At 28.7% G+C, this 115381-nt stretch overlaps 4 protein-coding genes and 1 pseudogene across 6 annotated transcripts; 2 read left to right on the top strand and 3 right to left on the bottom strand.

Moving 5' to 3' along the window:
- Positions 1-2791: 2791 nt before the first annotated feature.
- LOC107163780 (uncharacterized) lies at positions 2792-3463 on the top strand (annotated as a pseudogene).
- A 4392-nt stretch (positions 3464-7855) lies between these two features.
- On the bottom strand, positions 7856-82196 carry Fs (Follistatin). Of its 2 annotated transcripts, none has more exons than XM_015511371.2 (7): positions 82092-82196; positions 64688-64879; positions 21845-22039; positions 21078-21305; positions 20673-20897; positions 12643-12906; positions 7856-8561 (listed from the first exon to the last, which is right to left on the bottom strand). In XM_015511371.2, exons 1-7 carry the CDS (start codon positions 82108-82110, stop codon positions 8500-8502), a joined length of 1185 nt encoding a protein of 394 aa, XP_015366857.2. In that variant the 5' UTR covers positions 82111-82196; the 3' UTR covers positions 7856-8499. The 2 variants fall into 2 exon arrangements, with proteins under 2 accessions (XP_015366857.2, XP_015366858.2); XM_015511372.2 differs by lacking the exon at positions 82092-82196 and adding an exon at positions 67279-67568.
- A 19199-nt stretch (positions 82197-101395) lies between these two features.
- Positions 101396-109916, bottom strand: LOC107163788 (uncharacterized). Of its 2 annotated transcripts, XM_015511365.2 has the most exons (12): positions 109554-109915; positions 109352-109480; positions 107539-107760; positions 105958-106368; positions 105809-105898; positions 105527-105746; positions 105269-105426; positions 104908-105169; positions 104181-104376; positions 103763-103862; positions 101947-102115; positions 101396-101810 (listed from the first exon to the last, which is right to left on the bottom strand). In XM_015511365.2, the coding sequence occupies exons 1-12, from the start codon at positions 109698-109700 to the stop codon at positions 101785-101787; spliced, it is 2130 nt and encodes a 709-aa protein (XP_015366851.1). In that variant the 5' UTR covers positions 109701-109915; the 3' UTR covers positions 101396-101784. The 2 variants fall into 2 exon arrangements, with proteins under 2 accessions (XP_015366851.1, XP_089074863.1); XM_089218737.1 differs by lacking the exons at positions 101396-101810; positions 101947-102115 and adding an exon at positions 102171-102242 and having other exon boundaries at positions 109554-109916.
- A 261-nt stretch (positions 109917-110177) lies between these two features.
- On the top strand, positions 110178-111088 carry ND-19 (NADH dehydrogenase [ubiquinone] 1 alpha subcomplex subunit 8). Its single transcript, XM_015511378.2, has 2 exons — positions 110178-110391; positions 110482-111088. The coding sequence occupies exons 1-2, from the start codon at positions 110289-110291 to the stop codon at positions 110910-110912; spliced, it is 534 nt and encodes a 177-aa protein (XP_015366864.1). The 5' UTR covers positions 110178-110288; the 3' UTR covers positions 110913-111088.
- Positions 111089-111333: 245 nt separating this feature from the next.
- Positions 111334-113004, bottom strand: PIG-K (Phosphatidylinositol glycan anchor biosynthesis class K). Its single transcript, XM_015511377.2, has 7 exons — positions 112845-113004; positions 112653-112774; positions 112452-112587; positions 112187-112395; positions 111997-112114; positions 111819-111929; positions 111334-111511 (listed from the first exon to the last, which is right to left on the bottom strand). Exons 1-7 carry the CDS (start codon positions 112908-112910, stop codon positions 111350-111352), a joined length of 924 nt encoding a protein of 307 aa, XP_015366863.1. The 5' UTR covers positions 112911-113004; the 3' UTR covers positions 111334-111349.
- Positions 113005-115381: the final 2377 nt, after the last annotated feature.

Below are 115381 nucleotides of genomic sequence, written 5' to 3'. Positions count from 1 at the left end.
ATTATTATTACATTTTAAATATTATCAATTATTTACAATAACATTATTGCACAGCTTTAAAAACACTCTTCATAGAATTTACAAATGTTGTTATTTATTATTTTAAAGCTCGTTTACAATATTTTTAAAGTAAAATCACGCAGAATGCCAAAATTTAAAAACTATAGTTAATACTTATTTAACATGTTAATAGAATATTATAACACAAATAAAAATAATTCTCATTAAATAATTTATTATAAACTATTACTATTGTAATGCGATATAATCATATCTTGTACTAAAATTATTGTGAATAGGTCTAGTTTTTAGGGAATATCTAATATAAAATTGTAAACATAATAACAGGATGATTATAATATATTTTATTGTGTAACAGCTAACAATTATAATAATACTATATTATGATATTTTGTAAATCAAATTTATTAAAATTGGCAATATATTATTAATTGTCGTTTAAGATCATTCGAACCAAATTATGACTATTCTCTAATTAGCCTCATTCTCTGTAGTTTATTTATAGAAAATAAATCATAATAATCAATAGAAAATTTATAGAAAATGAAGAGTTAGATTCTGAGCAGAGCGAAGAATATATTGGTTTTATCAATGACATTTATTTATTTTTATTTTTTATTCTGTAAACACTTTTTCTCTCTCCAAACTTGTTCAAAGTTATGAAATATAGTATCTTTTCTGAAAGGTAATGCTCTTGAGCTGGTACATTAGAAAGGTCATTTTTCGATTTTCGAAACGGTACTCGAAATAAAAGCGGTTAAAGGAGAAAAACGTACGATTTCACGATTTCACGATATTATAATATTAAATAATTATGGATGACGTTTTAAACTAGAAATATTGCTTCAAATGAAAAATTATAAGAGATCTTTTTTGGATTTTGTTCCTTATGGTTTAAAGTTCGGACAATTTAAGTCATTTTTGAGCTATTTATAGACATTTTAATTTTGGGAGTTTTTTTGTTGTAATTCGGTTAAAAATATTCGAAAAACTTGAAATTTGGGTTGTTTACTTATATTAGCCTTACCTAGACATGGTAAAATGTTCAAAACATTTTAACGACTTTTTTCTTTTTAAATCTAAGATTTGAAAATGTTTAATAATCTATAATATAATATCCTAGACAGATAAACCTAACCGTCTCCACTCAGAATCGTTTTTCGTATACAATATGATATAATATCATTGGATTCAAATTTAATTCAATCCATTACAGTAACCTATACTGTACAACAGAGCGACATCCACGACTTACCCGCTTTTTTATTTTTAACGATAATATTTACTACTTATAATTATAATTTCAAATTCTAGTGTAGAACTCCAGAATACATTTCTAAACGTCATAAACTTTTACTTAGTTATTAGAATACGATAACATAATGTACACCTATTGTAACTAACTTTTGTGCCACCATAGCTGTAACTAATATGGCCAAGGATGCCGGGTTGTATTTATAAGATCAATAAAAAAAAAAAAAAATTGAATGTAGAAAATGTATACTTAAAATACTAAAAATGTAACAAAAAAATTTCTTTTACTAATGGCCTAGTTGTCGATGCACTTTGATCAATAAAAAAAAAAAAAAAACTAAACTTATGGAATATTTGTATTGATTATCTTTTAAGAATAGTCAGGTATGATTGAATTATAAGTGCACCGTTAATTTTACTGGCTAGGTACCTTTAAGCTGCAGTAAATGCTTTTAAAATAAAAATCTAAATGACCTTCATTATACAAAAATAATAAGCTGTAGTTTCTACAAACCGGTTATGTGTAGTATACATTATTAATTAGAATCAATTATTGTTTAACTAATTATAGGTATATATAGGTAGTGAGACGTGTTGTACGTCAAAAGAATCGCTCTGTAAACTCATAATGGATAATTTAATATTTAGCTATTTGATAACGTTATTATAATACATGCTCAGGTATGTCCACGAGTTTCGTGTAATATTATAATATATTAATATTGAGTTTTTAAATTGTATTCAATATTATATGGACAGTTATAAGTAGGTACTTAACGCGAATCGTCCACGTAACCAGAGATCCAAAGTTTGAATATCTACGTAAGTAGTCTGCGCACACCAGGACGGCGTGATATAATGCGATTAAAATAATTAAATTTAAGTAGGTACTCATCACGAATGAATTATTATTTATATCATAAATAATCATAATATTATTATTATCATGACGAAATACGCACAATTTATGCAAATAACAGTGTGCACAATAATGCGTGTTTGTTGTTTTCATGTAGGTACCTTGACCGAGTTTCAGGCATGTTTTAAATGATGTTAACTGCAGGGCGGCATTTCAGTAAAATGTTCTACTATAGAGGAGCTACAAAGGTATAGGCGAAACCAACCTTTGAGTCTCATTGAGTATTTGATAAACATAAATAACTGAGTTTTAGCATATATTATAGCGTACCACAGTTTTGTCAAACATACGGTATATATTATTATTTTGTCAGTTACTGCGTTAGCAGCCAAAAATCGTTGTAATACTGAAATATTTTATCCAGTTGAAAATAATATTCTTTTTTTTAAAAATTTTTATTGTATACCTACCATCTAAATGTTTCCAAGTACAACACTAGAACGTTGCAATACGTTTTGATGCTTCATAAATATTGATGTTTTCACCAATCAAACTGCACGTTGATGCGAGTTATTAATTTAAGTCTCTTTTTATAACTGTGTATAATAATTATTAATTTTAAACTAAATTCATAGAGTGTAATATATTACAATTTAATACACCCAATCGTCGCCATTGCGATTCCCCGTGGCCGGGTCGTCGTCGCGTTCAGTAGCATCTCAGTTCCGGCGGCCGCAGCCGACCAGCACAGCGTCGCCCATCGGTGACTACTATTCCATACGGCCAGTGGACGTCAACTCGATCGCGGCCACCGCGAACGGAGGAGACGGCGACGACTGCACAGACGGCGTTCGTCGTCGTCCACCGTGGCCACTGTCACGGCGTCCACGGCCGGGGAACATCAGCCGCTGTACGAACAATCGTTGCAGCCGCACACGTCCAGTCGCGCGTACCGCAAGGTGGTGGACATGTCGGCCAGGACGACGCCAGACCGCTGGCGGAACAGGCGCAATACGACGGCGTGTCGTTCGTCCGGAACGGTTTCAAGTACTATATCTGCCCAGGCACTACCACGAGGAACAGTCGGACGACCCGAGTGACACGCGCTTCAGCAGCTTCGGTTACGTGGACCCGTTCGGCATCAGTAGGGTGATGGTCTCAGACAACACGGCGCCAGGCACGGTGTTCGTGCACCACAAGAACAACCGTTACGTGGGCCTCGACTCCGAGCCCTACTACCCACGTCCGTCGCAGACGACGCGTCCTGTCCGATTATATTATGATAAATTATTGGTCGTCGCCGTCAGGTTAGGTTACGCGTGCACATAATAGACAGCAGAACCATAACAAACCATAACCCCGCTCAGCTGGTCATAGTCATATACTCATATCTATCGTTGCATCACGTCATTATAGCCACGAACTATAGCATTATGTCATAGAACATGACGGTTGTATGATTATTTTTATTATTAGGCACACGACCCATGTGATTAAAATCGTAAAAAACTAATAATAATGCAGCCGGATAGCTGTTGCATGCGGCCATATCACCTATATATTATGTTCACATGCTCCTATCTGTATGCAGATCAACAAAAAAATGTATATTATGCAAGTGCATAGGTAGCTATGTTTTTTTTACTTTTATGAAATTTAGTTTTTCAGTGGATTTCCGAAACGTGAACAACATTCCGAGTGTGGTCACCTGACGTAATAAATTATATAGATACTTTTTTGGAACACATCTCGAGAATCAAATGTATTATTATTATATTATTACATCAAGTATCTAGCTGACTAGCTATCTACATAAAGTAAACACCTTTAGCAGAGCTGCAATGATGATGTGGTTATTTATGAAAAATACTTGTTGCATAATTTACAAATAATAAAGTGTTTATGCCTACATAAATAAATTGCAATTGTTATTATAGAGGAAAGTACTGTAATATTACAGTGATTACACATTTTTGTCAACTTTTTGAATAATGTCTCTAAAATCTAAACCTTTTAATACTGATAATTTCTTTGTTGGTGTCGTTGGTGAACATTGAACAGGTAAAAATAATTATGATTTGGCTGCACTTTTTTCTTTACATGCAATTGGTAAAAAAGTCCAAAGTACGAGTATCTACTTCATTTTAAAATCCAGTTATGCTGAGAGCAGTGTTATTATAATATCAAATATTTAGTTATATTTTTGCTATTCCGATTAATGATTGTATAATAATTAAATAACTACGGTGGACATGAGATATCGTCATTACGATATGTGTAGCCCTGTAGGTAGGTATAGTTACTATACTGTTACTACTTATACAGGTATAACAAATGAATGTGGAGCATAACCATAATATAAACTTAGGTACTTACCAACAGTACCAACTATAGGTATCTACCAACACAAGGTAGGTTATATTAGTAGTGCGCACCGCACCAATACAATCTAAATCATAATATTATGTCATGTAACGAACAATACCTAATCATGATATAATATTGACATTTTAACAGCGGGTAATATGATAAATTTGTCCATTTTTTAAATTATAATAATACAAATTACAAACTCAGTAGTCAGTAGTCAAAGTACAAGTAAACTACAAGTACGCTAAATAATAATATATTAATTATTGACAAAATTATTTGTACGGTTACCGGTTTACTGATTGGAAATTTAAAACTCGCAAACAAAACTGATAACAGGATAACAGTATTTATATCACACGACACACAGGTATAATATTATCTAAATCTGCGTGACTATGCCCATGAAAATTATAAAAACAATGTGTACTTATATTATATTGTGCAGCTCTATTATAGTAGTATTATAGTGATCGGCGATCATTATCGAAAGGTTTATAATTACTTATTAGTATCTATGATTTCCAGTATTATCACCCGTGGTATTTTTGTCCATGAGTGATAAGATATGCTAACAAAATAATACGAATTTAAAATCTATAAAATGGAATTTAATAATTTTGCATTGACTTTAATAGACCATGAAAATATTTTTTAGATTTTCTTAAAATTTCGGGGGGGGGGGGCTGCAGCCTATTCAGCCCCTCCCCCCCATAAATACGCCACTGACAAAATACAAAAAGCATGTATTTCATAAAATCCTAGGTAGCTGATAACTGGATGTTTCAATTTACTACACCCGGCCATAGTCATGTTTATACGTCAGACGGTGGTTATAGTATAGCAATCACCTTATTATTATGATTTTATACGTGAATCAAACGTTGTCACTGCCGTTAGTCTGATATGATTTCTCTCATTTTTAATAATTTATTACCATTAGAAATATTTTAATATACGTACTAATTATTTTTCTTGTGCAAAAAGGTTTTTGCTTGAGTCGATTTTCAACCGGGAGATGGTATTTTGCACCACTTTTATTACTTGTAATTTGCGCCACGAATAGGTACATTATTAAGTACGTGTGTAATTTGCGCCAAAATATAAAAATATAACATGTATTTTGCGCCACATATACTAATTAATTTTGGTATTTTGTGCCACTAAAGAAAACAAAAATTATTTATATTATTATAATATAAATGGCGCAAAGTACAATTTTAGTAGGTATTCTAGGGCACAGATTACACATAATAATTCCTTTTTATTTAATTTTATTTGGCGCAAATTACAAATTTAAAAAGTGGCGCAAATTACCAAAATACATTTTTAGACGTGGCGCAAATTACATATATTTTTTTTTTGGTTGATTTTGGCGCAAATTACATACGCCCTTTCACCCCTTAGAGCTTCAAGGTATGTAGCTGCATACCCTGCATATCCCCCACGCAAGCCTATATGATACGGACTATATACGATTATGCTATCTACGGATACGTGTGAGAACATAGCACACTATACAACATTGTAATAACTTGGAATAAGTAGTATTCTACCTCATATAATCTCTACCTAATACTTTTAATATATTAATTTTTAATTTTATTACAGGGCGTCTCCTGCATCTGATTAACAGTTTTTTTTTAACGCAATTTTTGGAAAAATTATTAACTAAAATATAATAACATAATATTATGTAAGGGTGGACCTTATTTGTATGATAGGAGGGGATATAGCCTTCAATGTTTCGGATACATATATTCTAAAAATTAAATTTAACTAAAAAAATTTTACCCTCCTTTCTTATGCAATTGTCGAAGTATATTTTTATTATCATGGTCAGGTAGAAACACCCTGTATATTACATATTATATAGTGTAGAAGATAATGACAACTACAATAACAACAAAACAATATAATATACGATACGGACTGTGCCGTGACCTGCAGCTTGCAGGTACCGCCAAGGTGTACTGTTGTGGGCACAAAGCGACGGCAATAATAATGGTTCTTATAATATTATTACTATTATTATTATTGTTTTAGTGCAACTGTACTTGTACAACATCAATGAAAAATAATAACATCGTATTATGCACTGCAGGATATTATGTGCATTACACGAATCAAGTTGTGTCTGTGTGATAAAATTACAGAAAATATGTATATTGTATACACAAAAAGATTAATTAATATATACACTATAGGCGCTTTTTAAACATTCTCATCCAGGTTGGTGTAACTGTATAAATTATAACTTAATAAGATCAAATTATATGTTTAGGATATACATTAATAAAGGGTCCTTATACTTTGATTCCGAATTTCATAAGTCCATAAGACCGTAACAACGATCGATGAAACAATACGTATTGACTCGCCAGAAAATCAGTGGTGCTTTTGAAAACCCGACAGCAGCCAACTAATGGGACCCCCGGTCAGTGCTCTACGTTTCGCCTATCACTCATCGTATCGTTTTGTTATTTCTTAACGAATTTTTTAAATCCTCGGTCTCCCTAGGAATTACAAATATTTTATAATAATTTTATTAAATTGATATCCTGGTTAACTTCGAAGTAAATTCTTCAAAATTATAATTAATATGATTTACGATACAAAGGAAGTAGACCTCTCCTGAAATCACGAGTTGTGTGTATTTTATTTTACTACCTAAGCTTCTTCGTATAATGAATAATATTTTCCTAATTACATAATAAAATAATTATGGACACTTACAGGCCATACATGTTATATTCGACATATTTACCAAATAATATTCAGTGTTTCGGTATATTATTAACCCATATACCTATAATAATACCATGTTTGATATCAACACGACAAAATATTATACATACGAGTACATTCATAGATATTATATTATATAATATTTGTCTATAAATTTCGATAACTATAAAGGTTAATGCATAACACGTTATTATAGATAGGTATAATTCTAATTACTGTGAGTCTAAAAAAATAATTTGACTAGAGTTTAATAATAATAATAAAAATTGATAATATCGAAAAGAACTATAATATTGATCTTTGACGTATTTTTTTTTTTTTTTTTTTTTGGAAAATTTAATTTAATCTATAATACATTAATACCTATACTACTTATTAATAATTTATACGATACACATACAATATAATAAAAGACAATTTATTCCTAAGTAAGTTCTATATAATATAATATTAGGTATGTACTATAATGTATATAACTACATAAACAGTATAAATTATAATTATATATAGGTATCTCTATGTACATTGTACAGTTCGTTAAGTTAATTTATATAATGATTCATAAGGACTTTATCGACAATGGAAAGATATAAATACAAATGCTTGCATGTCTATAATTTCTGCGTCTTATATTAGTCAATAAATTAAATAAATTATATTAATATTAATATTGGTCGAGCCATCATCGGCTCTGCAAGAGTCACGACTCGGGGATAATAATATAAGCTTTGTTCAATAATACTTTGAATAAATATATTATATTATTAAATATCATTAAATTATTCGATGCATATTATAATATAGCATTATAGTCAATATAGTTATATATTTTACAAAGGTATATCTAATAAATATTTTACTATAATTATCTTAGTCTGGACGTAAATACTTTCAGGGTATGATACTAAACTATTATAATATTATTATATAATACTATTAATACTACTACACTACTTAAATGTATAGGTAATAATGTATATTATACGTGACTGAACTTATGGTAAGTACCTATAATATTTATCAGATATTATATTATAATATAAAGGTGTGTATAAATCGCGTGATATAATTAATATAGGTAATATTGAGATATTTTAAATTGGCTAAAATATATATATTATATTATAATATTTTAATAATAGCATATGTGTGTATAATTATTATAGGCTTGTATATAATTTAATATAATGCGTATTAAATTTGTCTAAAGGAATCATATCACGTTTCAAACAGTAAATTTGTCTTGTTCAAATCCCATCGATGAGTACATTGGACGCGTTCACATAATTCCAATTGCCATTGAATACTTCTGCAAAAAAAATAATAAATGCAATTTGTTGCAGTATTAATTGAAACGAACTAAGATTAGGAAAGTTATTAAGATTTAGGTGAGTTCGTTAAAAATATAAATTACCAAAAAATGCAACCTAACGCAACTAACGCATTACCTATAATAGTGTAATATGCCTTCGTCGAAATGAAAAATAAGCTTACGAGTTATGATCAATGTTTTTCGTAATTTAACTAATGAATCTAAAGCAATTAAAATTGATTTTTTTTCTGTAACCGAATGTTTATTTTTAATTCTATACTCTTGAGTACTGGAGTCTTATTGTATACAGATAAATATTTTCTTAAAATATTGCTTATTCTGAACCCCTTAAAATGAGCTAATTATACCATTTACAACCAATAAATTAGGTAATAAAACAACTGTAGAAATAAACAAAACTTTAAAATACTAATATTTCAATAAAACACAAAGTGGGAAAGTCAGTATTTACCACTTTGCTGTAGGTATACATGTAGCGTCATGTGTCATCGTGGTTCATTGAAATGAAAGTATCAAATTTTAATGCAATGATATTAAATCATTTTACCTACACGAAAAACAATTCTAAGCGAAGATATAAGATGTTGGTATATTTGAACTTTTAACTGCTTATTAAAAAAAAAGATCGTGCATAAATAATTTTATTATTATTAACGAACATGTATTAAATTTTCAAGCTTTTTAACAAGCGAAAAATTTAATATTTAAAGAAATAAAGAAATAAAAAAAATTTGAAATATCTATAGACAGCTCAAAACAGAGTAAAATATTTTGAAAAAGTTTTCATACTTATACGAATATATAAAGACCAAAAACGTTTGTTAAAAAATTCGAGTATGTATGATTGTTTTTTGAATTACAATATAATCAGAAAATTGTTTTATGAGAAATCGTTAACTTACAGATGGATTCTAAATGTTTTCATCAATAAACGATAGAAGCAGAGGAGTATAGTATTGTGTAAACAGATCCTCCTCTGGCTGTCGGTTCTAACAGGAAAAAAAAACTTACAGATGAATAATGTCGTAAAAATTTAAGCTTTAACCGCTTATTATTAAATTAATGTAACTTTTTGGATTTTTCAGACTGTAGTAGTAATACTGAAATTCTCAGCCAGATTTCGTTATGTCAAATAAGGCTAATAAAGGTTGTTATTTTTTAAATACAAATGTCTATTACCTACCTAAATGTCTTATAAAATTTATTAGTGAGCTTATTTACTGTTTTAGTAAACATTAAAAATTGAAATATTGTTCATTTTAACATGACAACCATATAATAGCTCTAAAAACAAAATATACCAAATGTAAATAATTTCAAAATGAATCATACATTTGTCTATGCTTATTAAAATGTAATCATTTACTAAAAAAATTCTCAATATTTAATTATTTTCTTAATGTTTTTAAATATTTTTGTAAAATTTTATATTGGATATTTTATTAAAGTATAATAATTATTAAAAAAAAAAAAATAATAATAATTAGAGATAACACTAGTAATGAAAACTGATCGATTACAATATTTTAATAAAATATAAAAAAAAAATGTATTTATGACTATCGATTAAATTTGAAATGGCTCTCATTTAGTCAATTTTGATTTTAGTGCGTAATTATATTCTATAAGTTAAAATTAGTTTAAAAATATGAGTGGCCAATTAATATAACGTAAAATAATAATTTATGTGATTGATTATTTGAATAGCGGTATGAATATTCAAATAGAAGTTTTCGTCGCATGCGCATCCCAGAAGAGTTAAACATTTCACATCTCACATTGTTCTTATGCGTATATTAAGTTTTATGTATTAATAAGTGTCTTAATTAACTTGTCAAAAGAGTGGATTAAATCCATCGTAATATCACAGATGAAATAAATATCGCCATGAAATATAATATTACCTACCTAAAATCACACATCATATATGATATTATAGTAATATAGTGTATACCTATATACTGTTTAGGGTCTATATATAATAGACTATATAGACTATAAAATGGTTTAATTTTATATTTAATTCACAAAATGGTATTGTAATACTTTTGCTGGTTGAATATATGCTGTATATTTTTAATTCTTTTATTTTCGACCATTCGTTTGGCAGAAACGAGTAAAAAGAAGCTAACAATATATAGAACAGAATAAAAATATGTCCAAAAGTATTATATCATAATATAATATTGCATAACCACCCGCATGACCGCATGTGATGTATCCGTCTTACAAACGTACAACACATCAAATTATGTTCAAAGTTCCAATTTCGTGTATGGCAAGCAAGTATCCAGGATCAATTTTCGGGGGGGGGGGTGTTTAGAATATTTTAAGTCCGTCTTCCGACAAGATTGTGATAACATATTATAAATATATAACTACTTTAAAAATTTGGGGGGGGGGTTGAACCCCTAAATCCTCCCCTGTATACGGGCCTGGTGTATAGTAAATTTTAATGTTAGAGACTAGAGTGATTATCCATCAAACTTTTAAGTAAAAACATGACCAGTGTTTTCTCGGGGGTATTTAATTTTTTAGTGAGTCACATTTTTAAATTATAATATTATGCGTAATACCTATTCATAACTTTTTTAAAATAAAATATCTTAAAAAACATATGAAAAAGAAAATCTATAAATTTGATAATAGATCATTAAACTGTATTACTAAAGATTACTACACGAAATTGAAACTGCTGAGTATACTGATAATATGCTGCCATATAATAATAATAATATGAGGCACGTCTGTAATATGGAACACATGCGGGTGTGGTGATGGTCTATTATACCTAAAGTCGTACACTCTTCAACCACTCTCAAACTACCCTCCGCATACAACGTGCTGGTTGCCGGTGTTTAATCGACTGCTGGCTGTGGCGTATGCCGTATAAAGTATAAACGTTTCACAAATATTTGACGTGCCCTCGACGGAATACGCTGTTTAATAGGTTCGTCTGTCTGAAAGTACTCGCCCCTGACCGGAAAAGAATAAATTTAAGAAGCAAGACGACACGGGAAGTAACTATATAAAGGCGTATAAATAAATCATACCGTTTTGGGGGATAGATTATATTATATACCTATTTCCTATATAAAGTATACATAATGCATCTCTAAAGACCATAAACCCTTGAGTTGCGTTATGTATAATTCTTTTAACTGTAGTCTCCTCGATTTATAGTCGATATACACAACCGATAAACGGGTGGCTATCATGAAGTATATACACATGGTGTGCTCGATTGTTTATAGAACACTAAAACGGTCGGACGGAAACGAGTAATTGGACTTATCGTGATCCTCTTATGACTATATAATATGTATAAATAGCAATGCATGTTGCCGTGGTAACTGGTGCGAAGAGTAAAACGATTGAATGTAGAACTTTTTCGGTGGTTTATAGAGGGGTGAAGTGAATAATTTATATCTACTGCAGGATTATCGATATTCGGTAGCCCGATGATGAAATTTAACAATATAATCATATACCTATATAAGTACTAGAGACTTGACGTTGTAGGTAACGACTATCGACGATTAGTCTAAAACCTGCATTTATTAATAGAGTTATTATAGTTCCTAATGTCTATCATATTGTATAATTCATTATTTCCTTCTTTTATACTGGATTGCCTCTTTAAACGTTTATATAAATACAGCTCTCAACAACGCATTGGACCGTATTAATGTCTTATTATCATAATAAAGTTCATATAATAGGAATAGAAGGATTAGCCCCTCCCCCTAAAAACTCATGAAGTCCTTCCAAGGTGTTTCCTAACTTAACCTTGTAAGTAGGTATATAACAAATATTATGCCAATATGTGTTAATTGATATTTCTAGCACGCTCAGATTTTTAACCAAATTTACACCTATGTGCGCACGACTTTAACACGTTATTGCACATTTGTACGGAATATTGATAGACTAAAAAATAAGCCTTTGCTGTCTCTTTGCCATAACTATACCGCGTGAGTTACTGCTCAATAATTACATTATCGTATACAGCAGTAGACGGGAATGTCGGAAAAAAAAACATTAGTCCAGAACTTACCCATTTCGCCGTCTCGGCACGGTCCGGACGCCTTGGTCTCGATCACTACACCCGTGGCACACGCGTCCATGAACATCTGACACCAAGAGTGGTACGTCTTGTCATTGCTACCGCACACCTTACCACTCGTGTCCTTGCGCTTTCCCGAAGTTTCCAGTTCCGGGCACGACAGGTTGCACGTCACACATCTCGGACGTCCGGTCTTTTTCTCGACCAGACATTTCTGACCGCTCTTGCAGCTCACCGTGGCGCACGTGGCAGATTCTATATATGATGGAAAAACAGTCGTGAATTATTTTATACGTATTTTATTTATTTATATGCAACACGCACGCGTCCTGTGGCGTGGTGGATTTGACATTTTTCACATGTTATATAGTTTAATATTGACACATAAGCATCATGCAATAGCCCGCTAAATAGGTATTCGCTGTCTTATTAATCGTAACTAACTGTCATAGTTATTATTAAAATTCTATATAGTCAATACTATATTATGACATATAGGCAATTATCCAATAATACTCGTCCATCAAGAATATCAGAGGTGGATGCCTCTCGATTACCCATTTTGCCATGGCACTGCAGGACTCATCGCATCATACTTGTTACTTATCGTTAATAATAAATAATAATAAAAAATATTAAATCGGAGAGATTGAGGAGGCACAGACAACAATTCATAAATTTTAAGTGCGCTATATTTTAATGTCTATTGTTGATAATATCATATTATATGTGTAATAGATAAATCACGCGAACATCCATAATATCATATACGTTGTACCGTATTTCTTATAACTTATAAGTTATAATATATAGTTTTGGAACTTGATTAACACGTCCAATAATAATTACCGAGTAGATAATTAAAATATTATTAAGAATCTGGTTACTTTTTTTTGATACTAATGAATACGGATGATGTGATATGGTTTTGGCGTATTGTCAACGCGAAGATTATATGAAGTGTGTAGTAGTAAAAGTTATATTTGATTTATTTGTTCTGAAAAAAATGACGGGCTTCTGGCAAAGTGTTGGGTTGTGTCATCGCGTTAAAAAAATATATGTAGGTACACATTGTTGTGTAGAAAGCGCATCATATATTAAATAACCGTAAACAACGTATATAATATATAATTATATTTACGAAGTATTTTGAGTTTTAATGTATATGTATGGTTTTAGTGACAAAAAAAAGTAAATACGTCAAAATATATGACAACTACAATATATGATCACATTGCATTCATTGTAGCAGTATAGGTATACGTCTTTTCGAAAACGGCATTATTATGATAATAATTATTATCATTGTCAAACACGAACGATTTGTTTCGTTTCTGTTTGACAATTTGACACCCTGCAAGTATAATATATATATATTTAAGTAGTATTAAAAAAAAAAAATTGTAGTCGATTCGTGCAAATATACTTGTGTGGTTCGAGAGATTTTAAGACCAGAGCACTTATAAATTGCCCGCAGGTTTATCGAGTGTTGACTAAAATATACATACCTACCTTTTCTTGCAGCCCGACGCCAACAATAATAATTGTAGCGTTTTATTACCGCCCGTGTGTGTGTGTGTGTGCAGTGGCTTATTATTGCCTACCTATTTTTTTTTCATTTACTCACTCTAACGCGTTAAAATTCCCCGAGGTCAATAACGTATGGTTACACACACGTTGTACGCAGGCATTATACTGACCAATAATTATTATATTTTTCACTGAGAGTTGAGACGACGACCGGTAAACGAGACGTCCGTCGGCGCGACTGACTCACGATGTATATATAGTAATACGATACCTATATGGCTATATATCATGTAATAATAATAAATCGCAGATATGAAAAAAAAATCACATCGGTACAATGTTTCGTGTATAGGTACACGGGGTACGTATTATATCTATAATATACCTCCTAATAACCGCGATAATAATAACGTATACGCGCGTTATCTGCACGCTGAACGACCCGAACAAGTGGTCGTCGTCGACCATATAACTCATAGTATTACAATGCATTACAAGCGCATAGGTTCGTAATATGGTATATATGCTTAATGCTTATAGTGCGCAGGGATGGGCGACTGGCGGCCGGCGAGCTTTTTTTATCAGGCCCGTCCAACATTTCCAAATCACAACATACAATTTTCAAGTTTATCGTCTATACTCTACATTCTATAATTTATATGCATAGTCATTCTCAAAACTCACATATTAAACAAGTACCTATGCTTAGTAATAATACTATTTATATTTAATTTAATTTTTTTTTTAATAATCCTTTTTTGCTTTAAATTCACAACATTATAAACAAAATAAATGGTGCTAATTAAAATGTATATTTTAAATGACCTTTTTTTTTATATATATTTATATAATATTATTAGTATATAGTAGTTATATCCAATTAATAATATAATAATCTGTGACTTTTCTCCGCCGCGCACGAGTCGGTCGAGCTAGCGTGTACGCTTTTAACATTTCGACGGTTCCGTTGTGGGTCAGCGTTTTTTAGTTTTTACGCGTCACGTCGCCCGCCGCCGTAGGTATACCATTGAGTAATTATTATTATTATTATAATTATTATTACTCTATGAGGTATACGATGCGTATTATTATTATTATTATTATTATTATTAAAATATTATACACCCACCACCGCCGCCGCACTACTTCTTGTCCACCTACGCCTCCACCGCGCACCGGTTATGGTAATACATCGGGGGTGTATGATGACAGTAATAATAATAAAAATAATAATAATATTATAATACAATGTAATTTAATGTTATATAGGAAGTCGTCGCGAACACGCTGCGGTGGCGGCAGCGGACGGCGTTAAATTTAACTCTTGGACGACGGTCAACTGCAGCGGCGGCTATTACGAGTCATTACCCGTATACACACGCAGTAATAGTGGGTACTATAATATAATAATGACAATAACAATAATAATAATAATAATAATAATAATAAATAGCTCCGGTAGTACTATATATCATATGTATATACGCTTAACGTTGCAGCGAGTCGGTAACTCGCGAGTAAATCTCCCAACTTGAATTCCTCCCCGTCCTCCCTCACCCGTGTCAACACTGAAAATATTCTATTTTTATACATATTGCAGCAGGATTTGTCGAAAACGAATGCTGCTAAACTACATGCATGGGTTAAATCATCATATAACCAGTTGTTGTAACCAGTGAAGGATTAGAAAGGTGGGGCTTAAAAGTACAATCACTCCTTCGCATAATGTGGCCCATTTTATATTTTTAATAACAACAGAATAATTAACTGCGAAAAAGAATACTTGCCATTTTTTTACATAAATAAATAATACGTCTTTAAAATTGAGTCGTCGATTTGGAAACGTGATTATAAATTTTGAACCACCGTAATGAATCATAAACGTTAAACGAAATTTAGTGTTTTCAAATAAATTGACCATGAATTAGTGTGTTTAGTGGTAACTGGTAGTGCCTACTTAAATAATTTGCGAATTAAACTGATAATTAGTCCATTTAAGTGTTCAAATTAAAATAGAACCTTTTACGCGTATGCAAAGTTTTATACTCAGTACTCATTGCTTATTATTTTATAATTTTTTACTAATTATTAGTTATTACTATATTATATTACAATTTACGTTAGATTCACACCATTATACGTGACTCGGATCTCAAACTCCAGACATTGCAACTCACACGTTAATTTAATTTAAATATAGATAGGTACGCGTTATATATTACAATAATAATGTCCATCAATGGTTGATTTAATAATAATACTTATAGGAGACGCCAGACGATTGTATAATAAATAATAATATGATGATGATACCGTTAATATCATTATACGACGGGTCCGTATTTGCGTTTATGATTTCCGTTACTTTGTATAGAATTAAATAAAATGCTACGATATTAAAATTTTTATTGCTACGACATAATTAAACTCGTTGTTTTTTTTATGTCAGCGCATTTTATATTGAATAAAAATTATGTACAACAATTTTCAACGTGAATTAGTTAATTATAAAATATATAATAAATAATAAAATAAATTATATAACGTTAATTATAACAGTACGTATGTTTTTATTTTAAAAGTTAATGATTGAGCAAATTTTTTACAATTGTTCGTAGTATTAGTACAATAATTTAAACATATCAGGTATATTCCACATTAATTAGACACTGACCGTTTCGAGTGAGTGAGAAAAGATTTTTGGTTTCCGCTATAACCACGTTCGCTTAATATATTTCCTTCGACTATACGGGAAGTATAATATAAGTAATAATAAATTACTAAACTATAAAGTGTCTATAAGGAAGTGACCTAATGGTGAATTATAATTCAACATTTTAAACTATGTCAAAAGTAGGTACGTTGACATCCTATCGTCTATAGCTATATATTATTATATTGTATGTAGGTAGGCAAAACACAGAAACAGTTATCATGATTGTCTGTGAATCGTTCATTTCAATGAATATTATTTTTAAGTTACGACCATCCCATATTTTATAAAATAAAATATGTGATGCGTTCAAACGAACGTCTGTGTTCAGGCTAATAGGCGATGGAACCACGAACCTGTATAGCAATAAAAAATTACCAAAATTATGGTATTAATACTTAAATCGTGTGCAATATTTTCATCGTTGCATGACATTATAGTTGGCGGAAGCAAATTATTATTTAGGATTAGGACCAGACGACCAGTCATGTATACAATACACGTCATATAGAGCTAGTAAACTATAAAATTCATTTAATATCACAGATTTCACCTACACACAAGACTTAGTAATTGGATTTTCGGAAAAAAAAACTAAAAACGGATGTCTGAGTAAAACACGACATTGTGGCGATATGATCTACAAGAAATGTTTTGAAATAAAAAAAAAACTCGGTTTAGACGATAACGTATAATAATGTGTACTATATAAATGTAAAATATATGTAGAATACCTAGCATAGTTTGTTGTAAGTTTAATATTTTCTGTCTAATAATAGGATTTTTTTTTTTATTTACTCTTTTTACTTTGTTCTCTAACGACAAAGTAAGTCGACTAGAAATTAACACTAGTAGAGATTGGTGAGCAGAGTGCAAGTCGAATACGAATATATAAAATATCAACATTTTAACATCGTCGCATTTTATAGACACAACATATTATAATATTATGTCCTTATCTTTCTAATCCTATAACTGATAACGCGCAAGTCTTATATTTTTGTGCATTGTGCATATTGTTGTAAAGGTAAAGGTATAGATAGTGCTTATTTCTAAATGAATTCTCGTTGTTGTGATATCTCATCGAGTATTTGATTATAACTGTTATTGAAATATTATAAAATAAATATTGAATATTAATTATTATGACTGCTTCAATGGGCGATATATAATCTCATAAATATTATTTTAGTCCCCAAACTATACAAGATTTATGTTTAAAATCACATTTGAAGGATGTACTAGTAGAGTTGTTATACAGATTTTAAACATTATCTTGTTGTTTTCTTGTTCGAAAAAGAAGATGTGTAAGGTTTAAGGAGCACTTAAATGTACGCTTAGATCAGAAAATTATTTGTATTGCGTTATTAGCAAAGTTATATTACAAATATTCCTAAAGCTATCAAAGAAATCATATACGTTTAAAAAAATAATACTTATTAGTAATAAGTTATTACGGTTCGTTTTTATAACATAGGAATTGCCTATCTATTATATTATACTTATCTATGAGTAATAAATAGCACGGAAATTGTTTTTAAAGACGATCACTTTATTTATTAATTGAACTACATTTTTTCTAATTTTTTATTTGTTTGTATTTTGAATAAGTGATAATATAGTTTAAAATATATCAATAATATATAATATGCTGAAATGCATTGATCAGGGTTGTGTCGTATACACCCGAAATTCTAGTATAGTAATAATATTATAATTTATAATTGTAAATAAATTACGATCGACGACGAAACGATGGTTGGTGACGACGATGCCTGTCATAAAGTCAAATAACGTCGTATAATATTATATACGTCGTCGGAGCCGGTGCGTCTATAATACCTACACATATAATATGTATACAGCTGAATATTATGTATATTATATTAAGCACTTAAATATCGACTCGTCGATTAAATTAATTTATTACGCGACGACGACCGAAAACGAAAAACAACAGCATCGTAGTATACATCACACCACCGTCGCGCGTATTTAAGTGATAGGTAGTCTGCGAAAAACAGGTGGCTGCGACGACAGCGGCGGCGGGATTGGGCGCGAGTCGTGTTTATTATGATAATACTTAAGCGATATTAAATATACTTACACACTCGCACAATGTGTATATTTGTGTGTGTATATAAAATGGGCAAGTTTTGATGGGTAGTAAACGTGCACGGACGACGACGTCGGCGGTGTGCGACGCGCGAGTTTTGTTGCTGCACCGAGCGTCTAGACGGCTTAATGAAACCGACTGTATAATACAGTGTTGTGTTGTGCACACATATAATAATACAATAATAATAATATCGCAGCCGCCGCACCAGCACTATAAAAACGTCCATATAAAACGCGTACATAGTCTGCTGCCGCCGCCGCAATAATAATAATGAAGTATGCTATACTAAATATACATAATATAATAATGATAATAATAATATAATATAGTATGGTACACGCCCGAGGAGGAGAAGCTACGTGGTGAAACGTAATTATTATTAGCGAGCCCGTGCATGTATATATACCAGATACCTATACCTAACCTATAAGAGTGCGATTCGGTAATAATTCTGAGTATATACTAAAATTCGTCATTTTTTTTATTATTTCTTTTTAGTGCGGTGCTATTTTGGTATATATAATACCACATGCATTATATACCTGCCTAATATCTTCTTGCTGCTAATATACACCATTTGTGTCGAATATGCTCTACCTATATGGCTATATATAGGTAGTAGGTACCTACTACAGGGCGAGGCATACATATTATATAGGTATACCTATATATAGAAGTTTGGACATTTATAATATATCTCTTGTGCGCGCCCGTCGGCGAGCTTGTGATATTAATATTATATGATACGACCGAATTCTCACGATATAATATTAATATTTTGATGTGTGCGTGTTGTACCTATATACGCGTATTATGTATATTACTGCAGTCGTGTAATGTATACGACCACGTCGTAATTATTATATTATCGTACACACTGTGGAGTGCAGACCGTCATCGTTTACGACTCGGAGATTGGCGACGATAGACCATATTATGTATATACATGTACATGTATTTATGTGTATATTTATGTTTATCGTCGCGAATAGTAAAAGAAAAAAACAATATTCCCCAATATTATTATTCGACATCATATTATGGTCACCGCCGGCAGCGTCGGGTGTGTTCGAACTCAAAAATGTGCATAACATAGCATATAACTTGTATGTACAACGCAACGTCTTATTTGTGGACGGCGAGACGCGAACGTTTCGTATTTTCGAAATGTTATTTTCGTATTTTTAAGTCATTTTCAGTCGACGACGACCATGTACATCTTAGCTACACATCGATTTTGACCAATGTAAAATAAAATAATAATGATATGATTGCTTTACGGTAGATTATTTACTGATGCCACTATTGCCACCTACAATATTGTATAGATCAATGGCCGAAATCAAACCTCAAGAAACTAAACCCAATAAAGCCTCTAAAAATGTCGGAAATGAAGCTAAATTGGAGATTACTGCGGACTACTAGAATCGATAAAAACTTAACATATTATACGCCTGGGTCAAGTATATCGAGTAACGAATAACTGATGGAAGTTGAAATTTTGCATAACGCAATACCTGCAGGGCGTAGTCCCAACTACAGTAAGTTTTGTAATGCAATATTTTGACGATCAAACGTGTATCTTAATGATTATTATCTACAAATCGACATATCATAATATTTGAAATAATAATGTTAAGATTTCGTATTGGTACTCACTCTTGCAAAGCCCCTTGTACGCTATCGGGATGGCCTTGCCCACCCGACAAGCGGCTTCGCGCAGATGACACGCGCTCTGGTACGTCCTGCCGTCGGACCCACACACCAGTCTGGACGGCGACATTCCCGGAGGACAGAAAGTTGCACACTTGACGCAGTGTGGCATCAGGTTCTGGTCCTGCAGACAGTACTTGCCTCCCGGGCAGGTGACTTTATTGCATGAATCTGTTTAAAATTAACGACCGTTCTTAGAATTAACCATGTATAATAAGTACAGAGATATTAAATCTTAAAATCAATTATAAAAATTTTAGTCGTGAAATAAATAATTATAATTATATTATATTCTTCGGACACACATCATAAAACACATTTATATTTCATGTTTGTACCGAGTATACTTACTCTGACACAGGCCGTGGTAGTCGACTAACAACGATTGGTCTCTGGTACGACACGATCTCTTTTTCAGTCGGCAGTGTGACTTGTATGAAACGCCGTCCGTACCGCACACCGGACCTTTGGCTATGAATCCGTCGCGATGCTTGCAGTTAGGTGAACAGATGCACTTTGGCGAGCCGGACCGCATAACGCACTTTTTGCCAGCAACACATTCAACGTCCGTGCACGATCCTGCGCAAAGTGTATACGTGCAGCGAGTTTTAATTTGAAATCACAATAAAGACGACAAATTGGTTTCTTGCAGTTGTAATTATACGGAATAAAATAATAGGAAAAAATTAATTCCCGACATTATACCGTGATTGAAATACAACAGTAGTGGGGAAGGAGGGAGGTTAGTTAAATATACAATTTGAGGTGAGTTGACGGGCTTCGTATTTATATCCCGAGCAAAAAATTTAGCATGCTACTAGATATTTTTTGTCTGCATGAGAATTTTACATTGCAAAATATTTTACACGGCTAGACAGGTGAAGTGCAATAATAATAATAATAATAAACATAGGTACTATTAATATATTAATACAATAAATTGAAACATATTTATGATACTAATATTCATACAATGTTAACCTAATGTAAGCATGTAACTTAAAGTTGATGCTTAATTAATAATTTTAAAAACCGTCTAAAAAGTTAAATTTATGGTACCTAGGTAATATAATTATACAACAAAATATAATAATAATTCGACCTTTAGTTGTAATTACCTTTGCACTTTGCACACGGTACGCCGTCGCCCAAGACTCGCCAGAAAAACAGCGCTCCGGGGTCCAAGTCAGTCGAGCTCCAGGACGTGGAAACAGAACTGCCGCCCAACTTGCAACATTGTTCTTTCGACAATCGTTCAGCCATCAAATCCTTGCACAGACCATTTTTACCCATCGAAGCCCAGCACATGCCACCTACAACAGCGTAATTAAAACCTTTTAATATTAGACCAACGCAAAAACTATATACAAGAAATCAACAATTTTTCAATTAAATTTTTTACTCTGACATAAACATGCTATCCACCAAATTCTTCGTATGCAAAAAGAATGTCCCCTTTAACTTATAACCTTAAACGTGTAGTTTAGGCATTTTATTACGTGTAGTTATAATATTATTTGTTTTTACTTTTATGGCATTTAACTTTATAAAATATTAAAATATCAATGCATCGATAACTGTCTCCTACAGATATAAATTAATTAATTAAATAATATTCACCCGTGTTGAAGAAATTAATAATATTATAATATACAGATACAGAATATGTGTTTTAATCATATTTATATATTGTATTTAAGTAATGATAGTTTGATGTGACATTTTTTTTTTAATTAGTGAAAATGAACGTTTATCCAACATTATAATATAATAATTAATTTCACCATTGTCACCGCTACAACGGCAAACTACAGCAAACATATAATATTATTGTTGTGCCATATTTATGGGAAAATTCAAAATATTATTGGCACGTACGACTGTTTCCGCGTATTGATAACTTGTACATACGTATGTGTACACATCCATTAATTAGATCTTGTATGTATCTCATATCACACAATATTCTTCCAAAGATGTAAAATAAGAGTGGTCAGACACTCAGACTTAGCATTATATGGCCGCACGAAAAAAGTTTAACCGCATACACGGCGGACAATGTGTAAAAAGGAGCCTATACAGTACACCTCCTTTGTGTTTCGTATTATTTTTTCATCAAAACGTAGTATTTTTTATTCATGCCATGGTGTTTGTTGGCAAACATTGTTATAGTAAGGATATGATACAATTTTTAAGTATTTTGATCGATTTCAGACAATTATTCAATGTTCTTGTTTGCAACAGAGTATTTACAATTCGGATTTCACTATTTTAGTTTGTTAGATATGATTTATTTTCATAATTATTTATATTTTACCGTTTGGTACATATGTTATGAAAATTCAAAAGTATAAATAGGGTTCACACTACATACTGTATGGAGTAAAATAAATTAACCCGATTGGCAGAATTGCGTATAGTTTCATTAAGGTATGCCATATTATAATGGTATATCATTGTATTATTTTACCACACGAAACCACAGTAATAGAACGATACCGCATTATCGCGACCGAGCTTATAGATGTCACCCATATTCGGGTTACGCATTGCTCGAGAGCAGGTTGTTTGTTACCATGGGTCAACTGTGATGGAAAACTGCAATGACTGCCCACTGGTTTTTCCACGTCAACCGCATGCCGTTCAATTAATGACGATTCCTCGTGGACTGTCTCAACATACCTATATTAGATACATTGATAGTAGTATGCTGACAGTGATGCAGTCCGTTTAGTATAAATACATATTACATTTATATTGAACCGTATCAGAAAGACTCAGTAACCGAAAAGCGCCACAGTGGAAATGTGAAGAGATGAACCGATCTATTATAGTAAAAGATCTAAGCGATTTCTTATAGTGGCTTATCGACGAAAATATCATTTATACATTATTACATAATACCTACATAACCTACATAGTATATAATCGCGAGTGGTTGCGATAATATCGTCTTCGATTATGGCGGCATTCGAGGCATATAATCTTGTGACTTATAGTCTATGGTAGATAGTAATTGATTGGATCAACATTTTTATGAAAATAAATTCAGTACGACCAACGATAGATCCCCAGTCATTTAACATCGGTTAAAGTAGGTAACTGCAGTGGTTATATTATTAAATAATGTGGTTTTTAATAATCGTTTATAAAATAATAACACATTTTAATAATTTCTTTATCAGTGTAGGTATTCTAAAACAATTATGATAAATTATGTACATTATAGATATTATAAGTGTAAATAGTGTAATATATGGTTAAGACGTGTCGTGTGCACGAAAAATGTCGAGCTATAGCTAAAATCAATTTTTTTCAGGCTTCTATTAATAGCACAAATCCCTGAGAGCCTCCCCCATCTCCTCCTCCTTATCTAAAAAATAGTAATAGTAATAATTTGGTGCAATAATAAGTAACCAAAGTTTCGCTCACCTGCACACAAGTGTATAAAGGTGGATCCATATAGCTGGTAGAGGCCATATACTTATACAGTTATTCAGATGTATAATTATATTATTGTAAATGTAATGCTCATGATTAACTCTTAAAGCAGTAAGTATACATGTCTGAGATTGTGTGGATGATTTATGATGGTAGGTCGGTGCCATCTGGTAAATTCCTAGGTTTGTTCCCCGTAAAAAATATTAATTTGTACAACTTACAATTATATTATTTAGGTAGATACTATAATTGTACAATTCCACGCCAGCTGGTGTAGTATTTTCATAAGTCGTAAAATATAACTACCATTGTACCTTTTTTTTTTTATTAAAAGAAAATATATACAATCTGTATAAACAATACAATAAGTAATACCATTGTACCTATAAAATATATCTGGTAAGAATATTTTTCAATGTTTGGGCAACCATTTATTTCAGGAATGTGCAGTATTATTATGAAATTATAGAATATGATTAAAAATATAGTACGTTATTTTATTTTTTCATGATATTATAATATCACGTTTTTGTTTTTCGATGTGTACGATAAAATCTGCGAGGCCTCGGTGTACAAATTTGATGTCTACCGAGTGGTGCACTGACCCTGTACACGCATTATGCAGTTAAATGTACCTATGCACTATCAAGTATTACTGTATTATAGGTATATATATTATTATTAAACAGGCATTGAAACTCATAAAAAAACCACCTGTGCGTACAAACAGCTTTAAACGAACGATTGTGGAATAATTATAATATTATGCGTTATGGTCTTATCGATCGCGGCATTGTCTACGAGTTTATATAAAATATATTATCACAATGAGTTTTACGGCGATAATTATATTAACGGGCTTTACCTATTATGCGTATCCGATACACAATTTAGTATAATATAATATTATTTTATACAATGTTAATGATAAAAAAATGATGTCTGTGTATGTTATTGAACTTAATACATTAATACTAGTTTTGATCATGTAAAGTAAAAAAAAATTGTTGTTAATTTATTTTAAATCGTTTGCATTGTGTCTGTCATGCCGCGTCATTAATTTAATATTTCTGTTTTGTTTGGAAACATTATACCACACAATATTTATTGTAGGTATACTGTTCAACTTAGGTATACCTATACGTGGTAAACACAATATGTAGATATAACATGTATCGCGTTTTAGTAATTAATTTATGTTATTAATATGTCTACAATTGTATTATTAGACTACTGAGATGTCCGTATTACTGTGGGATCGCGATTAAATAATAATAATTTGTTAATCTGACTTGAATACACATTTAAAATTTTTATTTTTTGTTTGAACCACAGTTTGCTGTACCAAAGTTTAATTGTTTGATTGGCTAAACGAGCTATTACTGCAAAGTTAGGACATCAGTTTAAAACAAAACAATTACGTGTTTGTTCGCACACGCTCATCTACTTCTCGGAAATTCATGTAAAGTTACATAGGCCCGTCGGCAATTATTTTTCGGTCCAAAACGGAAACGTGCTCAAAGTAAAAATGATTGTTATTTAATACAAATATAATTGATAATTTTAAAATAAAATTACACAAAATACGTTTTTATTTTGAATGAACACTAATAATATGTGAATGAATATCGTTTTATTTAAGGTGACTGTATATATTATTTAAGTGTAGAATACAGGCTGAAATTAGTCTTTTAAGAGTACTAAAAGAATTTATAGGCAATTATTAATATTTAATAGTATACTGCAAGTCAAAATTAACCAAAATCAAAATGTAAACAGCGTTTGACTTATGGGTTTACCAAGAACATTTCTTGGAATAATAGTTTTCTTATATATAATTATCGAGCTGTCATAATACCTAGTCTCTGACTAAAACGTAATAAAAAAAAATTAGGTAGTTTTCTTTTTATCTTAAAGACTGCGAACGAGTGCAGCGATTGTAGAGACTGTGGCTTTGGGTAGTTTTCTGGGGTCATACATAATATTATATAATTACTGATAAAGTGATAACTCGCAAATAAAACGTATAAACTGCATTTCTAATAATTTTATTCGAATACATATAGGTACTTAACTATTGTAAACTATAATTTTAAACCATTGATAACGCTGTAGCATAGTAATTTTAAAAACAATTATTTTTTTTGAAACTTATACATAATTCTTTCTCTTTTATCCTGCCTAATATTTTCCTGTTATCTATAAAAGTTCTCAAATTCTACTGCAGTGCTATTTAAAAACATGCCATAGCCTATGGGATTTAAAACGTCAGATGATATGTTTAATGTTTGATCTGTACATCAATGTTCAGAGATGCTATATATGTTGTCATGTTATTGTCGACCTTAATCTATTACTATTACAATAATGGTAAATGCGCCGCAGCACAAATACTGTGAAACAAACGCAACGAACATTTCGCCAGCCCCCCTTTTTTAAATTTACTCATATGACCTGTTAAAATGTGAAACGTATCAATGATGAATTCCCACATACAAATTAATGCAGACAACAAGGTACATTTTGATGTTCTTAGATTTATATTAATTTGAAAACAATGTCGGAATAAGCGGGCACACTTTAATTACTCGAGTCCAGGTCCACTCAACCGCTAAACCAGAAATATTTTTACTATATGTCAAAAAAGTATTTATGTATTCATTGCTCTAAAAAAATTAATTTAGCTTATCTTAAACAAAATAATTTATGATTGATAATGTATATAAATAGATTTAACCCTAAATACTAGATACAATTTTGGTGATAACCGAACGTAAAATAATATCACATCATTGAAACTACCTACAAACGTGCCTTGTTGACAGTTACTATATAAATTAAGGATATGTTATTTTTAATGAGAGAATAAAAATAAATTAAAATTCTGTAAGTATTTCAATTAATGATTTACGAAAAAAATGTAATTTTTTCCATGAGTGATTGGTGGGGGGGCTGGGGAAATGCCAAAATCGAAAAATTAAATTTCTCGGGTACAGCGGGTTTCGCACATATCCTGGAAATACTCGCATAAATTCACACTAATGGCGCACTAATGTTTGGGGAAAAAAAAAATTTAAAAATTGTAATTTTTTCCATGAGGGGGGGCTGGGGAAATGCCAAAATCGAAGAATTAAATTTTTCGGGTGCAGCGGGTTTCGCACAAATTCTGGAAATGCACAAATTCACACTAATGGCGCACTAATGTTTGGCCGAGAAAAAATTTAAAAATTTAAAAAAGGGGGGGCTGGCGAAATGTTCGTACAAACGCACACCATTCACTGTGATTATTGGAATTTATAATGTAAATAAGTTACATAAAATATATCTTACCTATAAAAGATCTAACAATCTTAATAAAAAAATATACTGTTAAAGGAGACATTAATCGATCTTTCATTTAGATGAAATTGTGAATTTAATTAAACTAATTATTCCATATTTTATAATATTATAATGCGGTAATATGCCAACTGCCAAGTTTGAAGTTCCTATACTATATTATATTTTATTTACGAGTTTGGCTGTAGGTACATTCATCATTCTTCGTTTCTGTGTAAGGATTACAATGTACATGTATCTTCAACGTCCGACAATAATATTATTCTTATACAACCACCAGTTAATGTAATATGTGGACGTTAAAAAATTACTAAAAAGAAAACATATGGTAGTACCATACGTGTTGTACATGAAACGTGACACCGATGCTCACTAATCAACTGCAATATAATAATTTATACATATTATTATTAAACTATGTTAGTACAATGTAAACACACACATATATGACATATATATAATATATTATACTTTATGCCTAAATGAATCATGAAGGTTTGATATTGTACGTCCTTTTGTAGTTCTTTTAGTCTCTGTTATATTTTATAAAAACGAATTTCAATTTTTATTTTTAAGGTCGCAAATAGTTGTCAAAAATTGACATTAATACATTATAATTTATAGGAGGTCGTGGTCTTACAATGATTGATAACCACCGTTTCATGGAACGCATTTTATAGTACCTACCAACCTACATATGTGTTAAAATAATTTTAGGTATAAAATACATTATCAAGACGAGAAAAAAATTATTTAAGCCAACGACTATTGGAATATTATATAACGTACCTTCCCTAACGATTATATTGTTAATTTTATCTGGACCATTAACGTAACGAAAGATTGCGAGACGAGACGACGACATGACGGCGATAAGGAGGCGATTATGGTAATATGATGTTTTTTCGCGATAATTCACTCTTTCGTAGATCCACGAATGTATAGAAATAAATATTAAATATTTTAATTATATTCCGTTGAAATGCGTGAATATGATCAAAACGATCCTGTTAATATGCACCAGCTCCAATGGAGCTTATATATTAAATTATTATATATTAAATATTGCGAATAACCGGTTCCGGGTCAACACGCACGCAATCCGGACAGTGTTGTATTATTTTATTTTTTTGGATAGTGTATAGTTATATAGTAATAATAATAATAATAATAATAATAAATGTGTAAGTAGCGACAGACCCGACGGAAAACATTAAGTCAAATCGGATACCCTGACACGTTCAGATAGTACGCGCCGATGAACATGCCATATGTACCTACTATGTATAATATACACACACGTTCGTTTGTACAATGAACGAGACCCCCAAAAAACTGTTTGACATGTCGTCGCAGTATTAATATTATTATAATTTTTTTCCCCAAAACTGGCACTACAAGTTGCAATAATAATGACAATGCTGTATGAAGGATAAAATATTTAAAATGTGTTATACAAAAACAATAAATTGCTTGTAACAGAAAACTAGTTCACTAGAAGACATTGTATACGAATATACGATAAGCAGTTTTACAGAGTTCGTCATTGCAGGCTCACCACATCATATGTTTGACCCTGGTACAGAACTAAATCCAGGTTCCTCTTAAATAACAATTAGTTTTGAAACATTTTTCTAATATATGTATATTGAAGTAATTATTTGCATGAACGCCAGGTTCCTCAAAAGTCCAGGCCCCAATTGGTACCACGGGTTCTTCTAATAATTTTTTTAATATTGAAAAAAAATGTTGATATGATTTTTAGGACATAAAACATCATATTTTAAGGATTGTAAGAGAATATAAATCCGACCTCTAATAATAACATTAAGTCGTAATATTTTTTGGTTAAACCTATAAACTCCGAACAAACAAAAATGAATAATATCATGTTTTTATGTTACGAAAACATCGTGTTCCTCTAAATTCTGGGATAGCCACGATTTATGTGACTGTTTTTAAAAGTTTAAAACCACAACTTCCATGATGGGATCGTATGAGGTGAGAGCAGCAGGTAGATCACGGGTATCTGTATAATTTATACGATGACCTACATAAAGTGACATCCTGTATAATTCCATTACGTATCTTAGTTTCTGATAAATCTACACGTACGTATATATAATAAAAAAAATAACAATTAAATGTATGTGGTTGTTACACACCGTGGTACAGACAAATAAATGTGGTAACTCATAACACTCGTAGTGTGTAATATTTTATGTTATATACGTCAGTGTTGGCGTCTAAACGATAGGTATACTAACTGCAATTGTATCGATATATAGTAATGATTTATACGTGCGTGAAGTTGGCCCCCCCACCTTTGCAAATTTCTGTGAAAATTATGTAATCATTTTGCAAATAATTTGCAAATATTTGCAAATTGGTTTTCAGAATTTGCAAATAAATTCCCCACCCACAATAAAAAAAATAAGATAGGGGGGGCCAACTTCACGCAGCCCCCCCTATATGTAGATAGTGGATCCAAGATACTACCAACATTTTGCAAATCATTTGCAAATATTTGCAAATTGGTTTTCAGAATTTGCAAATAAATTCCCCGCCCGGTATAAAAAAAATAAGATGGGGGGGCCAACTTCACGCAGCCCCCCCTTTTGAGCAACGAACTTCAAAATGCTACCAACATTTTGCAAATCATTTGCAAATATTTGCAAATTGGTTTTCAGAATTTGCAAATAAATTCCCCGCCCGGTATAAAAAAAATAAGATGGCAGCTACGAATTGTGCTGACATTTTGTAAACAGCCCGCTAACTTTTTTATAATTTCGAGTTCAAACTCATACCAATCGTTGGTGTTTATACGTATGTATAGTTTATAGTATAGTATAAAATTATATTATATAATACACAATTGAAATAATATACTAGGTACTTATAGAAGTATTTTACATAATAATATATCGGGCTACTATTTAATATAAGTTTAATAAATTGAGCATAAACATAAAAGTAATTGTTTCTTACATACCCTTATAGTCTTAATACATGATACTATTATAACATTAAATATATATATTAATTAATTATGACATTTTTCAGATCTACATCCTATCTACCTACCTATAAAATAACAAAACGAATCAACCACAAATTTTAAAGAGTATTAATAATTTAATATTTTTAAATCAATAAATTATGCTTATCAGATCTTCAAATTTTATTCATTTTAAATTTAGGTTGTTAATTTTTAATTATTGAAGTTAGAAAACGTTGTTCCTAGTTTTTGCCATTTATTATAAAACGTCAGGTCCATACATCAAAACAAATTAACACCACCGGCAATTTTCTCATTTTGATGCAGGATCCTGGAGTCATGTCACTATCATAGAATTGGTAAAAGGAAAATTAAAAAGACAATTTTTTTACTTAATTATTAATAGGTTTTGTTATTACACGATAGGTGTCCCTAGATAAAAATATGAACCTATCACAAATTTTAAAAGGTATTAGTAATTTAATTGTTTTAAATTTATTTAATTTAATTAATCACTATTCATTAGTCCGCGTGGCATGATCCTTTACCTATGTGAAGTTAGCATTACAATGTTAGCAGAACTAACCTTTCAACAATGTTCAAATGGACTTGTTGGACATTGTTGGAAACTTGTTGGAATTTGTTGGACCCCCACTTTTCAGCTATCCCACCATGTATTTTGTACTGCCAACTTCACCCCTAGCTTCACCCCTTTCCCAGAAGACACCGGAATAACAGATGTCAAACTTATAGACGCGAGATGTAACGTGACTTATATGATCACTAGTTTTTTGAAAAGTGTGCCATCCGCCGTTGAAAACCGACAGTGTTTCCACTGTGCTACGTCGAAATCTATACCAAGTCCAACAATAATTTTAAACTCAACATTTAACGATTTCAATGATTTGGAGGCTAGTTTGAAAGAGTACAGTGAAGAAAAAAAAACTAAATGCACAGAACTAAACTGTTTGGGATTTTTAAATGTAACCAGAGTTCTAGGAAATCATTTATTTATTGAAACAGATTTAATTGCTGAACACCATGAGTACTCACTGGCTGACTTGCAGTATAGTCTGATAATTGACAGTAACAGGTGTTGAATATAATTATTTTAAAATAATATATTATTTAATTAATTGTTTTGAATAATTTTTAGATATATATTATCCGGAGCAGTATCTTATGGACATGATCATTATGTAGCGTATGTACGCCGCGTAAATAGATGGGAGATACACAATGATTTGGCAAAAAAAATAAAAAGTACCCCATTTTCAACAAAAATAAAACCACATATAATTTTATATGTGAAAGAGTAAAAAAAAGTTATGTTTATAGGTACAAAAGTCAACTATAGTAATAAGAGAAGCTTATTTTTTTTTTTTTTATAAAACAAAAAGACAAAATGGTTATATTTTAATAATTTTAAATTTATATTATGAGTTTGTTACAAGATAAATAAAAGTAATACGAATCAACAAACTATTAAAACAATTGTCTTTTTTTAATTTTCCTTTTACCAATTCTATGATAGTGACATGACTCCAGGATCCTGCATCAAAATGAGAAAATTGCCGGTGGTGTTAATTTGTTTTGATGTATGGACCTGACGTTTTATAATAAATGGCAAAAACTAGGAACAACGTTTTCTAACTTCAATAATTAAAAATTAACAACCTAAATTTAAAATGAATAAAATTTGAAGATCTGATAAGCATAATTTATTGATTTAAAAATATTAAATTATTAATACTCTTTAAAATTTGTGGTTGATTCGTTTTGTTATTTTATAGGTAGGTAGATAGGATGTAGATCTGAAAAATGTCATAATTAATTAATATATATATTTAATGTTATAATAGTATCATGTATTAAGACTATAAGGGTAGGTAAGAAACAATTACTTTTATGTTTATGCTCAATTTATTAAACTTATATTAAATAGTAGCCCGATATATTATTATGTAAAATACTTCTATAAGTACCTAGTATATTATTTCAATTGTGTATTATATAATATAATTTTATACTATACTATAAACTATACATACGTATAAACACCAACGATTGGTATGAGTTTGAACTCGAAATTATAAAAAAGTTAGCGGGCTGTTTACAAAATGTCAGCACAATTCGTAGCTGCCATCTTATTTTTTTTATACCGGGCGGGGAATTTATTTGCAAATTCTGAAAACCAATTTGCAAATATTTGCAAATGATTTGCAAAATGTTGGTAGCATTTTGAAGTTCGTTGCTCAAAAGGGGGGGCTGCGTGAAGTTGGCCCCCCCATCTTATTTTTTTTATACCGGGCGGGGAATTTATTTGCAAATTCTGAAAACCAATTTGCAAATATTTGCAAATGATTTGCAAAATGTTGGTAGCATTTTGAAGTTTGTTGCTCAAAAGGGGGGGCTGCGTGAAGTTGGCCCCCCCATCTTATTTTTTTTATACCGGGCGGGGAATTTATTTGCAAATTCTGAAAACCAATTTGCAAATATTTGCAAATGATTTGCAAAATGTTGGTAGCATTTTGAAGTTCGTTGCTCAAAAGGGGGGGCTGCGTGAAGTTGGCCCCCCCATCTTATTTTTTTTATACCGGGCGGGGAATTTATTTGCAAATTCTGAAAACCAATTTGCAAATATTTGCAAATGATTTGCAAAATGTTGGTAGTATCTTGGATCCACTATCTACATATAGGGGGGGCTGCGTGAAGTTGGCCCCCCCTATCTTATTTTTTTTATTGTGGGTGGGGAATTTATTTGCAAATTCTGAAAACCAATTTGCAAATATTTGCAAATTATTTGCAAAATGATTACATAATTTTCACAGAAATTTGCAAAGGTGGGGGGGCCAACTTCACGCACATATGATTTATGATGTGTTCAGTGTTGTGTATGGTGCACTGCAGGATGATCGGAAATGTATTATATCAAACTTATTTAATTATACAAAAAATGTTAAAAATGTGGTTTTATTCACTGCAATTTAATATTATATTATTATTGTATATTTGTATATAAAATTATATTACGTATACGAGTACCTCATTATACGATGTATAAATGTATAATACGTATTCTAGTTATGTGTGAAGAAATTAAAAATAGCGATTGCGAATCGTGCTATCATGCTTAACATTTTATAATACATAAATTAGTTAATGCACAAACGACGTCAATATTAATAATATGATAGTTGACGAAATGGTATATTGCTACAATAGACAGTTATTGTAGAATAAGTGCTATTGTATACGAGCTCTTAGAGTACATTATAATATTTCAAACTTGGCATTGTAAATTGCAATGAAAACAAATCTACAAAAAAATTTTCGAGTGTGCGACATATAGGACCATATTCATTGCATTTTCGAAGAAAAAATACAATAGAACTAATGACTCCAATTCTTTTAAGTATCGTGTGAAATTCAATATAGTCTGCAGAAAATTAGACTAATTTGAATTTTCGTCAAAAACCAAAACACAATATTATATTAATATTATGTTTTTTCAATGATTCTAGATTTCACAATTCAATTAAAATATGCATTATATTAAACCTATTAAAATTAATTTTATGATATTAGAATTTAGGATGGTCACTTATTTATTGACAAAAACCATAAAACAAGTTTGATGAAAAATAGACCAAAGTAACATATAATAATATTAAAATAATATACTAAATGTATGACAAATCAGTATAACCACTGTCATATAATGTGGTCAAAAAACGAAACTAAGAACGCCACGCCTTATTAATAATATTATAATAAGCAATATATAGAAATACAAATAAACAATAACAATATAAAATATGTCTTATTTTTCCGAATGACATTGTCTTTGTGGTAAATAATTGTTTTAAAAGCTTTTAAAATTATTTTTTTCTTTCGAAGCTTGCACATCTACGAACCGCATTACTAAAAAATCTGAACTAAATACTATATAGGTATACGGATAAGAGTAGTAGGCGTGCATTATACGACAGACACGCGAACCGATTGTTAGGTGAAATAATAATATATACTTATTACTTATAAGTATAAACTGCAGCTCCGCTCTTATATACACCCTATATACATATAAATACATATTACTGTGCGAGTTCCTAACGGGATGTAATAATATTATAACCGTGGTTTAACCCGCGGTAGTAAACACGACGACATCGGAGTCCGTTTCCGCGATAACGATCAATTTCGATGTAGAGGTGAGAGGTAGCATCAGAAAAAGTATAAGAGGTACCTACCAATATATTGACATTTTCGCTATCCAACAAAAATAAAAGGGCGATCCAATAACAGCATATCATAATACAGTATTATACAGCTAGCAAAGTAAAGACATAATGGAGTAGGGAGCTATGGAGGTATAATTTATAACTTAAACTTAGTGTGGCCAGAGTTCTATATTAGGGAATTACTGACACCCTATCGTCATTCAATCATAAATTATTATCATTATAACATAATAACTATACCAGCTACTAAATATTAGGTAGGTGCCTATTCAAAGTTAAAATGTTAATTATAATTATTACAAATATTAATTTTGTATGCAAATAAAATTAATTGGTATTATAGTTTTATCCAATAGATATCGCCATATCGGTAATTATTAAAAGCTCATAAAAGTGTTCTCCTTTTAAATGTGAATATGATGGCTACATTATATTAAACTGTATATATATAACTATGTTATATATTTGACTATCTACTATATGTAGGACAATTGCAGGTATGCATTTTATGGTTCACCATATATTCCAATTTTTCATCAATTTTGAATTCATATACACTTATTCTAATTCTGATTTTTGAATCTTTAGCTTAAAGTACGCTTATAGACCATACTTAATTTTTTTGGGTTTACATACCATTTATAAGAAACGTCTAATGGCATTGTTTACGTAATCTATTATTTTCAAATTAAAACCTAAATTATTACTGTAAATCGTTTGATTACGTTATGCTTATTTATGTAGATCAAAATTTGAACGAGGGTTAAGAAGTGTTTAGAACTGTGTTATTAAACATTATATATACGTCAGATTAATCAGTACTAAATCTTAATTATAACTTAAGTATTTGAAGATATTGTCTTTAAATTTTAATATGTGTAATGCGCAAATGTCCGACCACATTTTTACCTACGGACCCAATGACAAGTAAATGTGAAAGCTCCAAAATAAACGCATTATGAGATGATAAAAGCGGATAAGAAAATTATCGGTGAATCATTCTCTAGTCGTTAGGGGTATTTTAATTAACTGCGAGCACATATTACCATAAGAGTAGAAGTAGTAGTTATTGTTGTAATGATAATATTAAGTTGCTACGTTCCGGTGGTGGCGTGAAAACTTAAATATGTGTATTGTGTACACGTGGAAACAGCGACGGTGTTTTTAATAGACGTTGCGCGTGGCACCTGCGAGGTCACCCCACGTTAGCTGGGAGGACGCGAATTGCCGCTCGCTGGCCCGACGTCGAAAAACGCAGAGCTGCATATTATTACCGGAGTACGATATAATAACTGGGACGAGAGCAGACACACACACACCAAAAGATTGCCGTTTAAATGAATAAATATTAACATATATACACTACAACTGTATATGTAGCGTATATTGTGCACGTCATTATTGTATATACTGCACATGCACACTACACCACAATACACGTTACAATAGTAATAAACTAATTATAATATGGCTCGCCGCACTCGTGCCACATGCATATTACTGTATTTGTACGTAATATAATGGAATATCGCGAGCCAACTGCAAATAACGAGACAAAATCTGACGGAAATGATGTAATCTACGTGCAGCGGTGCAGCAGCGTGAGCGTGCGAATTTAGGTCAGGCACGCGATCTCTGAATCCCGCTTGTGCGATTTCAACGGGTCCGCTAATGAGTTTGACACAGTTCTTGCATATCCAACAAAAGCAATTTCAGTGTAGTATTATTATTATTATCATCATCATCATCACTAAAACTTTATTATTGTTATTTTATACTATTCAATATAGTTGCGTGCACCGCGCAAGTGTGAATATCGATTAATACATTATTATCTCATTTCGTTGTAATATTAAATATTATATTATTATACAAGGTTACAAACGCATGTTTTTAAAATTAATGCTACGCTCAAAGTAATTTCAGTAAAAAATGTTTTATTATACCTATCAAAAAATACATACGCATATGCAGTTTTTTTATATGTAACAAAATTTAGGTTTTGAAAAAAAATGTTATACATATGGCTCATTTTGCGTTTTGGAGACATTCCGTGGCCCTCTTGCTCCCCTGACTTGACGACATGCAAATTTTTTTTGGTGAGATCACATAAAATCAAAAGTCTACCAATACAAACTACGAACCGTTGATGATCGACGCGATATGATCTTTCGCGATTGCCTGCATCCCTACTTTGTGGCTCAAGGGCACCATATGCCTAAAATTATTTTCAAAACTAAATTTTGTTACATATAAAAAACTGTATAATATACCTGAGGTTTCTGTACTCTCGGTAAAATCATTTTGATTTTCTATATTATTATTACTAAAACTTTCTGCAGAATCATTATTATTATTATTACTCATGTATTCATTTGAATTTTCAAATGCAAATGGAACCATAATATTATTATTTCCAATAACATCATCATTATTACTACCTACAGTAAAAAATAATATTATTTAAAAATCTAGTAGCTATTATACATACTTCAAACCAAAATTTAAACATAAAATGTATGCCATCAAACCTGAATCTAAACTACCAGTTTCTTGAACAGCTACACTAGCAACAAACTCTACTATGTCATACTTATTAGAAGTATAAATTAACTGATCATCTTCATTTAAATTTTCTAACTGTTCACTAATATAAGTGTCAATATCGAAAATGTTTTCAACAGCTCCGTTATTTTGTTTGTTTTCATTTCTAATATTACCTAAACAAAAATTAAAAAGTACATACCTACCTATTTTGAATTGACACTACGTATTTATGGAATAAAATAAAACAAATTTCATATTTATATAATACAATTAAAGTTTTTTATTTTACACACTTGACTTTTTCCGAGTCAACTTTGGAGAACTTGTCATGATATTGTATGGTGCAGAAACACTTTTAGCCATTTCTAAAAGTTTTTTTGTTCTAGATGTCATCTTGTTCACGTTTTAGCCAAAAGAATAAATTTAATGGTTTTAGCAACGATACATTTTAGATTTTTAACATAAATTTAAACAGAATGATGTTGTAAACTGATAATATGGAGATACGCCGGTTTCTATATAGAAATTATATTATTTGTTTATCGGAGTTACGACTAATGCGTGTAAATTATCACCGGTTTCATGGGAGAAAACACACTTAAATATTATGATTATGATACCATTCGACGCGCATTTTTTTTTCTATTGAATGATATGAAAAAATGAAATTTGAATTTTTTGGAGTTACGCCGTTTGATAAATAGGCTGACGATATGCGTAATATGCATTTTTTGATATAATAAAACATTTTTTACTGAAAGTACTTTGAGCATAGCATCATTTTGAAGAACATGCGTTTGTTCTGTTGGACCCTGCATGTATTATACATTTGAACTTTTCACACAGGTACATTGGTATTATTGAATTGGTGTTGGAGGAGCGACCGAAATTGTATTTTAAAAATTATTTATCGCATCAGTACATAATTAACTAGAATATATATATACATTCTATAGATGCTCTATAAAGCTAAACTCTAAGGAATTTGACATTTTAAATACCGTATTGAATGAAAAATATCGTAAAATGCACTCAATATACGTATACCTATACTAGTACAATCGTACACCAAGATTATATCGTTATAACCGATCAAATTATAAGTTGTAATCCATTACTATTATATGCGTATGACAAAAGTCGATGTATGAGTAAATAATAAAATATTATATTTAAATAATATAAACCCCTCTATATTACTACACTGGTATTACTTACACACACACACACATATATATATTTAACGAACGTTTTGAACTTTTTTTTAGATTTTTTTCAATAGCCATCGTTAAAATTTACGAGTTAAGTAAATCCAAAATAATCGTGTATCCGATAGCCATCATGTCCATGTCCTGACCTCTCCCCAAATAAGGTTTTAAGTGAGTATAGATATCCGTGAACCGACAATTACGCCTCCGATCATTATACAGAATGACCAAACTCGGTATATCGTCATATCTTTGTAAACAGGTAGTAAACAATTTGCGAAAGGTACATTGGAATTTTATTTGAAAATAGAAGGCGTTCTATCATAGTTGGGCGACAGGCATGTTTGAGAGATAGAAATTAAGATTTTTCGTGAACACACTCAAAAAAGGAGATTTATATTTACACAATGTATATAGTATATACAATACATATAATATAAAGGGTGGGCTTCAGTGATTTCCCGTTTTTATTTGTTAAGAGTTAATATCGAGAAAAAATTAAGAAAATACGGTGGCCCAACCTGTATCATAATGCAATACTCGCTGACTCACAAGGTGTATAAAATAACGCAGTGAAATTTATCTTAACCGTTACGCTAACATTTGTAAGGGTTTTTTTTTTGTTTCGAGTGATGGTGTAGTGGTGGTTACTGATTATAAAGCTGAGTTAACTCGAGTATATTGTCATGATGTTTTAAATTGATGATCGCATCGGGAATTTTACAAAAATAAAATTAAATATTATTAAAAAATCAGTGGTTTCAAAAGAATTACATTTCAGCAGAGATAATAACCTTAATAAATTAAGTAGCAGTGTGAAATTTATAACGCATTAGTGATATTACGCGGTAACCATAAAATACAACATATCAAATTCGTGACAAATTGAAATCACACTATCTTTGTATAAAGTAATTTACTAGCGAATGAATATACTACGTCGATTTTGTACACAATAATGTCGTGGAGTTGACACTAAATGAATCAGAACCCGTTCACGCCCAAACATACAATGTACCAGCGCGCGAAGCTTTAAGAGAGTATAGAAAGATGCATTGGCGTAATTTAATTAAATTATAGAAAATACAAAACTATAGTACCTATACATAAATATTTAGGTGCTATATTATAATAATTAAATATTATCAATAAAATAAATGAAATGTTTTCGGAAAATAAATAATGCAACTTATCTAATGACTATAATAGTAAGGTGATATACTCATTATAGTATAATGAAATATAGTATGAGTTCCTTGGTAATATAGGCCCAAAAACCGCGATTCTTGGCTCAGAATAGTTTTTTTTTATGTGGAATGATAAATCGTTGAATTAAAATGTAACATTAAATGATGAAGTGCAGTCGACTCTATTAATATACTGCGGTACAGCAAAGTGGTTACCTAATTTAAAACTATTTTCTTATTTTCGGATCGCTAGGAAAATACGGTAAACTGTCTGTAATTTTATGTGAGTAAAATTTGTATTATGCCGATGAAAAATGAAATTTCTCACCGTATTATTATTATTTTGTTGCTTTCGCATAAACGTCGGGCTGTGACATTTAAGATTTTTTTTAGCAAACGTGAATGATGGTTTTCGGTCGATTTAGGTATAGATTTATTACTTATTTTTTATGGTTTGAATATTCACGCAGATCCTCGTTGGAAAACTTACCTTTTCCTTATACTAAAATCATCGGCTCGTGCATATATTATTATATATTATAATATAGTGACGCACATTATAGTATGTTTTACTGATCGGCTGCACCAAAGCCACCAGTCCTTCTGGGTTTTTATCTGGGTTATTAATCTAGGATCGAACGGCGTCGGTCGCACGGTAAATCATAAGAGACGGATAATGAGAAAAAAAGAAATGAGTAATAATCATTTTTTTTCACCGCACACTAAGCAAAACATTGCACTGCCGTTCGTGTTTGTGAAAAATGAGAATAAAAATATACACACATTGTATCTATACTATACGCGAGTCTGATTAATATGATAACAAGATATATTATATCCACTCCACGCCTAAGCGGCATTGGGTATAACGATCTAGATGATGGTCGATAGAATGGAGGTGCAGGTTGGAGGTGCTGGTGGGCTGGCTGTATATGAGAGTCAAGTGTTATCACAACAGTTATTAATTCATAATATTATGAACACCGTATATTTTACACACGGCGAAAGTCCAGCACAGTTAAACCTTCAACCTAGGGGCTACGACTATACACTATAATATAGTATATAATATAATATAGGTAGTGACTATATTATATTATACAGATTATAGGGTTAAAATTTCTTAAGAATTTGAGTTAAAAAAAAAAAAATCTTCTGCGATAATAGTGCATGTTTTATATTATAATTTCCACGCGGTTTATTTGTAAAATAGGAAACTTGTGGAAGAACAATATAATAAAGCAATATATGGTTCCAACAACCATATATTACTATAAACATAATTTTAATATGTATTAGTTTAGGTTTAGATATTACCATTGATTATATATCTATAACAAGTAACAACACGTCATGTCATAGAAATTACAATTATTATATTATGGAGTAGTGATATATTTAAAAATAATTTAATAGTTATTAGTAAAACAAATGTATTGAGGGTTAACATTTTTTCTTCAAATATTCCCCATATATCGTTTAATAATTAATACTAATTTAGTACACTCAAGGAATGTGTGCATAGTAATTTGTAATTGACCATTAGACCTTAACTTTTAACCTACATGGTGAACTTCATTTTAATGTATTGACTTAAAGATTTATTTCTGCACATAATATACGTACAAATCACTGTATATATATATATATATATATATATATATATATATATACACATTGGTTACTCGTGTATATCATTTAGAAAACCATCTTCTTAGACATTTCAATTTATTTATCAAACCATAAGATATGCAGTTAATATTAAATGGTTTACGCAATACTGAATATCATTAAAAAACAATAACAATAAAGAACGTTATTATTTCCATACACGAAATTATATTATATGCATTATACTGCAAACAGTGAACAGCTTGCAACGACTTTAACGAGTTTATTACACCATGTAAGATTACTCTACTTACAATCCATTAAAATGCATCAGTGGTTTTAATAATGGGGGGGGGGGGGGGGAAATGAGAAAAAATTACAGTGAAATAGTATTAAACATAAATAATAACTAATAGCCAACTGCAATACGGCCGTGAGACCTAGGTATACGAGTTTTTGTTCAAATAAAAAAAAAAATTAGTCTAACAGAAATGATTTACGATATTTCTTATTGTAATTATCATTCACAAAAATAAAGTGAATGCTACAGCTGTAACTAAGCCGCTTAGATTACAGGTTCTTGTTTTCCTAAACATTTCATTTTTTGAAATGCTTGTAATTTAAAATGGACATAAGGTCGTAAGAAATAAATTGGTGTAATATAACTGCAGTAGGTACAAATTACAATCAAACATGCGTAAATACGTAATGCGTGTAATATGTTTTGTGTTCATTCATTGAAACGCCAAGTGCATTGTACTTTAACAAAAATATTTCTAAATTGTTTCTTTCTGATTGTTTATAATTTGTTTGGGCGGATATTTTGAATTGTCCGGCGTTTGGTTAAAAATAATAGTTATTGTTTTAGATACTCAATAAACCGAAAAATACACAATATTATCATTATTATAATAATATACAATGACATGTTAACATTTGATAATCGTGTAGCTATATCTCAATTATATTAAATAATAAAATAATATTAATAAACGGTTATGCTTTATATTTTATTATTTTATGTGTTCTATATATTTTAAAGTGATTTAAACATATCCAATCACTATGCAATCACATTGACAGGAAAGTAAAATATGAAGTATGTAAATTAAAATATATATGCTTAAAATAATTCTTTTTTTTACTATGCATTATTGTTTAATAATTAACTATTACATTAATAAATGTGTCAAATATTATTATAAGTATCCTATACATACTCAATATAAATAAAAATCACTATTATCAGAGACGTGATTTAATAAATTTCAAAATTATGTCACAAAACAACGACAAAATGCCGTATTTAGCATGTTTTTTTCTTCTTCGAGGCCCCAGGTGAAAATAAAAACTATAAAAATAAACAAAGGATGAACTTTTTGAACGCTGCTGATTAATTGGGGTAAGTGTAGTTATCGGTTTATAAATCAATACGGTACAAACGGTTTCATTAAAGGATGACATTTTTGTTATAAATGGAAATGTCCTGTATATTACCTATTATGAAATAACTATACATTTTTCAACGTCTGTGATTACAACCAAACTCGCTGCATCAACTCAATATTTCGTGAATATTAAAATGTTATCAACAATTATTTCAAGTTAAAAACATAAATATTCAGACATTATTATTTGAGTAAAAATAATTAACTACAACATTGTTCATTTACTGCAAACAATCATTATAATATCATTATTATAATATTATATTATACCAATGTTGACAACAACGATTAATAATTTAAAAATTATGTTCATTTATAAGTAATGATGTACGCGGCTTAGTAATTAGTATTAAATATTACAATATCGATTCTATAATATTTTTTAATACATATCTATTTTTTTTTAAATATTTTACATATTTAAATTGCTTATATGTATATATATATATTATACGTTAAGTGTATTTGCACAATATCATACTTACCAATAATACATAAATTATTATATTATCGTGTTGGACGCTATACGAATATGGATGGAAGAGGAAATAAAGACGGCAAACAATTTTTTTCAGGCATAATACAGATTTTTAATTGAATGTAATAATTTTCCCGAGACATATAAATAATAAAATATAATGTGGAATATAATAAAAATTGATGGATATTCGTGCAATGACAGGATCAATAGGTATTTCATAATTATTATCCATCACAAATGATAATATATTTTGATCAAACCACGCCCAAGTGATGGCAGTTAAAATGTGCGAAACACGAGTTAATATATTTTTATAATGTATACGATTATTATTAGGTGCACCTTAAGCGATCATTATTATCGAATTCGATTTGATAAATCATGACCCCGTCCACTATTCGATTAATATACTAAAATATTGCGAAGAACGCTGCAATGTGAAAGTTTGATACGAATGAAGTTCTTGCAGCATATGCAGCTCGACTGCAAAGTTCTAAATGCACTTATCGGAATGCGAAATTATGACGTATATTATCATAATACATTAATTGCATTTGGATTGTTATTATACTTAGGTACTAATAATACATCAATAATTATAAACTATCACCGTGACGGATGATAGGTATACGAATGTAGACAAAAGAGGAAACGAAGACGGCGAAACAATTTTTTTCTGTACACAATACACATTTTTAATTGGATGTAATCATTTTCTCGATAAATAATATAATATAATGCAGAATATTATAATAAATGGATGGTTATTCGTACGATGACAGGAATCAGTAGTTATTTTCATAATTATTATCCATCATGAAATATGAATGATATATTTAATCAAACCACACCCGATGAATGGCCGTTAAAATGTAACGAAACGCATACGCGTACTCTATAGGTATAAAATAATATTATATTATTAATTATACGGTTATTATTAGGTACCTATACACTTTGACCATTACTCGAATCAGGTTTGATAAATCACGACCGTCAACTATATTGTTTATATTCGACTGATATACCAAAGTATCGAAGAACACTACAAGGTGAAAGTTTGATACGAATTAAGGTCGATTCACACAATATTATGGAACGTGGATATCACATCTTGGAGCAGCAACGTCACGTCATAATATCTTACCATGTATTTATACCGCAATGTTCACATACGCCTGCTACGTACATTACGTAACGTCAACGTCACGGAAAGGCAGCTTTTATTACATAGTAAAATACTTTGACGTGACGTTGTTGGTCTGTGAACGTGACGTCGATGTTCCGTACAGTGCGAACAGACCTTTATAAGTCCCAGAAGCACAACTAATTTTGACTGCAGAGTCCTAGCTGAATTTATTAGAATGCGGGAGTCATTTGAACTCGAATTCTTCACATCCACCTGCGACATTTGGGAACTGGAGCGAAATGTCAAAATGTGAATACATAATATATAATTATGTTTTTTTCCCATAAAATCTAAAAAAAAATTGAATACTGCATGTACGTCGCGGTTTACTCTCGCAACCAATAAAAAAAGCATATAAAAGTAAAAGTAAAAAATTCTTTAATCTTTTTTTCTCTGAAGGTCTTTTATACGCAAATGTTGCATGTATTTTACAATAATAACGGACTATGGAATTATATTATAATACTATCTCGAAATCTATATTTCGTAGAAATATATTAACTTAATGCGTTTTACTAAATATTTATAAGTATACATAATAATGTATGAACGATAATAATGATAAATATTATATTATATACGAAATGTAAGGCAAACAAAAAATATAACCACTACAAATACGTAAGTATAAGCATAGTACCTACATGCGTTTTATGCATATTTTAGAAGGTGTTTATATAAATGTGTTAATCGTAAAAATGTTTTTTTTTTTTTAATGGTATTTCGCACAATAGATATTGCTAAAATCTATTTTCAATATTTATACAACAAAATATACATTTTGACAAAGTGAATATCGTCACGTAATTATTATTTTAAGAAATGAACATATTTTTTGATGGAAAGCCGGACATTTGCAATACCTATAAAGGTAAGTGACTAACAAATAATAATAACGCTGAGCAAGTTATTTTATTTATACAAGTCGAATTCATTGGTGTAAAATATAAAATAAAAAATATTTTAAAACCATGGAATTGATAGAATTGTATAATATTAGAACGATAAGTACGTACGTTTAAGTGTTTCCCTCAAATACCACGTGATAAGACTGCCCGAATAACACACTGATTCCTATTACTATCAAATATTAAATATTATAATGTGTGTGTTTCTCGAGTAATTGGTTAGGTATACAGTTATTTCCGAAAAAAGCTTTTCATAATAATGTATTATTTTCCATATTTTCCTTTGCATATCCTTTTATGTTGTCGTGTCTGGAAAAATTACCAACCCTATTTATGAGTTTATTATATTTATAGTCGCTGCGTAGATACCCACAACAATCCTCTATATCATGTATGTACCCACCATAATTAATATTTCAATAAATTTTTTGTATTTTTTTCCGATTGATATGTACCTAATAATAAAAATATACTATATTATCATTCGAAGTTTTAAAATGATATTAATTATAACCTGTGTATTATAATAATAATAATGCAGTATTATATTATATTATAGTGCTCGTAGGTGGACGACCGCGGCTGCGTACCTACACGCATCAACGGCGTCGAATCATGAATGGTGTATATACATCATACTATGCCAACATTCTTTGATTTTCCTCCTCGTTAAATTATATTTATAAGACGTTGTAAAATCTGTTTTGAACACGTGTCCCCTGAACAGCCTAAACCAATTGTTGTCTAAAATATAATAAAATGTGTTCAAAAACACGTCGTGTAATAATAATTTAGGGTTTTAAAATTCCATGAGATTTTTTTTTTATATTGATCTTTTTAGCTTCGGCGACAATGCGACATAGGCCATTAACTTTATACATAATTTACATTATACTATTACTTAAAATTTACATTTTTTAGGTGACAATTTAATTACAATAATAAAGGGAAGGGCTATTGACTATATTTATTCTAATTAAATGTATTTATCTATTTTGGTTGACATGATTTTTTTGGGTTGACAGTCGGGTCTGATCGATTCGTATAAGTTGGTTGGTATATTTAGTTTTTCTCTTTCTTCTTCATTTGTCCATAAGATTTATTTAATTGAAATATTTCATGAAATATTAAACAATAATACACATCAATTAATATGAAAAAAATAAAATAAAATTGCTAAAAATGTATGATAGTCATACACTTAATTAAAGATAACATTTTTTAAAGCGGATTTATGGTATCGACTGCTAATAAATAATTAATGAATTATAGTCAGAGGAACTGATAAGTGATGAATTAGCCGATAAGATATTACCCATTTATAGGCACCTAATTCATAACCTCACTAACATAGTTATTCGTAGACATTAATGGATAAGTGATGGTAATTTTCCTTGTTCATAATTTGTAGGTATAACATTATTATTTTTCACAATTTAGTGAATCGCGTATGATGGACAAGTTTTTGATAATTGTTTTACTAAAAAGAAGAAATGTATGTACCTACCTACTAATAATTATTGAGCTTAGTCAACAACATACAATGTATTCGAACACAAATATACATAATATACGTGTATAATATTTTAAAGGTGTGTAATATTATAAGTCTAGACGGCCCGTGGCTGTACTTTTGTGGTGAATACCTATGTTTTCCGTCATGGAGAAATGCAAAAGCACATAAATATATCAAAATGTAAGTAGGTGCGTAAAATTATGAGTTGCCACCGGGTGTAACAGATGCAATTTTCGTCGCCGGAGCAAGCATATAAGTATACAATTTATAAATTGAGACGAGGATTGCAGTGTGTATAGTTTATGTTGTTATAATATACATATTATTATTATATGTAAGCATGTATGGAAAAGCAATAATTTTAAACTCGTATAAATAATATAAATCAATCATAAAAAAATAATAACTGCAGGTGTGTGCGCAGGTATATGCACGTATACGTGGTTATTATCTCGCATAGGTATAGACTCGCAAAACCGACGACTTCGCATACCTATATATTATACATAAAATCACAGCAGTGGTTTGTGAAGAGAGCGATTCGGTGGGACTTTTTTTTTTAGTTTTGATTTTTTTCCTATACGAAAACACCGCACAGATATAGAAGCACAAGAAAAAAAGTCTTCTACATAATTATATGAGAACACACACACTTCACATCTATCGATGTTTTATTACTTGCGCGTAAATGAATGTTATACATACATATATGACGTATTGACGTGGTTATACGGATCGAAACTTGTATGATGTCCAGTCGAGATGAACTTTATTTTTATACCACTATTAGCACCAAGCATCTAATAAAAATTATTTCATAGATATCAAATATTATTATGCATCATCGAGATAGTGACCACCGAGAACCGTGACGGCGTAACCAATAACATATTGGTCATCCGACTCTATGATACGTGCCTACATTTAATGTGAATAATGTAAACAAATTTATACGGCGACCAGTGTGATAATAATGATAGAATTGATGGCTACACGATTATAACTGCGCGATATGTAATAATTCGAATCATACAGGTAGGTACGTACTATTTATTAATCGCCTAATATATACATTAAGAACTTAAAATCTAACTTTAACATACCACACACTCGTCGATACGTCGAAGACTACCAATTTTATTCGAATTATAAATTATAGAAAAATGTAGTTCAGTAGTTGCGTCATAAGTGAAACTTGAAAATATTACTGGAGCAGAATATGAAAATAAATTCTGATTACAAACTAAGTTTTAATTTTATATTTTTAATCTTATTGAATGGTAATATTATCCAGTCTATGGCCTGACTGGTCTGACTCGTCGTTTCGTCTATGATTTCAATATAGGTAATTAAAAAAAAAAAATTGAAATGTACGCCGTACGTCAACTACATCTTAACAAATAAATTTATCGCAAACTATACTATAATATCATATTAATATATTGATTATTTTTTCTTTATCTGAAACAAGTCTGTGGGTAAGCAAACAAATTCAATAATATATATATTGTGAAATACGTACCTATCAAGTCTAACTGTAAGCCATAATTATATATTATTGCATATGATATATTATAGTGCATTCGTTTATAAAACCTTAATTTGAAAGTATAATTCTAATAAGTTGATACATAAATCTATACACTTTGTGCATTATAGTTGAGATGTTGCTTTTACATTTTTAAATTAAATCGGGTATCTTTAAATTTAAAACTGTGATTTATTTTTATGTCAAAGTTCCTTCAGTGGGAGGGTTCTTCACTCTACAGGAAAACATGTCTTTATTTTCTTCATTATATTACAGGTAGGTAACACATTCACTTATTGTTCTGATTCATACATGTAACTGATTGTGTAGGTAATAAAACAATTTTAAAACAAGAAAAAAAAAAGATTTGAATAAGAATGCAAGCTACATTTTATGTACTTATTTGCCTCAAGCTATTTATTTGAAATGCATTATATATTTTGAGATATATATTAAATAATTCACAGAGTTAAGACTTTAAGAGTTATTATTAATATTAAACACGTACCTATACGACCTACATAATAATATTATTATTTTTGTAATTTTTTTTTTCTGTAAAATTACGAATGATGTGTGACTTAGAATACAACTAATGTTTATTATATTGTCACCTATATGACCTGTAGGTAAATGTCGTAAATACTAAATAACACATAATCAATTTAAATTTAATTTATATGGTTAAACTTTATATTGCTATGTTTGCTTTTAAAAGTTTCTGTTTGTGTGATATTTAATATCCGCGTTTCCGAGTTAAAATAACTTGACCCTGTTCGTGAATATTTTCATAAATAATATTTTAGAAAAAACATTATACAGTTAACAATAGTAGGTAAACAAGCAAAATTAGAATCCACATTTTGGCAAGCTACCATAAAGCTTATCGTACTAAAAGAGGGTAAAATTACCATATATTTATGATATTCCTTTTTGGCAATAAATAATAAAAATATATATGAAAATAGTAGGAATGAGTAGAAATAGTCAACTAGAGTCTTAGAGAGAAAACTCTTTAAGAAATATAAACCATAAAAAATAAAAACACTCTATCATGTAAAAACTAGGATTTTTATTTACTTTGAGTGTAATATTTGTATGTACTTATTGTAGGTTAAAAATATACTTAGTAGATTTATACAATAATATAAAAGATTAGATATAAATAAAATAATTTATTACAAAATGTTTTTAAAAAAGAGATTACCTATTTGTCAATTATAATTTGTTTTTAGATTATTCGATGCCACCATGATAAAATCAATTGTAATATTTTTAAATAATAAGATTTTTAAGGATATTTTAATGTCAAAAACAGCCGTTTTTGCTTAGCGAATACATATTTCGACTACAAATTTTCAATCATCAGCACTTAAAAAACGCAGAATTAACAATATATTAAATTTATATTTACCAGTTACCTCTTTTTAAATTTTCTTTTTAAGAGACTAAACGTCTTTTATTTTTTTTACTGATTAAAACTTATGAACTAAATTTTTACTAATACATAACAAAGCTCAATACTTTAAAATTATAAAATTAAAATAATTTAACTACACCATTAGGCAACGGAACAAAATAATAAAATTTAAAATAGTGCAAAGTATTAAGTAATATTTCAAGGAAAAAATGTTTAAATACGATTTAAAAATAATATAGAGATTATACTACTGTATCGGAATAATGATTCACGTTATTCGCCATACAAGAAATAAAGAAAAAAACAAATTTATCGTTACTATACAATTAAAATACTAAGAAGTAGTGTTGACATATAATTTTAATATTTTCATAAAGAAATCTAAATAGATTATGAATTATGACGTATCAACACGATCGTAAAATTCTTTCGAAATCCTTGTTATTGTATTAATTCTTTCATAGGTAACATCTCCATGACACGATTTGTTTTCAGTATCACACATTTGTTCATACATCATAAATTCATAACATAGGTATATTGATACATAGGTCACGGTACTAATACGCATTTCCGTTGTATCTATTTATTGGGTAGTTACTATTGTACCTATAGTACCTACAACAGAGCATATTTTAAGTAATTTTCACTGGGTGGCATTTCAATAAAATTGTCTACCAGAGGAACATAGAAAGAAAATCAACTCTCCTATCTCAACAATTTTGATATAGGTTTATTAACTGTACTCTACTGAAAAATACATCTGCAAGTTGTATATAGGTTTATTTATTGAGAATTTGAGATATTATAATTATATCAAAATAACCGATTTTTCAATAATAAAACTTTGATAAAATAAGTAGAACAGAGTATATACATTTCTATCAGTATCTGTATTTAAAAAAAATACGTGTTAAAATTTAAAATTATATGTTTGAATCTATGGAAAAAAATTTTTGTATAAATTCTTGATTCTGGTATAGCTCTGGGTCAGGTAGTTTCCTTCTTCTCTCTTTAGATTCCAGAAACTTAGCATTTTAATGACAGCTATATTATAATAGTATACACTAGGTATACAGTCAACAAACAGGATAAGATCATTACTATTTATTAATACTAAAATTTGTCCAATATGGGCTTTTATAGCAAATTACGGACCGATTGAAAAATATTTCTCGAAGGGCCGAGACTATCCAATCTGGCTCTGGACGAGTATAAGTATTTGATATTTCAATCACAGAGCAATGCTATGAAATATGTATACTTCTAAACAATTGTATAAAAGTAGTATATAATTTACCTATACAGTGTATGGTCGCCTCGCCTGTCTTTCATCAGGAGTACAGGACGAAAATTCAAAATATGTAGAAAATTAGAAATGTTGTAATATAGCACCTTACTCCCACCCAACCTTCAATTTACGCGGACGATTGACGACTTCCGAAGAAATTGATAGCATCGTTAAAATTACGTGTACTATTTTCGTACTACATCAGTACAAATATATCTATTCGTATAATTTATATTATCAATAGGTATATAATATAAACAATTCCGATAAAATAGTTGTGAGCATGTGACATGTTCTACATTCAATAAAATATTATTATTGTTTATTATATAGTATGGGATAAACTATACAAGAGTCGAAAGCTTAAAATAGTTTTATGTTCTTTATACATAATAATTGACATTGGTACCTATCGGTCGTTATGAGAATGTATTAGTCAGTGGCAGTGTGGCACGATCACCCACCAGTGGGTAGCATTAAAATATCACTGGGGGGCACTAGTGCCCCGTACTTTGTATGTTAAAATATGCTATGACCTACAATGAGCAGTAGGTTATATATAATAGGTATACTCTTTAATATTTTAAAGTATACAACGTAAAAAGAAAACCAGACGCATGGAAATTAATATTTTTAAACGAACTACTCATCGCGATATCTACAATCAATTAACCACTCCAAAATAATGAATAATATTAATCCTCTCAATACATAAATATGCCAAAGGCTATATCCTTCACTCCTTGCTAAATTCCAATAACAACAAAACGTACGAACTTAAAATTTAGAATAGTGTTTCTACTAATAATCTAAATCTGCAATAATAAAATATATTCACATATTCATATTTTAAAGAGGTCCTCAGATATGGATCTTGAGATACGCGGTGGAAATTTAAACTTTGTTTGATGAATAGTTGCCATTAGTCACTCGGACTGTAGATCAGCTACAATAATGCATCAAATCGCCGCGTTCACATGGCCTCGATTAAAGAACTATATCTTAAAACCAAATGATGTATTCAGTGTACAGTTCATAATATACTCGAAAAAACTCAATTGAATACGACGAAAATCTCAGAGATTATTTTTAGAGATATCAGAAAAGGTTATAGAGTGAGTAGTTTAAACCACGTTAGAAATATGCCAAGTGCTAAATTTAATTCACGACTTGTGGTTGCCCATCTAGGACATTTTATGTCTAATTATTTAACAACGCTACCTAGGTACAATGACCTCCGATTTCTTTGTGAACTGAGGTACACTAAAACTGAGATACACTCAAACCAACAGCGTATAAACTATATAATCGGCATATTCAGCTAGTATATGCTATAAAAATATTACGCTAACAGAATTCTTAGTAAAATTAATTCTAATAAATATTTTAAACATTGGCGCGCCGACATATTTTATATAAAAACTGGCTGTTAAATTTAATGTCAAGAATAGAATTGTTTTAAGTTAATTAAAACCCTATTTGAAAGACATTTTATTAGGTATTATAGGTACTCGAGATCCTTGAGTTGTTCTTCCTCTCTGCTATGCCACGTTATATACATCGACATACTGTTGTATGTGTTGTCATTATATGGACTTAAGTCACCAATCAATAGATTATTATCCTCTTGTAATGAGATAAAAGATTTCGATTTATTTTATGATTTTTAAGTCAAATTGATACCATCGCGGAGATATAGATTTATTCAATCATACAAAGTCAAATAATTTAAAAAAAAAGAACTGTATTAACAGTAATTATTAGACAATTTATCGTTAGATGCATTTAATGATGCTTCGACCTCTTCATTGCCGTCCGCTAAATAACGCCCGAGACGAAACGTCACATTTAGTTGATTCAATAACACAATTTTTATAGTGTATAGCGTGTACCTAGGTACCGGACAAAACTTTTACGGCTATTCTTCACATAATCGTGTTCTAATATCGTGTCTATATAATATTGCTTAGACAGACCGAAGTTCTAGTGGGGAGAGTGCCACAACGACTGTTTTAGCGTCATGTTTCCTCTAAGTAAACATTTATGTATTATATATTATTATATAATCAGTTGTAAAAGCGGCCAATGGCCCGTGGCGTTTTCCATCACGTAGTTACGAAGGCTATAAAAATCAAATGTACGACGACGATGATGACAATAATACTATGGATTATTTTATATTTAATTTTAAGCACCTACCTACGTCATACTACGGAGTATGGAGTTGTTGGGTTGACGAGCGGAACAAGCTATGGCAGTTATGAAATAATCGCGATGCCTCACCATTGATAGTACTTGCGGCCGCAGACAGGAATCAGATAATAAAATACGTTTAACCTCGCGCATAAGTATACTACTCTCTACTCAAGACGATAGCGGATCACGCTGGAGACTGCAAGACTGTTGATCTCAGTAAAAGTTAATGTACTTTTCTATACATACGTCATATATGTATACTGCAATCGTGATTAGTGGGCGTCTGCTGCAGGTCAGATAACAGATGAGGTTAACATCTGGAATTAAAATATACAAGCCATTTATGTAGGTAGGTAGGTGGTAGGTAGGTATAGGTAGGTAGGTAGATAGGACATACGTCCTTTGACTGAGTGGCAGTCGAGTAGGTATAATACGTATAAGTCCTATTCTCATTGTGGCTATATCGGTCGTCTTAAATAATTGTCTACTTCATCGATGAAACCATACCGTTTTCTTGAAAAACTAAAATATATTTCATAACTTTACACTGTTATTTTAAACCACCCAAGGCTATGACGTATACAAATTAAAAAGGAGAAAAAAAATTATAATGATATATACTGCAGTGCGTCCCATAAGTTTTAAGACAACCATTCTAAAATGAATACTAGTAACTAGATAATTATGAAATTCTGGGAAGTTACTACGGTAACACCTAAAAGCGTTTTAGATCGCCTCTGTAAAAGAATTGTACGCATTAGGTCCGCTTTGTGGAAAGATCGGTCTTTTTTCTCGCTACATAATAACGCTCTAGCACACACCGCTTCGATTGTCACTCAATTTTTGGCCAAAAAAATGGTTCCAGTACACTCCCCCCCACGTATTCATCAGATTTGAGTTCTCCGGACTTCCTGTTCCCAAAATTGAAGATGGAGATCAAGAGGCACCATTTCACTACCATTGAAACGATTCACCAAAAGTTCAAGAACATTTCTGAAGCTGACTTTCACGAGCTATGGAAAAATCGGGCGATTGTGCAAGAAGGTGTATAGAATGCAATGGTGACTATTTTGAATAAAAAATAGCTTAACAATTTTTTAAAAATTTTTTTGTAACACCAGTAACCTTAGTCTCAAAACAGTCAAAATTTATGGGACGCACGGTGTGTTATGATAACATTTTACACATAATATTAGATAGTCTGCCTGATAGTGCCTATTCGTCTTAAACACGTGGCATGTACAACAATTATGCCAAAAAATATCATTTGGAATTGATGATTTATTCTTATTATATAACTTTACTAATTTCTTTTTAATTGCCGAATTTAGATCCAAATGATGTGTTTGTGTAATGTGATACGTCTTTAATAATTACTAACTTATTTAATATTTATTAATTATATTTTAACGTCTATAGACTATTATGATTTATAGACTATAGTACTATATACATTATACAATATGGAGAAGTTTAATACACGATATACACGATAACGATTAAAATAATGATTTATCTTGTGATTTATTATTAAAATTTTTTGGAGGTCATAAAGATACAGAGTTGATAGTTTATGAACTAGTAAACAAATACATAAGAAATCATGACGAAATACCAATCAGATTATACAATAATATAATTACTAAGAACATCAATGGAGAATGTTTGTAATAATTATTGTTTATTATCGATAGAAATATTGTTAGGTGTTAAATAGTTAGTGTTAAATGTTTTTCATAAAAAAAATTAATTTTTTTTAAATAGATATTATTATAAGTATATTATTTGAAATGTAATATTGTAGGTACAAATGTTCTGTGTTCCATTTTCAATGAATGCTTTTTAAATATGTATAAAAAAAAATCAATTCCTTGTAATAATATTCAATAGAAATACTGAGGAATAAAATATTAATTATCTTTGTCCATAATTTATTTTTATATCCTATAGCTAAAATGTTTTTTGTTCGTATGCTCATATGCTTACATAAAAATAGTCCTCATAAATAATAATTCACCTAAAAACACAGGTTTTAATTTTAATGGTTATATATAGTGTTATATTTTTAAAATTATTGAATTTTAAAATGGCATTAAATAGTACATGTCGTTATATCAAGGTCTAAACAATTAGTCATCACCATTAATTATTTTAAATGTTAGTATATGTGAAAAAATAATAGCATAGGTATACTTTAATAATATATGACTAAGTTTTACATAAAGATGTTCCATACCACGAAAGGTAGTTATATATTGCGTAAAATGTTAAAATAAATTAACCGAGGCGTGTAATTTGTTTAACAGTGACATTTATTTTCCACGTGTTTAGTTCGATTATATACCTATTATTATGCAGTACCATATATTTTATATAATAAATCGTTCATATTATTATAGAAAGAGACGAAATATACAAATTTAAATTTTTGTAGGATAAAAAAACGTTTTACAAAACACGTTTATTTTCTTTCAATTATGTTTGAAAATAATAAGAATTACATTTTTAATGGATGTATAATTTATAAACATATTATATTGAATACTCACTGTATTTTACAAATTATTAGTAGAAAAAGCATAGCAGCCAGCAGGTACTATCTGTATGATAAAATATATCATCTGCAATTGGAACTTAAAACCGACAAAATTAATGAATAGTTTGTTTTTGTTTTTAACAATAAAAATTAAATTAAATTAAAAATTAGATGTAATATTTTCCTTTATGTTTATTTCATAATAATAACCAAAACTAATATAGGTACATTATACACATATATTTTTACCATGCAATCGATAATCAAAAAATTGATTTCTCGTAAAGTAAGTATTAACCATTCGCTTGGATATTTCGCTTGAAAACATATTTGAATATATGACTTTAAAAAAAAGTATATTGCTTAGTAAGTATGTACCAATGTTGCTCCAAAACAATTTTTGAAAAATACCACGAAAAAATAATGCTGTGATTATATTCTACAACTGTTATTTAAATAGGGTGGTTTTTATGAAACTGTATGCACTTGTGTGGTTTTATGTAATTGACTTATATCCAATTTACAAAAACATTGTTAAAATAGCATTAGTTGGGGTTAATCGGTTAATGCATATATTTTGTAAAATAATTACAAACTCACATAACGTGAGCACAGTCTACGAGTATGAATATATTATCAGTTATCACAAACCCTGTATAAACGTATAGTATACAATATATTTTATCATAATACATTTTTCCTCCAAAATGTTGTGTTTAATTAATACAAATTATACCAATAAATATTTTTCACATACTCAATGATTAAATTATAAAACAACTATTTCTTGATATACACCCTGGTGGTGTACCCAAGGGGCTAAGGCGGATTTAGCCCCTCCCCATTGGCCGTCATATGGCATAAATCTTTTATGATAAAAGGCAAAGCACAAACCATGATATTTCTGAAAATGGTATTGAAGAAACATTTTGGGTATTATCAATTATTTATAGAGGTTATTAGATACAATTACGAATATCAAATTCTGTTTTACTTTGTTTAGCCCCCTCCCCTCACCATTAAAAAATGCTTTATACTATGCCATTGATGAAACACATAATATAAAACTTTCAATTACCTAGCCTCAAAGATTGAGCAAGTCAAATGAGTATGATTGCCGTAAACAAGAGATGGATCGTTTCCGGTAGGTAAAATATTCGTCACACAACGTCTTACAATGATAGCATGGTTTTTTTTATATTGGGTGCGTCTCCCCGCTGCGAAGTTAACATACCGTAGAGTTGACTTTGGCTAGACGGATCCTCTACGTCTGGTACACCTCTCTGCATTGATGTCTTCAAGCGTCTCCGTCGGATCTATTGTTGTCGGCACCGATTTAGCTTCAATATAATGCAACTACGACCTTGATGCAAATAAACCTTCGGCCGAAGATATTTTCCAATATAATATCTAAACCACCATTGGATGGCTATTTTTACCGTATAACGATTACGTAGGTTTACATATATAGTTACATATATAACACATCATAACTTGCAGGAGATAAACGGCAGATTACTATTCAATATTCTATAAATGTTATGAGTACAATTTATGTGTGTATACGATCAAACGCGAATTAATTGATCAATATTATTGTTTATTAGTTTATTATACCTACATAGCTCGCTAAATTACTTTTTGAAAAACTTTTGAACACGACAATATGTAACAAGTGCATTATAGCTATTTAGTATTTTCTTATGTCGACGTGGGTCAACTACACTTTTGAAATTATACCTACTAAAAAAAAATCCAAATCCTAGTTTTTTATTTAATGTATTGTATGATTGCTTAGTAGGTTCATTTCTCCAAAGTTATAAAGAAAATATAGTATTAAATTGCAATTTGATTACTTTAATAATAAATAATATCTTGGCTATTTAAAAAAAAAATTATTCATATGGAATAATTTCCGTAACAGTCTTCATTTTTTTTTAGTTATTGAATATAAAAGTAATTTTTTAGTGATTACATTTTTAAAATAAACATGCATTTTTACATTATTAGCCTAACCGAATTAGCGTAATTTCAAAGAATCGTTATGTATATAGTTAAAATTTTCGTTTTACCTATAAGTATTTTAATATTAATTAACACTTAACGTCGAATTATGAGTGTCCTATAAGACCTGATGAGTAGAATAGAGTGCTCAGGGGTGCCCATAAAATATTGCACCACATATAATATAATATTTGGAGATTTCCAAATATTTTAAATAAGTTATCAAGTGTAATTAATTAACTACTCGTTAAAAATTCCTTTTCTTATGTATATAAATTACAAAAAAAAATATTCTTCTACTTTAAGAATAAAATAATTAACATTCTATACTCGTACTTGGGTCGAACTTAAAACATATATTTATATTAAAGAGCAAATGTTTGAGTGTGAAAATATAAATATATTTGTAAATTACCACTTATTAATACATTTTAATTATTGGCTGTAAGCCTGTAACTCGATACACAATTCGTGCTATATTAGGTGACCAAAAAAAATTATTATAATTTACAACGTATTTTAAAATACCGGCCTGTACTTATATACATATATAAATTCTACATTATTATTTAAAATGTACATATTTATTGGCTATTCAAAATAGTATAATTATAACAAATCAATCTTGTATAGGTAACCACTGATAGCTTTAAGTCTAATAGAACTAAATTTATTTAATAAATTACAATCATAGAAGGATGTTTGATTCAATACAAAAGTTGATTATAATTAACTTGACTAGGATTTGGTAAGGTTTTATCCATACAAAATATAATTCCTTTATGGACTTGAAAAAATATATATTGGACTTAGTTAAAAACCATGAGAACACAACGATTTTTTAGTTTATCATGAAGCAAATTGTACAGATCATAGATTTTAATAGATATTCTACAAATTAATTTAATAAAAACTAACATCAATTACGTACAGATATGAAATAAAATAATGAATGGACGATAATAATTTAAATTTAAATATTTTAGAATGAAAAATAATCAACCGTGGGACGGGTGTGAATATAAAAGCAACATTCCGGAAAAAGGTAATCATTTTATGAACTTTTAATATTAATTGCGGTTCCGTTTTTAAAGAGACGTTTAAAATAAATAAATCTTCTCTAATAAAAAAATCATGTTTACACTCTTACAGGTAGGTAGTTACATAATTATACCCGGGACGTCCGTCAAAACAGCAAATGGGATTAAATATGAAAAATTAATGTGTCTGGCAAGCCAGACGGCGTTGACACTATATTCGTCATATATCTATTGTTCGATAAGACATCATGTGAATGGCGAAAAAAAAAGAATTATTAATAATAAAAACGTTTTGAATATGCGAATCACTGTTAACAAAATATGAGAAACACTAAACGCGTATTGTGATTACCACAAAAAGCGTCAGTGAGTGTTAGGTGCTTTATTGCGTACACAGACATGTTTTCCTTACAGAGACACTAATGATTTATATACGCAATAAATAAGCTTCTATTAATGTAAACTTGAAAAAAAAACAAGAATGTTGCTTACGGTAACAAATTATTCGTTTATATTTTTAAAATTTATTACAATAACACTTGGTATAGGTAGGTAGGTAACTAATGGAAAAAATATTTCCTGGAGACTAAATTTTTCAGAGATTAATTGTAAATATAGGTAGGTATAAACTATTGTTTTTAATCCTAAAACCGATATTATTCCACTAAACTATTTATCATTGTTAGAAGATATGTTTTTTCTTTTTACGAAATATCATGTGGCTAAGGCAATAAATAATTATATTATGAATATTAAATATAATGGATTTTACTATTGTTTAAGTACCTACAATACGAAATAATAATCGCATAACAACTTGGTATTAAGAATGATAATATTTATTTAATTTATTTTATATTATAAAATTATCATTAATATATGTATTATTATCTTAAATGATTTGAGAAATGGCATAGTGAGAAACATTTTATACATATTGATATTATATTTTTTATTTAATTTTATCATAAAAATACTTTATAAGCGTTTTAAAGTAGTTTCAATAAGTTAGATGTTTTAAAAATATATTCATCACTGTCAAACAAATTATACGGTTTTAGTGATTTCTTATTTCTGTTTAATACTAGAATTTTCTTGTAGCTGACGAAATCGTTTGGAATAGAAATGTAGTATTTCTTAATTTAAAATTATAGTATGGAAGAAAGTTTTTAGGGAGATCTTTATTATATTATCATAACCAAAATCGAAAACATGAATTATTTTTTGTAAATTTTTTTACGTGGTTAAGAAACATAAATAAATATAAACTGTTCTTATTTATTTTATGTCCAGCCTACGTTTAAACATTGGTAACACATTTTTCTGTAGCTGATGTTTTTGATTCACTCGTCTAACTTTCTATGGTAGTTCATCGATTCTACAAATACAATTACACGTATTTCAAATACCACAATAATAATATACATCTAGTATAATATGATCTATGACAATGAAATCTTTTAACAATAACATGTACATTAACAATCGGAATTCCAAACGGCAATATAGCTCAAGATATAGAAACGAACACAATTATTATATTGCATCGACTTAATGGAATTTGTTTGCAGGAAAAACTAAAGTTCTCAATATATATACTTTATAATAAGGATACGCTTATATTAATACTAGACGAATTTCACCTTCGTTGACTGATCACTGTTTATAGAATTACCTATAGTCGTAAAAGTTAGAAAAATAACAGACATGAATAACATAGATAGGTTAGGTTAAACCTACCAGTTTAGTTTAATTTTCAACGTAGGTTTTGGTATTTCATTAAATATAAATAACTACCACTCGTTGGACGAGTCCGTTTCCGACCAATACCGTACCCATCCCTTTTCGGGCAATTCACTTTTCGGCCAAATTTTAAATAGGGCAATTCCTTTTTCGACCTCAACAAAAATGTATAATAAATTCGAACTAATAAAACAATGATATTCAATTTTTGTCAATTATTAAGTACAATATTAATATAAAATTATTTTTATTATTTTAAATAATTTCTCATTCATTTTATACAACTTATAATTTTAATGATTTTTATAAAGTATATAATATTAATTATTATTACTAATATTTGACATTATTTTATAACAATTATATGCCTATTAGTAACTAATAATTAGTTTATTTTTTTTATATATATTATAATTATTAACATAAAAATAATATTAATATATAGATATTCTTATATTTTAAATAATTTTCTACATTTTATTTTAAATTTATTATATACATTTTTGTTTTGGTCGAAAAGTGAATCCGCCGGAAAGGAAAGGGTACGTTTTTGATTGAAAACGGCCATGTCTCACTCGTTGATAAACGAAAATGTCAAAATATACTATTGAGAAGGTACCTAATTACACGTACGGGTTCGCAGGTTTTATCAGCGAAATTACTACAGAATTATTTGTGATAAACTGATCAATAACAATTATTAATTTTGAAATCTTCAACAAATCAACTTTATCTATGTACCCACTACTCAACTACGTTGAAACGCTCACAACTTTTCCACCTGTATCTGAGTTAATAACCATGACAAGTATAGAAATTAATATTAGTTTAATACTTTACACATTACGCATTTCACTATCATATTTTTTGTAGAAAAAGTTGAAATTTAACGTATTCTGCAAAATTGCGTAGTAAAAATTTAACCACCATGTTTGTTAGTCGTTAGAAGAATTAAGAAAAAAAGAAAAATAATTGCTTATAAGTTTTCAGAAAAGCAGATTATACGTTTGAGAACATATGTATGAGATAACAGTAGTTCCTTTTAGGTAGGTACCTATATAATATTATACAACATGTTATTTGAACTTGTTATTTCAATTGTACAAATCGCATACAATGTTATTGGTATACAATGATTGTTATGAATAGTGAATACTAATATTAAATATCATAGACATAAAAATTGAAAAAATGTATTCATATTTACTTCTAGCCTATACTTATATGCTATAGGTAAGTACTTATTGGTACTTGGGATATGTCATATACCTATAGAACATTGAAAAATAAAAAATATGTTGAATTACGAGTATAAAATATAATTATAAATTATAATGCAAGTATAATAATGTATTATCTGTGATTACTTTTAAAATCATAGTCGTAATGTTATTTATATTTTATCGACGAAAAAAGGTTTCTACCTCGCGGTACACGCAACAACTAACCTATTTGAAACTATAACGGCGTGTAAAAAATTGTCGGAAAATTCCGGTGCTATATCGAAGGGATGATGCGCTAACAGTAGGGTGGACCGCGGTTATTGAAAATATTATATTATCATGGGCAGATCGACCAGTGTCATATAATAATGATTGATCATTTATCAGAAGAAATTTGTGGCTCGATGGCTATTTGATTATCGTTCTCGATAATGTTTTCATGAAAAACAACGTCGTATGGGCGGGATGATCTGCTATATAGTAATGGTAATCAGTCAAACAGATTCGACTTGTATCGTCACTGCTGCAGCAGCCATGGCGGTCTGAGGAGACGATGCGGAATTGACTAAAAACGTAATAATAATCGCCAACGGCTGCGGTGGCGGCGGAATACCGTTAATGGCACCGCGCCGGGCAAGGTCATCTGATTTGCGTGCACGTGTGTGTATAGTAATATTATGTCTGGAAGTGTATAATATCATATAAAATAAATAGCAAAAACAAAAATTAGACGAGACACATTTATTTAATATTTTTTGATATTAGTATTTACACAGACTGCTGCAGCAGAAGGAGTAAGCAGCATATAATAATATAAGAAACGTAAAATAATGAATCACAGACACAAGAACACAAACATTTGTAATTGCGTAATGATATGTCTATATGAACGTCTGTCTGGAGGAAACGCGTATATGTAACTTCTAAGAAGTATGACTCGCGTGGTTACGATTGCTACGTTAAACAACAATTTTACAGTGCCTCATAACAATAATAATTAAATTACCGAAGTCTAGATTCTTAGTTCACGATATGTACAGATGTACGTACTACAGTAAAAATACTACTGTTTGATTGTAAAAAAATGTCAACAATTTCAAACAGTTTCTCGATTCATCCATTTCTTTTTAATCGAGTTTTTATAGAGTTAAAGTTTATATGCATACCAAAAAAATACTATTTCATTAGTTAATTATATTTCATGTATTTATTTGTATTTGTATCTAAAAAAAAATAAAAAATCATAATATATATTATAATATATAATCGTGTCTGCGATTCAGCGTGAATGACTCGTGGATTATTAACTGTCGATTATCTCATTATAAGAGATGTAGACATAAATATTAATTGTACTATGTACAATAAACATAATAATATTATTATTGTAAACATATAGGTATATTATAAATAAGCAATATTTTTCTGTTTGATTAAATATTATAGTGATTGATTTGTTTTGCTATTTGATGAAGATATTTACAGATATAATAACCATATTAATTTCATATGACCACAGTCAACTTGAAATAGGTATTCGTTCGCTAGAGCAACTTTTTAAAAATTCAATAGCATGCATTTTACTATCATATTTATTTTGTGACATTTAACTACGTAGTTATTTTTTGTAAAGGTTTATCTAAGATCATTTATGTTCTATCGTCAACTGGGGTTAGAAAAAATATTATAACGCTGTTGGGTCAAGTCGTTTAAATCATTTATGGTCTTCCTGTATAGAAGGAAAATAATAATGAAAATGGTAGACAACAATTGCTACGAAGTTTTATAGCATTTTTATAGTCAAAAAGTCAACGCAATGACTACTAAGTAGCTAAATGTAATAATGGTATGATTCCATTTAAATTAATTAATCTAAAATTTCAATTATTTATACTAAAAACTATAACAATAATAATGTCTCAACTATAGATTAATAAACACATATTTTGATAGTTATTTATTAAGCACTTACGAGAAAAAAGTATTAAAATTTTGATTCTGATAATGTTCTATCGGATTAAAGAAACGCAAAATTAAAAAATGAATGTTAATATAGTTGTAACAAAATTAAAACTTGAGCACGATTTAAAAATAATTAATTACAAAATTGTTTAAATATATGTAATAGATAATAAGTATACAATTTTTCGATGCATATTGAATCTATAATTATAATTTATAAGCCATTAAAATGATATATAAAATACGTAAAATGGCCAACTGATACCTATAATATGTGTACAGTATTGTTTTAGAAACTACCTATTCGAAATTAAAAATTTTATTGTTAAAATTGTTTTAAACTCTTTTTATATAATTTAGCTTTTATTTTGCAATAATATTATATAATATATTTTTTCATTATCCGTATTTCATATAGGTACAATTGTGATCAGTAAATCTTTGAGGTTTAAATATCAATTAATATATGAGTACCTGTAGTAACTATTACAGCTTACGGGCAGGTGTAATATTATTGAAAAAATAGATATATTTAATTATTGTCATTTTAATACAAATGGATAGTTGTTGTGTGTACTTGAGAGAAAATCTTTAAAGTCAATTTTTTTACAATCGATCATAAACCACCATATACGGTATTGATCTATACGAGAGAGGCCCTCCTGGGTGAATTTGCATTGTATTTACAAATAAGCGACGAAAGTCAAAAAAAAAAAAAATTAAGAAATATTATAATATTGTCGTACGAACTATTATTGCAATCTTCAACGCGTCTATAATATTGCAATATAACCTTCGCAGTTGTGTCTTAGCAGCTGCTGCAGTTTCTTTGATCAAAGAAAATCTAAATGCTTATAGCTGGTACAACAAACATTATGACAAATAACAAGGTTACACTTACCTAGCACCAGGTCTAAACTGCACACGTGTAGGACGGCAGAGAATAAAAAGTATTTGGATTTCCAAGCCACCGGGTACATGCTCTTCATGGAGGCCACACCACAGATCGTCATAGAGTGAACGTGCTCCGTGATAAATTGAGGACACCATTCTGCTGATATGCATGAATCACCATTTTTGAAACGGTCATCGTCTATAAAAATAAAATACAAACATATTAAACAAAAAACAATCAATAGACGACGTTCTTCGATTCGACGATTTTGTGTTACTATATCATTATACATTATGCATTAATAATTATTTCGATTTACTAAGAATGATGCATATTGCATATAGGTATTATCCTACAATATTTTCAGTGAAAACTACCATTGAGGGGAAACACTGCGATAAACATCGAAAGAAGTTTTTATGATTTCGTGGACGTTTCTATAACTATTGATTAATATTCGCTTATTATAATATATTAATATAATATTGTTTTGGGAAAGTGCAGCATTGGTCGGTCGCCATAAAAAGTGTGAATACAAAACATTTCGAGGAGAAAAATATAATAATATACACTTCCAACATAGTTTTCGTTTATATAGGTGTTTACATTTTTTTTTTTTTTATCGTACATCATTAATCAGTCGCCGTTGAGCAGTCTTTCATTATATATATATATATATATATATATATATATACAAAAAAAAAATTCTAACTAATTTCTAGTATTGTGTTCGTGCACACTCACACACACACGATCGAGCGCGCACACGGGAAATGCGCTTTTCGGCCTTGAACTGTTATCGACGGCTAGCCAAGTAGGCGGAGGCAACCGTTCCACTTGGAACCGCACCAACCACGGTTGCGATCCGACGGGCAGTCGGTTCACGAAAAACGTCGCGTCTACCTTTAGCGCTCGCGCGCGCACACACATGCACACACACATACACACTCTCTCACACACACACACACATGCACCTGTGACTTATGTCTGCCGCCGTGTAATAGGTGTCTCCGTGTGATAAAAATAACTGGGTATGTCGGCGCACATAGTCGTTATCACCTCACATGACTGATAAAAATTATTAAATATTAATATTAATGTGTTCTAGTGGGACTCTATAATACGTATTGTAGGTAACATAGGCACGTGACGTCAGCAGCCGCATAGATGCGATTTGTCTGTTGCACTTGACTTATATGTTATACACACCTAATTACCTGGTCACGGGTGCATTGTACACCCTTACAATGAGCAAAGTTTCGCGCTAACAAAATTAATGATTGATATAAGTAGTGTACATACGCGTAGGTAGACCTATATATACCATATACGTGGTAAGCGCAGCGGACACTTAAGTTTTTTTGGACAAGACTTCGTGATCATATGGCCAGGTCGTTCGAGCCTATATAATTTAAGTGACATTTACCGTGTAACATTCTTAAATATTATCGTACTACGTAGGTATTGAATGTAATTTATTAGATACTTGAACACAAAATCACTTCAACTCAACGGGTCACTATGTGTATACTATACAAACCTATTTAACGGAAACTTAGTAAGAAACGAGATTAATTATTATTATTATATTTTGTAAAGAGTACAGACCGTTATTTCCATCGACCATAATAATATTATATGCACTTCAGTTTCGAAATATTTTAATGTACTTTCTTAAAAATACGTAGGTATGTGATTATTATTATTTGTAACTTTCTCTGACCAACTGCAATTACAAATAAGGTAAATAATATAAAATATTACTTCACATAATTTTTTATTGCATTTATCTATAGTTATTCGAAATTGAGTGTAGGTATACGGTATTTTATAACTTCAACAATTATTATTTGTAAACCTAACTAAGTAAAATGCAGTATACTAACAATTATTAATCATATGATATTAGACTAAAAAGAGTTAGAAAAACTGTTCATCACTATTTGTATGTAGAAATGCTTAATGTATTTATATGCATTTTTAATCATGTAAGTATAATATTATATAAAATATCGTAATCTATTTACATTATAGGTAGTTATTTAAACGAAACCGAACTCAAGGCTGTCAAATAATATTTTACAAGCACGGAATATTTACGCTGAATTTTACTTAGGTAAATAGATATTAATCATTTAAAAATAACTCTTAACTTAAAAATCTTTTAAATGCATCGATTGAATGTAGCCGCTTAATATTTTCACTAGAAAATTTTGGAAGATATATTAAACGAAAAATAAATTTTGTACTTTTATATAATATTATAACCTTTTTGTGATTCTTGAAAAAAACAATGTTCGCGTGATTATTGTTTTTAATACTTTAATTTAATTCCAAACAAAAAAAAACTTTAAAACATATTTCTATGAGACTTATATGCAATTAAAATATTAGCATAAGAATCTGCAAATAAATTAGAATATAAAATTAATTTGTATTGAGTGTTATAAATAATATAAATATTTATTTTGAATAAATATAAATAATATATTATAGTTTATATATAGATAAAAGTAAGATGAAAAACAAAGAAATTATTGTAATATAAAATTGAATTTATTATATTCTTTTAAAAAAAAATTCGTTCAATGTCATACCTTCCGAAAGTTCAAAGTTTTATAAAAAAAACGAAAATATTCTAGTGGTTATGAATCCAACAACGTGTCCAATATTTTATAATAATCGTTCCCGTTACTAAAATCGCTATTTAATAATTAATATTGTCGTGTAAAAATATTTCGAGTTAAAAACTATTCAACCATGGAACACACAAAATTTAAACTACGCGGATTTCCATTCGGCATCGTCAATTTCGGACTGTTAACCGTCTCGGCACAAGCAGGTACAGAGAATGTGCATGGGACCGTTCCCGCCATGTGAAATGCACTGACACTATCGAACGTGGAAACCATCGATTTACTAACGCTCACCGCTACTACTACTAGTACTTCACGATTGCGACGATTTGTATCTCATTTTATAATATATATACGAATGCGCCCCAAAACATGATAATATTTAGAGTTAGAACTACGGGCAAACTCGCAAACTGTATTAATAATTTATTATAGTACCTAATCCAAAATATATTAATTTAACGAATCAAATTTTTAGTATTTTATATAATAGCTCACACTTCGTATCTAACTAGTGTATAGGTACAATTTAAATTGCTTTCTGTAGTATGTAATGTTGAAACGATAAATAATTTTCATTTAAAACGCGATTATATGCATGTACGATCTTTCTGTGTAATACTAGAAACACACAATTTACTGATCGACTAAATCGTTTCATACATATTATTACAATATTAAGTTAATCGTTTAAGTTCATTCATTGTATAAAAATAATATTTACTCTACAAGTACTTACCTAGGTACTATTATTTATTAATATTTACATTCAATAAAATTTTTATAAAATTCGCCAAATGTTACACACTCTGATGAAAATTTCGCTAAAAATGTTACATGATATAACACAGTAGACTCGATTTCAAAATTCAGGGGACCGTAATGAAAATTCGATTTATTGAAGGAAAAAAAATAATTCGAATGAAAGGGTTGAAAAATGTTATTACAAAATAATACATATTGTACATATTTATTATTTATTATACATTTACTTTGACGTATTAATATAGTATTACTACGTATTGTATGTCACCAAGATTTTTCGAATTATTGAGGTTTTCAAAAGACCAAGGGTTTAGTTCGATTTATATAATTTTTCAAATTTTTTAGGTTAACTGTACTTATTTATATTGTATAAGTGTAAATAAATATTGATCAAAATAACATGCAGAGTCCAGAAATATAATATGTATGAAAGCTGGCGTTTATGACTGCAAATTACAGTAATTAATATATAAATAATCTTGAAAAAAATAGTTTTGTTAAGAGCTATTAAATTTAGTAACGTATTTAAGTAGATTATCAAGGAACCATAATTTTAAAACGGAAAAACCAATTAATAATTAACAAATTTGATTGAAATTAACATATTGTTGAAAACCGGTATTCATTTACTTATACCATTTTAAACAATAAACTATTATAACGAATTTCAATCAAAAAAAAAAGTGATTTTATTGAAATTATGATTTTAGTATTTGCTATTCATATTCTTTTTTTTTTTATTTATTTAAATTATGACGTTTATTGAGAATTTACAATCTGTACATTATATACAATAAGTAAATATGATATAAAATAATATAAAAAGACTTTGAGTGACATGAAGGAAGACTCGCAGTCGAGTCACATTTTACAAAGAATTAAAAATAAATAATTAATAAATTTTTTTTTTTTATGACTTATATAAATGTATTTTAATGGTTAAGCAGATCACTGCACCAGTTGCGTTTGAGACGTCTTGTGGGGTTGTCTGGAAGAGTTTTTGAGGCCAGTTGAGAGATGAGGTGGTTGTGGTTCATGAGGAGTTTCCCATGAAATCTTTTATAGAAATTGGTGGCTGTGTCGTGGACAGTTTTGATTTGGAGGTCATCGTGGAGTAATTTGTTCGTTACGTACCATGGAGCTTTGGCAATGATACGTAGACAAATTGATTGGAATGCTTGGATCGTGTTTGCATTTGATATTTTGGTTGGGCCCCATAGTACGATGCCGTAGGTCCATAAGGGTCAGAGGAGGGATTTGTATATAAGGATTTTGTTTTGAATGTTGGTGTTAGATCTTATTAAGGGTCTAAGTAGATGAAGTCTACTATTTAATTGTTTTCGTTTGCCCTTGAGGTGAGGACCCCAAGTGAGTTTTCTGTCAAATGTGAGACCGAGATATTTGACAGTCTTGCAATGAGGAATAGTGGAATTATTCATGATGATCGGCGGACAGTCATGTGGTCTTAAGTTCATATTCTATAACATTATTTTATGTAATTTATGTAAACTGTATTATTGAACATCCAACTTAGTTAGATAACTACGTGTCGTGGCCTTTATGGTGTTATACTATTACACATTTACGCTATTTGTATAATATGGAATATTCATGTTTAATAATTATTTATTTAAAGTTTTTTTTTTTATATTAATGACTTTATCACACTTAAAGTTTTTCGTTATTTTAGGACTGATGATTTATTAGTATCTTTCCAAGTCTTATATGCAATTTGGTCCACAGTTATATTATTTCAATAACTTAAGTAAAAATAATAATAACAACCTGATTAAATAATTTCAAATTTGATTTGACAAGGTAATAAAGGGAATACATAGGGTAAATACTGAAATTAATGTTTTTTTTTTATATATATATATATATCCTAATTCTTGCAATTCATAATGATCATCACCTAAGATATAGAAAGTAAATGAAAGATATATAATTTAAACATACATAATATTTTCGTTGGAGGTACCTATAGTTCAAACAAAATATTAACAAAAAATATATAGTATATAATAGCGATTGAAAACTCAGTCAAAATTTAGCTTATACATAAAATAGCGTATGATTTAATTATTTTTATTTAATATCCCATACGAGAAGCCAAGAGGTGGCACACAAATTAACTTAGATAGGTACCTACATAGTTAAGGTATAATATTAATATACAATACATCTTTTAAAAATTTAATAGGTACCTACCGAAAATACCGGTAATTCAATTAATTGCCAAAAATAAATTAAGTATGTGTAAATACGAGTTTTGAACTAAAACAAATTATTTCTGATTCAATAAATGAAAAACCTGTAATGTAATATTAACTAAGATACCTTGATTTTTTTTCGACATTTCTTCGACATAATTAAATATATTATAAAAAACTGTTATTTAATAACATTAAAATTGCTAACAATAATTTACTATGGCAGATCCTATTGCAACTTCTAAAACAAAATATTTCATTTTTGGTGAATTTTGATTATACATTTAAGTTTATCAAGCCAATCTAGCCAGTCTTGGTTTAGTCTTCGAGTACAAATTTTGATTTTATTATGAAGTAACTAATCCTGCTCATTGTTTCCCACGAATAAGAAGATTTACTTCTTCACCAATTATATTTTTATCAAATTTCCATGACAGTTTTAAAATAAATAGTAAATTTTTCAAAATTATAATCAATCATTCCCAATCATGATATCTTATTTTTTTTGTAACTATATAGCATTGGCAACCGTAAATTATAAATGCGTTTGCCAAAAAAAAACTCCTGTGTGAGGTCATCTTTCAAATACGAATTGTTTAAATCCCGTCTTATTGCACATCTATCGCCTTGGAGAAACTTATTCAGAATTTTAAGTTCACAGTATATTTATTGTGGTTTATTAGAAATAGCAAGCAATTATTGAGTGACTTTTATACAAAACACAATTCTTATTTCAGCCGTCTTTAAAATGAGATTTTTTTTAAATCCATTTTTATTTCACATGTAAAGCGTCGGAAGAATCATTTTTCAAAATGTCAAATTTATACATAATATGTAGATATATTTTATGGCTTATAATTCCCCTCATTACTCTCGGTTTAGATATTCTATAAAACTGCCCCCCATAATATTATAATATGTAAATTTTTCAACACTTGTAACAATGTGATCATTTCGATTAACTTAAATTTGGTAATAGTATTTTATACCTATATATTATAACTTTGTTAATATTTATACATTATCTATATATATTCTAAATTTAAAATCAGGTACTAATATTTAACGGAATACAAAATCACAGTAAACAAACACTATTACAATATTTTATTATACAATCCAATAATATTATGCCGCGTATTCTTTGTATATAAAATGACTAATACTCTAAGAATTCGGTTTTAACTACAGAATGATTATATTATGTTATAGAGAGAGAGTATAAAATATAATAGAGGATTAAGCTTAATGTGTAATTATTGTTTATGATATTATAGTCCTTCAGTATGATTTTTACGACGGAGACCATCATAAAATATTGTTCAACAACAGAAATAATAAAAGTGTCTGTATAAATATTTTAAACTCGAATCGATCCCAACGTCTGTATAATCCTAATAAATAATTATAAGTCAAAGACTCAAAAGGGAAATAAAATAGTATTAGATCAATAAACGTAACCAAAAGTCTACAAACAGACATCAGACATAAATAATATTTAAATCGAAATGTGCAGAAACTAAGCACACAGACACGGTTGACAATAAGTAGATAAATATATTTTTTGCCATTTTACACTAATACACACTTAGACGAAGTCTGATGAAGTAAAAAGAAAAACACAACAGACCATTTGACGTTTTGGGAATTCGGTGACAATATTAAAATATTATTATAAACAACGACAAATTGTTAAATATTTAATAATTAAACCAAATAGAATTCAGCGGTGCAACAAATGTAGATTTTGCTTGTAAAGGCCTTCTCTTGTCCACTGAAATCGTTGACCATCGGCGTGTAAATGGGGGGGGGGGATGCTGGGTGTACCATGGCATTCCCTACAAGGTTAACACCATAGTCATAGTTTTAAGTCGTAAATGTTTTGATTAGAATTATAAACCAAGATAGTTAATATAGTATGTTGGTTCATGATTAGAATTGAAATATTTTAATTATTTTTTATTATAAAAATATTGGGTAATTATATTTCAGTTACATTATCACGTATCAATATTTTATAATCAACACAGGTAGTCGGTAGATAGTTACAAATAATAAAATAAATTGCTAACTCGTGATAATGGTTTAAGTCAAAATCCCCTATTTTCGTGAGAATATAATGGATTTTGTCGCAAAATATTCTGGCCTCAGCGTTATTGCTTATTTTCATACTGTTATAAAAATAAAATAATTTTGGTTAGTTAGATTTACATTTATTTTGTTGTCATTATATATTATTATAAATATATGATCATATTTGTATAAGTTTTTATATTATTGATATTTTATTGGGATCACAATTCACAATACAAAAATTTCAAATTTAAATATATAAAACCAAAAAAAGTTAATCCATGCTAATATTTTTTTCGAATTCAGACGTATTTGCAGTACGAGACGAGTTATTTGTAATAAGAGTTTTTTTGGAGTTAATTTCTGTATTGAGCTAGGTATATTTAAAAATACCAGTATCTACACCTTGCGAAAAAATACTGCGCACGACTATACGAACGATGCAACCACGAAGGATTTTTATTGGCAATAATCGGTGACTATAAGTGTGGGTGGGTAATATAAAGTATGGTGACCAATGACATGCCGTTTAAAACGGGGTTGTTCCTGATTTCAGTATTATGTACCGTTGTCCTGAAAAAATTCCAATGGTACGTTTCAATTGTTTTTATTTATAAGGACATCCGTTTCCATCTCGTATTTTGATTCGAGTATAGGTTATCACTAAGCATATCGATCTCATAATCTGGCATTATTATTATTATACAATTGACTATATTTTCAATCCAATATTTGCTAGATTATGTATTGTGACTTACATAATATACCCAATTAATTTTGCTTTTTTTGAGATATTTAAATTTAAAATACTAAAACGTGATGCATAATGACATTCTAAATTTTGAATTAAGTTTTCAAAATTCAAAAAAGTAACCACATGCATTTCGAAAATCGAGTCGTGACTGCAGCGGACGTATTTTATAGTGCGGATATTGTAGTTTCCCGTAGTGTACTGTAGATCGTCGAAGGGCCGGGTCAGTATAAGAGTTCCTCTATTTTTATAACTTGTCGGATGCCACGGTCACCCACTACGGTGTCATAATTTTATAATCTATAATAGTTTGTTTTAACGTCTATAACTATAGATTATATATATGTACTGACTGTTGCACATGGTTTCCGCTGCATTTCGAGTCCGTCATCGTATTTACATAATATTGCAGGTATATATATTAAACAGACCACGCGTGGGCAAGAGAGGCGGCGGAAAATAATAACATCGCCAGCACGCGGGGCAGCTGAAGACGGCCCCGCCGACTGACTTACGACGGTCGACCGCCGTCGCCGCCGCCGTCTCGCGGTGCGCGCGCGGCGGTGGTGCGTTTCGTCGGAGATAATAATAATATTATTATAGCTGCGCGCGTTGGCCGATAAGGAAATGCACTCGGGCGGGCGAACACACACCAACGGCGGCGGCGTCGGCAAAAATATCACACACTGCAGCATCCGGTAGTGCGGGTGCAGCTGCATAGCCGGTGTTCGGCCGTGGCGTTGTACTTGCGGCGGTCTGCGATGTTGAGGCAACGGCAACCGCTTACTCTTCAAGTATCTCGAGAGGTTCATCGGTCTGTTTATTGCGGATACACGAAGAACGGGCCGCCACGGTGAACCGCACTTGCGGCCGTCGCAGTCGCATTCATAACAGTCGTCGTCGTCGTCTTTGCCGTGACTTTAGTCGTCTTGGTCGCCGTCTTCGTCGTCGTCGGACAATGCGGCGAAATGTCTCTCATTTGAATAACTACGGAATATATGTATATAATATGTACGTGTGCTTGTGTGCATGTGTGCGCGTATGCTTATAGAAACACTGCCGGCGATAAAGGGAACGGGTAGAGGGGTGAGATGACGGCGACGAGGTGGAGGCAAAAAAGCACTCCAACAACAGTAATGACGGGCGCAGTGACCGGCGGCCGTTGACGATACGACCGTTCAGTCGCGCGCACGCGCACGCGTTTCCAAGTGTATGTGCGTGTGTGTGTGTGTGTGTTGAGGGCCTCTGCATGTGCGTTGACGAGACCCAACAGCAGAGCGATCGAGAGAAGGATTTGCTTATTTACCGTCTAGACACCTGTATAAACCAGACGCTCTCTTCCCTCCCCGCCCACCTACATGCCGAACACCCTATCATCGGCGGTCATGTCGGCCCAAGTCGTATATGTTGGGAATATGTGCGTATTTTTCTCGTTCCATCTCATTCTCTCTATCTCTCTTCATCTGAATACATATAAAATATAACATATATATGTGTGTGTGTGTGTGTGTATCACTTGTATCAGTATTAAGTCTATAGCTCCCTCTGATGCAGTACATATATTATATATATATATATATATATATATATATAGGTACACATGGTATCGGTTTTGTGTGAACAGAAATACTGTGCGAGTTCGTCTGTTTTCCGATGTGATAGGCCACACGACCAAGAGCCACACAACCGAAGAACGTGAAGCAAATATAAACCACTCCACCGCCGTCACAGGAGAGTTGCTAAAAATTTTGTTTTAGGCTTTTTTTGAGGAGGAGGAGGTTTCAGGAATCAAAACTTAGATACATGTTTTGATTTGACCAGACAAGTCCATTTAATTTAAATGCATCATCAGTCATACTCGGCAATATAACGCTGAAATTAATATCATGGGCGTATATATACATAGATTTTCTACTGGGTAGTTTTCATACAATTTTCCGTTTTATAGATTCGAGTTTCAAATCAACTACAATTTTCCTCATCATCTTTTAGGTTAGGTATATATATATAATGGTTTACTCAAAGATTAACTTGACATTTTGACCCGAAAAATCATACCGTATACAAGCCCAGTTAATATATTATAATAATTTTTCATAGAAAATGATTTTCTTAATTATAGTAATTTACTATAATATACGTTAAATATGTAAGTATGTAACTTATTTTTATATTAAAATATGTTGTATAAAACTGCGGACGGATAAAAGAACTTACATGTCCTATGTAGAGCAGCCAAATGACATCTAAAATCGTGATACAATAATACAACAATAAAAACGTTGTCACGCAGTTAAATATTATCAAATAATACATAATCATCAGACCAAATTTATAATAGGCTCACTTTGAGCTTTCCTTGTATCCAAGTGGACCAATTCACCGCTGGCTATAACTAGCACTATATCGTGCTAATATCGTTCTTAATAAATATATTAATATGATTTTACATGACAACTCCAGATTTTATGCATCATTAGTCACTAAAACACTGAAATTATTATTAAATTTTAAATTTTAGGTTTAAACTACCTAATACTTTGCAATTTTTTATTAGAGTCATCTGTTTTTTTATATAAATAAAGACGTACGTCTTTGCAGTCGTATATGTGTAGCAGTGTAGCTCTGAGACATTTGATTCATTCTACAATCGCTGGTGGTTTAGTGCATAATAATGTATAATACAATTTTTCAGTTAATTAAACGTCATGTAAAAAAAAAATATTAATTTTCTCTTCAAGATAAACCAAACTTGTTCTTCAATATTTGCAGTTTAATCACAAAAACTTGTTTTTAATATCTTTTTAGTCTGAGTCATCAAATATATTTATATATTTATAATATTAAGGACTATCAAATATACCGATGTATAATAATATTACATTTTAATGCGTTACACCTACTTTCAAACAACGTTGTATTATATGATTTATATGGAACATAATTAATAATATTGTCGCCAGTTAATTCATTAAAGTTTTTATTTTATTGTTTAATTTAACCTTTGAAGGAATTATTATATTCAGAACAATAATTATTATAGACTAATGATTAAACAATTTTAAATTATTTGAGTATACATGATAATGTATTAATTATTAATTATTATTTGTTTTATATTATTTAATATTTTTAATCTAGTGTCACCTTTAAGAGGTTTGATAAATAAATATTCAACTATTCGGAAGGTATCTGGTAGAAAAAATATGTTTATAAAAATAAAAATATATTTGTTAATAATTTTGGAAGTACCTATTATATAAGATAAAGTTCCAAATGCAAATGATTTCCTTAATAATCGGGAAAAATTAAATAATAATTACGAAAACACAGGATAATTTATCCGTATGCAATACCAGTTTTTGACAAAATCGATTTTGTTATTCATGATAATTTAAAAAATAATTGCTGCATAGTTTGAAGTTATTTAAATTATGCTTGATTCTTTTAGTTTTTAATGATTTATATTTATAGAATTTTTTCAACATCAAGAAGCTTAGAAATTTTATATAGATAAGGATTCTTATATGATGTATTTTACAACAATTAAAAAATATTAAAAATACTCTCACATTTTTTTTTTTTTAAACGTTTAAGTTTCAAAGTTTGACAGAAATAGATACTCAAAACGGAAAATAACGATTTATGTTATTGTATTACAATTTAGAAGAATTTGGAACATTTCGCATTTACGTAAGTAAATAATTATTATCTATAATAAAGCTATGAAATTTTAAAAATAATTAAACTTTTACCACAATTTTTTTTACACAGTGGAACCAACCGTTGTTACTGTTGTAACATTGTAAAAACCCCTAATTTAGGGGGAGTCATTCTCAATATTTTTATACACTGTATATATTATAAATAAACAATAAAAGATCATCATAGAAATGAGGTCTAATTATATTAGGTATACCGTTACTGTTTAGAATTGTTTTTAATATGCAAGATAAAGATGCAACGATGAATGATTTATCGTTTAATTCTAATCTAAGAATTTTTTATTAAAGTGATTTACCCGCAGATTTTTTAAACTAATATTTTCATGCGTTCGGTTTATCATACATAAGAAATTTTCAAAATTAGAAATTCAACAGGTTCGTAATAAATGTGAGTGGAAAAGGGGTAAAATTCCTACACTGTGAAGAGCGAATAATATATAAATTATAATACACCTCTGACAGGTATATGTTAATTTTGTTATTGAGGATTTAACTATTTTATTGCAAAATGTTCACGGTGATTTTCTATTACAAGGGTTTTCTCACAGTAAATAAATATACAATACATTTTTAAGATTTTACTTCAAATCACCGTTTATTATACTTAAAATGATAGTAATTTATTATTAGGAATATTTTAATATTCAGTTATATGATTATTCAAACATTATTTAATGGTGTTATTTTTACTAATATATATTATATTATTAATTGTCCATTGCGTTAATACTAATTATCTATTTGAACTTATACAATTATACTATCCGGTTTTTAATATTCGCCATGCACATATTTGATATGCACACTGTGTATTTTTTAGTAAGTCCATAGTTATAAGTCATAACTTAAGTCAATAAAGCTATTCAGAATAATCTTTATTATTAGTTAAATTCATATGGCCACAAAATGTTTCATTAGTATTTTTATGGCTTAAATTAAATGTTCACAGGCTCACAGCGTTTGGGTATATATATATATATAAGATATACCAGATGTTATAAGTCAAACACTAAATAATTTTAACGAACTTTTGAGTAATAAATTAGAAGTTTAGTCTCTTGAAGAGTTTTTAGGTCGGTAAGATAAAATGAAAACATGTACTGCTACCGAATTACAAATAATAACCCGTTTGTTGCTAATTTTTTTTTCTATAATAATAGATTATTCACAATATCTACAGATAAGAAAATGAGCCAACTTGCTAAATGGTAATTAATAATTACACATACAAATAATGAAATAAATCTCTAGAAGGGATGAAACTATCTATTAATATCAATTTATAACACTACTTATTTCGATAAATAAAATAATTTTGTGAAATTAATGTTATGATATTAAGTAATATTTTAGTAACTATTCAGAAGATCATGAAATAATATTTTGCGGTTTATGCGTTTTTGTGGATTTACCGGCATGGAAAAAGACGATAATTATTTTATAAATGGATTAGAGTGGAAAACTCATTGTGAAATATTAATTTATCATTATTATTAAATATTTATTAATAATATATTGAATTAATATTGTATATAAACATATTTCGGTTAAGAGAAAGCTACCCATGCATCTGTTGTCTCCGTTTTATACACGTACGATTTACGATTTGGTTTTTTTTTGTTTTATTAGGGTTGAGGGTTCGACAACAAAGGCCATTAGTCTGTGGAACTGTGCGGTAGGGAACTGAGAGATAATCTAATGTTTTAAAATAAAAAAATACGAAATTTCGGTCTTTGATCAATGCAGTTCACATTATAAATTATAATCATTAACCACTCACTCAATCGTTAATATTTAATGATTGTAAAATAGAGCATAATAAGAAGAGATACAAAATTATTCGCTGTAATACCAAAACATATATATGCTAAATTCAGGAAGCTTGCATGATTAATGAGGTGACAAATGTTTGGATTGCAGAACACAAAGCTGATTACAAAATTTTAACAAACTTTTCTTGAAAGCACGAAGGGAATGAAAATTATACCTAAAACATGTTATACAATCAAAACATAAGCAAATACAACACTATAGATCAACCAAACTTGTAGGTACAACATTGAGATTTACATAATTTCCATTAAACATTTTGGGCGAGCACGGAGCTTATTATTTAGTGTATTGACGTATACAATATTATTCTGTTAGTTGGTCTTAGTAACTAGTAACTACTATTCACTATACTGAACGTCTAATAAAGATTGTTAGATTGTGTCTAGTTAAAGTTAAAAAAATATGAATAAGAGACTACAATATTAGTTATAATATAATTTGCATTTTTTCCCCGTTATTTATACCTAATTGTCTTCATAATCTTACTAATATAAACATTTTCAACAGAAACAAGATATATGCTTACCTACTATAAGCAGAGTTGAGATGTTTTAAACATTTTGTTTTAAACACTTGTTTATAACATGTTTAAAATATCTAAATTAATCAAACATGGTTTTATTTAAAACGTTTAAAACAAATGATTTAAACATCATAAAAAAAACAATTGTTTAAAACAGAAAAATATAATTGATAATTCATGATAATTTATATGATTTAAATTGGAAATAAATAAACAATTTAAACGAAATAAAGATGAATAAAATTGACAATTATGTCTTATATATTGTATTATTATTTATTAATATAACTTGAAATAACATTTCATAACAAATCTTCTAATTAATATAAAATGACATAGACGGTAAGAATAAATAACATAATAATTAATAATTAGTTATCCTCCAACAAAAATAAAAATTATAGCTGTACTAATTCTAATGGTATCCAATGTAAGTAGACATCAGAATGTCGCATCGTGTTAGGTTATATTATTGGTAACTAACTATTTTAAGTGGACAAATACCAATAAATGAATAAAGTATACAATTTTCTAATTGTTACTTATACAGGGCGTTTCACGATGAACTGACAATTGCAATAACATTAATAACATTTGATCTATTTAACATTTTTTACTTTTTTTTTTTATATATAAATTGTCGTCTGCCCCACATTTAAAATATTTTTCGATTTTTTTTTTTAATTTTGTATGTAAAATTAAAAATTAAAAAATTTGGTGTTCAAAAATTTTACCAAGGTTGAATCAATAATTTTTAAACAATTTTTAAAGTTTGTTTAAATTCAAATTTATTTCTTATTTATCAGTGTTACAACGATTATCGATTTTGAATTATTTTTTTCCAAGAAATTTGGTATCATGAATAATAAAAAATATGATACTAAACAGTAATACAATATTAGGTACAATTGGTACAATGTACAATCAACACGTACGTATGTTGTCAAAATTAAAATTTAAATGCTTGTAAAAAAAAATGTGACTACATTTCTTGTATTTTTCAACTACTATTATAAAAATATTTTAGGAGCCTTGTATTAAATTTTCAAATTATAGGTAGGTATAAAAGGAAATTTTTTTATGAATTTCTAGAATAAAATAATTTACGAATTTTCGTGAAAACTGTTGGAAAATGTTTACTTTTGACCTCTATAATGCACCAAGGATCTTCAATTTTACATCGGAAACCACCCCCAAAGTTTGAAATCGAAGCATTATTTCGACTAGTTATGCTGTACACAGACACACAAAAAAAAACACACATCATTATAAAATCAATACATTCATCACTTCGTTCAGAATCTAATATTGTTTAGGGGGACCTGTATGTCTCCTTACCCACAATCTTCTCTTATACCGGGTTATACTTTACTTATTTATGATTTATGATAAAACTATAATTCGTTAACGAATATAGGGATGCATTTTACAATCTTTCGAGTTCTTGAACATGAATAATTTCGTTTTTTAATAAAATAACTGACCATATTGTATTTAGTTAAATATTTCCCTTCGACTATTGATTGATGTTCCATAATGCGTTTGATTTTAAATATACTTCAAAGCTATATATGTTGCCTATCATTTTAGTAATCAAGTAAACTAAACATTTTTATGCATGATAAATTATTTTTATTTCTAACAATCATACAGTATAATAAGTTTATAACCTTATTTATTGATTTTTTTTTTAATTTCCGAACGAATTACTTAAAATAAATGCTAGTATTTATATCATTATCTATGCATTTATAAGTATTTTATTATTATTATAGGTTTTTAGATTCTGAGCAGAACGATGAATGTATTGGTTTTTTTTATATGGATTAATGATGAAAAAAATTCACTAGTTATCAATGTATCCACAAAATTTTAAAGATTATCCTGTTTATAGATAATATAAATTATAAATTTATAACTTAAATTGGGGAAAAACATTTCTAAGGTTCTGTTAATGAATGGTCTCCTCTTCGTTATTCATGTTTGTATATTTTCTATGTTATTCTTATTACTTATTGTTTTTTTATTGTAAATAAATTGAATATATTAAAATAATTTTTAAAAAAAAATTATAACTTTCTATACTCACCTCTATATTGAACGAACAAATAATAATATTATGATTATATATATATATAAATTTAGAACAAAAAATTAAAAACTATTGTAAGTAGGTAAAATTATACATAATCCTAATATTCCTAATTTGAGTGTTACTATTTCAAATAATTTTTTTTTATAATTTTAAATAAAACAGGCACACTTTGATTTGTGTCACTTCAGCCTAAAATTAACGATGTTGTCACTTTGACTGTCAGAACACAATTATATTTATGACACTCTTCAATCTTCATGATAAAAAACTAGTGATTATGCGATAAGAAACAATGACTTGACAGATGGTATCCTTGGGTAATGTTTAAAATTATTTAGAATTATTAAAAATGTTGTTGCGCATAAAAGTATAGGTATTTGCTATACATATTATATATTCATGATCATCTAAAAAATTACGAGTTTTCTCATGCACCGAAGATATATTATTATGTTTAAGTTATTGTTATTCTGAACTATTAATTCAACCATTTTTAAGTTTGAACTCCCACGTATATATATATAACAATAATATTATACCAAATTGTTGAGCTGTAATAGTTAAACGTTAAACTGAAAGCTAGTAAAAAAAATAAGTTTAAACTTTGATTCGAATACCATATTATATATATTATGATACCTCACATATTTGAATCTTACACAATTATATAATATGTATAATATTTCATAGAATATTTAAAAAAAATGTAACTAGCCCCAAAAAAGTTAATTATAATATTTTGAATAATTATACCACCGCCAGTATAATAAATGTCTAAATAAACCCACATACCTACCTTTAATTTGCTTATTCATTAGATATGATGTTCTATTCCAGATTATTTGCACAATATTATATATGAAACACTTATAACTTAAATTAATTTTAAAAAAAATTCTATGGATGTCGTAGCGCTTTATTATGTGGTATACTAATGATAATTCAGATTAGGTCAATCAGCCTTTTATAGGTTCATAACTGAGTGAAGAAAAACAAGATGACAATGGAGGTGCACAAGTGCGTGTTTTTTTGTGCATGTATAACATTAAAACCGGCTATATTCTATTTTACGAATTTTATTGGATACACTCTTCCCTGAAAGAACGTCTTCCCCCTCTCAAGTATATCTTGGGGTGTTTTCTATGACCATCGCATACTTTGAATTAGTTACTGAAAACAATTTATAGTAAGTACCGTTTTATAAAAAAAATAAAAATAAATTGTTTGAAGTATAATAACTTATTGAAAATATTTTCATTTTATTTTTTTATAAATCCCGTTCGTCAACAGTTCAGGTAGCATTGACATTAAATTATAAAAAATATAACTTTACTGATGTTACTATATGTGTAATAAATTACTAAACAAAATTAAATATAAATATATACACTAATGTTATCTGATATACAAATGTCAAAGTTAAGATGGTTTGATGCCAAGAAATCTTTAAATAACAAAAATAAAAAATAAAAATATGTACATAATAAATTTACTTAGTAATATAGCAAATCGACTCCGAAGTCTGTTTATGTATGGAATGGATTTATCATTGAATTCGAATTTAACATATCCATCACAATTACAACAGGTACACTTGATGCATAACATTATACTACAGAGCAGAATAGTTGCCTACTTGCCTATTTTTTTTTTTCAATTCAACAGTTCATTAAAATATAATATACCAATCTAATCTAACCTAATAAAGGAGTCTTAAAAATGTAGATACAGTTGAAAGTACATAAATATGTAAAAATATTAAAATTATGTAAATACATTTATGCAGATAATAAGTTACCAAATTGAATCACCCGGTTATGGCATACACGCAAGCATGGTATAGCCAAGGGATGGTAGGAGAGATATCCTCCCCCCAAAAAAAATAATATAGCTTACAGATATATTAATGTTTAACAAAATTTTAAAAAGGGGTAAAATTAAAACATACACTCTTTTTCCTCCCACTTGATGAAATTTCTAGTTACTCACTTTCACGCAAGGTATAGATATCGTACAAATATATATGTACAGTTAATGGCGTTACATTTCCTTTATGTTTTAGAAATAACTATGAAGCATTAATGCTCGTTCCACATAAAATAATATATAAAAAATTATACCCGTGACTATATAGCACAATATATATATTATAGTTTTATGCAGATACAATTTGAATACTTCACATTATAAAACATTAAGAGGAGTCAAAGAGACTTCAACGTTCGTCACAACAGAATATTATTTGGAAAATGCAAATATTATGCCCCATATATTTTCAGGTACCTAGTTAAAAAATAATTCTATTCCTATACAATTTACTAAGAAATATTAATGCATGCAATGTATTTGTATATTTTTTTATAATAAACGACCACATGGATTTTGTAGGAATTTCGTAACTAGGGTTTTTTTTATGAACATTTTTTAATTATAATGTTTTTAGTGATTGTTCCTTAATGGCTTAATATTAATCATTATCAAAATATCAAATGTGTTATCATATAAATTAATATAAATATGAAGTTGAGTTATAAAAGCATGTTGTTAATAGCTTTGAAGTTGTGTGTTGGTGGGGGAAGCCCCCCACGGGTTACCAAGGTATACTAAATTTTAGCACCCCTTAAATTGCAGGTCTAGTTGCGCCTATGATATTCGTATAAGTAAAATACACAATGATAACAATACAGTGATAAGAAGTTGTTATTAACAACTTACAAACATATTATGTTAAACAAAGTGTGGTGCGTTATATGATGTGATATAATTTTTGTTTATCGATTATTAATTCCTTATATTGATACATTTATTAGTAATTTAAAGGAACGATTGCTTTTGCGTAAAAATATTTTTTACTTATTATATGAAAATATGAAAAATGATATTAATTCATTATTTGGAATTTTTCGTATTTTATTCAACATTTTTTTTTTTTTTTAATTTAGGTTTTCAATGTTTATTTTCAAAAGAAATATTGAACACAAATCATTTGAAAAACTTGTTAAATTTTGCCTTGTTACAGATTTTCAATTATTGCTGAATTTAAATAATGGCAGTCAAAGTACATTCATAAAGAAGTGCCTATCGACTCAGAAAAAGTTCTTGACATTTAGATCAAAAATTATGAAAAACCTACCAACTTAAAAACCTACTAAAAAACCCCTACCGTACCACCCCACACCCAATAATTTAAAATGAATACAAAACATTTTTGTTCAAATAGAATGTATAATTTTTGAAAAACTCAACTCCACTAAGCCCGGTCACTCTATTAATAGTTTCAAAATTTCTGACAATTTCTGCTAAATCGTTTGTTCTAAACTTGTCTCAATTATTCGTTTAATTATAAATTGGCCTTTAAACCTCTAAAATATGTTTTGAATAACCCTAGTTTTACTTATAGACCCTTTTATACATTAAAAAAAAAATTTACTTGAACCCTCTAGAAATCAACCTCAGATAAACGTGTCATGTACAATAAAAGTACTGCAAATAAATTATCAAGGTCTTTCACAACATTTGGGACGATAAAAAAATAAAACGTTCATTGTTTTACCTATTCCTTCTGCATCTACAGCAGTAATAATCTTCCACGTGCATAGTGCATACATTGTAAACAAGGTAAGCCAATGACCTTTATTATTGAAGTCTTAAACTATAATACAAAAAAACAGCTCATGGTTTATACGTACACACATATATTATACATACATATACCTACCAATAATCGTTTCAGTTGAATAATCTCTTTAGAATTTGTTGATATAATAGCCAATATGCACACGTGAAATATTTATCTACATCAATTTTGGACCGAGCCTCGAGATCATACATTTAAGTTAAAAATAATTTATTCGACTGGTTTTATATTACTTTATGGTTATTAGATTAAAAAAAAAACAAAAATGTTTTCTATTCATTGATTTAATAACTAAAGAAAAAAATGTACATAGTTTCTTAAGTTTCTTTCCATTTTACAATTACGTATCCATTTAATGTGAATTTATTGTCTTTTTTATTATTATTATTATTATTATTATTAATATGACTATTTTTAAAGATCAAGGACTAACTTGTTATACTCCCATTTTTTTTACGATTCTTTTTAAACTAAGCGCATAATTAATCATGTTGCGTGAATTTTAAAATAGTCTTCGTTAAACTACACATATAATACACTATAATTAGTACAGTATAATTAGTAGGACAACTTTAAATCTGACTGCATATTAGAAATATATTATGTTTTTATATATTATTGATAGGCATCTTTCGAATAAATTATTTGGTAATATTCACGGAAAAATTACACGAGGTAAAATTAAAAATATGAAATTTTTTACAATAATACATTCTTATATTCGAGCTCTGATATTAAACATGCAAATTTAAATTATTTAAATATTATACTTTAATAACCATTTCAAGTATGTAAAAAATGTACGATTGTAATTTTTTTTCTGCTATAATGTATTGTTCTAAATATCAATTGTGTATTATCAACTTTATGGCTAAGCTGTTATAGTCATCAACTAGAAGTTAAATAATAATAAATTTCCAAAAAAGGTATATAAAATTATAGTTATTTTATTAATATATCAACAATGGTTAATGATCTTTTGATACAGACGTTTTTAGAAAAACCATATTTGAGTAGTAAAAAAAATTATATAAAAGAACTTGATAATTCAAATTCAAAATGTTTGTATTCCTTTTATTCTTAAATATAAAAAAGACGAACGCGGTGTAAGCTGAAATTTATTCTTATATATCAATGAATAATTTTCTCAATATTTAATTTTTTTTTTTCAATTTATGTACCTATTTATACATATATTTTAATCTACAAGAAGCCTAAAAATCCAAAAATGTTAAATAACTGCAATGTAGGTAGGTAGTAAGTTTATCTTTTCATCGAGTAATTAACTAAGACTTAGGAGGTGTCCCTAGGACCTAGACATTTGTAAGGAGATAAAATCTTGGGTTTTTATCGACTCCGTCGTTTTAATATCAATTCCACCAGCTATTGATCCCGCCAAATAATTGTTTATGTTGATTCCACCGACTAGGTATGGATTACGCTGGATATTTTTCTATATTGATTCCACCGACTGTTTATTAAACAATATCCGATAAAAACAATTCAAATATTTTCGTCTTAAAAGAACAATATTTTTTTAAATAATGAGACAATATAACTCAAAAACCTCATATTTTTTAATAGATTTATATAATATATTGTATTTAAAATAGTAAAAAATACGGTGAATTTCATGAAATTTAAATTATTAGGTATGAATTATAGTTGTCAATAATAATATAAGTAAAATATATAGGACATATAGGTACAGAAAAAATAATAATTGTTTAGAGCCAGTTTTATACAAGGGTATCTATTGGTAATATTTGGTCAAATATTTTATATATTCTACTTAACTTATTTAGTTACGAGTGCAAATTTGTAATTTACAAATATTCAGGGGATTGATATTATACTCCGGGCCCGGCGCGGCGGTAAGCGGAATCAATATGTAAAAAAAGTTAGGTGGAATTGATACGCGACACAATCAATAGATTTTTTACAGGTAAAAAGGTAATTTTGGTGAAATTTATATAAACCCAAAATCTTAAGTATTTTCAAAAGGACGTCATGCGTCGTACCCTCGTACAAATGTATCTACTACATATTTTTTCTCTACAAGAAAATTATTAAGGAATCAAAGAGATGTTTTTGGTTAATGGTTAAATAGTGCAGTGGAAAAATTTTTAATACCAATAATGACTCTTAATGACTCAGGAATTATAGATTTGCTTTTAATGTATATTTTATTTTATTTTTTTATTTGCGTTTCTGCGATGACAATAAACAAACTATATTATACCAAAAAAAAAAAAAAAAAACTATAAAAATTAATGAACTATAAAAAGTTAATAATTAATATACAATTTTTTTAATATTAATAAATGATTTCAATATTTCATTGACATTACACGCAAAATTTAGAATCACACATCATTTACAGAAAAATTAACTAAAAAATACTAACAAACGTTTTTAAAAAACTATAAAGGTGTGTTGAAGATGACTGCCCCCTCATTCCTCCTGAAAGATATTTTTGAGGTTACTCCGATGGTTAATTTCAATTTTAATCCAACGATTAATCATTGTACAAAAACACAATATTGTACTTATACAAAAAAGATGGATGGATCAGCACCCATTTCTATGATTATTTCATTTTATTTTATATTATAGGTAGGTACCTACTTAAGATAACAATTGAATATTTATTTTAAAAATGTAATTTTGTATAGAAAATATTAATATACGTGATAGTGAAATTTTTCTAATCTACTTAGTTAAATTTTATTGAGACTTTATTTTGACTTGGTCATTTCTCCCAACTTAAATGTTTAAAAGAATATTTAGATATATCAAATGTATAAATGAGTAGAATCCACCACAAAAAATAAATAAAAACCAATACATTCTAAATGAACACATATAGTAATATTAACAATAATTAGCTATCTCTTAAAAATACTTTGTTCACGTACTGAAAATGAACCATTGTGATTGGTGTAAAATCATTACAGTTCCACAAAAAAACAAGTACTTGTAATGAAATCCATTTGCATATTATATTATTTATATATTATGTACTTTTACTTACTAAAAATAATTTTTAAGTTCTTATAATTAAGTTACTATATCTAAATCACTAAATTAAATATAGGTCTTCAAATTAAAATATATATTATATCTCTATTTTCATGTGATGTATTGTAACAGTTAATTTCATATTTAGAAAAAAAGGTAAGAAGTAGGTAATTTTACTATTTATCAATATTAATATATAAGTATTATTTCAAACAAATATGTTTGTCCTTAAGATTACTTAAAGCTTAAAATACAATTTACACATTATACAGTTTTACTTACAGCTGACGAATAGAAAACTACCATAAAACGAAGACCTAGGTACATCGGATAGACGTTACACACAAAACACATGCTCTTTTGTGAATATTCCTAAAATTAACTGAATAGACCAAGAAACTCAATGCAAGATAATAAAAAATAATATAGCCAAAATAGTGGGGAAAATATAAAAAATAATCAAGACCATTATACAATTTCGATTCATTTTTATAGGTAGGTGCGTGTATATTTTTATATTATATATATTTTATATATATATTTTTATATATATATATTTTTATATTATATTATATTTTTATATATTTTTATATTTTTATATTTTTATGTGCGTGTATATTTTTTATCAATGCGTCGATTTCAACCGTGAATAATTTTAACGCCACTTACAAAATTGAAAGGATCTACGATTTTTCTAAGCCAATGTATAATGTTTAATGGTTTATATTCTAATAAAATTATAAGTACACTTAACTCTAATCATATAATATGCATCAAATATTGGCATGACATTAACGTTATTGCGATAGAAATATTGCTGATGTACCTACCTATACAGCATAACTACTTCATGTAAAATATTAGATTAAAGCCTAGATCCCATTATACGTGCCTATAAATAATAAAAATCATAATTTATAAACCTTACTGAACTATTATTTAAGCTTTGAAGTAAAAAACAATTTAGTATGTTACTAAACATCATTCCTCTGCTAGAAAAATTGATAAATCACAGATACGTTTTTGCAGTGGAATAATATCTATATAGTCTATCTATTATAATAATATGTTACATTTAATTATAGGAATTTTTAATGAATCGATAGAATTGTAAATTGATATATAACATACATTTTATTGATTTTTGTTTCTATGATGATAAACAAATCGTTACTCAAAATCAGTTTAAAACAAAGTTATATCAAGCCAAAAATGAAAAATAAATAAATAAATTCTAACAATGGTATAATATTTCTTATTTATTTAATTTTTCAATTAATGGACATTATAGTACAATAACCTCAAAGCCACTATAATATCCAACGATTCCAATGGAATAAAAGTAATATTTTTAAATTTTAACGTTTATTAATTATGTAAAATTATTTTATCTATAATAAAATTTATATATTATTTCCATTTTCAGCAAATTATGATAAAAATATAAAATATAATACATATACATACATATAATTTCGAAGCTTCAGTAGGTACCATTATCAGAGTGGCGATGACTGACGTTGGAATTGAGTGAAGTAACACAGTCACAACTCACAGAAGCACTACTCTACTCCGCTCGTTTAACATTAGAATAAGTTTTTTTAAGTTAAAATGACTAATTATTATTCAATTTTTATAAACCAAAATCCATCATATTTTGGGATATAAAATTTAAAAAATACGATTTGTCATTTTTTTTTTTTAAACTAAAAATTAAAAATATGATATTGATAAGTATAATAAAAATATAATATCTCATTTAATGTTGTTTAATACCTCATTACTTAAAATTATGTAACATAATGTTTTCTAAAACGATAATATTTTTTGATTTATCAAAGGTCAAGAATATTCGATTTTTAAATTTTCATTCACTCATTATAATTATTAATTTCAAATAACATGTTATTTAATCATTTAATCATTTGATCATTTTTACCATAGATTTACAATAAAATGTATACTTTGTATATACTATTTGATATGAAATTTTAAAAATTATTATTTTTTTTTTTAATTATTTTATTTATAAAGTTTTCCTGACAGTCATTTAAACTTAGGTATAATACTATAATGTACAAAATGTTTACTTATTTATACAAAAGATATTAACATAATATTGTCAAGTGCCATTAGTGGGTGGCTTCTTACTCATGTACTCATGTATTATATGTAACCCTTATCAAATATGCTAATTATTGTGCATATTTGTACAGATTGTATATATTATTGTGTAAATAAAAAAAATAAAAATAAAACATAATATGGTAGTAAATAACTGGTTAACAAATTAGCGATATCCATTTATAGATTTAGGATAGTGTTACAAGCAAATTAAAAACTATTGATACAGCGAGTACTTAATAAGGAAAATATATGCAACGGGTAGTAATCGATTTGTACTGTTAAGGTTAAGTATACTTATTATACATAAACATTTTGTGATCTTTCTAATACTTTAATTTACATATAGGTACCTACTAATATTTTCTGATTTATAGATTTTAATTATTTTGACAACTGTATACAAGGCAAACAGCTTAGGGGTATGTATAAGGTGAACAATTCTGCATACGTAAAGGAAATCAGTTGTTCGTAATAACGGTTGGCACTATTCCAATCATTTGTTTTTTATACATAACAAAACAACTCGTCAAAAAGGATAATGAACTTGTTATTATTCGAATGTATTGTAAACGATTCCACATTTTGGAAACCAAATAGGGATTCAAGAGGAAACAATATATGTGCATACGGATAGGTCAGTGCCGTCAAGAATATAGCATTAAACTATAGAAAGAAAATAATTCACCATTTTTTTTTTTACAACCAATAAATAATGCCAAAATAGTATTTTTTTTTTGCATAGGTACTTTTGAGTGATAATTGTTATACCAAAACTATAAGCAAAAATCTTCTAAAACAAGTTTAAATAAACCATTTCATATTTCACATTTAAGATTCACTAGCTAATTCTAAATTTCATGCACATTATACATGAATTAAAATTTTTTAAATAATACATATTATTCAATATACGATTATTTATTAAGTTATTTAATCGCAATATTAACAATACCTATTATTCATAATATTTTTATAAAAATGTTCCTGGCAACAATCATATGTAAAATATTTCAACATTGTCATATTTCTATAAAAAATATCAACTAAATAAAATTTTACATATTAACTAATACAATTATCAACATATAATGTTCCAAAATGTAGCCATATCTATAATATGACTATACGTATATATGTATTATTATGTGGAGGTGCGCATCATTGAACACTCAATGTTCCATTTAGTAATAAAACTTTAAAGATATATGAATTTTGTGGAGAAGTAAAACCAATATTAACGTCTATAATGAGAGAAAATGATTACATTTCTTCACGTATACATGAAATTGGCCACTCGACATTGTCCGATTGACACCTAACCTATGCAAATATTTCGTAACTTATTAATTGTAACTATTTGTAACACAATTTTCAGAATTTGTTACTCGCCACTTTGGTAGCTATCAACAGTTTTCTAATGGGGAGCCAACTTCACGTAGCCCCCCCCCCCCCGAATTTGTGTTGTCGATTCCGGACAAACGCCATTCTTTTGTAAATCATTCGTAACGCAGCCCACTAGTCTCTTTAAAATTGCTCACTTGCTCCTCTTCCATATGGTCCATATAATAGACTTATAAAAAAAATTGTTATCTCTCCCTCCGGGGTTTTTTTTAAAAATTATCATTTTTACTAACTATTTATTTTTATTGGGCATTGTTTTTTTTTTTTTATTATTATTATTACCATTAGACATTTATACCAATGATATTTCATAATTATTTTCATTAACTAATTTAACGTTACTAATTTCTAAAATTTCTTAATTTCACTACAATTAGCTTTTTTAATTGGGGAGTAGCCTGTTTTATTTAAAACTTAAGAGGACGCTACACAACCATTTGTTGTCTCCGTCTTATAAGTGCATAACATACCTGCAAATGTATGCTCAGAAAATCACGTTTAGCTCCGTTAGTTTAAAAATCAGAGGGAATCGGTCTATTATGGAACTTGATGTTAAGAACATTATCTGTGTTTACATGTGGGTTAGTTCAACTTTATAGCAAGTTATGCGTAAATTAAAAATGCTCATAACTTACTGAAAAACTACGTTATCGGAAAAATCCACTTACAAACAAAGATAATGTTCTTACTATCAAGTTTCATAATAGGTTATTTTACTCTAATTTTTAAACTAACGAAATTAAACGCGATCTACTAATCATAAATTTGCTATGTTACGCAATTATAATTTATCTAAGACGGAGATAACAAATGTCAAATATGTGTGTAGCGTCCTCTTAACGGTCTGCACAAAAACCAAATGCTCCAAATTTGTGAAGAATGTATATATTATCATATTCTCATTCATTCAATGTAAATAAAGTTTATAATAAGTTAATGTAGTATGGGAACAGTTATTATACCTGTGATTTCAAAAAAAAAAAAAAAATCAAGGGCTGTGATAAGTTAAATAGTACCTATAAGTGATATACTGTATACGACAATGTTTCATATACTCTATTCCAAAAGAGAACTTTTCATGCATACAACTGACAGCTGTAACAATTCCAAAAGCCAAATTTCCCTAACCTTGTTAGCAGACGTTCTCAACGAAGATCTTGGTAGAAGATGCGCAACGACCGACGAAAATCGGTCAGCTGAAACGGTTGTTCTCTTTTGGAACAAAGTATAGTATATTTCATATATCAAAGAATTGAATTCAATCCTACTCATGGAGTACTTAAATATTTTATACCATTCATTAATAATCATTTAATTATATCAACACGAACACTTAAATTTAAAAAAAAGTTAGTAAATATGACAATTTTTAAAAAACCCTGGGGGAGAGATCACAATCTTTTTTTTAAGTCTATTATATGGACCATATGGAAGAGTGCTAGTGAGTAACTTTAAAGAGACTATTGAGCTGCGTTACGAATGATTTACAAAAGATAGTGTATTGGTCCGGAGTCGTTCGGTTAGAGTCGGGGGGCTGTCCCCCCATCAGAAAAATATTTATATCACCCAAAGTGGGGAGTTACAAATTCTGAAAATAGTATAACAAATTGTTACAAATGAGTTACAAAAGAATGGCGTTTGTCCGGAGACGACCACACAAAGTCAGGAGGCTGGCCCCCCATCGAAAAATGTTGATAGCTCCCAAAGCGGGGCGTTGCAAATTTTGAAAAGTGTGTTACAAATAGTTACAAATGAGTTACGAAATATTGGCATAGGTCCGGTGTCGATAGGACAATGTCGGGGGAGGCCAACTTCACGCACGTCATTTTTTCATCTATATAAATAACTTAAAAATCTTAATGTATAAAATTCTATACGATTCAAAGTCATAATGAGTACCCTCTAAAGAAGACCAACAGACATTGGAAATCTTAGATCTCACAATCTTACTAAAAAAATTTTATAATTTTTAATCACTAATAAATAATAATTGATAAAATATAAAGCTTTCTATCAGACTTATTTTTAGTGATCTAAATTACTTATAATATTGATAGTTAAATTGTTTTATCTATAATATTCTATTTTTTTTACACTTCAAATTTTAATAACTACTTTAACAGAAATTAATTTTGCATTACTAGGTATACGTAAAAGTATTTTTTATTTTTTTTGTAAGGAGAACCCGCGGCAACATAGGCCATTGGGTGTGGGGTAGTACGGTACGGATTATTTTTGTATGTTTGTTTGTAGGTTTTTAATTGGGTTGGGTTGTAACACGTTTTTGTGTATGTGTGGCAAGGATATGTTGCTAAAAATCCCGGGTGGTCACCCATCCGGGAGCTAGCAACTGCGGCCGATACGTACGCTCAGTGCGTTTCCGCAGATTGAGCGTACGACCGCGCCTCACCAAGCCACCTTAAAAGTATTGTTAAACGTAATAATCAATACAAATATTATCATAAGCATTTATTAATGAGCATTTTGTATGAAAAAAAAAATAAGAAATAATTTTAACTTTGTTCAATAGTGATTAGTAAATAGTTAATATCATTTAATTAGTGACGTGTTTAGATTATTTGATTAGGTAAATTATATTAATATGTAAGGACTAAGGGCATAATGATAGAAAATTACAAGTTACAATAATCACGTATTGTATATAATTTAAATTTGTACAAACGTCGTAACCACAAGTGACAAGTATATATTTTAAATTTACCTACATCTATAAAAACAAATTAATATTCTGTAAATAAGTTGTTAAGTACTAAGACTAAGTTAAGTCCGGAGTTAAACTACAAAATAAATAGGTAATATATGACAGTTGATAACTGTTAAACTGAACATAATAATAATTTGAATGATGTAACTATGTAAGTACTTATCACGTATATTATATTATAATATTATAATATATGTATTGTATTTTATATTTTATTACGTGGTATATAAACATACTTAATTATTAAACCAATAAAACCGTAAGCCAAAAATAACAAATATTTTTTCATTAATTAATATAATATTAATACTTGACCTACCTTACTATAGTATAGCACTATATTAATAATATAACCAGTTTTCACAAAAAATAAATAAAAGTTAGTATTAATACGTATCCAATATTCTATATTTATATATGTAATATTAGGTAAGTTAGCATCAAATAATATTTATACAAAATTAAAAGAAAATAATTTATCGTAACCATAGACGTTGTTTATGTATATTATATATTTATATATACAGCGGTATTTAAGTGTATTTTTTAACAAGCTTTACTTTAAGTATATCATTGCAATGATGAATTTTACAAGTGAGAAAGCTTAAATTCTATACCTCCTTAATATTCCCTTAATTTAAATATAAACAATTAATGATTCATCTTTCTTTCAATTTGTCTCTAACAAAATAATATCTTTAGTCTATAATTTAAGCATCTTGTAAAATAATGAAACCGTTGTGACTTGTGATTATACTGATTATAGGTATACACATGCGCAGTGACGCAACAAAGGTCTAAAATGAGTAAAATGTTGATGAGCTTGTAGCCCTCATCTGATATAACTTGAGAAATGACCGTTAGGGCCTAGGGGCGTTGTTCTCGTTAATATTCATTTAAAAAAAATGTATATATATAAACATTTATTTACTCAAGTTTCCTTTTTCACAATAATAATACACCAACTGTCGGTATATTTTAGTTCAGTGTATATTATTATCATTATGAATAATAATCATACTTATGTACCAACATAAATTGTTTCCTTAAAAACAAATACCGACATACGACTGCTAAGTGATAATGATATTTACCATAATACCATATTTATCATATAAAATATTTAAAAAATGTATAGAATTTAATTTTTCTAAAAATAAATAACAATTACAATTAAATTTAAAAAGATTTATTAATGTTTTAGGATACAATTGGATAATTTATTTTAGTTACCCTTATGATGCACATGCGTAACCACAAACATTTTAATCAATCTATTATGGACTTCATGATAATATATTATAATGTTACAGTAAAAACCTATCAAAACGAGTTTAAACTAGACAGTAGGTGTTAGTTTTTGATTTTCACCACCTCTTTTCGTCGACACTTATTTTAACTACAAAGTTAAAACTAGAATTAACCAGAACCCTCAACATATGAACTAATGTTTACTTACTTTTGTTTAGCTAAATAACAAGTTTGGTAAGAAATATAATGGTAAATACTAAATACTAGCACTATCTAATAAAAATTCAAATTGGATTTACAAAATTATCTCAAAAATTAATTTCACTCATAACTAATAATAAAAATATTGTTAAAAATGAATGAAAAACGTTCTAATCAAGAAAAATTAAAAAAAGAACTGTTAATAACGTACTATACACACATAAACTATACAAAATAAGCGATAGGCACTCTAAGACTATATAAATTGCTTAATATACCATATACGATATACCTATACTCAGCTACCACAGCTATAATTCCTCTATTATGATAATTATATGAATTATCTTACCTAATGGTTTGTTAGCCAGTCGATTGAAGTCTTCTTAATTTTTTTGATTCCGCCAATTGGTATCGCAATCGCCTATGGTCGTTTTATATTTAATAATATTATAATAATACAGTAAAAACTAGTTTTTTTTATATTTATACATTTTAAAATTTAAGTTAACTAGTTAAAATAAGTTTTGATGGTAGGGGGATGTGAAAATTAGTGTTGAATAGCTGAAACAAGTTTTATCGGAATTCAGTTTTAAACTGTAATCTAATATAGGTATAATTATTTTAAATTTGCAATATAGTGAGGACCTGCAAATAAAGAATCGACCGTTTCCGCGTCATCGTTTGCCACGAAGTATATAATTGAATGTACGTTACATAATATATATATAGGTATATATAAGACATACCGATACCGTGAGGTGGATTTCGGTGATTCAGCGGGATGGATTGCAAAGGGAGCGCAGGAAAGTGGTCCGTTCGAGGCGCCTCGGTTTTACGAAAATTAATTGGTGTAGGTCACTGTCAAACGCGTAAATCGATCAAAGCACCGATATATATTATACATGTCTGGGGCCGCGTTGATAAATCGCATAAATTCGACGGCGGCGCTTTACCGATAATATTAATGATGGCGGGCTTGTTCGCGGCGTCGTAGTCCGGAGACGCGCGTACTGCAGACGAGACGTAATAGATATTATTAATATAAAGAAGACGGCGAGACCGCAGCAGGTGATTAATGACGGTCGGGTGCGTGAGAGCTTTCAAATGCAAAAGTTTGTGTATACATTATATATATATATATATGCGATGTAAGTGGGAGTTCTTTCACCTCGGTCCCACAGTGCAGGGCCACGTCTTCTATACGCAACCCACTCCTCCCACAACCGAACCCGGACTGGTCTAGACTTATACGTGTGACACGAGATCATATATACATAATACATATACTTTAGACATATATATATATATATATATATATATATATATATATATACACACACGTCTAAAGTATATAAACCGTTATGTACGTGTGTACATAATGTATATAGTATAAGTACGTTTACGGCGGCTATCATTATTCATGTCGTCTGCCGCCCGAATGAGCAGTTCCCGTTCTCGAAATGCTTTACACGATTCTATTCGACGACGACGGGCGACGGCACATTAAGACGATCGTACACATGCAGCAGTAACATAATAATATTATATTTATGTTATTTTGAGAGTCATGATGTATACATTACGTGATGACAATCAGTAAAGTATTTAGAAACACTCTGAGAACAAAATTGGGAAAAAGTTTAATTGTGTTGGTAGAAAATCGGAACCGAAAAAAAGTCCTGTTCTTTTATATATTATATACATAAGGAATATTATTAGCATTGTCCAATACGTATATAGCGTATATGATACATATTGCATATACGTCATAATCCAGTGATGGTGAGTTGCCCCACCCTTGATTTTTTGTGGGCTGGTCAAATTTTTAGTACAATAGGGGCACAGGGCCGCTGGAATGGTGGCTTCGCTCATAGTAGAGCTATATAAAAATATTTATAGAGCCTTACTCATAGTGGATCTGATAAAATGTACTAGACAAAGTTTAAATGAAATGCGGAGTGATACATTTTGGGTTGATACAATAAAAAATGCTGAATTAATTGCTACTAAAAATGGAATTCCTACAAATCACAGATCTAGCAGATCACTATGTTTCAATAAAAGGCTCAAAGTCTACTTTACTGAATCATCAGTAGGGAATACTTCAAATAACACACTAAATAATTCAGTGAATGAATTAAAAGTATTATTTTATTCAGCAATTGATAGACAAGTTCTGCAGTGTTATTACAGTTTAAATTTTTTTCAATGAGTTATGATTTGAAAATATGATTAAAATAATTGCTTACCAATGTAACTAGGGACATATTTTATTTTTTACTTGGCATTATTGCATGTACCTATAATATAAACAAAAGATTAATTTTCAATGCATAACTTAATTCTTCTATACAACGCTTATTATATTTTTTTATACAATATTTATTAGCATGGTTATTATGTAATTACTAATTAATTATGTATTTATTTTATTTTATAGATTTATGAATGAACTTGACAAACGTTTTAATGACACTAACAACAATATTATTTTAACCTGTACTATATTTATTTCTTCGGATCCTGATTACTTTAACTTCAAAAGTCCCTATCTTCAAGCTTTTTTGGATCACTATAATTATTAATTACTTAAAAATTAATCCTATATTCCTAGAGTCTGAATTTCTTATTGCCAAAAACCTACTTTCTATAAAAACAAAAATAATACCCGTGAAGATGGAGTTCATGATCTTTTTTCCATATCTAAAAAATTGTTGGAAATTCCAAAAGAAACCCTAAAAATTATTTCTATTTTAATGACACTACCTGTATCAACTGCTTCTAACGAACTCTTTTTACGTCATTAAAACGTATAAAAACATGCAGGACTAACAATGACTGATGAGCGCTTGAGCGATTTGCTAGTGATTGCTGTTGAAGGTGATGAAGCTTCAAAAGTTGATCTTCAAGAAGCTATTGATTTATTTGCAGACATGAAATCTCGTAGATATCCTTTAAAAGCTTAAGCTTACATTAATTTTTGCTATTTTAATTAAATTTAATTATTATATCATATTATGAACTAGTATATTATTTTTAGCTGTATTATTTATTTTTCTTCTTGCTTAATAGATATAGCATTAGTTTAAAAAAATATTTGTTTTGTTATTCTTTTTTCGAGCTTTGCAATACACATATTATTTTAACTAAATAGTCAAAGGGCCGGTAAAAATTTTGCCCCACCCTAAGAAAAACTGAAATGACACCCCTGGTATATTCAACACCACATCTTCCAGGTACATAGGCAATGGTATATAATATAATATATATATTTTTTTTTAAGTTTATTAAAGCTTCAACAAGACAGGTTTTTAGCCTACTATAATATATATTATATTGGTAAGGTACATAGGTAATGATAATTACTTGGGCCGCAACTCACCTATCGCTAAAATATTGTCGGGCCGCAACTAACCTATACCTAAAATGTTATCGGGCCGGAATTCACCGGTCTCCAACACCGGAAACGACAAGTCGACAGCCACAGCCTCATAATCATAATAATTATCTAAGTATTCTAGAAAATCCCAAGTCTGTGTAAAATGGAAAGGAAGATGGAATTGTTGTTGGTTTAATGCATCAAAATAATTTGAAAAGTTAACTTAACATAGTTGTATTATTGTAATGAATTCTCATCGAAACCAATTTGTATGTTGCCTGCGTAGGCTGTAGAGAGCCGCTGGAAACCAGAAAACATCTTGTCTGAAATATCTGGTTGTTTTCGAATATATTCAGTATTCACGTAATTTCTGTTGACTGTCTAATACCAGGACAAGAATAATTATTAAAGGCGATTCCACGTTTTCATCGCTATATCCATATTCTCTCCACTTGACTCTTTAGACTCTTCATAGTTCATTTCATAGAACATTATCATTGAGGGTTTCATCTTTTATCATCAGTAGGATAGTATAATGTATTATTGGTATTATTATAACATCAGTGTCCACCTCGACAAATCCCATTCTAAGAGTCCCAGGAATTATCGTTTTATATCGATCACACTATGTGTTACGTCATGTTCTTCTTCACTGGTTCTCTCCTCCATCCTTTCTCGAGTACCTACATATAAAAAAAAATTCAAGAACATGATCATAGAAATAAAAATATGGAAACAATAAATACCAAATTATATATTAGTTGACAACATTTCAGGTGTTGCTTTATTTCATTTTCGCGTAGTAAAAATAATATAATTTATATCTATCAGGGATGGCAAATTATTTTTCTTACTTTATTTTTATTTTTTTATTAGATAAAATAGAATATTTACAATCTGTAATTTATATACAATAAGTAAATTTGATAATATAAATAAACAATAACATGAATGGCGTAAGGAGGGAGGCCCACCAGTGTGGATACCCTCTAGCTTGGGGGAGATGTTTTATTTATTTTTTTAATTAGGGTCGGGATTCAGGAGATCGCGACACCAAGTTTTTCTTATTTACCTTATTTTATGGTAGGTAACGCACTCTGGTCTTTGTGATGGCCTTAAAAACGGTAAAATACGATTGAGAACGGAATTTTTAGTAATACGATTGTGAACTCTCAATTAACAATTCACCTACATTTTTTCCGACGTTACCAAACTCAATAATTTATATTGGAAAATTGAGCATGATATTTTATACCTACTGATCTAGCGAAAATCAATTTCGAAATGCATAAAAAAGGTTTGATGATCTAGGAAAGCGGCTTAAGCCATAAGACACTTGTCATATTATAAGATATTTTTAGAGTTAAATGAAAACAGGGTAAAAAAAGAGATTAAAATCGGAACGAAACGTCTACAGTACCTACATAACTAGATATCAGAAAATCTATGCTCCGATCGTTGATGTACTAAAATTCTTAAAAGAATAGTTGCAAATTGTAATTTATTTCTAAGATTCACCTAGCCAATGGCCCAAGTAAAGGTAGTTTGCAAAATATGTACCTATACATCTTTAATATTTTTGAGTTACTATTAAAAACTTTATGAAGAATTTGTATTAAATTTTCATTTTTACTTTTCTGAAACTTTTTATTTTTTGATAGCAGAAAAAACACATAATTTTAAATACAATACATTCCATGATATACTCAGAATCTAAAAACTAAAAAATATTGATTAAAACAAGTTATTTAATTTGTCTGGTCTTCCTGTTACACTCTATATAGCCTATACCTAATATTATAAAGCTAATTTTTCTGATTTTGGTAAGGAAGGTTAACCTCTTATAATCACATATAAATGATGGAAAAGCGTTTGGCGTTTAAAAATTTTTGTTGCAATGTTGTATTTGTATGTATGTGAATACTCTTTAGTTTATAGTTGTAACTCTTCCCCTCTCTCAAACTTATTTATGATTATAATTCATAATTTTTCTTGCAGAGAAAAAATATCAAGTAGCGTACTGTACTATTTTTATTTTTTCTTATAGATTCTTCAATAACAAATCAAATTTTCTCAAAAGATAATAACAGTTGTCAATCTATTAAGATCACACATGAGTTTTTTACAGTAATTTTTTTTCAAGGAAAATTAAATTTAATAAATAAACATACAAGCGATGATTTTAAAATCAAAAGTCTTGTTACAATTATAATCTAGATAACTACTTTACATTTCTATTTTAAAATTATTTTAAAGTATTGTGCCAATTGCCAAAATAAACTTTGACATTTAATATGAATATGAAGGTAAACAAAAATATAATTTATTCTAAGAGTAAGGTAGCTACTATTATGATTCACGATTTTTGAAAAACTGTATTTTAATTTTAAATAATATAAACTTAATAGAAAATACAGCATAATTACCTAATAGTATTTATTTTTTAATCATCTAAGAACATTATAATTTTAATTCAATATTGGTAAAATAGATTTAAAAATAACATATTATTGCTTACAATTATACTTCAATGACAAAAATATACAAAACTATTTATTTTTCAGATTTCAATAATATGATTATAACTTGGAATATCAGTAAAAACTTTACATCATAAAGCCAACATTATCTTCTTTTCTTACAAATTAAAATATAATATAATCTAAATTGTTGAAATAATACTTCCTTCCATAATTATATTCATTGATAAGGTGATAATTTTTAATTTTCATAAAATATAATCACTATTTTTCTTCTTCTGATGTTTCATCTAAAAAGTTATAAAATATGAAAAATAATATATAAACTAGGTATCTCTATAATTATAATTATACTTGGTATACATAAAATATAAATTTCAATAACTTTTTATAAAGTATTTATATTTACAAGTTATTTAAAATTACCTTCAGTAAAATGTATACGATTCGTTTTTATTGGCATATTACTTTTATTGCCAAAGTTAAAGCGTATTTTTGATTGTTTGATTACAATATTTGTCTTGGGTTGTTCAGATTGATTAAAATTAGTTGAAAACCCAAGTCCCATCTTTTCATCTCTGACATCCATTGAAATCTTAAAAATAATGCAATTAATATATTTGTGTAATGAAATGGCAATACATATAAATTGCAATGTATATTAATTATTCAAATTTGTTACCATCAAGACAAATTATAAATAATAACTTCCAAAGCTTGCCCTAGAAAATATATAAATTTTGAAGATATTTATATGCTGCATTTAAACTAGTTTAAAATAAAATGCACACAATATCAAAATTATTAAATAATTTTTGGTTATATGTATTCTATTAAGGAGCATATAGTATAATAATTCAAATTAATAATAAAATAAATAAGTATACAAATAGTAGATAATTGATTAATATACATGTGTGCCAATCGTAAAAGTATTTCTCAATAAACCTTAGTGAGTACTGATATCTATGTTATTATATAAGTATACTATAATAAGATAAATAATACTGTAATACGTTCAAACTTTTAAGTAATCTTTACATTTGGGATGTATAGTTTAATCCTCAAATAGATAAGTAATTGATTAAGACATGCATATTTATAATATTACTACAGATAAGTTTACAGATAAACTAGAAATGGATAAAGGGTCGTATGCATAAATGTTTGCTTAAGTAGTGAATAAAAGCACTCTACATATAACTAACTTCAAATGCACTAAAACTGAATATTTTATATGAGAAACATTTCTGTAAGTCTAGACCATAAACCACATTCAAGATAAATTTAACATCTTAAATAGTGTTTACAACTCCTGGATTCATAAATCTAAGGAAACATAAATTAAAAATCAATTCCATTTTTTTATATACTAACTTGGTTTTCATTTTATAAAATATTTCAAATTTTTAATGTACAAAATCTACCAACTGCGTAACATATATATTATTTAGTTTCATATTTATCGACGTATTCGCAAAAGTAGAGTACCCAAAGGTGATGATTGGGGATTATGATACTCTCCTAGAGCCATATTCATATTAAATTATGACAAGAATTAAACAAAAGGAATATTAATTTAAATTTATAATTTATAATTATATTAAATGCAGCAAATGTAATGTATAAATAATTATGATTTTTAAAATCAAGTTACTTCATATGTGTGTATACAGGATGATTCTCAAGTATGCTTATCTTTTATTTTTTCAATAATGGAGTTATTTAAAAATCTAATTTTTGGAATTTTTGAATATACCTATTCAAAGACCACATTTTCAAATTCTTGAGATAGTTTCTACTACTTAAAAAGTGTCAAATGAAAATCCCTTTTCTCTTTTCAACTGTAAATTACTCAGTGGATACTTTTTCTGAAAAATCTAACATAATAAAATACATACATGCAGTTGGTAAATGCATGGATTCAATTGATTTGTAGTGTTAAATATAACGTGTGACTATATTTTTTACTGGCAATAATAAAGATGTAGATAGTGAAAAAATAGATTAATTATTGGGTGCATTTATGAATTTACAACATTGATTACAAGTAAACAACAATGTCAATAAACTAAAATAATTTAACATGGGATAAAAGAAGCAGAATTATTTATTTACCTTGTAACAATCTATCAATCATCATTTAATAAAATATCATTGTCAGTAATACATAATATTATATTTAAATTAATGATTTTTAAATAAATGTATTTATAATATGATTTAATTTTATAATACTTACAGGTTCTTTAATTCCAGAATTACTAGATCCTAAAGATTTTCCAGGAGTCCAACCCATATTTTCTAATAATTTGAAACCTTTGTTTTTTGTAGGAATTGGTCTAAAATAAATTAAATAAATAAATTTTGTTATTAATAATTAACAATAAAGAATTTGTTTTGAGATTATGATTGAAATATAATTAAGTAATTGAAAATGAATAGTGAAATATATAATGTACACTTAATGAATATATTTTATTTTTATATTAGTTTATTTCTTATCAATAATTTCACAATTTCACTTATTAGATCCAAACATAATAAAACTTTGAATTTTCTAAAAATATTTACAATAAAATAAAATAATCAAAGTAAAATGTATTCAATCAACTTTTTAATTAATAATGAAAATTACGAGGAGTATTATAAAAACTCACTGTGTTACACAAGCTACTTCAGTTTTCTCATTTGCATTTTGAGATCCAACAGTTTTTCTTCTTTTATCAGCTCTATCTTTATAACCTTTTGGTAATACAGCATCTGGTGGTTCACAGCCAAGCAATCCATATTTTTCTTTTAAACTTTTTAGTTCATCATCAAATTTACGTTTTGGAGGTACAACATTTTTAACACCTTAAAATGATATTCAAATTGTTTTTAACATTTACTTTTATGATAATAATTAAATTTTAATTTAAAAAATATTAAATAGATCAACTATAGTAACATACATAATATAAATCTCGATTATATATTGAATTTCTAGTAGGTATAAAATAAATAAATATTTAAGTTAGCTTTAAAATTCTTTTACAGCAAATCCAAATTGTTAAAAATTTTAAATGAATACATTTAGTATAAAAAGATAGGTATATTATAATTCATTTAAATGGAAATACAATACATTTTTAATTTTATGATATCAATTAAATGTAGTTAGAATTCTCAAAACAGGCAAGCCAATTGGATTTGTATTGAAAAAATAATGCAGTAAAAAACAAGTAAAACACAGAAATTGGTAAAAATAATTGGACCCAGCCATAATATAAAACAGCAGCAATCACTTAGTTACTTTCCCATAAAAAAAAAATAAAAACAAGTGAAATTATTTGTTTGATAACTTTGTCAATACTACCTATAAAATTAAATAAAATGTACACTTACTTTCTTCTGACGGAGGAGCTTGTATACCAGGTTCGCACAAATTACATGTTTCCATGCCTTCATGTATATGACACAACAATTTGGTGTCACCAACAGTTAGTTCACTGCCATGGACTAAATGACGAGGTTCACTCGAAGAAGAGTGCTTTGGAAGTTTTTTACCATCCAAAAATGTGCCATTTGTGCTACCTTTGTCTCTAACAATATAATGACCTCTACCAACTTTGTTTACATTACCAATAAATGATATTTCTGCATGTAACTAAAATAGAAAAAAAAATGTAATAATTATAAAATTAAATTTTTTCTTTCAATATTAGTATTTATTTAATGATGTGATAAATAGATTAAGTTTATTAACCTTGCTAACATTATCATCAGGTACTACTACATCTCTGTTTGTAGAACGCCCTATTGTTCCACCAGGACATGTAATTAAAAATAGTTTACCAACCAATGAATTACATGCTTTGGATTCTATTACTATAATACGTATACACGGAGGCCATCCAACAACTTCTATAATAATTAAAAACAAATATTTTAAATAAATAAAGACTAAAAATATTATCCATTACAAAAATATAATTCAATTTAGAACTCAAACATTATTATTTACTTGATTTAATCAATTTAGTTTGTGTATCGGAAAGGTGAGCTTTAACTTCTTTGTATGATTTCCAATTTGAATTTTTATCATCTCTCTTATTTTGACACAGGTATTGTTCAATTCGATCCCAAACTAGATTATCATACTGAATAATTTCTGATTCAATTGCAGTTATTTGATGCTTGATTGTGTACCAATTTCTTATTTGTGCATATTGTTTTGCTTTACTCTGCAAATTACGTAAGTTAGTTGTTGTGCCAATTTTTCAAATGGCTTACCAGTATGGTTTACCCCATCAGGTGTTAATTTGTGAACTATATTCTTAGGTGCTGGTAATAACTTTGTATATTGCAACAAATTCAAATAACGCTTATCTAAAATCTGAAATTATAGCAAGAAACATAACTTTTAATCAATTTCTAACATAAATAAATAATTACTTCACAAGTAGAAGGTGGAGAAGGACAATCTTCAGATTTGATTTCTTCTTTTTCATCTTTAATAACTTTGTTTTCAATATTTAATTCTTCTTTCACTTCTTGAAATTCAATAGGTTTCTTTTCAATAGTTTTTATGATAGTATTTTTTATTTCTTTTTCATTTGCTTCAATATCTTCTTCTGTGTCCTCTTTAATAATTAAATTACCACTATCTTCAGAATTTTCTGAATCACTAATCTCACTAATACTTTCAGGTATGTCTTGGGTATGCTTTTGTTTCTTTACATTGAGCTCATTAGAAGGCAATTGAGCTGTATCTGAATGTACCTGGGAATGTAATCTATACTTTTGTGCTATTACATCAAAATAATAATAACATCCTTGGTTGCCATCATAAAATAATCCATTATCCTGTAATTAAAAATGCTCATATAAGTCTCAGATCAAATGTACAAACAATTTGTTTCATTTAAATTTATTAATATACAAGTTTTACATTTATTTGAATTACATGTAAGACTAAACTATTGATCAGTATATCTGAATTAAATGCTCAATGTGTACATGGATGAAGCAATTCATTATGTGACCATGAATATATGTATTAAAAAACTCTCAGACTTATGATTTTCAATTTTCGAATAAATATTTAAAATGAAAATAACTATTTATTTGATTCTTTCAAAGTTAAAATTTAGTAACTTTTAATTAAGCTACATAACGAGATACATTAATTTTAAAGTTACTTTTAACTAAAGAGTTGAATTATAGTAAGTAGATGCAAATCAGTTAACTTTTTTATAAATATAAAATTTAAGTCGCATAGATTTAAAATAAATATTTTTTTTACAATAAGAAAAATATTTGAAATACCAATTTTATTATGTGGATTGTAAATATCATAATTGTAGACTCTTGGAGTTTTGAATGAACTAATTATGGACATAAATAATAATCTAAATAACATTAAAAAAATACAATTTTATATACATTTTCATAGAAAATTATAATTAATTACTTAACAATGATACTACAAGACAATTAGACAACCCATTTAGTTGTTTCAAGAGAAATTGGTATCATAATTTCTAAAAATTAATAACTTCTGTTAGTAGGGTTCCATCATTGAATAGCCTTTCTTCCCATTCTGTTATTTTTAATAAGAATTGTCTTACATGAAACATGTATTATTTAACTATTTACCTATTTATAAATTGTGCAAAATTGTGCATTTATAATTATATCAAATTTGCTTATTGTGCTACAACATAAATTTGATTATTCACTTAAGTTACAATTTTTACTTGACTTAGATTTTTTAAATATAATTTTAATTAATTAATTGCAATTAAAAATCCTCTATGTGATATTGGATAAGATTTAACCACATTAATCTTTAAAACAAATATGGAACAACTATAACTATCAATTTCAATGGGTTAGTCTTGGCTGGGAACTTGTTAAAAATTCATACTCATAAGCTATATGCTCTTAAATATAACTATTCTAGTATTCTATAATTCTATAATACTCTTAAATAATAATATAATTAACATTGATGGTAAAATAAATTAAACTTACTAAATTATAATAATAACCAGTCACTTGATCATAATACATTCCAGTCGTTTCTTCTAATATAAAACGACTTTCTCCCAAACTATACTGATTGACTTGTTTTGAATCTTTAGATTTTTCTTCATCTTCACTACATTCTCCTTCTTCTTTGATTTCAGATTCTGATTTTACTAGGTTATCAACTTCTAGATTTTCAGATTTTTTAACATTTTCCAACTTTTCAATCTATAACAATAAGCATAATTAACTACTTTTCTATAATATATAATAACTAATTAATGTATGGCATGGATTTATTTTTTACATATAACACCTAATAAAATTATAATCTGAAGAAAAATTAGAATTGTCAAAAATAATTATGGGATTTAATTTTTAATAATATAGGTATATTATATAGAATAGTTATGAATACAGACCAGATTTTAATAACCTCATAAAGGTTAGAACAAAATATTTTTAAGCAATTTAAATGCAAACTTTTTTTTACATAAGCACCTTAAAATAGCTATAAATTAATTCCATTTTTAACAGCATCTAATAAGAAAATTTGTTTTTCTTTGTTTTATAATAGGTAACTAATAGTTGACAAACTATAAATTATACTTTAAATAATTTACAAAAATAATTAAATAATTTGTTATATTATAATTTATGTGTAGTTATTATTATACACTTTTTATAGTGTGAAGGAATTCTAGAGTTCTACATTCACTAAAATCAACATTATAAAAAATTGCCCAAATATAAATAATAACAATTATAATAATAATAACTATTTACTTTTTCTAGATGCTTTTAGTTCTACTTATATTCAGTCTTCTAAATAATTTACCTATTATTGTTGATTCAATATAGGTTCACATATTCGATAAATATTATAATAGAAAAATAAGTATCACATTAATACTCTGGTCACCAAAAATATGATCAATAAAATGTAATAATACTTTACTAACAATTTAAATTACTATTTAATTTTTTTTTCAAATATTTATTTTTTGTTAATTTTAATCGTAAAAATTAAAGAAATATTCAACATCTAAAAATCTATTTATATCGTAAAAGAAAAATAATATTTTGTTTATAGATTTGTCGTAAAATGAAACATACAGAAAACTTGTCCAAACAATAATTGCATAGCTTTAGTTAAAGTAATACAAGAACATAAAAGTCTTGTCTATACATATAACATATGATTTAAAACAACCTTGGTAAGTTTGAAATGTTGAAAACAATTATGTATCTTAAGTATAAGATAATCATAAAAAAAAGGTTATGTAAAATCTCAGTAAATCTAAGCGCTTTTAAATTATAACCAGAAAATGTATCAAAATGTAGTCTACAATGTAAGCAACAATAATCATTAGTAATGGTGTGGCAACTGAATCCTATAACTCTATAAGTGATATATTAAATGGTAGATGGTAGTGTAACTGAGTAAGCAATATTATCCATCAATCATGTGTATAAACTAAATAGGATCTATTTTACTGAGACAAATTGTAGGAGTCAAAGGTACAATCACTTATATATTATTTTGGTTGAGTTAGAGCAAGACTTTTTCTCTTTTGAGATAAACATAATACATATCTCGGGTGTTATTAGAAATCACTAATAACTTCTTGTCTGCCATGCATTAATATTAATAGATAACTTCCTTGAAATTATATACAAATCAATATTTTATCCATTTTATTTTATATAAGCCATAAACATAAGTGAAAAACTCTGTATACTCTAATGTTCATGAAATAAACATTCATTCTGTATCTATTTCATCGGCTTTCTTAAATTTAACAAAAAATATACTTACATTATGTGCACCACTATCAGAATTTTTATTTGGTTGATTTTTAATTTCTAAAGTGTCTTTTTTAATGTTTTCGGTGCTTTTAACTAATTCAGAATTTTGGTCCAAGCATTCAGTTTTAATGTTTGATTTCTATTTGAAAAAAATTACAGTCAATAAAGTAAAATACTTTTATTTAGCATTGAGAAGTGCGTGACACAGTTACCTTGAAGTCGATTGAATTGCTGTTTTTTATCTTGGCCAACAAATTCTGTTGCCGTTGTAGCATTCGCATGGCATTTTTTAAATACTCGTACACTTCAGGATGACTATGTTCCAGAAGATCCTTAAACGGAACTTCCACATCGTCCATCACGATTCTGGAGGTACTGGCGGTATAAAATGGATCAGGGTGGACGAGTTGATAGTATTATGATTAACTCTTAGGCTTCACATATCAAACCAATAGCTGTCTCGGCAGTAGCAATCTCCAGACCACAACGATGTGAATGGAATGAATGAATAATGAATTGGTTTTGCAAAAGCAAAATGCCGTTTCAAAAAACGTGTGCTTGATAAAGAAAAAATTTAGTGTTTACACTGTTTATATCATCTTTGCATAATTAACGAATATAGGAGTAAATAAAAATAATGTTGTTAAGGCACAAACCAAAGTCCATTCTCTTTGACAATTTACATTTAACGTACTAAAGTCAAAGTGCGTATTTTAATATACGAATTTATTATTCTGTGGCCTGGAATGAAAGATCCGACTATAACAGCTGATGTACAAACGTTTGGAACCCCTGTCTAAATTACCCGATCCCGTTCAAAGGTATTTGATAAGAAGTAAGAACATAAAACATGATATTATAATTTTCATTTTTTTGAATTTTCTGTAGTTTTCTAATAGATATATTTCAGTAATTTGTGATCGCATTCTTAAATAATATTGGTAAATATGGTAGTAACTAATGACATTGAGTTGCCGACGTACGAAGAATTGACAGTGGAAGAAGTGCCCATCAGCTCTCCGGGTCTCCGTGCCGCTGCTCATCATATTGGTAATTTTTTTTAATGTTATTAAAACTATACCTATGTCTATATCATTATGAGGCGTGGATAATTGTATCTCTCGTGTCTACTGTGTTTAGGTAAATATTGCCTGGATGTAAACGATGAGTTTATGATGTGTAAGCAAGAAACTAATGATCCACGTAAATGCTTAAATGAGGGCAAGGCAGTCACTAGCTGTGCGCTTGAATTCTTTAGGAAGTTGAAAGGCAATTGTTTTGATGAATTTCAAATTTATAGCAACTGTATCGACAAATCTAGTAGCCGCATGGATTTTGAACCATGTCGTAAGACACAAGCGGTGTATGATAAATGTGTGTTTGAAAAAATGGGCATAGAGCGACCTGAGCATGGATTCTTTTGTAAAGCTCGTGTCTACACTGGAAATCGTCCGAAACCTCCAGTTCAAGAACCACAAGTGTTTGGTGAATTGCCAGTTGGTCTCAAAGACTTTAAAGAAGAAGAACGACCACCCGCGAAATACGGACAACGTAATTGGTTTATCAAGTAATCTGTCTGTATAAAGTTTACAGTTTAATATTATTACTTATTAGTGTTTGTAAAAAAAAAAAAAACAGTTATTATTATGAGATCAGAAATTGTATATTCATTTAATTTTCTCGCTGTAGACAATTGAATTATAAATATTTTATATATATAAAAAAAAATAAAGTATTTATAACATAATTTAGCTATATATAAATTGTTATGAAATAACCGGCTCACAAATATTGAACTACACTCTATTCGGCAGTGACCAGTTTTCATCAGCGACGATCAGACACTTCCCCCATTTAGTCAAATAATGAATTCTGCGCTGAGAAACAAAGCACATCCATGCGCAGAAGTCGGTCGTCGAGGTACAATCTCATTTTAAATAGAGTTGTGCTCTTAAAATTATATACAAATATAAATAATTTTATACAGGACAATGTTTACAATTATTTTCTATAATGGTGTATTTGAAATATCTAAAAAGTCAAATGTTAATTCAACTGGTCTGACAGATCCAAAGAAGTCAGTGATTGGAACTTTGGCGAGGTCTCTGTGAAATAAATCTATTCGTACTCCCACTGTTGAAATACAATCTTGTTTAGGACAAACACCCAGCTAGAAAATAAAATTAACTATAGTTATTATTTATTATTATGTTATTAAAATGTCAAGTATAAATATTGAGAGTGAATATGTATGATTATCAATTAAAAAATAGGTATTATCAATTTTAATTTATAGTATAAATTATTTACAACAAATTTATTCCATTGATTCGCTAACCAATAATAAAAATGCTTTTTAGTTTGTACACAAAACTTTTGTTACAAGAATAAAATCTTGATTTATACACAGTTTCACCACTAAAATCAGTTATACAAAGTGTTATAAATATACCATAATATATAAAATAAAAACTTACAAAACTTTTCATGCTAATACGACTCTTTAGTTTAACATTCTCTAAAAATTTCAACGCATAAAATGTGTAACGATCAATTATGTACACTCCAATTGCTGGATCTACGTGATGCTGAAATACAAAATATTTTAATTATTTTATATTTTCTGTAATACAATATCATGCATAAAACTCTTACCGAAAGGGAATCTTCACCTACTAAGCTACTAGCCATTGCAAGGATGTTAGGTGAGTAAAATTTTTCATACATTGATGAAGCTTGACAAGTATCAATCATGAAGAATATTTCATGGTATCTAAGAATAAAATATAACATACATAGAGTATCAATGATATTGATTTATAATGAACACAGCCGATTTTAATACCTTCTTTTCTGCCACATCTGTTCAAGAGCATCAGCTAACTCTTGGCTGGTAACTTCTTCAGAATCTTGAAACTTAAGAAATCCATCACCACCATGGCCAGTAAGGTATATCAAGATGTTGCTACCTTCATCAGTAAGCAACTGTTTTGAACGAGGAGTATCAGGAGGTAATCGACCCGTCAATAAACGTACAAAGTTTTCAACTGTTACCTAAATATTCAAAGGTTTAAAAAAATTACAATTAATAAGTAAAATGAAACATTTACCTCATAGCCTCTAAAATCGACTTCAACGTCATCACCATAAACGTTTAGCTGTTGATCAGCATTATTGAATACAGTTGCAGGACTGGGATTTCGAGGGTTACATGCCATGTCATCAGCGACCATTAATATTATCTGACTAAAACCATTACATTATTAGAAAAGAATTAAACATTTTAAATTTGTCATGAGTATATTTTGTACCTGTCCGGTATACCAAGACGTTTGACACTTCTGTAAATGGACAAAACGTTTGCTACATGCCTGTAATTGAACCAAAACCTTGATGTATCGACCAGAACTGCCCAATTATTCGAATGATTAGCCTATTAAAAAATGTAGGTGTGACATTTTATATAATATGATCGACGACATTTGTTTAATTAGAGTGCTTACCTGACACTCATGTATGTTCAAGAAATTAGCACAGAAGAGTAACAATAATAAACAATATGATTTCATATTGAACACGAAATTAAAAAATAACTGAATTATTGTGCTTATTGAATTCTTATTGTTTTTTTGCTATTTTGCATGTTTGCAGTAAATAATCATTAATGTTATCTACGCCGGTTATCTGATAACAGTTGCTTATCTTTTTTTGTATGGAGGGGATTATAATATTGAATATTCTCCATTTCAGTTGGTAACATGATTATATTTATATAGATGTATATATTTATTATTACAACTAGGTATAGTATAATTAATCCGTAATCACAACATAAATCAATGATCTAATGTTCTATATCCAAAACCATTTATATGACCTACATGATTTATAGTAGAAAAAATGCATTGAATTTCAACTTTGGGATGGTTTCTGGTAGCAAATTAATTTGATACTTTTAAATGTTTATGATTGATTTTATTTTCTAATGGAAAAGTGCTTACATTATGTTTATGTCGCTTATAATGTTCTATAAATTTAAATATTATCAATTAATATTTATTTTTGACTCATTTTGAGCTATTTATAGATATTTAATAATTGAACATTTTATTTTGTTTTTATCATACAATATTTACTTTGTCAAACGTCAAAAAAATTTGAAAATTTAATTCAAGGTTCGTCAAATTATCGCCGAGTAATTATCCGATCTCAAGATTTTCATTTTCTGTCTGTGTATTCCGCTTGTCGTTTACATGACTCTATGTAGCTGACTATAGGTATCCGATATTATACAACTGGCGATTGTAAACTCTCCCAGTTTTAATGGTATCAGGTATGTAAGCTGTAAACTCTCCTGATGTTAAACTCTTTCGGGTCTACTCCAGTACATCTTGATTGGCACATGTAAACTCTACCAGGTTTACAATTACATACTTGAGTATAACTAAGTTGGGGGAGCATAGAGCATTATTCGTATTACACAGTTGAAAACACTAAAATACCTACTAAAATAGTTCAGTCCATCGTCTGTTATCAATGTTATCATAATATGTTAAGAACACTTATTATTTATTTTATTATTAGTAAGTTTTGTACGAACTATGATTTTCATTTATATTTCTTAATTTCTTAATTACTTTTGTAATTGTAATTAAAAATAAATGTACTCGCATCTTGTCTGGTTGAACGTTAAAAATGTAGACTTGCTTACTTTTAAATAATAAAATTAAGTCTTGTATAATGTATAATTTCTTTTACTTTTTATTTACCTATATAGGTACCAAGTTAGTAAACATAATTTTGACTCGGGAGGGTTTACCATACAATTGGAGAATTTACCACCACCCTATACAACTACTGCACTCACACCAATTATTATCGTTTACGACTAACACAAATGTCAAGGGCATCAGCGACGAAATTGCATATTGCCTAATATTATTCCTAATTAAATACACACGTGCAAGAGGAGCTTCCCGAATGCTTCTCGAGAAAAAAAAATAGTTACCTATAATAAGGGTGCACCACGAGGAGGTGAACTGGCTTATAACCCAAAAATATTTGGTTATTATTATTTATTTAATAATTTTGCCTTACTACCTAAGGTGCACCCATTTTTAAATGCTGATTGGGTGTAGATACTAATATTTAATAATGTTTATAATTTGATATTCATATTATTTATTGATTTTTGGTTTATTATTCAATACTGCGATTTTCACATATTCAAATCTAGAAATTCATTCAATTTGATATTTTAAATATAGATATCATCTTTTTGACCGATTTCACGTTATAATAATTGACCAAACAATAATAAAAATGAAATAAATGTTATGACTTATGAATCAATTAATTACCTAGGTACTTATTTCTTCCTATGTCGAATCAAATCAGTTGACAGTTGCCGTATGACATACACTCTATAAACCAGTGGATACTTCTATTTTTTTTTCATGGGTCTATTCAAATTAAATAAATATTATAGATACCATTCAATATTTATAGACAAAAAAAATAATGGTGCCCTTTTCATTTATTGCACATTTTAATTTATCAGCGATTACATTACTTACATACTTGGAGCATACTCATTGACCTTATACTAGTATATAAACTTTATATATTAGTACAAGGTCAATGAGTAATTTATATTATAAAGTATAAGGTCTATAGGATGACGGATGAACTAATATTATTAGCAATATTATAATAAGGACGCACTTAGACTACTAAAAAGTAAAAAGGTACAATTGTACACTTAAGGGAACAGAATTGGGCGACGCCCCTTATAGAATACCGAAATAAAGCAATTTTACCTACCTATAATAAATTGTCATTAGGTATATGTATAATATATATGTATGCAATATGCCAATATGTATATTTAGTAAATTAATAGGCTGACAGACAGTATTCGCCAGAATCGTTTTTCGTATGCAATGATTTATCTTTGAATTCAAATTTAACACATGCATACATATTAAAATGACTTGCTTCTAGCTCAATGGCGAGTTACACTAGATACCTACAACAATAC

The sequence above is a fragment of the Diuraphis noxia genome, unplaced genomic scaffold, assembly GCF_037042655.1.
Source record: "Diuraphis noxia isolate RWA-SAM2 unplaced genomic scaffold, SU_Dnox_SAM2 contig0002, whole genome shotgun sequence".
Classification (NCBI taxonomy): Eukaryota; Metazoa; Arthropoda; class Insecta; order Hemiptera; family Aphididae; genus Diuraphis; species Diuraphis noxia.
The sequence above is the reverse complement of the archived record's forward strand: the minus strand, read 5'-3'. Positions and strand labels throughout refer to the sequence as shown.

Coding starts and splice junctions, on each gene's coding strand:
- Fs (XM_015511371.2), bottom strand. Junction 21,306..21,844: donor ACCGTGTGCAAAGTGCAAAG/GTAATTACAACT, acceptor CACTTTGCGCAG/GATCGTGCACGGACGTTGAA. Junction 8,562..12,642: donor GTGCCGAGACGGCGAAATGG/GTAAGTTCTGGA, acceptor TTTTTTTTGCAG/AAGTATTCAATGGCAATTGG.
- LOC107163788 (XM_015511365.2), bottom strand. CDS start 109,700: ATGGACGATGTGGAAGTTCCGTTTAAGGATCTTCTGGAACATAGTCAT. Junction 103,863..104,180: donor GAAGTAGCTTGTGTAACACA/GTGAGTTTTTAT, acceptor AATTTATTTTAG/ACCAATTCCTACAAAAAACA. Junction 101,811..101,946: donor TCGTATACATTTTACTGAAG/GTAATTTTAAAT, acceptor ATAACTTTTTAG/ATGAAACATCAGAAGAAGAA.
- ND-19 (XM_015511378.2), top strand. CDS start 110,289: ATGGTAGTAACTAATGACATTGAGTTGCCGACGTACGAAGAATTGACA. Junction 110,392..110,481: donor TGCCGCTGCTCATCATATTG/GTAATTTTTTTT, acceptor TACTGTGTTTAG/GTAAATATTGCCTGGATGTA.
- PIG-K (XM_015511377.2), bottom strand. CDS start 112,910: ATGAAATCATATTGTTTATTATTGTTACTCTTCTGTGCTAATTTCTTG. Junction 112,588..112,652: donor CGTCTTGGTATACCGGACAG/GTACAAAATATA, acceptor TAATGGTTTTAG/TCAGATAATATTAATGGTCG. Junction 111,512..111,818: donor GTATTAGCATGAAAAGTTTT/GTAAGTTTTTAT, acceptor TTTATTTTCTAG/CTGGGTGTTTGTCCTAAACA.